Source organism: Ranitomeya imitator, chromosome 3 (genome assembly GCF_032444005.1).
Source record: "Ranitomeya imitator isolate aRanImi1 chromosome 3, aRanImi1.pri, whole genome shotgun sequence".
Classification (NCBI taxonomy): domain Eukaryota; kingdom Metazoa; phylum Chordata; class Amphibia; order Anura; family Dendrobatidae; genus Ranitomeya; species Ranitomeya imitator.
This window is the reverse complement of record NC_091284.1, coordinates 210,622,334-210,766,512: the sequence shown is the minus strand read 5'-3', so window position 1 is coordinate 210,766,512 and position 144,179 is coordinate 210,622,334. Positions and strand designations below refer to the sequence as shown.

At 43.3% G+C, this 144,179-nt stretch overlaps 1 protein-coding gene across 3 annotated transcripts; it reads right to left on the bottom strand.

Annotated features, from left to right (window-relative positions):
* Positions 1 to 33,988: 33,988 nt before the first annotated feature.
* Positions 33,989 to 90,168, bottom strand: HIPK1 (homeodomain interacting protein kinase 1). 3 transcript variants are annotated; one of them, XM_069761772.1, is made up of 16 exons: positions 89,690 to 90,082; positions 74,258 to 75,338; positions 70,772 to 70,895; positions 64,089 to 64,208; positions 63,766 to 63,852; positions 61,787 to 61,971; positions 61,401 to 61,572; positions 61,006 to 61,228; positions 59,989 to 60,113; positions 52,181 to 52,315; positions 45,889 to 46,028; positions 45,463 to 45,639; positions 44,453 to 44,665; positions 44,008 to 44,252; positions 41,219 to 41,349; positions 33,989 to 35,091 (listed from the first exon to the last, which is right to left on the bottom strand). In XM_069761772.1, the coding sequence occupies exons 2-16, from the start codon at positions 75,334 to 75,336 to the stop codon at positions 34,594 to 34,596; spliced, it is 3,654 nt and encodes a 1,217-aa protein (XP_069617873.1). In that variant the 5' UTR covers positions 75,337 to 75,338; positions 89,690 to 90,082; the 3' UTR covers positions 33,989 to 34,593. The 3 variants fall into 3 exon arrangements, with proteins under 3 accessions (XP_069617873.1, XP_069617875.1, XP_069617874.1); XM_069761773.1 differs by lacking the exon at positions 89,690 to 90,082 and adding an exon at positions 90,132 to 90,168 and having other exon boundaries at positions 34,446 to 35,091; XM_069761774.1 differs by lacking the exon at positions 52,181 to 52,315.
* Positions 90,169 to 144,179: the final 54,011 nt, after the last annotated feature.

Below are 144,179 nucleotides of genomic sequence, written 5' to 3'. Positions count from 1 at the left end.
TTTTTTTTTTTTTTTTTTTGCGGTCGCCGGTAAACAGTTAATTACCGGCGATCGCAAAACAGGGGTCGCTAAAACCGACCCCGATCATGCTCTTTAAGGTCTCGGCTACCCTCGGCAGCCGAGACCCCAAAGATTTTCGCGGGGCCGGCCGGCGGGCGCACTGCGCATGCGCCCGCCATTTTGAAGATGGCGGCGCCCATCGGGAACCACGAGGAGCATCGGGGGAGATAGGTAAGTATTGGGGGGCTACCTGGGACCCCTTTTCTCTGTCCTCCGATGTGCGATCACATCGGAGGACAGAGAAATTAAAAAGAAATCGCGTTTTTTTTTTTTTTTTTTGCGATCAACGGTTAATTACCGGCGATCGCAAAAGCGGGGTGGGTAAAAAAACCCCGAATCATGTTCTCTGGGGTCTCGGCTACCCCCAGCAGCCGAGATCCCGGAGAAAATCCGACTCTGGGGGGCGCTATTTACTTTTTCCACAGCGCCGTTAATTAACGGCGCTGTGGTTTAAGTACCCTTAGCGGCCGCCGTTAAAAGGCGTATCGGCGGTCGCTAAGAGGTTAAAGGACTCCACTCACCCACAGTGTGCATCAAGACCTGTGGAAGCGCAGCAGCGCGAAACGGCCGTCGTCTTGTGGAATCACATTTTTCCCCTGACTGTTCGTGCTTTTGACTACATGTCACAATAAAGAAGTGGATTTTAAGCAGATGGTGAGTGCTCGCATTCTCTATAAGGCTAGGTTCACATTGCAATAATGGGTTAACGCTAACAGACTGCGTCGTACAGCGAAAATGTCACAATTAACGCCGTGCAACGGGTCCGTTAGCGCACCCATTGACAGCAATGTGATTTCTGCCTGTAGCGCATCGCTAGCGCATGCCATTTTCGGCACGCGCTAGCGATGTGCCGTTCTTTTGTAACGGACCGTCCGATGTGCGTCCGAGGTCCGTCCCTCGCTAGCGCAGATCGGGGATCTGCGCTAGCGGGGACGCCAAACGCCGACCCTAAACAAACATTGCGCTAGCGCTATGCGCTTAACGGATTGCCCTAACGCAATGTGAACCTAGGCTTAGACTGGCCCATTTCATGTTTGGATTTTTTAATTGAGACACTGCAAACAATTAAAAACATTTTAAAAACCAACACGGTACATATCCCAAATAGGGAATACCCCCCAAGACCCAGGAGCTGACTTCATACCAGAAGATACATACACATATAACATGTAGGTGCACACTACAATATATGTTATCAATAAATGGAAAAAAAATATATATACAGCTGTACAGGGCTCAAAACAATAGGATATGTTCTATAGGCGTATAAAGATTATATCCCTAATCAATAAGAATTAGAACTCCCCAAAAAGATCCCGCACACACAATATGTCAGTAATATACAGGTGGGGCAGTGTCCTAAATGAGATGGATCTAATATTTAAGATGTGTACACATCCCGTATGTCTAATAATGTAAAAGGACAACCTCCAATCACCTGTGGATAGTATAGCATAGAATGCACGGCGACGCCTAAACCACAAAAACGGCAGGTAAAGAACAAATGCACAGATGGAGTGTAGAAGCAGCCTGCCCATGAGCAGTGACTAAATCTGACCGATAAGGGAAAGGCATCAAGATGATACTATATACATAAGACCAAGCGAGAGTACAAGAACGCCAAATAGAACCTGCCCATGAAAAAAACAGCGCTAGTCCGGTATGAAGTCAGTCATGGGGGGCAAAGAGAAGCCCAACGCGTGTCGCCACGGAGTGGCTTCGTCAGGGGCAGAAGTAACAGTGTCCAAATATTGACGCTTATATATACAACTATCTAAATATATTACCATAACAGCTGAGTGGATCCTCCTAGGGTAGCTACAGCCGGCTCCATAATAGACGCTGTGACGCCATGTTAGAGACCTGAAGAGTAACCACAGTACCGGATATGACGCCGGCGGGTGTACCAAGATGGAGGAACACCGGCTAATGCGCGTGCGCTAAGAGCAATAACTTATTGCCGATCACTAAGAAAGGTGTACAAATATGGAGGCGCCGCAACACAGTGCACAAGCGTATTTGGTACATACTGTGATGCGGCGCCTCCATGGAGCCGGCTGTAGCTACCCTAGGAGGATCCACTCAGCTGTTATGGTAATCTATTTAGATAGTTGTATATATAAGCGTCAATATTTGGACACTGTTACTTCTGCCCCTGACGAAGCCACTCCGTGGCGACACGCGTTGGGCTTCTCTTTGCCCCCCATGACTGACTTCATACCGGACTAGCGCTGTTTTTTTCATGGGCAGGTTCTATTTGGCGTTCTTGTACTCTCGCTTGGTCTTATGTATATAGTATCATCTTGATGCCTTTCCCTTATCGGTCAGATTTAGTCACTGCTCATGGGCAGGCTGCTTCTACACTCCATCTGTGCATTTGTTCTTTACCTGCCGTTTTTGTGGTTTAGGCGTCGCCGTGCATTCTATGCTATACTATCCACAGGTGATTGGAGGTTGTCCTTTTACATTTTTAGACATACGGGATGTGTACACATCTTAAATATTAGATCCATCTCATTTAGGACACTGCCCCACCTGTATATTACTGACATATTGTGTGTGCGGGATCTTTTTAGGGAGTTCTAATTCTTATTGATTAGGGATATAATCTTTATACGCCTATAGAACATATCCTATTGTTTTGAGCCCTGTACAGCTGTATATATATATTTTTCCCATTTATTGATAACATATATTGTAGTGTGCACTTACATGTTATATGTGTATGTATCTTCTGGTATGAAGTCACCTTCTGGGTCTTGGGGGGTATTCCCTATTTGGGATATGTACCGTGTTGGTTTTTAAAATGTTTTTAATTGTTTGCAGTGTCTTGCTTGACCTTAATAACATTTATTATATTATATATTTAGGATTTATTATTTCTTGGTGATCCCTGGTGTTGTGTATGTCTCTTTTCTCTCTTTTCATGACTCTGGTTTGACATACTCCAGGTGGATCCCAGTTTTTTGGATTATACGATGGTGCCCTCCACCCCTGTTTGTCTCTGATTTTTTAATTGAGAGCACCCGATATCTGCACAGGCGTTAATGCATTCAGGATGACACAGAGATTGTGCGCAGGTGAAATTAACCAGCTGTTGGTGCAGCTTCCTGTCTTCTCTTCCTATTAACTTATCCTATCCTGGAAGACTTCAACAGCTCCACCTCCCCAACTGCATCCCAGCTTCTAACTGTAGGCAATTCTCGTGGTCTCTCACTCTGAGACACACAAAGACGGTAACACCCCTGATCTGGACTTTGTCCGGCTCAGTTCAATCTCCTACCTAGATGACTCACCTCTTAAGGTACCTTCACACGTAACGATTTTGTTAACGATATCGTTGCTTTTTGTGACGTAGCAACGATATCGTTAACGAAATCGTTGTGCGTGACAGCGACCAACGATCAGGCCCCTGCTGGGAGATCGTTGGTCGTGGGGAATGATCAGGACCTTTTTTTTGGTCGCTGATCACCCACTGTCATTGCTGGATCGGCGTGTGTGACGCCGATCCAGCGATGTGTTCACTGGTAACCAGGGTAAATATCGGGTTACTAAGCGCAGGGCCGCGCTTAGTAACCCGATGTTTACCCTGGTTACCATTGTAAAAGTTAAGTTGTTTGTTTTTTTTAACTTTTACAATGGTAACCAGGGTAAACATCGGGTTACTAAGCACGGCCCTGCGCTTAGTAACCTGATGTTTACCCTGGTTACCCGTGGACTTCGGCATCGTTGGTCGCTGAAGAGCTGTCTGTGTGACAGCTCTCCAGGGACCACACAACGACCTAAACAGAGACGCTGCGGCGATCGGCATCGTTGTCTATATCGCTGCAGCGTCGCTAAATGTGACGGTACCCTTACCCTTTGTCCCCTATGAAATTAGGAGTATAACCACAACTTAGACATTTTTAGGTGCTCCCTAAAAACACAATGGTTTAGAGCGGCCCATCATGTTCCCTAATCAAGTCACATACAGAGTGTATATATATATATATATATATATATATATATATATATATATATATATATAAATATATATATATATATATATCTTATTCTCTACTTATCTATCTGAACATAATTCGCCATCAAACCCAACCATACCCAAAAGGCTCAGGCAGCCTTTATCTAACCCCCATTCCATTTCCTCAAGATGGTTGTACCATCACTGTAAATAAGCACCTGTAATTTGTGTCACCCCCACCTCATTGTAGATTGTAAGGTCTGAACAGCAGGGTCGTCATTATTTTTGCTTTGTTTAATTATCTTAAACTTGGTAACTTTTGACTGTTTTATATGAACTGCTGACTTGTAAAGCTACGAGGAATGTGTTTTTGATATCTAAATAAAGGTTATTATTATTAGTAGATTGAAGATGGTGAAGTTCAAGCTGTTAGTTTTGCCATGTGTAGGAGGAAAGAATCTTTTATGTGAGCGCAATTGCACAAATCAGGGTTTGCTGCTCTGCTGACACAAGGTGGAGTAGGGTGAACAAGACAAGCTACTGGACTGTGAGAGAGGTGCAGGCAGAGATGTAACGGTGGATTGAGAAAGATGGGGTGTGCTTGGTATGTAAGATCAAATACCAAAAAACAAACCTTCACAAAGGAGATCCAGAATAAAATATAGCAAAAAATATAAACTTTATTAAATATAAAAAAATAACAATAAAAACAAGGCAGTAGCCACCAGTGCAGCAGCAAAGGTGGGACTCACACAGGGGCAACCTCAATAACACAGCATATATGGCAATAGTATATAACAAGCAGATAGCAATGTCTAGGTAATTACAACAGTAACCACATAAGTAAATAAATCGATAGCAAGTGGGTACATATAAGACAAAAGACAAAGGTAATACAATAATGTGTACAATACCAAGTATAAAGTGAAAAACTAATAAACTGTGTCCCCTAGCATAGACAAGAGACTATCTAAGATAAATAAATAAGCCATATATATAGACCCTGTACAGATAAGCGGTATAGTTACCACGAGGAGGCACCCGGAGACCCACCACACCCGACGCGCGTTTCGCAAGGAAATGCTTCGTCCAGGGGTGGTTGGGTACTGGCCAGAGGGAGATTATAAGGAGGTCATGACCAATAGGAATAAAGATAAAGTTAAAGAAAAGATAAGCGGCACCTGTGTAAGTAGAAACTCCAAATGGAAAAGCGTCCCAGATAGTAAAACAGCGCCGGTGTACGGAGACCGGAAACCGGAAGTGACGATATCGGCAAAATAAGAAGGAACTGCGCAGCCGTGGACAAGGAGCTACTGTTACTAGGACAACTAGAAAAGATGCGAAAACAATGGACAGCGGCCATATTGAAACACTAGCGCAGGCGCATAATAGCAGGGAGATGGTTGTCAAGGACACATACTACCAACAAAGTGTCTAAACCACGCATGCGCATACATAACATAACGTGACATATTTCAGGTTTGTCCACATTGGCTCAGTGCCAAAGTTATATCCTGGTGGAGGTACATCGACGATGTGCTTATGATTTGGCAGGGTACTCAAGATGAATTGAAATCTTTTTTTACCATTCTTAATGACAATTCTAAGAACATCAAGCTAACATACAAACATAGCACCAGTTCGATTGATTTTTTGGATATCTCTATTTTTGTGGATCAAGATGGTTTTTTGCAAACCGATTTGTATCGTAAGAGTACTTCGGTTAATTCATTACTGCACGCGTCCTCCCAGCACCCCCAACATTTGATTAGGAATATTCCAACAGGGCAATTTTTGCGCGCCAGAAGAATCTGCTCTAACAATTTTCTTTTTGAAAAACAGGCTTTGGATCTCTCCAAGCGGTTTAAGGATAGGGGGTATGGAAGGAGGACCATTTGCCGTTCATACCAGCGTGCCTTCCGGAGCCAGAGAACTGAATTACTACAGCAAAAGAGGATTACAGAACCACAAGATCAGGTACGATGTATATTGGACTTTAACTCTAGGAGTCAGGAAATCAGGGACATCATTTCCAAACATTGGCACATCCTTCATCTGGATGAGGTCATTTCCAAATTTATTGGCAATACCCCAGCGGTCACCTTCAGAAGATCGCAGAATCTTAGAGACCAACTGGTCCACAGCTACCACAGTGGTCCACGACAAAAATATATCTTTGGCTCAAAAGGTCCAAAATGGGGATGCACTCGATGTGGCATGTGTGTTGCGTGTAAAAATATCTGTGAATCTACTGAGTTTTCCAATTCTACCAATGACACGCTCTTTGTCATTACCCACACTATCACTTGTACCACCAAATCAGTAGTTTATCATGCCACATGCCCTTGTGGCTTGATTTATGTGGGAATGACCACACGGGAACTCCGCCGCAGGGTACGGGAACATGTCTTGGACATCGAAAATGCAGCCAACGAGGTTGATCTTTATAAACTCAAACCTATACCTCGACACTTCAAATCCGTACATAACTGTGATTCCACCGGATTGATGGTGAAGGGCATTGATCGCGTTTTTATTGGTCCCCGTGGTGGAAATTGGAAAAGACTTCTTGCCCAGAGAGAGACCAAGTGGATACATAGATTGAATACTATTATACCATCTGGTCTTAATGATCATAATAGTTTTGTTCCATTCTTGCCGGTTTAATAATAATAGATTTATTTATTAGCAGATTTCTTTACTATATGCTGTTTTCTGTCCGCTTTTTTTCTTTTTTTGTACATTGTTGTGTCTTAATTAATAAACATTTGATTTTATGTCTTTGTTTTATTTATATCTTTTATTCTTGATTAAGGGTATATGGTCATGTCCTGTTATCTGCTTTCTATATGGATCTCTTTTCTTGGCACCCGGTCCTGCTGGATGATGTACAATGGATTTGTCGGCATAATCATATGAAGATTCTTGGACATCTAGCAACATAATTGTGTTTGGTTTATGTTCTTATTTATTGTTGTTTATTAGTGTGGTTTTCCACATCTTGTTATGTCTTGTTTTCTTTCTTTCTCGTTGTCACACGGCGTCTCACATCTCTTATTACCTAGTTACCAGTATGTATTGGTTTGGCAGAGATTTCATTATTATCATCATTATTCATTGTGTGTTTATTAATTTATTTATTATTTTGTTTATGTGTTTGTATATAGTTTTACGTATATTTATGAGTATACTTATCGGTATATAAATTTATTCTTATATATTTATTAGTTAGTCACTCTCACATCATTCTACGTGTTGATACTGTATTAATAGGACTTGCGTGACACTTTGTTATCTAGTTACGTCTACTTTTGCCTTGTTTACATTTTTTACATGTTTTTACACTTATTTACATCCCTGGTGTGCCATTCACTTGTATGTTTACTGTTTGTCTTTTGTTTTTTGTTATGTCCTTTGTGCTGGCGCTGGTACGCTGGTATCTATCCATCTTATGTGCGCATGCGCCAGTATACTCCCTTCTGCCTGTTTGCGTCCTTTACAACCATCTCTTTGTTAATAGGCGCCTGTACTTGTATGATAGTATGGCCGGTGTTTTCGCTCGGCCTTTCTTTTTCTAGCTGCTATTATTACGGATAGACCGATGTCTATTGTGTTTTCGAGGGCTGCTTCCTCTCTGTTTGATTGTTATTTATGCGTTTGTATTTACACCTACTGTCTCATATGTTGGTGCGTCTATGTGGCTCTATTATCTATACGCACGCGCGGCTTAGATATAATTTTTTCTGTAGGCGCCCTTGCTAACTATTGCTCTGCTTTTACGCGCCTGCGCTACGGTTACACCATGGAGGCTGTTCATTTTTGACCGTACTTCCTCTAGTTGCCTTGGCGACAGTAGCCCTTCTTTTTCTATATGGCTGCGTAGTATTTTTGCATATGGCCGGTTTTGTTCGGTGTTCCCTTTATACACCGGCGCTTTTTACTTATATTCTCTTATGGTTATTTGCGTGTTGGTATTTATTTATCTTATCGATTTCGACACCTGCGCTGGTGTATTCATGTTGTGTCTTGTTATGTATGCGCATGCGCGGTTTAGACACTTTGTTGGTAGTATGTGTCCTTGACAACCATCTCCCTGCTATTATGCGCCTGCGCTAGTGTTTTAATATGGCCGCTGTCCATTGTTTTCGAAAATTTTCTAGTTGTTCTAGTAACGGTAGCTCCTTGTCCACGGCTGCGCAGTTCCTTCTTATTTTGCCGATATCGTCACTTCCGGTTTCCGGTTTCCATACACCGGCGCTGTTTTACTATCTGGGACGCTTTTCCATTTGGAGTTTCTACTTACACAGGTGCCGCTTATCTTTTCTTTAACTTCTCTTTATTCCTATTGGTCATGACCTCCTTATAATCTCCCTCTGGCCAGTACCCAACCACCCCTGGACGAAGCATTTCCTTGCGAAACGCGCGTCGGGCGTGGTGGGTCTCCGGGTGCCTCCTCGTGGTAACTATACCGCTTATCTATACAGGGTCTATATATATGGCTTATTTATTTATCTTAGATTGTCTCTTGTCTATGCTAGGGGACACAGTTTATTAGTTTTTCACTTTATGCTTGGTATTGTACACATTATTGTATTACCTTTGTCTTTTGTCTTATATGTACCCACTTGCTATCGATTTATTTACTTATGTGGTTACTGTTGTAATTACCTAGACATTGCTATCTGCTTGTTATATACTATTGCCATATATGCTGTGTTATTGAGGTTGCCCCTGTGTGAAGTCCCACCTTTGCTGCTGCACTGGTGGCTACTGCCTTGTTTTTATTGTTATTTTTTATATTTAATAAAGTTTATATTTTTTGCTATATTTTATTCTGGATCTCCTTTGTGAAGGTTTGTTTTTTGGTATTTGTTTGGTTTATGCCTTCATGGTCTTGTTAGGGATATCATTTGGTGTTTCTTGTATCTTGTTTACCTTAAGGTAATTTATATCCCCATCCACTATGGATTTTAGAAGCAGAGATGCTTCTAGGACTATTCACGCTCAAAATGTGTTTTGTGGCAGTGGGTTGCCAGTGCAGGAGCCAGTACAGAAAACAGCACTGAAGAAAACCTTTAGAAATCTGCTTAATCGTCGTACGAGGTTATGGTGGAACAAAACCTCATTGGAGAACTATGTATCCAAAAATCTTATCCCTAGGGGTCTGCGGGTCCAGATCTTCCCCTCATTTCCTGTCAGTGAGGTCTCCATGCGATCTAGATGGGAAACGGCGTGTCATTTGTGCTCTATCACTTTTATGAATATCCTCATTGACATCAATGGGAAATCTATTAATGAAATAAGTACTGAAATCGATGAGATCTATAAAAAACTTCAAACAGAATGTACTCCTGATGAATTTGATGCCTCTAAAAAGGAGATGGATGAGTGCTGTGATACATGGGAGAAGGACATTTCTGGCAGCAAGACTAAGAAATTTGTACGTGACCAACAGGACAAAATGGAAAATAAGGTCTACAAATGGCATCATCAGGACCCTACTAATAAAACAGGCCCCATTTCTGAGTCAGCCAGTGTATCTAGTGCTAATTCCTCTACGTCATCGATTGGCCAGACGGTGGAGCGACATTTACGGTTCAACCAGAGGCGGAAAAATGATCGTTCTCGGAGTTATAATACCAGGAGGCGTGCTAATAATTTGGATTCAGACTACGAGGATGCACCCCAAAATTTTTCTATGAAGGTAATAAACCTCTCTGATATTTCTCTTTCACCTGCTCAAATGTCTCTTTTGGGGAAAGGACTTACTTTTGCTCCATCTTCGGCCCCTGACCGGTTCTCAATCCTTAAAGATTTGCAATTGTTTACAGGAAAGCTGTTTTTTAAGAGATTATTTTCCCATGACACACAGGCTAAGGGTACCGTCACACAGTGCCATTTCGATCGCTACGACGGTACGATTCATGACGTTCCAGCGATATCGTTACGATATCGCTGTGTCTGACACGCAGCAGCGATCAGGGATCCTGCTGAGAATCGTACGTCTTAGCAGATCGTTTGGAACTTTGTTTCGTCGCTGGATCTCCCGCTGTCATCGCTAGATCGGTGTGTGTGACACCGATCTAGCGATGCGTTCGCTTGTAACCAGGGTAAACATCGGGTTACTAAGAGCAGGGCCGCGCTTAGTAACCCGATGTTTACCCTGGTTACCAGCGTAAATGTAAAAAAAAACAAACAGCACATACTTACATTCCGGTGTCCGTCAGGTCCCTAGCCGTCTGCTTCCCGCACTCACTGACTGCCGGCCGTAAAGTGAAAGCAGAGCATAGCGGTGGCGTCACCGCTGTGCTGTGCTTTCACTTTACGGCCGGCAGTCAGTGAGTGCGGGAAGCAGACGGCAAGGGACAGACACCGGAATGTAAGTATGTGCTGTTTGTTTTTTTTTACGCTGGTAACCAGGGTAAACATCGGGTTACTAAGCGCGGTCCTGCGCTTAGTAACCCGATGTTTACCCTGGTTACCCGGGGACCTCGGCATCGTTGGTCGCTGGAGAGCTGTCTGTGTGACAGCTCTCCAGCGACCACACTACGATTTACCTACGATCACGGCCAGGTCGTATCGCTGATCGTGATCGTAGGTAAATCGTATAGTGTGACGGTACCCTAACTTGTCTCCTACAGAAATCGAGGCAGAGACCATCCAGATTTTAGCGGAATTGGCCGAGGAAGCGGACGGCGGCACCACCAAGAAATTTCCTGACCATCTTCTCCTGAAATCTAAGAAGTTCCCTCAAATCAGCACTGTATCGGTCCTTGATCTTTTTATTAAATCAGTCATGAAAGAGGTGAGCTCGGTTCCTGAGACTATTAGAGGTGATAACCTCAATAGAGAAGAAAGACTAGCTCTCAGGGTGCTGAGAAATATTCAGGGGGTGGTCATCAAGCCATCTGATAAAGGTGGCAATGTGGTGGTATGGTCAGTGTCTGCGTATGAGAAGGAGATGACACGACAGCTTAAAAATACGTCCTGCTACCAGAAATTGACTTTCAACCCTTTATCTAAATTTAGAGATGAGCTGCGAGTTCTTTTACAGGAGGCAGTTGACAACGGTGTCTTATCGGCCAAACAGATGGAGGGGCTCTGGATTGAAGAATCAACGGTCGCAAGCATCTACTTACTTCCAAAAATTCATAAGGACCCTCTTACACCTCCAGGTAGGCCCATAGTGTCTGGGACTAATAATATCTCTGATCCTCTTGCTAAATTTGTCGACCACCATTTGAAATCTCTGGTGGAAATCCTACCTTCGTATCTTAAGGACACCATGGATACGTTGAAGAAACTTGATGGGATTCATTTGGAGGCTAATATGATTTTGGTGACATGCGACGTTGAGTCGTTGTACACTTCAATCCGTCATGCTGATGGTTTATCAGCAGTTTCCTATTTTCTTAGCCACAGTGGTCTTCATGATAATTTATGTGTCTTCCTTATCAAGGCTTTGAAGTTTATTTTGACACATAATTTTTTCATATATCGTGATGCTTTTTTTCTCCAGGTACAAGGTACCGCTATGGGGGCATCTTGTGCGCCCTCATATGCGAACCTCTTTTTAGGCCTTTGGGAACATGACATATTTCAGGTTTGTCCACATTGGCTCAGTGCCAAAGTTATATCCTGGTGGAGGTACATCGACGATGTGCTTATGATTTGGCAGGGTACTCAAGATGAATTGAAATCTTTTTTTACCATTCTTAATGACAATTCTAAGAACATCAAGCTAACATACAAACATAGCACCAGTTCGATTGATTTTTTGGATATCTCTATTTTTGTGGATCAAGATGGTTTTTTGCAAACCGATTTGTATCGTAAGAGTACTTCGGTTAATTCATTACTGCACGCGTCCTCCCAGCACCCCCAACATTTGATTAGGAATATTCCAACAGGGCAATTTTTGCGCGCCAGAAGAATCTGCTCTAACAATTTTCTTTTTGAAAAACAGGCTTTGGATCTCTCCAAGCGGTTTAAGGATAGGGGGTATGGAAGGAGGACCATTTGCCGTTCATACCAGCGTGCCTTCCGGAGCCAGAGAACTGAATTACTACAGCAAAAGAGGATTACAGAACCACAAGATCAGGTACGATGTATATTGGACTTTAACTCTAGGAGTCAGGAAATCAGGGACATCATTTCCAAACATTGGCACATCCTTCATCTGGATGAGGTCATTTCCAAATTTATTGGCAATACCCCAGTGGTCACCTTCAGAAGATCGCAGAATCTTAGAGACCAACTGGTCCACAGCTACCACAGTGGTCCACGACAAAAATATATCTTTGGCTCAAAAGGTCCAAAATGGGGATGCACTCGATGTGGCAAGTGTGTTGCGTGTAAAAATATCTGTTAATCTACTGAGTTTTCCAATTCTACCAATGACAAGCTCTTTGTCATTACCCACACTATCACTTGTACCACCAAATCAGTAGTTTATCATGCCACATGCCCTTGTGGCTTGATTTATGTGGGAATGACCACACGGGAACTCCGCCGCCGGGTACGGGAACATGTCTTGGACATCGAAAATGCAGCCAACGAGGTTGATCTTTATAAACTCAAACCTATACCTCTTCAAATCCGTACATAACTGTGATTCCACCGGATTGATGGTGAAGGGCATTGATCGCGTTTTTATTGGTCCCCGTGGTGGAAATTGGAAAAGACTTCTTGCCCAGAGAGAGACCAAGTGGATACATAGATTGAATACTATTATACCATCTGGTCTTAATGATCATAATAGTTTTGTTCCATTCTTGCCGGTTTAATAATAATAGATTTATTTATTAGCAGATTTCTTTACTATATGCTGTTTTCTGTCTGTTGTTGTTTTTAACTGGCTTTTTTTCTTTTTTTGTACATTGTTGTGTCTTAATTAATAAACATTTGATTTTATGTCTTTGTTTTATTTATATCTTTTATTCTTGATTAAGGGTATATGGTCATGTCCTGTTATCTGCTTTCTATATGGATCTCTTTTCTTGGCACCCGGTCCTGCTGGATGATGTACAATGGATTTGTCGGCATAATCATATGAAGATTCTTGGACATCTAGCAACATAATTGTGTTTGGTTTATGTTCTTAATTATTGTTGTTTATTAGTGTGGTTTTCCACATCTTGTTATGTCTTGTTTTCTTTCTTTCTCGTTGTCACACGGCGTCTCACATCTCTTATTACCTAGTTACCAGTATGTATTGGTTTGGCAGAGATTTCATTATTATCATCATTATTCATTGTGTGTTTAATAATTTATTTATTATTTTGTTTATGTGTCTGTATATAGTTTTTCGTATATTTATGAGTATACTTATCGGTATATAAATTTATTCTTATATATTTATTAGTTAGTCACTCTCACATCATTCTACGTGTTGATACTGTATTAATAGGACTTGCGTGACACTTTGTTATCTAGTTACGTCTACTTTTGCCTTGTTTACATTTTTACATGTTTTTACACTTATTTGCATCCCTGGTGTGCCATTCACTTGTATGTTTACTGTTTGTCTTTTGTTTTTTGTTATGTCCTTTGTGCTTGCGCTGGTACGCTGGTATCTATCCATCTTATGTGCGCAGGCGCCGGTATACTCCCTTCTGGCTGTTTGCGTCCTTTACAACCATCTCTTTGTTAATAGGCGCCTGTACTTGTATGATAGTATGGCCGGTGTTTTCGCTCGGCCGTTTCTTTTTCTAGCTGCTATTATTACGGATAGACCGATGTCTATTGTGTTTTCGAGGGCTGCTTCCTCTCTGTTTGATTGTTATTTATGCGTTTGTATTTACACCTACTGTCTCATATGTTGGTGCGTCTATGTGGCTCTATTATCTATACGCACGTGCGGCTTAGATATAATTTTTTCTGTAGGCGCCCTTGCTAACTATTGCTCTGCTTTTACGCGCCTGCGCTAGGGTTACACCATGGAGGCTGTTCATTTTTGACCGTACTTCCTCTAGTTGCCTTGGCGACAGTAGCCCTTCTTTTTCTATATGGCTGCGTAGTATTTTTGCATATGGCCGGTTTTGTTCGGTGTTCCCTTTATACACCGGCGCTTTTTACTTATATTCTCTTATGGTTATTTGCGTGTTGGTATTTATTTATCTTATCGATTTCGACACCTGCGCTGGTGTATTCATGTTGTGTCTTGTTATGTATGCGCATGCGCGGTTTAGACACTTTGTTGGTAGTATGTGTCCTTGACAACCATCTCCCTGCTATTATGTGCCTGCGCTAGTGTTTCAATATGGCCGCTGTCCATTGTTTTCGCATCTTTTCTAGTTGTCCTAGTAACAGTAGCTCCTTGTCCACGGCTGCGCAGTTCCTTCTTATTTTGCCGATATCGTCACTTCCGGTTTCCGGTCTCCGTACACCGGCGCTGTTTTACTATCTGGGACGCTTTTCCATTTGGAGTTTCTACTTACACAGGTGCCGCTTATCTTTTCTTTAACTTCTCTTTATTCCTATTGGTCATGACCTCCTTATTATCTCCCTCTGGCCAGTACCCAACCACCCCTGGACGAAGCATTTCCTTGCGAAACGCGCGTCGGGTGTGGTGGGTCTCCGGGTGCCTCCTCGTGGTAACTATACCGCTTATCTATACAGGGTCTATATATATGGCTTATTTATTTATCTTAGATAGTCTCTTGTCTATGTTAGGGGACACAGTTTATTAGTTTTTCACTTTATACTTGGTATTGTACACATTATTGTATTACCTTTGTCTTTTGTCTTATATGTACCCACTTGCTATCGATTTATTTACTTATGTGGTTACTGTTGTAATTACCTAGACATTGCTATCTGCTTGTTATATACTATTGCCATATATGCTGTGTTATTGAGGTTGCCCCTGTGTGAGTCCCACCTTTGCTGCTGCACTGGTGGCTACTGCCTTGTTTTTATTGTTATTTTTTTTATATTTAATGAAGTTTATATTTTTTGCTATATTTTATTCTGGATCTCCTTTGTGAAGGTTTGTTTTTTGGTATTTGTTTGGTTTATGCCTTCATGGTCTTGTTAGGGATATCATTTGGTGTTTCTGGTATGTAAGATCAGTCAAAAACAGCAGGCATGTCCAATACCGTATCAGCGGACATGCTCTCAGCCACTCCAACTGTAGGGTGTAAACAAGTGGAGGTTCTTCGGTTGGAGACTTGTGTGACAACACTTGTCATGGTGAGGGAGGAGGAAGAATCAGAAGATGCATTTGATAGGCAGGACGGTGTTTGGCGATGCCCGCTAGTGTGCATTTCAGCAGTGATATTGCCAGATTAACGCATGTTTATCACGCATGTGCCAGTTCATGCATGTAGTACTGAAATTATTTCATTTTTTGTTACTCTACTAGGTTTTTTTTTTTTTATAAAGTTGACAGCTAACATGATTTTTTTGATTTTTGCCAGTCTGAAAAAAAGACCCAAAATAGGCAACTGCAGAACCATGAATGCTGCTGTCCGCTGCATAATTGGAGCTCAGGATGCACTAGTTGTCGTGGTTGCATAACTGTGTCTACGTAACCTCATCTTCTTCCTCCTCCTTCGCTGAGCTACTTAGCTGCATGCCTCTGGGTTCACACCAAGTGTGATCTACTACCTCATCGTCATCCTCTCTATTCTCCCACTCCTCGCCCTGAGAGTCACCCTCCTCCTCTTCCTTCCTTCACAGCACAGTACAGTCCGCGGGCTCATCAAGTGTCAAAGTCTCGTCACAAATGGATCACCTCCACCCAACAGGATTAGCATCTGTTGACGAGTTTGGTTTATGCTCAGACCAAACTTCATCAGGCCTTTGATCAAAGTGAGAAAAAATTTGGTCATCGGTGCAGATGATTTTTTCCTCTTGACTCTGTGAATCTTTAGAGTACACTTCCTATGCCCATGGCATACAATGTGTGAAGAGATTTGCAGATTCAGCTATCTGTGGTTCCCAACAGTCAATTGAGCGCTTGGAGAGTTGTGATGTGGGGGAAAAGGGTAATTGGGGTGCCACCACTGAGGACTGTACTGTTAGGCCGGTTTCAAATTAGCATTTCTGTGTGCAGCGTAGGCCTGCGCATAGATTCGCATGCGTCTTGCGTACCTTTATTTCACATTGTGTACGCAGGGACATGCGTTGTATGTGGATGCATCCCCGTGTGTCATTTTGACGTGACTGCCAAACACAACATGTTGCATTTGGCGGGCACGTCAAAATGATGCACGAAGATGCATCTGCATACAACGCATGTCCCTGCGTACACAATGTGAAATATAGGTACGCAAGATGCATGCGGATCTTAAGGAAAGAAGTACGAAGGCCTACGCTGCGCACAGAAATGCTAATGTGAAACCTGCCTTAAGGTGGAGGAAGAAGAGCAGAGGCCACTTGACGCAGCACTTGCCATCTACTGGAGCACATGTTCTTTCTGGCCCTCCTCTACAAAGCATACCGCTGTACAGCTGCCAAAGGAAGGGAGCAGAATTGCCCATCCAGTAAGAAGTTGTAAAAATGCTGCGCAATTGCTCGCATCAGTAAAACAAACCAACTTCTCATCCCTAATATGATACTTGTCTCACAACCCTAAACAGCTATTCAGTACTTTTAATTCTTTCCTGCATCCACCAGCTCCCCTCCCCCTCATCTCAGCTGAATACTTTGCCTCACCACCTGTGAACTTGACACAATAACGTCCCACCTCATGCCAAACTTTACCTCAGTCTTCATCACAAGCCTAACCCACGTCTTCAACCTGTCACTAACAATTGGTGTCCTCCATCCTGATTTAAACATACTTCGATCACACCCATCCTCAAAAAACCCACCCTTGACCCATCCTGTGTGTCTACCTATTGTCCCACATCATTTTTCCCCTATGCCTCCAAACTACTGGAACAACACATCCATTTTGAATGGTCCTCCCACCTCACCTCTTGCTCCCTCTTTGACCACTTACTATCTTGCTTCAGACTGCACCATTGCACTGAAACTGTCCTGACTAAAAAGTCACCAACGACCTACTAACCGCCAAATGAAAGCAACGCAATTTCGTCCTCCTTCTGGCATGTCTTTGATACAGTGGACCATTCCCTCTTTCTACAGACTTTCCTAAATATGGACATAACAGACTTGGCCCTTTGTTGGATCTCCTCGTACCTATCAGACAGGACATTCAGTGTCTCCCACTCACACACATCCTCATCTCACCCATGTGTTGGTATCCACCAAGGTTTTGTTGTAGGACTGGAAACTATGTTTAGAAGGTGCACACGTTCACTCTCTTCCTCTTAAAGGGACCGCACATCAACCTAAGGTATTCCCAGCCTATAGCTGGGCAACACCTTCTATTTAAGGCTTCTCCTCCAATATAGAGGTGCCAGAGCTACATTATTGGTTTCCCTTGCATGCTTTTAAGGGTATGTTTCCACGTGCAGTAAACGCTGCGTGTTTGACGCTGCATAGAGACGCAGCGTCAAACACGCAGCGTCCAGATGTTACAGCATAGTAGAGGGGATTTAATGAAATCCCGTCTCCACTATGCGTGGTAACACGCACGCGGTGGCCCTGCGACTCGGACATGCGGCACGTCTTTTAAGATCGCAGCATGTCCGTATACCTTGCGGCGACGCCGCAAGGTATAACACAGGGCCCTATGGTGGGGTGCGATGATCCCGGATGTGTGCTATGAACACATCCAGCATCATTGCGTCCCAGAAAGGGGACGGAGCTTAGCGCAGAGCGCGTTTGCCGCTCCAACGAAACCGCCGGCCATCCTGATCGTGGACACATACCCTTAGTTGTCAGGTTCCCCTTTCTGCTTTTACCTGTCTGTGCCCATCTGCTCGTACCCGTCTGTACTCTTCTGTCCATCAGCCAGTCCAGCCCACACCTGCCCGTGCTTTTCTGTTCCTCAGTCGGTCCCATCTTCACCCGTGGTTCCAGTCACTACAGTGCCTGCCTTTTTCATCCTCCTTTTTTTGCCTTAGTAGCTTACCCGCTATAGGGCGTAAGCAGCATCTTCTGTAGGTCAGCAATGGAGAAGCACCTGGTGCCACTTCTTTGTCCCTCCGTGGGTCGCAGTTTTCGCCTGCTGCCACTTGTCCAAGTAGGGATTTGGTAGGCCACCTAGTTGCACCCCTTCCAGGCTTTCAGAGGGATAAGAACAGTGATTCCACCACCTTGCCCATTACAGTCTCCATCTGCTGGATTGGCTATAGTTGAAGAGGTGTCGGTCCCCGCTATACTAATTCTACTCTATTGCAATTGATGCCACTTTTTTGTAAATGTGTAGACTCCTGGTTGGTTCTCCTTCATGTGTGATACCTGTAGCATTAGGCCTCCAAGAGTATCCGGCCTCCACTTCCTTGGAGTCAACTACCCGTGTTACTATCCTTAAATTTTTCTGACAATAGTAGTCTACGAAATCTTTATATTTGTGCCACCTGAGTGTGGCCGAGTATGAAAGCAGGTTGAGCTGTTGCATGTGGTACCAGGACTCCCAGTACAGGAGGCCTACACTAATCCCTCACCCACCTCGCCTTACTGTGACATTCAATTGAAAGCAGTAAATGCTGTCCCAGACCCCAATACCTCATGCCTAACTGGTTGCTGCAGTGCAATGCTACAATTAGTACTGTGGGTGAATTGAGGCCACTTTCCTGGTGTTTACCCCTCATTTGATGTGTTTTGGCAGCATTTGGGATCATTATAAGGTGTTGTGCATGCATCTGTTTTTGTCTCCTATTGACATGAATGCCATTCGATTATGCTCTGTGAATATTCAACGAAATAATCGACGAATATTGTGAATTCGGTGATAGTAATCCGAACCGACCATTGAAATATTCGTTTATCTCCATAGGTAGATATACAGTAGTCAGTGACAAATGCAATTAGTACAGTGTGCGCAGCTTATTGTACATGTATTTAATTAAAAGATTATTCTGAAAAAAATGGCATGAGTTCCCGTGCAATTTTCATAACCTTTTCGTAACCAGCAGAGGGAAAGCCAATGGCTGGGGGCAGAGGTTTATAACCTGGGAAGGGAGTAATACCCATGAACTTACCAAGCTATTAATATCAGCTCACAGCTGTACATTTAGTCTTTACTGGCTAATAAAATTGGGGACCCCACAAACAAAAATGACACAGGGTCCCCATATAATTAATAACTAGCAAAGGCTATGCAGACAGCTGAGGGCTGATATTAATTGCCTAGTAAGGGGCCATGGATATTGCCTTCCCCGGCTAAAAACAAACAGCTCTCAGCCACACCAGAAAGGGTGCATTTCTAAGATGCGCCAATTCTGGCACTTAGCCTCACTCTTCCCACTTGCCCTGTAGCGGTAGTAAGTGGGGTGATAGTTGGGTGTGGGGGGGGGGTTGATGTCACCTTTGAATTGTCAGGTGACATCAAGTCCCGAGGTTAGTAATTGAGAAGCATCAATAGGATGCCCCCATTACTAACCTATTGTATAAAAATACAGGCACCCAGAATAAAGTCTTAATTGAAATGACAACAGACTACTTTAATAAATCTTAATTAAACCATACTTACGACCTCACCCATTGCCTTCGGCAAAAAAAGTAAAAAATAAATAAATAATATTCCTCACCTTTAAGCAGAGATGATAATCCATTTGTCCCACGACAGGTCTAGCTCTGCTACATCTAGATGACAGGTTGCAGGATGCGATCATACAGCCTCTTATTGAGCAGAGACACTGAGCAGCGTGTGCTCAGTATATACCTGTGAACTCCTATTGAGGGCACGAGTGTGAGAAAGTTCTCCTGCTTGCAGTGACATCAGACAGGTCCTGAATGTTCTGAAATATTCAGCCTCCATGGTCCCACAAAAGGCCTTTGCCTTTGATCAACTGTGTTTTCACATCCTTCATATGGGGTTCAAACCAACAAACTGACCACTCTTCAGAAGCCCAAGGATAAGTACCTCCCAGACTTACACTACTTAGCAGGCCAACTTCGCTTTCTACAACACTGGTTCGCAGATATTCATTTGCACAATTCTGGACACCCCCTTTGAACACGGTTTGTGTCTTTGAGGGATCAGATCACGCTCCTCCTTGCCAATTCACAGACTTATGGTTCAAACGTAGAAAACCACCTAAAAGATAATTTCAGTTTAAGGACCCAGTAGCTGAGGTTCTCTTATGGTATAAGTGTCCTTCCCAAATTACTACATTCCGAAGATGCCCAGTTCTGATGAAATTTAAGGGTCTAGAATCTCGCATACATATATCCAGGGTTTTTCCTTCGAGCAACGTAGCAGCTCTACAAGTCCTCAGATACTCTTTCAGGTATCTGCAACAAAGGCATACCCTACACAGTTCCCAGCACAGGTGTTTCTCTGCCCAGAGAAATATCCGTGCTGCAACTAGCTTCAGGCTGGCGCATTTCGTACCCCCTTGATGATGGAGATAGTCCACCGCTGCTACGTTGTCGGAGTAGACACGGACATGATGGCCCTGGACGAGAGATGAAGCGGCTATCCGTGCTTCCTCCACTGCCTTTAATTCTCTCAGGTTGGAAGAGCTGGAACTTATGTCCGGGGACCATAGTCCCTGAAAAGGTTTCTTCCACCACGGCACCCCATCATTTCGGCTGGCGTCTGTATGAACTACTTTCAGGGGAAGCTGGTCCTAGCTTACCCCCTGCCGGAAGTTTCGGCCCTTCAACGAGAGGGCCGACTTCACGTGTCTGGGAAGTGGAATTTTCCTTGATAGAGCATTCCGATACCTCCTTGAGTATAGGAGGACGTGAGTTTGGAGGGTTCGTGTATGTACCTGAGCTCAGGATACTGTTTGAATGCACGAAGTTAGGGACCCCAGAACGGACATGGACTCTTAAGGTTGGTGACCTCTGCTGTCTGAATCTGGAGATTCTCTGACAAAGGTTGAGCTGATGATCTTCGGGAAGGAAGGACGTTCTTTTCCCTTAGTCCAAAAGAATCCCCAGGAATTTTTTCCTTGTGGAAGGGTGCAGGTCCGACTTCTGGAGATTCAGGCTCCAGCCTAGGGACTCGAGTATACCTAGTGTTTTTGACACATCTTGGTTCAGCTGAGATATTGATGGAGCAATTATGAGAAGGTCGTCTAGGTAAGGAACGAGGCAAATTCCCTGAAGACGGATGAAGAGGACTGTTTATCATGACCTTTGAGAACACCCTCGGGGCTGAGGATATGCCGAAGGGGAGCACATTGAACTGAAAATGGGTGATCCTGTGGTTGTGGGAAACCTCAAACCTGAGGAACCTCCTGTGATCAGAACATGGTAATAGGCGTCCCTCAGGTCTATCGTAGCCATTACCCAGTTTTGTCCAATAAGTTGGATTGCTGTTCTGATTGACTCCATCTCGAATCTCCGGTATCTGATGAACTGATTCAGAGGTTTTAAATTTATGATCACTCTGCATTTTCGGGAAGGCTTCTTTATGAGGAATAGATGAGAATAATGGCCTCTGCCTAAATCCTGCTGAGGTACTTGAGAAATCACTTGCTCGCAAGAGATCCTGAATTTGTAGAAGGGAGTCCTGGAGGTCTGGAGACTGTTCCAGGGTAATTCTCAGGCATGGGGGGGGGGGGGGGGGCTCTCGAATTCCAACTTCAGTCTGAATTGTATGGTGTGGAGGATCCACTGGTTCATGGATATAGAATTGTATGGTGTGGAGGATCCACTGGTTCATGGATATAGACTGCCATTGGGAGAGAAATTGCAAGAGTCGCCCCCCACCCCCAAGTCACTGTTTATCAGGGGTCTGACGTTGAGGGTCGAGGATATTCCTGCCTCTACCCCCCTTGGGATAGCTCCATCGACCTGATTTACCTTTTCCCCTGAACTCCTTCTGGGAGGACTGGTCACAGGGGGAATGGAAAAAAAAAAAAACACTTCCTAGCAATTTTGTTCAGGGAGCATTTTTTTATTCGGTCGTCCATGACAGCACTACGGAGAGAGGGGATCCGCCCTTCAGGAACAGGAAACCTACAGATATATAAGGGCGGCACCTCTCCCACGCATCAGTTGGTTTCCTGTTCCTGGAGGACAGGATTCCCTACAGATTTTCTTCAGTCACCTATCAAGCACCCAGGCCGGCTGTCCGACCCAGGTAGCGAGGGGGTCTCCTACCTCGGGCAGTGCGGGTCCCTGGAAGCGCCACGGTGGGCCCGGGTAGGGCTCCACGGCAGTGAGCGGTGCAGAGGGGAGCAGCGTCCAGAGGTCTGTCTCTGGGGTCAGCGTGGTAAGTATGTTCCCCCCTCCCCCCGGGCAGGGGGGAGACTAATTACTGACCATTCACACCTGCACATGTTCCGGCGGGGGAAGGCTATTTATAGCCGATTAGATTGCTGCAGAGCTGCTTATGGCATCTGCAGCTATGGATGTGCCAGAAGCTGCCGGTGATCTGCTGGAGCAGGAGCAGGACAGATCCTCGGAGACCCTTGCGAAACCCCAGCAGAAGACCCGCGGACGCAGTAATCAGGCCAGTCGCAGATCAAGGCAAAAGGATCTGGACCGACCCCCCAGTGATCCGGTACCTACCGCTACTGCCTGGGTAAGAGATCTTCGTGAATGTACCCTGATGCAGTCTTTTCCTATGTTTATTTCCGTAGGGGAAAAAAAGCGCTGGTAAATCAAAAAACAAGGAGTGCGCGCTATGCGCTTGCCCTTTGCCAGACGCCTACCCTAAAAGACTTTGTCAGTCGTGTGTGCGGCAGACGGTAGGAAATCGTTGTATAGGATACTGTATAGCGGTAGCACCGGATAAATGACATAGCCTTTTCTCCGCTCCCATAGGTGGCGGAGGAGTCTCCCGATTTTACTTCAAATCTGAGGGAGATTATCAGGAAGGAAGTGAAGGATTCCCTGAAATCCCTATCCCGGGCAGAACCTTCCAAGAGAAGAAGGGAGCCTAGCGCCTCAAATTCAGATTCGTCCGCTGGGCCAAGTAGGGAGATTGATTCAGACGCCTCTGTCTCCTCAGCGTCCTCTTCGGAAGAAGAGTCAAACCGTTTTTGTTTCCCGTTGGACCAAATGGACAAACTAATTAAATCAGTTAGATCCACCATGGGGGTGGCGGACGAAAGGCCAGAACGTTCAACGTAGGACCTAATGTTTGGCGGTCTAGACCCTAAAAAACGTAGGTCTTTTCCGCTCAATGACAGGGTGCAGAACCTCATCAAAAGAGAATGGAAGAAGCCGGAGAAAAAAGGCTCTTTTCCACCGGCCTTTAAACGAAGATACCCCTTTGAGGACCCCATGGTGAACACCTGGGATAAGGCGCCAAAATTAGACGCGGCCGTGTCTAAGGCATCTAAGAGATCATCTATCCCCTTTGATGACATGGCTTCCCTAAAGGATCCTCTAGATAAAAAGGCTGATTCGTTCCTTAAAGGGACATGGGAGATGTCAGCTGGTGCCTTGAGACCTGCTGTGGCTGCGACATGCGCAGCCAGATCAATGATGGTCTGGCTGGATCAGCTAGGGTCTAAATAGGAAGAAGGTGTTTCCAGAGATTCCATGTTGAAATTCTTGCCAACGATCCAAAATGCTGCTGCCTTTCTCGCAGACGCTTCTGCGAATTCGGCAAGAACGGTGGCTAGAGCGGCAGGATTATCGAACGCAGCGCGCAGGGCCCTATGGCTGAAATGTTGGCCAGGTGACCTTCAATCCAGATCTCGTCTGTGCTCTATTCCATGCGAAGGGGAATACCTGTTTGGGCCAGTCCTAGATGAGTTGCTAGAGAAGGCCGGAGATGAGAAGAAGTTTCCTAATCTACCAACCACTTTTTACAGGCGCCCCTTCGCAGGAAAAAGGTTCTTTCGGAAGAGACCAGCCAGAGACCAGAGCAGATGGGACGATAAAAAGAAGAGAGGTACTGGGTTCATATTTGGTGGAGGACGTCAGGAGCCACCCCGTGAAATCAAAAAACCTCCCCAATGACTAGTCGCCCCGGTGGGAGGTAGACTATCTGCCTTCTACCCGGCCTGGTCCAAGATCTCCAGTAGTGATTGGATTTTGGGGTTGATAGCTACGGGTCTGCGGCTAGAATTCTCCTCTATCCCTCAGAACTTCTTCAGAATCACCCCTCTCAGGTCCTCTCCAGCGGAACAGGCGGCCCTGGAAGCGGAAGTTCACGATCTGCTCAATAAAAATGTCCTATCTGAGGTTCCGGAAGGAGAACAGGGTAGTGGATTCTACTCTCCTCTATTCCTAATAAGTAAACCAGACGGCTCCTTCAGAACAATCATTAACCTTAGAGCGCTGAATAATTTTCTGACCGTTCAACCATTTAAAATGGAAACTATTAACACCGCAATAAAGCTGCTGTTCAAAAACTGCTTTATGGTAGTATTGGATTTGAAGGACGCCTATTACCATATCCCTATTTATGCAGGTCACCAACGATACCTAAGGGTGGCGGTACGGTTGGATGGGGTAATAAAACACTTCCAGTATAGGGCCCTTCCCTTTGGGATTTCGGTCGCCCCTCGGGTATTTACCAAAGTAATGGCGGAAGTTATGGCACACCTGCATGAGTCCAACATTCTAATAATCCCCTACCTGGACGATCTCCTTATCGTAGGTAAATCAGCGGATCACTGTCTAGAACAGTTACATAAAGTGATGTCGGCTCTAGAGCGTCTGGGGTGGATGCTAAACGTTAAAAAATCACGGTTACAGCCCATGACGGTGCAGCGATTTTTGGGCCTGACCCTGGATTCCCAGGTTCAGGAATGCCGTTTGCCTCAAGAAAAAAAAAATTGATCGCCTGCACCTTCAAGTGCTGAATGCCTCTAAAAACCCCACCATGTCCCTACGAAAAGCCATGTCTCTGCAAGGCTCTCTCTCGTCCTGTATTCCAGCGGTCCGATGGGCTCAGTATCATACGAGGATACTTCAGGGCGAGGTGCTGTTACATCAAAAAAGGTTGGGGGGATGTCTGGAGAGCCTGCTGACCCTATCCCAAGACACTATTGTATCCCTCGGGTGGTGGTTAGATCAAGAGAATCTGTCCACAGGGGTCCCCTGGGAACATAATATAACTCGTATTGTCACCTCGGACGCTAGCCCTTCTGGGTGGGGGGCTCACATGGGGGATACATTGGTCCAAGGGCTTTGGGATCATGATCAGATGGAAATGTCTTCCAATCTAAAGGAGTTAACGGCTGTGGAGCAGGCGGTTAAAACACTCCTTGTCTGTCTACAGGGCCACCACGTGCGGGTATTCTCGGACAATCGAGTCACCGTGGCATACATAAATCACCAAGGCGGGACTCGTTCCAGATCCCTGAAGTGTGTAGCAGATCGTCTGTTTCATCTAGCAGAGCAACATCTTCTCTCATTGACGGCTCTACACATAAAAGGGGCAGAAAACACTACAGCGGATTTCTTAAGTCGCAACACATTAAGGCAGGGAGAGTGGTCCCTGAAAGGCACCATCTTCGACCTTATCGTGGAAAGGTGGGGACAACCAGAGGTAGACCTGTTTGCCACAAAAGAAAACAGGAAAGTGGCACAATTCTGCTCTCTGAACCCCAGAGAAAATCCCCTGGCAGTAGACGCCCTCCTCATAAACTGGGACTTCAGGCTTGCCTACGCCTTTCCTCCCCTGTCTCTACTTCCTCTGGTGGTGAGGAAAATCAGGAAGGACAAAGCCACAGTAATATTAATTGCCCCCTTCTGGCCCAGAAGGACGTGGTTTCCATGCCTGAGGGCTATGTCGATGTCCGATCCATGGGTCTTGCCAGACATTCCGGATCTCCTATCCCAGGGCCCAGTCTACCATCCTCAAGCGGTTGGCCTTCATCTGACGCTGCTAAAAGATAGGGGGTACTCGCCGGCCCTCATTAACACGCTGCTGAAAAGCAGGAAAGTGATAACCACAAAAATCTATGTCAGAATCTGGAAGAGATTTCTTCAGAACTCGGTGGTAATAGCTGGTCAGTCAATACCAATAGACCAGTCTTGGAATTCTTACAAAGGGGGTTAGATATGGGGTTATCCCCAAATACTCTTAAGGTGCAGGTATCAGCCTCGGGGGCCCTCTTTGGCTGCAACATCGCTGAGAATCACTGGGTCAGCAGATTCATCAGGGCAACAAAACGGTCTAGGCCAATTGTGAAGAATAGAGTCATGCCTTGGGACCTGAACCTAGTCCTCTCAGCCTTGACAGAGTCCCCATTTGAGCCAATTACTTCAGCCTCTATTAAAAATCTATCCCTTAAAGTAGCCTTCCTGGTGGCCATAACATCGGCGCGTAGGATAGGCGACATCCAAGCATTATCCAGGGTTCCCCCTTACATGCAGCTTAGGGATGATAGAGTGATACTATCCCCTGATCCAGCATATCTCCCTAAGGTAGTGTCCAGTTTCCACAGAACACAGGAAATAGTCCTTCCATCTTTCCTCCCCAATCCTACCAACGATAAGGAAAGGAAGTTACACACTTTAGATGTAAGAAGATGTATCCTGCAGTATCTAGCGGTAACTGATCCCTGGAAGTTAGATAATGCCGAATTCGTGTCCTATCAGGGTAGTAGGAAAGGGCATAGAGCATCAAAATCTACCTTAGCTAGGTGGATTAGGGAGGCTCTCTCGCTGGCATACATCTCAAAGGGCAAGCCGGCGCCTGAAGGTCTTAAAGCGCATTCCACTAGAGCTATGGCGGCTTCGTGGGCGGAAAGATTGGAGGTGTCGATCGACCAGACTTGTAAGGCTGCTACTTGGTCTTCTCCAAACACTTTCTATAACCATTATAGATTGAACCTGGGTGCCTCCTCTGACCTCTCTTTTGGTGTAAGGGTGCTGCAAGCTGTAGTCCCTCCCTAGTTAGTTACTCTCTGTAATTCTCTCCGTAGTGCTGTCATGGACGACCGAATAAAGTCTTAGTTACTCACCGGTTAACGGTGTTTTTCGGAGTCCATGACAGCACCTGTACATACCCTCCCGTCTTCTTAAGTTCTGGGTGTACACCTCTTCCTTCATTTATATGTAATTCACGGGTAGTGAATAGTTATTGTATTATTGTTTATTATGTATGCTATTAACCTTGGTGGTCCTCTTGTGCTCTGTAAACCAACTGATGCGTGGGAGAGGTGCCGCCCTCATATCTGTAGGTTTCCTGTTCCTGAAGGGCGGATCCCCTCTCTCCGTAGTGCTGTCATGGACTCCGAAAAACACCGTTAACCGGTGAGTAACTAAGACTTTCCTATCAGATGCCTTTTCAAGGATATCATCCAAGACAGGCCCAAACACAATGTCCCTGAAAGGGGGTGGCGCAAAGTTTGGTTTTGGAGGTGATGTCGCCTCCCCTTAATTTTAGCCAAAGGGCTCTCCTGGCTGAGTTAGAGAGGACTAAGGACCGAGCAGCCACTGAAAACGAATTCTCCTGAGGCATCGGCTAAAAACCCCCGTCACCTTTTGAAGGAGGGGTAGGGAGTCCAGGATTTCTTCTCTGGAGGTCCCCTGGGAGAGGTGTTCCTCTAATTTGCGAAGCCAGAGAACTAGGGCCCTGGCGACACATGTGGACGCAATATTTGTTTTAAGATAATTCGTAGAGGATTCCCAGGACTTTTTTTTAGGTGGCTTTCTATCTTACGATCCATGGGATCTTTTAATTATGAGGAATCCTCAAATGGGAGAGACTTTTGTCACTTTAGAGACCTGGACGTCCACTCTAGGGACTACTTCCCAAATAGAGCTGTCACCTTCTAGGGTGAAGATGTTCCTTAATTCTGAAGGAACGCTAAGGCCCTTTTCTGGGGAAGCCCACTCCTGAAAACATTTTTGAACATTTCATTGATAGGAAACCCCTTTACTTTTGGGCTTCAGACCCCCAAACATGTCATCCTGAACTGAATGCTTTTCCTCCACCCCCATGGTGTTTCTTACTATGGAAACAAGTTCATCCATATCCTCAGAAGAAAAATAGTATTTTTTGCCCCCATCAGGTTTAGGGGTGGATGTGGAGCCCTCATCTTCCCAATTATCGTTTGACTCTGAAGTATGAACTGCGCTCGAGTCTGAATCAGTTTCAACTGGTGCCATTTTCCTTTTTTTTGTTTTTTTTTGGGGGGGAGGGGGGGATAGATGCAACACCAGGGGCTGTGAAAAGGCTGCCATGGAGGTCTGTACCTCCTGTTTAAATCAGTGTTTAGTGTTTTAATGCTGTCCAGGAGGGGGGGGTAGTTCAGCACGTAATATGTCATTGTGCAGGGTTGACATAGGGTCTTATAAGCAGAAGGTAGCTGGGTGCCACAAACCACACTTGCGGCTGGGTTTGTTCTTTGGGGCAGAGACCTTTTCTCCCTAAAAGAGAGGTATACTAAATGACCCGTACTAACACGTCTGATCAGTGAAGGGACCAGCCCAGCTACTCACGGTAGGAGGGTGAACGCTGGGTTCTGCAAATGTAGCAGAGGGTTTGTTGCCATCCATGGTCAAATTGTCAGCAGTCATGGCATCGAGGTCCAGCGTCAATTGTGTGCTCCTCCTCCCCTTGTTCCGTAGGGAGGATCCCATTAAAGACCCTAAAGCGATTCAGGCCCCAAACCAGCTGGAAGGCAGGCTAGGCAGTGTGCGTTCCGGTTCGTGTCCTGGGGCTCCACGCTGGAAGTGCGCCGCTGACGTCACATCCGGCGAGCGTGGATCCCAGAACTCCAGCCACACGCCGGGAACAGGATGTCGGGGAGATCCCTGAGGACCCCAGCAGCACATCACTGCCCTGCTTTCCCTCCGGAGGCACAGGAAAGGGGTCCCGAGTCCATGACAGATGGAGACTGAAGCAGCAGCATGGAGGAGAGGAGAACCGCCCGACCTCAGCTGCCCAGCATGGTGAGAATTTCCAAGTGCCCCGTACGCTGGCCACAGCAGCACCTGAAGGAACCTCTTCATGCCCCACTGGGGGACAGGAAAATCACTGGAGATAGCAGGAAGGGGAGGGTTATTTAACCTCTGTTTCCTGTCCCCAATTAGGGCGGTGAGACAACCTCCAAGGTGATTATCGTGGAAGGTGACTAGAGAAATTTACATTTCTTATAGCAATAGTGGATTTTAAAGGGAAAGTGTCATTCTTGTCATGCTGTCTGAACCACAGGCTAATCCATAGCAGCCAGGCATGTTTTTGCTGAACAGCTGTGATGTTTGAATAAAGATGGACAAGCTAGCAGAGGACTGTATGGAGAGACATGAATTGCTCAGTACAGCCCCTGTTGGTCAATGTGTGCACATAGAGCAGTGACCTTTCAATCAACTGGAGAGAGAAGAAGCTGACCTAGCAAGGTATTGGACTAGCTGGATCCCTTTATAGTCCCAGACAGCTATTCAAAGTAGGTTTCCTTTGGAACGCCAGAGCGTTTCATATTAAGACATCTATAATTGTACAGCCAGGCAAAGAAGGCACAAATTTAACAACTGGTTCCTGTAACGGCGATTTAATGAGTTTTAACATTTCGAATAAAGAGTCAATGCATTAAAGAAAAATTACCCCTCTTTATTGATGCATTTCAATTGCTAAACAATTTGCCGTATGACGTAGAAAATACATAAAATACAAGCTACTTTGTAAAACCAAAGACAAACATTGAATCCAATGATAAACTATGTTTTCACAATGGACCCTTCTCCCATATAGTTAGTAATAAATTTTAAATATCTATTTTTTCTTGTTTTCTTACAACTGATTTTACATAACCCTCAGAACACCGGTAACACAAACAGATCAATAAATCTCAAGGAGCCAAGCTTATCACCCCTTGGAGAAAATGTATATTTATATGAAAGGAGGGAAAAAAATAAAATAAAAAGCACAATCAAAATATGAATTGTTAGGTTCCAACACAGCAACAAGCATATCAAACAATTAAAAGAAAGACACATTGCTATATCAATGATTAAAAGCAAAAAAAAAACAAAAAACACTAATATAGGTTATTACATACTGCTACATGTAGTGATCAATAAACCTAAATCCAAGAGGTGGGTGAAGGGGGAAAAAAGGGTTACTTTTAGTAGTAGGTTATGGAAGATGTATGCAATGCAAGAATGTTTATTATAGGAATGTTTTATTTTTTTATGTTACCGAACAATTGTGATCATTAATCTGTTACTTAAAGTCAGCCTAAGACATTAGCAGAGATACTATAGGAATAGCTTCAGTGTTCACTATAAAATAGCTACTAAAAACACTAAAAATGGAGGGATAGGGGACAAACATAAGACAACTTGATTGCCTAATAATAATGTCCGGTTTTAAAAGGTTAAACAAATTGTAAAAGATTTAAGTAATTCTAATAAAATGTTGGAAACCCAATCTACACCGTGAATAACAAAAAACCCAAAATATATATAAAAAAAAGCATAGCCTATCCTATGGTGCTATACAGTCAATATAGGGTTCCTAACAAAGCCATGAATATGTACAGCATGGTAGCCAAAGGTCAAAGTCCACGCCATTACACTTGGGAAGAATCTCACAGAAATCCTGCTGTGTTTCACCTCTTCCTTATAAAAGGATGCTCCACCTGCACTCACAAATACAAAGGTCGCAAGGATTATCTATTGAGCGCACAGATTAAACTAGGTGGCAGACAACCTTTTTGGCAGTGTATTATTAACTTGCTAACATTTCTTTATCCCTGAATTTTATAGCTGCAGAAGACTGCAGGTGCTGGTAGCCTATGAAAAAAAATATAAGCGCCTTAGGGAGAAGATAATCTGGTAAACACTAACATTTTGGGAGTTCTTAATGTGCAAATGAGAATCCACAGTGTAATAAGCTATATCTATGCACATGTACTTTGTCCTTTAATACTTTTCAGTGAGAAAAAAACATGATGTATTGATAGACCTTATGGGAGACAGTGATACTGCACCATGGGCAAAAGTTTGTGTCAAACCAAGTAACTATAGGACACATGGGTGGTGCCACAGGCAGCTAAATAACCTGTGCAAGTAGAAACGTTGGACTAAAACTCTCGGGTTTGCATTCACATGCTCTTTATGATGACATGAATTACTGGTAGGCTAGCTATGGCCCATTGTACCAGTCACTACAATACACTTACTACACTAAGCTTTCTTTGGTATAGCATCCTACACACAGTAGTCTCACAAAGAAGGTTACTGATTGACGAGCACAAGGTCTGGTTATAGGGAGAATATAAAGTCCAGTGGGGGAATTGCATGAGTGAAATGATTCACTATTAAAACCTACATTAACTGATCGAAGATGTGAAATGCTTATCTACAACACTTAACTGTGTGCCTGTCAGAAGCAACAACTGCTTGACGCCTCGGTATGCTTACTACTAGAGGGGCAAAAACTCAAAATTACAGCTCCCGAATATTAGCCCAGCACTATGGTTCCCTAGCCTTATTAGACACTTGCGTCTAGGTTTAAGGAATTGCTTCTATTCAAATGGGGCTTGCCAGCCCTATAATAAGGCAAGCATACTGTAAACTAATCACTACGTTGGCATTTAAGGCACTACATTAAGTGGACATACATGAAACAAGAATTCACCATACATACCTGTGCAAAAACACTCAGATTTACTGTAATATACTCAACTACGCGAGTACATTTCAAACTTTTTCCTCATATATATACTTTTATATATTCGATATAATCAGTGCTACAGTGATCATTTCTAACTGCTTCACATACATTCCCACAATTTATTTTGGTTTACAAACAAAAGAAAAACTTCAAAACTATGTGTATATATATACATGGATATATTAAAAAGAAAAAAAAAAAAAAAAAAAAAAGACCTACCCACCCACATACATCATCCGTGGGAACTGACAGATACAAGTACAGATAGATTCAAGTATCACTAACAGTTTGGAATACAAAGACACCAAATCGAAAACTTCAGATACACTGGCATGGATAGTACCAGTGCTGGAAAAGCTTTGCTTACTTTGAATTCCAGAAGTTACATCTTTATGTAAAATACAAAAGCACCACAAGATACAAAAACCTCTAAAATAGTCTGAAATACAGTAAGGAACATGAAAATAAAAAGGATTAGTCTTCCGGCTTTTGGTAAAAGGAAGCCAAAAAATTAAATATATATATTTATTAATATATATCTAGGTGACAACATGCATGCTAGAACAAGCAGGAGTGACTACAATACCAAATTTTCATGGCATACACCAGAAGAGGTCACAAGCATGCACGTAGTCCTACAACCATCACTTATCTGAAATGACAACATTAATGAAATAGCCACCACTTCAAACTAAGCCCCGAAACAGAACTACAATACAATGCATACTAGAAAACTGGTGTCAGATGGTCTTGAGATATTAAACTAAAAGACCATTTATAATCTTATTTTTGGGAGTGCGGGGAGCAGAGTGAGACATCTTCAAGTTCTACTGAAGCTCAAAGCAAGCACTACGATCCAGAGACCTGAAACTCCTCGTTTCTTGCTCCATTTTAAAAAGGCTTGTTTTGCTAGATCACGTTCTTGGTTGCTTTTGAAAAAATAAAAAGAGACCAGTGTACTTTATTTAATGGGCTTCAGATTTAGCGATCCAAGCAAGTCCACTTGTGTTCTGGTTCAGCTCTGTCTATTAGCCAAGCAGCACCAGCTGGATGAATGAAGGTGGCTTAGCTATCGAATGAAGCTAGACAGCAAGCCTGCCTCATACCTACCCGCCATAGCTAGTTTATTAACTTATCCAGCCCCCTTCTTACTGCACTGTGTTAGACTGCTAGCTCACCCCTCCAATCATACAAGTCAGACACAGAAAGCCCTCTCTTGTATCAGAACGGATGTGGACTTGCCAGAGACCGCGTCTAAAATAAGGACCACTTGTGCCCAATTCATCAGGTCATTGATACAGAGGGGTGGAAGCTCTGACAAGTGAAAGTAGATGACCAATCAAATAAAGGGGTCTGTAATAAATAAAAAAAAAAAATAATAATCCCTACTTTTGGCCAATTTGAGAAGAACTTCACAGCTCATAGGATGAACTTTTTAAAAAGGGGCTCTCTGGGACCGACCATATATTAAAAACCTAGTCATTGTTATTTCATCGAATTCACAGACATGACTAACAGTGGTCATAAGGTAGTCCACGTACAGGGAAGAAAGAAAACAAAAAACACACTTGAGGATTAAATGGTATCTACACTTTTTTTTGTAAAAATAGGTTTTATTGCTCCAATACATCCAAGCTAAAAGATGTAAGCAACTCCACAAATAGTCTTCTGCCACTGTGGCTACAACTTTAATGCAGACTCTTCCGCCCCATTCATTGACTAAAATCAAGCCTTGCCTAGTTTGATCATGCAGTCATGCCTTGTCCTACTTTCCTGACCACACAGTGTTTGTTTGTAGTCTGTTACTATGGAGATACAGATGTCTGCATGAATGCTGTGTGCACAAAAATTCCATTTTTTTCTCCCATGAAAACTTATGAAATTGCCTTACGAAAAAGTAGAAGTTTACATATCATTTAGCATTGTGCCAACTGCTTCCTGGAAACGTTAGTGTAGGTACAATTTATACTTTTAGGATAAGCCACCCTTTACTTAAATTAAGCAAACCAAAGTGGTGTTGTGATTGGCTGCTTGCTTGCATTCACCCTGACAAAGGTAAATTGCAGCCATGTACAACTACAACTGGTACTTAGCAGCCAGAGATTACATTTGTGGTCATTTACTGGCTAAGCAAATATATTCCTGCATTGGTACCATAGTAAGAAGTTAACCCATGAGAGCACTCTGCACACAGAACATCAAGCCTGTTGCTAACCATATATACGGCTACGTACTTATATATGCTGTCAAGACATTTCACGCTAGATTCCTTGTACACCAGAAAAAACTGAAAAAAAAAAATAAAATTAAATGAATAAATCAAATTTAAAGGACTAATCACATATTGCTACAGCTACAAGTCAAATTGTTTTATGAAGACAAAGAAAAATAAAGAAATTGCATAATATTCACCAGTGTTTTATGTATATCCACTGAAAAAAAAAAATCATCACACAGCATAAAGTTTTAGAAGCAGCTATTACCATAAAAATACTTTGTGGGAAGCAAAGAAATCAGTTAAAAGCACAGTCTAAAATAATCACACTAACAATAAAACCTTATCATTGCATCCTAGGAACTACTGATTAAGAGTAAAATCAAAAGCGTTCGCAATACTTCATTTATCACACAAGAGATTGAGCTTCTATGAGAAAAAAAAAATCTAAGCTTAAACAGGAGCTAAAACATTTGATCTACAATACTAAAAGGATAAAATACAAAAAACAGTGGATAATGTTATTGCAGTCCACAGCCATCCGTCTCCGGCAGAAGAGAGACCTGACTCACTCGCCACGCCGTTTCGACAATCAGGACCGATGCAGGAGGGTGCTACAAAACGTGTGATACACAAAACCACAGAATGAATTAACACTGAACAAGCTTAATGTGACTACAACAATGCAGTCATTAAGGAAGAGCCCCTTTTTCTCCAAGCGTGCTTCTAGCAAATCTTGTTGTATAACAGTCAAGTCTTTAGAAAAAAAAAAAAAAAATTCCAGATTCTGGATTATAGGTAGCTGTACTGGTTGATATTTGTCGGACTTAAAGGATATCCAGTGTAGATCGCAGAACCCCTAGAGGCATTGATGTATGACTGGGTGGCAAACTGGTGAGGATACTGTGCCGGAGCCACATTGGCAGAGGTCAGCAAGCTAGGTCCCACGCTGACTGGGACCTGATGGACCAGAGTACTGGGATGGGTAGCGTATGTGGTGTGCCTTGAGGAGCCCTGAGGTGAGAACAGATGAGCTATTGATGTAGTGGACCCCAGGGATGCTGCAGTGGTGGGAGCATACGTATACATATGAGGCTGGCTTGTTAGGTGGCTGGTGGCTGACGCAGCGGCAGCAAGGTGAGGGTGCACAGACGAATGCATTGGACTGCTGTGCTGGAAAGTGAAAGGTGCCTGAGAAATCGATGGGAGTGGAGCAACATAGGCTTGTTGCCTGCGAGGAGCAGGATTTATGCTTCGTTCTTGAGATCCCATAAAGGCCGATTGCTGGTTCTGAAATATTAAAAAAAGAAGAGTATAATGAGCAGTGAGTTTTGGCTCCGACTTCGGTGTAAAAAAAATAAATGTCAAAAGAAAGTCAGTTTAACCCCTGGAGCTTTTTTTGGTTTTGCATTTTTGTTTTTCGCTCCCCTCCTTTCCAGAGCCATAACTTTTTTACTTTTTCGTCAATATGGCCAAGTGAGGGCTTGTTTTTTTGCAGGACAAGTTGTACTTTTGAACAACATCATTGGTTTCACCATATTGTGCACTAGAAAATGTGAAAAAAAAAAAAATCCAAGTGCGGTTAAATTGCAAAAAAAAAAGAAGTGCAATCCCACACTGGTTTTTGGTTTGGCTTTTTTGCTAGGTTCACTAAATGCTAAAACTGACCAGCGATTATGATTCTTCTGTTCATTACGAGTTCATAGACACCAAACATGTCTAGGTTAATTTTTTGTCTAAGTGGCAAAAAAAAAATAATTTAAACTTTGCTTAACCCCTTTACCCCCAAGGGTGGTTTGCACGTTAATGACCGGGCCAATTTTTACAATTCTGACCACTGTCCCTTTATGAGGTTATAACTCTGGAACGCTTCAATGGATCCTGGTGATTCTGACAATGTTTTCTCGTGACATATTGTACTTCATGACAATGGTAAAAATTATTTGATAGTACCTGCGTTTATTTGTGAAAAAAACGGAAATTTGGCGAAAATTATGAAAATTTCGCAATTTTCCAACTTTGAATTTTTATGCAATTAAATCACAGAGATATGTCACACAAAATACTTAATAAATAACATTTCCCACATGTCTACTTTACATCAGCACAATTTTGGAAACAAAATTTTTTTTTTGTTAGGGAGTTATAAGGGTTAAAAGTTGACCAGCAATTTCTCATTTCTACAACACCATTTTATTTTAGGGACCACATCTCATTTGAAGTCATTTTGAGGGGTCTATATGATAGAAAATACCCAAGTCTGACACCATTCTAAAAACTACACCCCTCAAGGTGCTCAAAACCATATTCAAGAAGTTTATTAACCCTTCTGGTGCTTCACAGGAATTTTTTGAATGTTTAAATAAAAATGAACATTTAACTTTTTTTCACAAAAAATTTAATTCAGCTCCAATTTGTTTTATTTTACCAAGGGTAACAGGAGAAAATGGACCCCAAACATTGTTGTACAATTTGTCCTGAGTATGCCAATACCCCACATGTGGGGGTAAACCACTGTTTGGGCGCATGGCAGAGCTCGGAAGCGAAGGAGTGCCATTTGACTTTCAATGCAAAATTGACTGGAATTGAGATGGGACGCCATGTTTCGTTTGGAGAGCCCCTGATGTGGCTAAACATTGAAACCCCCCACAAGTGACACCATTTTGGAAAGTAGACCCCCTAAGGAACTTATCTAGAGGTGTGGTGAGCACTTTGACCCACCAAGTGCTTCACAGAAGTTTATAATGTAGAACCGTAAAAATAAAAAATCATATTTTTTCACAAAAATTATCTTTTTGCCCCCAATTTTTTATTTTCCCAAGGGTAAGAGAAGAAATTGGACCCTAAAAGTTGTTGTACAATTTGTCCTGAGTACGCTGATACCCCATATGTGGGGGTAAACCACTGTTTGGGTGGATGGGAGAGCTCGGAAGGGAAGGAGCGCCGTTTGACTTTTCAAAGCAAAATTGACAGGAATTGAGATGGGACGCCATGTTGCGTTTGAAGAGCCACTGATGTGCCTAAACATTGAAACCCCCCACAAATGACACCATTTTGGAAAGTAGACCCCCTAAGGAACTTATCTAGAGGTGTGGTGAGCACTTTGACCCACCAAGTGCTTCACAGAAGTTTATAATGCAGAGCCGTAAAAATAAAACAAAATTTTTTTCCCACAAAAATTATTTTTTTAGCCCCCAGTTTTGTATTTTCCTGAGGGTAACAGGAGAAATTGGACCCCAAAATTTGTTGCCCAATTTGTCCTGAGTGCGATGATACACCATATGTGGGGGGAACCACTGTTTGGGCACATGGGAGGGCTCAGAAGGGAAGGAGTGCCATTTGAATGCAGACTTAGATGGAATGGTCTGCAGGTGTCACATTGCGTTTGCAGAGCCCCTAATGTACCTAAACAGTAGAAACCCCCCACAAGTGACACCATTTTGGAAAGTAGACCCCCTTAGGAACTTATCTAGATGTGTGCTGAGCACTTTGACCCACCAAGGGCTTCACAGAAGTTTATAATGGAGAGCCGTAAAAATAAAACAAAAATTTTTTCCCACAAAAATTATTTTTTAGCCCCCAGTTTTGTATTTTCCCGAGGGTAACAGGAGAAATTCGACCCCACAATTTGTTGTCCAATTTGTCCTGAGTGCGCTGATACCCCATATGTGGGGGGGAACCACTGTTTGGGCGCATGGGAGGGCTCGGAAGGGAAGGAGCTCCATTTGGAATGAGGACTTAGATGGAATGGTCTGCAGGTGTCACATTGCATTTGCAGAGCCCCTAATGTACCTAAACAGTAGAAACCTCCCACAAGTGACACCATTTTGGAAACTAGACCCCCTAAGGAACTCATCTAGATGTGTTGTGATAGCTTTGAACCCCCAAGTGTTTCACTACAGTTTGTAACGCAGAGCCGTGAAAATTAAAAAAAAAAAAATCTTTCCCCCCAAAATTATTTTTTAGCCCCCAGTTTTGTATTTTCCTGAGGGTAAGAGGAGAAATTCGACCCCAAAAGTTGTTGTCCAATTTGTCCTGAGTACGCTGATACCCCGTATGTTGGGGGAAACCACCGTTTGAGCGCACGGCAGAGCTCGGAAGGGAAGGAGCGCCATTTGGAATGCAGACTTAGATGGAATGGTCTGCAGACGTCACATTGCGTTTGCAGAACCCCTAATGTACCTAAACAGTAGAAACCCCCCACAAGTGACCCCATATTGGAAACTAGACCCCCCAGGGAACTAATCTAGATGTGTTGTGAGAACTTTGAACCCCCAAGTGTTTCACTACAGTTTATAACGCAGAGCCGTGAAAATAAAAAATCTTTTTTTTTCCCACAAAAAATATGTTTTAGCCCCGAGTTTTGTATTTTCCCAAGGGTAACAGGAGAAATTGGACCCCAAAAGTTGTTGTCCTATTTGTCCTGAGTACGCTGATACCCCATATGTTGGGGTAAACCCCTGTTTGGGCACACAGGAGAGCTCGGAAGGGAAGAAGCACTGTTTTACTTTTTCAACGCAGAATTGGCTGGAATTGAGATCGGACGCCATGTCGCGTTTGGAGAGCCCCTGATGTGCCTAAACAGTGGAAACCCCCCAATTATAACTGAAACCCTAATCCAAACACACCCCTAACCCTAATCCCAACAGTAACCCTAACCACACCTCTAACCCTGACACACCCCTAACCCTAATCCCAACCCTATTCCCAACCGTAAATGTAATCTAAACCCTAACTGTAACTTTAGCCCCAACCCAAACTGTAGCCCTAGCCCTAACCCTAACCCTAGCCCTAGCCCTAACCCTAGCCCTAACCCTAGCCCTAACCCTAGCCCTAACCCTAACCCTAGCCCTAACCCTAACCCTAACCCTAGCCCTAACCCTAGCCCTAACCCTAACCCTAGCCCTAGCCCTAACCCTAGCCCTAACCCTAACCCTAGCCCTAGCCCTAACCCTAGCCCTAACTCTAACCCTAGCCCTAATGGGAAAATGGAAATAAATAAATTTTTTAAATTTTTCCCTAACTAAGGGGGTGATGAAGGGGGGTTTGATTTTCTTTTATATCGGGTTTTTTAGCGGATTTTTATGATTGGCAGCCGTCACACACTGAAAGACGCTTTTTATTGCAAAAAATATTTTTTGCGTTACCACATTTTGAGAGCTATAATTTTTCTATATTTTGGTCCACAGAGTCATGTGAGGTCTTGTTTTTTGCGGGACGAGTTGATGTTTTTATTGGTAACATTTTCGGGCAAGTGACATTTTTTGATCGCTTTTTATTCCGATTTTTGTGAGGCAGAATGACCAAAAACCAGCTATTCATGAATTTCTTTTGGGGGAGGCGTTTATACCGTTCCGCGTTTGGTAAAATTGATGAAGCAGTTTTATTCTTCGGGTCAGTACGATTACAGCGATACCTCATTTATATCATTTTTTTATGTTTTGGCGCTTTTATACGATAAAAACTATTTTATAGAAAAAATAATTATTTTTGCATCACTTTATTCTCAGGACTATAACTTTTTTATTTTTTTGCTGATGATGCTGTATGGCGGCTCGTTTTTTGCGGAACAAGATGACGCTTTCAGCGGTACCATGGTTAGTTATATCTGTCTTTTTGATCGCGTGTTATTCCACTTTTTGTTCGGCGGTATGATAATAAAGCGTTGTTTTTTGCCTCGTTTTTTTTTTTTTTTTTCTTACGGTGTTTACTGAAGGGGTTAACTAGTTGGCCAGTTTTATAGGTCGGGCCGTTACGGACGCGGCGATACTAAATATGTGTACTTTTATTGTTTTTTTTTTTTATTTAGATAAAGAAATGTATTTATGGGAATAATATTTTTTTTTTTTTTTTCATTATTTTGGAATATTTTTTTTTATTTTTTTTACACATTTGAAATTTTTTTTTTTTACTTTTTTACTTTGTCCCAGGGGGGGACATCACAGATCAGTGATCTGACAGTTTACACAGCACTCTGTCAGATCACTGATCTGATAGGAGTGCAGGCTGCTTCACAGTGCCTGCTCTGAGCAGGCTCTGTGAAGCCACCTCCCTCCCTGCAGGACCCGGATCCGCGGCCATCTTGGATCCGGGGCTGGAGGGAGCAGGGAGGGAGGTGAGACCCTCGCAGCAACGCGATCACATCGCGTTGCTCCGGGGGTCTCAGGGAAGCCCGCAGGGAGCCCCCTCCCTGCGCGGTGCTTCCCTGCACCGCCGGCACATCGCGATCATCTTTGATCGCGGTGTGCCGGGGGTTAATGTGCCGGGGGCGGTCCGTGACCGCTCCTGGCACATAGTGCCGGATGTCAGCTGCGATAAACAGCTGACACCCGGCCGCGATCGGCGGAACTCCTCCCGTGAGCGCTGCCGATCGCATATGACGTACTATTGCGTCCTTGGGAAGTAAAGCCCACCCCACATGGACGCAATAGTACGTCTAATGGCAGAAAGGGGTTAAAAAAAAAAAAAAAAAAACAAATGTGCAATTTTCCGAGACCTGTAGCGTCTCCATTTTTTTTTTTTTTTTTCTTGGATCTCTCCTTTGGTGAGGGCTCATTTTTTACGTGTCGAGCTGACTTTTTAATGGTACCATTTCAGTGCAGATACGTTCTTTTGATTATTATTTCATTGCGACAAAAAAAACCACGTAATTCTGGCATTTTAATTATTTTTCTTGCTATGCCATTTAGCGATCAGGTTAATTCTAATTCTACCAAATGTGTAGGTTTGATTTTTTTTTTTTTTTTAATTGTTTTATTTTGAGTTGAATGGAAGTTGAGTGACTTGAACTTTTAGATTTTTTATTTTTATTTATTTTTTACTTTTGCCATGCTTTAATAGCCTCCATGGGAGGCTAAAAGCTGGCATAGCCTGATTGGCTGCGCTGCATAGGGGCAACTCTCAGATCGACCCTATGTAGTAGATTTACTGCGTTGCTATGAGCGCCAACCACAGGCTGGTGGTCACAGCAACCTGGCATCAACAACCATAGAGGTCTGCAGGAGACCTCTGGTTGTCATGCCGACGCACCGCTGACAGGGGTCAGCGGTGTGCGAATTTCTGGCCAGATGCGCTTGTTTAATGCTGCCGTCAGTTTGACAGCGGCATCTAACTAGTTAATAGGCGCGGATGGATCGCGATTCCGCCTGCGCCTATTGTGAGCACATGTCAGCTGTTCAAAACAGCTGACATGTCCTGGCTTTGATGCGGGCTCACCGCCAGAGCCTGCATCAAAGTGGGTGTTCTGCCATCGGAAGTACTATCCCGTCCAATGGCAGAAAGTTGTCAAATATATTAATTGCGTAAACCGTGCGCAAAAAAAAAGAGTGAGATGTCTGCGCAGAACAATTATACCCTTCTGGATAGATGCCAGTAGACAAGGTGAAGATGTGATCTTTAAAAGAAAGCAAATTTCTACCTGACTGAGGTTCAGGGGCTGCACTCCATTTACCATACGGTGGGAACGATAGTTTGCCTGGGAAATGCAACTACTAGATTGTCCACTGGAAGATGCAGAAGTTTTCAACTTTCCAGAACTACCTAGAATACCTGAATGGATGGGGAAAAAAAAATATATATATATTTTCAAACTTCAAGAAATTAAAAAAAAAAAAAAACCAAGCCTGTTAGTGATAAGCATTTTTAAAATTTGTTAGTGCCAAGAAAAAAAAAAAATGTAATAAAAGGTTTGGTTGACATTTTATTGCTATAAGCAGCAATGGTAACATTTACCTCAAAAATCATGTTTTTGTTGGCATAAAAGAAAAAAAAAAAAAAATTATATATATATATATATATATATATATATATATATATATATATATACTTGAAAAAACGAAATTTGAACTGCATTACTGCACTAGAAATATGAAAAATGAGAGCTTTTAGCGCACAAAAATGGCCAATTTTATGTGTACCTCGTAGCCACGTTAAGGCATCTCTCTTATACGAGGTCCTACGTTTGACCTACCTCACTGAGAATAAACGTCTCCATCTGAACGGGTACATGTGAAACCTCTTCTTGGAATCAAATTCAAATTTGAGGTACACATAAAATTGGCCATTTTTGTGCGCTAAAAGCTCTCATTTTTCATATTTCTAGTGCAGTAATGCAGTTCAAATTTCGTTTTTTCAAGTTTGCATGTTTTGGCGCTGCAGTGTGCTGCCCTATTTATTTAACTATATACGAGTTGGCGACTCTGGGTTCAGCACCTGTTCACACTCAGTCTATGTTTGGATGTGCAGGTCAGGTTTTTGAAATGTATAAATGTATGTATATATATATATATATATATATATATATATATATATATATATATATATATATATATATATATATATATATATATATATATATATATATATATATATATATAAATTTTGACAATTCAAATCTACATAGTTTACCTACTTACCAAGTATGTATATTTAATATTTTTATTTGAGCCACCTAACCTTCATAAGGTTGTGTGCACACGTTGCGGTTTTTTCGTGGTTTTTCCCGATAAAACCGCAAAAAAAACCGCATACAATAAGCATCCCATCATTTAGAATGAATTCCACATGTTTTGTGCACATGATGCGTTTTTTTCGCGGAAAAACGCAGCATGTTCATTAATTTTGCGTTTTTTTTGCGGATTTCCCACTACAAAATGCATTGGGAAGTGTCCGGAAAAAACCATGGCAAAAACGCGTCAAAACCACGGCAAAAACGAATGCGGATTTCTTGCAGAAAATGTCCATTTTTTCTCAGGAATTTTCTGCGAGAAATCCTGAACATGTGCACATAGCCTAAAGAGTATTGTAGCGGTGGCTCACAGCAACATGCGATTGTGTCGAAACAGTGGCCGATTGTCGGGTGGCATAGCATTTTAAAGGGAACCTGTCACCCCGTTTTTTGAGATTGAGATATAAATACTGTTAAATAGGGCCTGTGCTGTGCGTTACTATGGTGTATGTAGTGTACCCTGATTCCCCATGTATGCCGAGAAATACATTACCAAAGTCGGCGTTTTCGCCTGTCAATCAGGCTGGTCTGGTCAGGTGGGCGTGTTCACAGCGTTCTTTTCTTCCCCAGGTTTCCGTTGGTGGCGTAGTGGTGTGCGCATGTCCAAGGTCCGGATTCCCTGTGCCCACGTGAAGACACAGCGCGCGATCTGCGCTGTCATTCCTTTCATCGGTGCGGGCGGCCATCTTCCTGGGGCCACGCGTGCGCAGATGTAGTGCTCTGCTGCACGGGGCTTCAGGAAAATGGCCGCGGGATGCCGCGCGTGCGCAGAAGAGATCGCGGCGGCCATTTTCCCAAAGCCGAGATGCAAACTCGGCTTTGGGAAAATGGCCGCCGCGATCTCTTCTGCGCACGCGCGGCATCCCGCGGCCATTTTCCTGAAGCCCCGTGCAGCAGAGCACTACATCTGCGCACGCGCGGCCCCAGGAAGATGGCCGCCCGCACCGATGAAAGGAATGACAGCGCAGATCGCGCGCTGTGTCTTCACGTGGGCACAGGGAATCCGGACCTTGGACATGCGCACACCACTACGCCACCAACGGAAACCTGGGGAAGAAAAGAACGCTGTGAACACGCCCACCTGACCAGACCAGCCTGATTGACAGGCGAAAACGCCGACTTTGGTAATGTATTTCTCGGCATACATGGGGAATCAGGGTACACTACATACACCATAGTAACGCACAGCACAGGCCCTATTTAACAGTATTTATATCTCAATCTCAAAAAACGGGGTGACAGGTTCCCTTTAAATGCTGCGGTCAGAATGACAGTGGTATTTAGAGAAGGTTACCAGCAGCAAGCTGAGTTCTGCTCCGCTCACTGCTGATGTAGGCAAGCATCAACTACTGTGAATGATGCAGACAAAAGCAGAGCTTGCATCAAAAAATGCAGACCATACATTGGACATACAAGTACGTTTAAGATCAGGAAGTGGTTAACATGTAATTTTGCAACACTGAACATACAAAGAGCTTAATACAGTGTTTCAACTCCAGTCCTCAAGAGCCACCAACAGGTCATGATTTCAGGATTTCCTTAGTATTACACAGGTGATGGAATTTATGCTTGAGCGGGTGATGAAATCACCACGTGTCCAATGCTAAGGATATCCTGAAAACTTGACCTGTTGGTGGGTCTTGAGGACTGAAGTTGAGAAACACTGGCTTAAGCCATATGTAAAAATGAAGTAAACACACCTGACAAGTGGTTGTCCAGACTACAGTCATGAGGTTGCGTCTTTAACGGCGGGACAATAATTGTACGCGAGCTAGAACTCTGTGTGTGGTGTCCTCTGCCGCCTGGAACTTCAAAAACCCCATTTACACCATTAAGAGTAGACAGTTGGTCTGTCAAATACGGGCTACTGACAGAAGAGTCCGAATCTGGAGAATCATTGACTGTCACATAGCTGATGACGTTGGACCGCATCTTCATACCCGAGCTACGAGGGGAAAAAAGTCAAACTGTTAGTGTCAAGGCTTCTGCACAAGATATTTCAGGAGAACTAATGAGACAACGGTTTTGGCTTTAAATACTGAAAATCATGAATATGTACAGTGACAAAGCTAACATTGCTGAAGTTCTTCATTTAAGTAGTATTAGTCAATACACTGAATGCTGAATAAACCCTGCCATGATTACCTTACTGGCTTGTACTTGCTATCCTCCTCCTCATCTGTATCGCTGCGGATAGTAATAACACTCACAGGAGGGCTGGGAGTATCGGGGATCACAATGGGTTGTCGCTGCTCTTGGATTGGCAGAAGAGGGTTGTATGAAGTTGAGGCATGAAGAGGGCTGCTTCCTACTATTGAATACACTTGGGATGGAAGGACGTCCAAAGCTGACAGGGTCCTGAAAATGGAAGTAGTCAGGATTAATAATGGTAGTGGAAACCTGGATCAGGGAAATTGAAAGTGACACTGGTATGAGATACTCCACTGTGCCGGCATGAGAAGAGAACCAAGTCCCCAGTGCTAGAGCAAGGAAGAGTAGGCACCTCACTTATAGTGCGGAGTGGGTAGAGGGAGTGATACCAGGAGAAGGGGGAGGTCGGAAAACTAAGCACTTGCCTATAGTAACCATCAGGATGTAGCTTTTAATTTATTAAAAAGGCCTTGGAAAACGTCTGCTCGGTCTCCACATGCTGTGAAGGAATGAGTAGATACCAGTTATAACACGGCTACTATCAAGCCTGGTCCATCTACACCATATGGGCTCGTTTGTATTTTCGTTCCAACTGCTGACCAGTGAAGACACGGAAAACACTTGGACCAATGTGATTCAATAGGGCAGGGCGAAGGATTTTTTTCCCCTTTGACCACTGGCTAACTAAGGTCCTGCAATGCCCTGTACATGAGTAAAGGCAACGGGTGAATGTTTGGTTTTATACAATACAGAATTGCAATGCAACAGGAAACCACAGTCTTGTAAGTTAACTGCTCAAAAAGTAAAAAAAAAAAAAAAGTCTCCCAATTTCTATGGCTGAAGCAGAGCAATCTTTACATCCTCGTGTTACTCCAAGTAGAACACCTTGGATTTTCGTATGACAACCACTATATGAAGTACGTGTGACGATTTTATGTCTGACCTGGTAGAAGTATTGGGGAGAACACCATAGACCGGTTTATTTTTAATAAAGCAGCCCTTACTTGGTATTTTGCGATTGTGGCTTTTTCTTTGCCGACATGTTTCCACTTTGCTGTGGTCGAACAACATGAGCAACCCCAACATTTAGGGGCGGAGCCGCAGCCAAGGTCACGTGGTTGGCGAGTAGTGACGGCTGCTGCATCAGTGCGCTGTACTGGTTCCCATGGGAATGTGCAGTTCTAGTACAGGAGACACAAGCATATCCTCAGATTAAAATCTAATGCCTTAGCTGACAAAGTTTGAGGTCCTATTTCTGCACGTATGCAATGCCTACAAGTTAAAAATTGGTACCTAACCACTGCGGCCTATACATAAAAGGCAGGAGATTACAGAATTTGCAACAATCAACAAATCAAGTCTTAGATGACAGATCATAGGGTAAGGGCAGCTAGACCTTTCCCAACCACCATTTGAGATGGGGAACTTGCCTCCAGTCTGCCAGCTGCTGGTTACTTCCGATAGTTTCAGGAATCACGGTTGGCTGCACGGGGTTGTGAAGGGCGACTCCAGGAAGCTGCTGCCAGGTGGATGGCAGCAAGATTTGCTGGGCTGCACCAGGCCATGCTTGCTGGAAGACAAAATTGGGGACAAGGTAAAAAGACTTTAGTTCACTTCCACATAAAGTATCCACCTTTGTCTTAGGATCATCGTCCTCTTGCAGAAGACAAATTAGAGAAAAGGAACTGTAAAATCAGCTGATGAAATGGACTGTGCTGCAGAGCATGGTGTGTGACCAACCCATAAAAATCACAAGTCTTCTACACCTTCATTGTACCATTAATGTGTCTTCCTGTGTAGCAGAAATAGGCCAGTTATGAACTGGGAGGGGTTGGCATTCTCTAAATAGCAATGACCATGAGCAGAGATTGTAAGAGCAGAAGGGACTTGACCTACATCAAAGCTCTAACCATAGGGCCCTCATGGCCAAAGATAATGTGGCCAGGAAGGCAGCTGTTAAGTCATCAGTTACCTTGCATTAGTGAGCTTGATTTAAGGAGTGCCTGGAAAAACACTTCAAATACTATTTCTGGAGCTCTACAATTAAGCAATTCATGGTGTTGCTATGAACTTACTGACAAGGAAACAATGTCCCCTCATTAAACATGATATCACGATGATGATGACATGAAAATATTTGAGACCTCATAATCAGTATACATTTAAACTGTAAGCTCTGATAATAGGGATGCTGGGAGTTAGTTTTGAGAAAACTCGAGAGCTACAAACTTGGGCCAACTAGGTTAACGTGTTCCATTTATTTTCATAGACAATCACAAGGATTCATTTCCCATCCTATATCTTATACGGATTCTCCAAGTGCATAAATAAAGCCACCCATGCCTGCGGTTACCACACTGGATGGTTGCCCTCTTTCAGAAAACTCACATTGGCTCAGGTCATAGTATTTTATTTAAAAAAAAAAAAACACATACCGTATACACTTGATTATAAGTTTTTTGTGCTGAAAACGCCCCCTCAGCTCATACTCTAGTGAGGGTCCAGAAGATGGAGGGGAACGGCAGCGGTGGAGCTGCGGGTCAGAGGAGGCAGCTCTGGCGGTTATAGCCTGTGCCCGCTGCTGAAGAGAAAATATTCACTGTGCTGGCAGTGAAAATTCATTTCTCTGTAATAGAGAGCACAGCAGCAGCGGCAGCTGCCGGCTTCCAGCAGCAGCCAGGCGATCACCTGTCCCTGCTACTTAAGAAATTAATATTCACCTCTTCACTTCCATAGGCGTTGAGAGAGGCGAATATTCATTCCCTTAAGTAGCGGGCGCAAGTGACTGCCCGGCGGATGACACCGTGCACGCTACTTATTAGCAATAAATACTCACTGCCCTCTACACACAGTCCCGGCGTGAAGAGCAGTGAGCATTCTGGCAGCTGTGCTCTGCGTGTAAACCATGCATGACGTCCCTGCCATACCCTGCTTACAAGCATAAAGCAGCTGCTGGCATCGGAACAAGAAGCTGCAAGGGAGCACAGGAAGGTAGGTAAGGTGTTTTCAATGCTTTTTTGATGGGAGCCATGCAAACCAGGATAGGGATGAGGGCGTCATGCATACCAGGCTTATACTCAAGTCAATAAGCCATCAGTTTTTCATGGCAAAATTAGGCGTCTCTGCTTACACTCTAGTATATACGGTAATTCACTTTGGAACGGGAAATTAAAGCATAGTCTCAGGCTGTATATCAGCAACAGCTCTGCAGGCAATCACTGAGCTCAGCGGCTTTCCTGATAGATGGCATGAGTTCAGATTTAAGTCTAGTGATGTCAATGCTGCAGCCAAACAGGCTTTGTCAGTGTTGTACCAGATTGTATGTAAAATACAACAATTCTTCCCCGTTATTTACCCTTGCTGGTCCAGCACTGTCATTAGCTCAGCCTGTTTGGCTGCAGCGGTGACACCACTGGAGTCAAATCACTCAGCGGTTTTTGCCATCTACACTGCTCACCATCAGTAGAGCTGCTGAGCTCAGATTGGCTACAGCGCTATTGACAGGTGATACCACCTTTTTTTTGAAAGGGGACAACCAATTTTAAGTGCAAAACCTACACAGCTGGGTTTGTCAGAAATATGGTACGGACAGTAGTTGCCATGATGGAACAGAACAATCCCTTTAAACATGTGTATTTGAACTTGTCAAGTTAAGAGTTTGGTAAATTCTTTCAAGAGGCAGAAGGATACAAAAACTTAGGAGTAATCAAATTACTCGTTCTCTACTGTTCTTGTAACACTACCTCACCCAATCCCCTTTGGTCTCTGTATCCTGGCCCTGGTGCTAGTGGTTCAAGACATGACACGGCTGTAACACTAACCCAACTAGAGGTAAGGAGACCAGACCAGAGGAGTACCCAGGAAGGGTTGCCAAACACCATTTGGAACTTTTGGTATAAATCAAGTAGACAAACCCTTTAATAAACCTGTAAGGCCAACATAAAGGGGGTTGTAGTATACGAAAACGTGGAAACTCCAGCTCCAATAAAATGGGCATGAATAAGATCATGTGTGATCGAAACGGGTTGCCTATATTCATGTAACCACCTGCGCCCTGATTACTCTGTAAGGATGTCCGTTTTAATGAAGTTTGACTAATAAAGAATTTTGCCATTTTATTGGAGCTGGAGTTTCCACGTTTTCGTATACTGCAATTGCTTGGCGTCTTGGTCTGGACAAATCTCCGTGCTCAATTATCTATGGTCTGGTTGGTGAGCTGGCTGCGGCTTATAGCCGATTTTTTTCTATTGCATAAAGGGGGTTGTCTAGCAATCATTAGAAAATGTGGCACGAGCTGCTTTTGTGTTAACAATAAGTAGTTGCCCCACCCAGCGCCTACTCTCCATTGCTCCCTGATGACATTTATTGACCGGGTTAAAACCCCATGTGCTTTAGGAGGGCCATCACCACAACTGCTGCATTACACTCCGGCAGGCAGCAGCAGGAAGGTGGTGCCGGGTGACCAAGTGCAAGGTGGTCAACTACTGCCAACTGTATTAGCTTCAAGCAAATGCAGCCTTGGAACCATGAAACTGGACAAGCGTTTTAAATTGAATGCAAAGAATGTATAAGATGTATTTTCTAGGGGAAAAGAGGTGAGAATGGAGAGTTTTATTATAATAAGTTGGTGCTACAGAATATACACATGCTATAAACACGCACACATTGATCCTTTGTTGGCACAAAACCATGTAGTGCAGCACATCGCATATAACATTTACAGGATTTTTAAAGTACTTCTGCAAGTGACATGTCCATGACTTACAATACACTGGTCCTAGCAAAGTATTTTAAGAAGGGGAAAAAAACAAAAAAAAAAAAAAAAAAAAAGGGAGAAAATCAAGTTTAATAAAAAAGTTAAAAATCACACCATGCTTCTTTCCAATAAGCCAACACCTGCACAAGACAAAGCATATAGTTTAATACAGAGCAAGATCATCCCAAATGTGATGCAGAGATCTGGTGTTCCAAGCGACGAACTGCTTTGACAAAGGAAGAACAAAATATGCAAAGCTCTGCAATGGAGTAATGCAAACTTAGGCAAAAGCGGCAAAAAGGGTGACCTAATCCATTGGCAAGCTGGCTGGTAAACTAAAGGTGAGCTAAAGTTAGATTACAAGAGAAAATCTTTGGAATGCATAGTAAGATACCGAACTTACAGGGATGAAACAATTTGGTCCTGCATATTTAATTACTCCAGAATGCACGGACACAGGCCTTACAATCAGGAGAGGACAGATCGTGACTGGAGACGAACCCAACAGTGATCATCTGCAGGGATTTTTCACAAAGGAATTGAGCAGTCTGTAGTGTATGAAGAGGCATGGTACTTTTTGGGGGACTTGAGATAAAAACTGCAAACATTAAATTAATATGGGATTAAAGGCCAGGAACAACTATTCCATGGAATCCCATTTACCATTAAATAATGGCTGTCCTTTATTATTTTAATAAGGGCACGAGTGATTAAGATTTGAAAACCAATGAGCTCCTGTGAGGTTTTCGTAGAAACCCTTCCACAAGCTGCATTTTTTTTTTTAGACCACAAACTATGCTTTACTCACCCCTCATGCCAGTTATTGTCAGCTGCGGTGCCATGATGTCAACAATTGCAGCCAACAAATTCTCAGCCCAAATTGACAGTACAAGCAGCTCAGAGCTGCTGAGCGCAACGATTGGCTGCAGCACTGTCGACATGTCATCTGGGAGCAATAGTTGAGATTGTTCCGGTTCGAGGGAGTGGGTGTTTTATTTATTTATTTTAAACCAGCCTGGACCATGACATACAATTATCTCCTGGACAACACCTTTAAGGCCAGAAAGGCGACCACTAAAGATAACCAGTCATCAGGATTTTATATACTAACGACATGTGTAGAAAAGGTGATTTAAGGCTCATTAAATTCTTCCCCTTCTTGTTGAAATCTGTTCTACAGTATTAGAAAAATCCATCATTGAAATGGTATGCTAATGAGTAACATGTGCGGTGGGTGCTGCACTCGCAGCTCTCTGCTTCTCTCCCTATTACCTGTCAGACAGAAGGCAGGCTGCAGGTGAGGAACAGGAGGAAAAGCAGGAGAGATGCGAGTGCAGCGCTCACCCACTGTCCTTACAATTGGCATACAACATTTCATCTGAATTAAAGCACCTTTATATACATGTCATTAGCTTGGCGTATAATTTCCAGATTACACGTTTTGTCTTTATTTGGCACACATGTTTTCATCATGCACGCACGTAGGGGAGTTAATATTAATAGACCATACAAAAACGAGGGGGATGTTTGGAACAAAAACTAATTGTCCATTCAGGGATGATGGATTATTATTCAAGCAGTACTTGACGAGCAATTTACTTAAAGTTCATGCTTCGTTAAGAAATCATGACTCATTGTAAAGGAATCTGAGCCATACTGACTTAATGAACGTCACCAGTATATGCAGTGTGGAGTAACAGCATGTAATCAGCCTGGTCTTATAGAGGTCAATGTTGTAGGTGGAGTGTCAGAACCATGAAGTTTTTATGGGAAACCAGAGCTGCAATCCCAAATATTTGCTCTCTCTGAACCCAAGTTTAGCTCACCTTTAAAGTTCAGACAAGAATGTCGGCATCTGTGGAAAAGCAATATCATTGAGGGTATAGAAAAAGCCTTTCACTGATTGGGTTAAGGGCTGCAAAAAGTTGGGGTTTTGTTGGTTAAGGTACCGCCGAAGCCATGAATTAGAACTCCGTACAGATGAGAAGCAGTCGATGTTGAAGGTGTTGGCAGCACGCCGTTCTTCAGGCATTTGCAAGGTTAATTTTAAAACAAGCAATAAAAAAAAAAAAAAAAAAAAAAGCGACTAGAACTTCACTTCTGCATGCAGAGAAGCGACTTCCATCACGGTCCACGAGCTGCCATAATTCTGTATGGAGGACCTGACCCAGTATCTGCCACTATAGTTCTATAGAAAAGGTTGGGGGATGGGAGGGCGTCAATATCTTACAGGTTAACATTTCTACTCTCCTCAAGTCAATTGTGCTTGGAATATTATCCAACAATTCTCTGATTAGCAATGTGCAAGCACACCAATTGGCTCCTAGTGCCACAATGTGGTTCTACTGGTCGCCTTGGAGGCAGCTACCACCCTGATTTATAAGGCTTGGGCACTACCTGCCTTTACATAGAAAGGGAAATCCCAATTATGCAAAAGGCCGATTAGTAAAAATGACCAATGGATCTAGAAAAATGGAAATATGCCACAAACTACTATAGCTTTAATTCTTTCCAGCCGCTGCATGAATAGATCAGTGACCAAGGCTGGAGCACACAAGGGATGTCAGCATGGATGTCAGGGTAAAAATTTGTTGATGTCAACTATAAAACAATCAACCATTTTTGTTTTGGATAGGGAAAAAAAAACAAAACAGACTACTGCATTGTAGGAAGCAAAACTGCCCCTCATTGAAACAGCCGCTTTAAGATAGCCAGGCTGAAACATAAGAGGCAAACAGCACCGTGGCAATTAATTGGAAAAAGGAAATAAAGTGGAGTCAAATAAAAAAAAAAAAAAAAAAAAGTGACAAAGGACGAGCCGCTTAGGATGTTACAAGAACACAGCCACAAGATGGAGCTCATGCTTCCATGCTCTTCTTAAATGCTCTACGGTAAGAGGAAAGGAAAACAGAAAGACACATATGAGAAGGAGACTGTTAGTGTACACAATCAAGAGACAAAATTACCAGTACAGCCGCCGTCTGTTCAACTAACGCCGGCCGCCCGGCTGCGCAGTTCAGGGTAAAGGGTACCGCATACTGCGGAGTGATGGTGGCTACGTGTGGATGAAGAGTTGTTACCATTAGTGGGGTACAGCTTCCCTGAAACGTAGATTAGGAGGTGAGTGAAACAGTGTACTTATAGCAGGATATAGGCTTTAACAGTACCATGAGAACGCGCGGACGCTTCTTATATGTCACGCCTGTTAGGGGCTCACTAGGGTAGACCTTTATGCCAGTTTAGTGACAGATGGGCATGTGCCAGCATGAAGCAAACCCATTCCTTTATAAATCAGAAAGTGTCAAATCCATGAGATCCGCAATTAGATAACAGCACTGGGCCATTTACTGCAGTGGCCAGAAATCAAGCGGTTCCTTGCCAGCCAAGGATGTAGTCTTATCCTGGAACTATACCATCACCTTGTGAAAATTCAGAATACCCAAGAGCCTACTTCGTAATTAGGAATGCTCATTACCCAATTATTTGGCCACCGAAAACAGGCTAGCAATCATGCAACAAGCAAGCTGATCATTTGTCAAGTGCAATGATTTATTAAAAAAACAAAAAAAACCACAGGTAATGTGCCGAGGAAGCCATGAGGCTGTGCATGTGGATATGTGTCTAAACACAGCATTAAACCACCACTGATCGGCTTACACAGATTGCGTAAAAATCATTCCAGAAAATAAATTAGCTTTTTTTTTAATTGCTGGATGATTGACAGGCTGTTTAAAACAGGCCAAGAACAGGAATATGGGTATGCCTAGTAATGTGCGTATCAGATTATTGGTCTGTTTAACACAAGGTCCTACGTTCCTGGCGTCTTACAGTGGGGAAAATATGTATTTAATGCACTGAGGATTTTGCAAGTTTTCCCACCTACAAAGAATGGAGACGTCTAATTTTTGTCGTAGGTACAATTCAACTGAGACAACGGAAAAAAAAAAATCATTGTATGATTTTCAAAGAATTAAATTGCATTTTGTTGCATGAAATAAGTATTTGATCACCTACCAACCAGCAAGAATTCTGGCTCTCAGGCCTGTTTGTCTTTAAGTCCTCCTATTCTGCACCCATTACGTGTATTAATTGTACCCATGTGTGGACAGGTGTCGTTTATAAAGGTAAGGAGTACAATTACTACAACCTCTCCAACATGGCCAAGACCAAAGAGCTGTCTAAGGACACCAGGGACAAAATTGTAGACCCACACAAGGCTGGGATAGGCTACAGGACACTAGGTAAGCAGCTTGGTGAGAAGGGAACAACTGTTAGCACAATTATTAGAAAATGGAAGAAACAAGATGACTGTCAATCTTCCTCGGTCTGGGGCTCCATGCAAGATCTCGCCTCCTAAGGATAAACAATCAGGAATCGCCCAGAACTACACGGGAGGACCTGGTCAATGACCTTAGAGCTGGGACCAACATTAGCGTTCGGAACACAATGCGGCCATTGACTAAAATCCTGCATGGCACGCAAGGTCCCCCCCACACCAGCACTTCTCCAGGCCTGTTGGAAGTTTCCCAGGGACTCTGGATGACCATGACCCAAAACATTCAGCCAAGGCAACTAAGGAGTGGCTCCATAAGAAGCATTTCAAGGTCCTGGAGTGCCCTATTGAGTCTCCAGACCTGAACCCAATAGAATGTCTTTGGAGGGTGTGGAAACTCAGTGTTTCCCAGTGACAGCCCTGAAACCTGAAAGACCTGTATGGAGGAGTGGGCCAAAATCCCTGCTGCCGTGGGTGCAAACCTGGTCAAAAACTACAGAAATGTTTAACCTTATTGTAAACAAAGGTTTCTGTACCAAATACTGAGTTCAGGGATGAACAATTAGCTACAGCACTTACTGAATAGCTGCCTCGGGAACCCAGCTACATGGAGCGCGCCGGCTGATCAGCTGTCCGGTGCCGCAGCTGCATGTGTCACGGCTGTGTGATAGTCCAACACACGCTGATCCGCCAGAGCGCTCCAGGCATCCAGGTTCCCGACGCAGCTATTCAGTAAGCGCTATAGCCATTTGAATAAGCTCTTATCCAAAGCTATTCGATCCCTAATGAAGTTCTGTTTTTTATTGTATAAAAAATTATTTTATTGCATAAAATTAAGTAGAAATACAATGATTTTCTGGTTTTATTTTCAGATTCACAGTTGAAGTGTAGCTACAGACAGACCCCTCCATTCTTTGTAGGTGGGGAAACTTGTAAAATCGGCAGTGTACTAAATACTTATTTTCCCCACTGTAGATAGAACATTCTAAGGCTTCATTCACGTCTGTTTTAAAAAGTGCATGGAGTTAAAAAAAAGGGTGCTGGCCGTGTTTTTCAGACTTGTTTTTCTTAATCACCGATACAGAAGAAAGCTAGGTCATTCTCCATGAGTCTTTTGAAAGCTTTCTACTAGTTCACTAAAGGCAATCTTTCACCAGGTTTTTCCAGCATAATGTGGGGCAAAAACCCCAATTCCAGTAACGTGTCACTTATTTTGTGAAGTGCTGAAGTTTTGATAAAAACCGTTCTCTGCTGCAGATCTACCAGTTCTGAATGCTGAGCTCAGTATTGTCTCCCACACCACAAATTGGCAGTTTTCTGCGTACACTGTGCATAGGCAGAAAGCTGGCTCGGATTACCTTTAATAACTGATCCAATAAAAGGTGATCGTGTTGTATGGTGAAGGAACATTCATCAATAAGGACAACAGAACTGGCAAGACGCATCACTAAGAACAGAACCCAAGCTGTCAGACCAAGAAGGGAGATGTCCTAGAAGTGGGCAACACCTTTGAATCTGAATATTTGGTGGTGATAAAATAAAGACGCTTCTACTCTCCTCCCATGCAGGCGCCATTCGGGCACTCACATTCCCTGGGTTCTCATGTGATTTTGACATGCGAGCCCTGCACCTAAACACGGGCGTCACTGTCCCCGCTTTCGGACAAAGCAATCAAGAGAAAGTCTGAGCAGCCGCAGATCTGGCTTTTGGATGGTGTTCAGCGACGCCAGCGCTAATTAGGCGCAGAGCTCATGTCAACCACACGAGAGGTGCGGCAGAGAAGAAAAAAAAAAAAAAAAAGTGCTGTAATGGCGCGGGCACGGTGTAGTAGTGTCTATTTTAACAGTGCCAAACATTCAGATCAGGAAGGGGGTTCTTTTAGCAGTTGACAGCCCCTTGAACCAAGCTTTGCAGATTTTGGCTGTGATTGTAGGATTGGTTTCCTTTCTAATGTATTTTTATAGTTTGCCAACAGTCAATTCTCTGTGACCAGATGGTTTATGGCACGCCGTCATGTGTATAGGCAACAAGTAACAGACAACTATTATCAAACTTGTGGAACTTGCCAAGGTAATATTCCTACAGATATCTGATGTCAACTGAACACATGAATTTATCATCCTGTGCTACAAGAAAGCTTTACATCGCTCTACACAAGAAAACTAAGGATCGAACACTTATACAGGCGATTACATTTAGTTAGTCCAGCACACAAGAGGTAGAGAGAAAAGCAAGTCTACATATAACAGTGAGATTTCAGACATTCTTGTGTACGTAAACATCTACATATGTGCTGCCATAAGCATCAGCTACATAGGCAGGAGCCCACCAGACCGTAATCTGGATTCTGATCAGGCAGTAGCAAAATGCCATTAACATCTAATGGAACAACCCCGGGGAGCAGCAGCTGTTACACTCCAAACCAGTGGAATAATGGAAATGGTCTGTCTGGTTTAAGGCAAAATGGTTGAGGGTTTGTACTTGGCAGTGGATTATGTAGAATCAGCCCGTTTACCTTGGTAACTAAGCAATGCTTACAATTGTTATCCATGACTTAAATTTTCTTTTTAGGGCAAATCATTTGTTGCTGCCATCTGCCTGTTCTGCCGTGCGCCAATCTCACAGCGGTCACTGACTGCTACTGGCGAGATTCTACTTCCTGTGAGGTCATGTCAACAGAACACTTCCTGCTCTTCCATGTTGCTGTTGATGGGGAGACACTGACCGCTGGCGGCCTGCTGCATTAGTCTGAGCTGGCTGGAAATCAACATGAGGTCAGTGATCGTCAACAGAGCAGAGTGGAAGAGAAGGAGCAGCTCTGTCAACATGAAGTCACAGGAAGTGGGCGAATTACAGGCAGGAGCAAGTTATCCTCAAAAAAGAAAAAAGGAAACACTGGAATTGACAAAACCATTTTTTCTACTATTACTGTATTCATATTACATTATCTAATATACGGTACTTCATTCAACACTTCCATTGACTGCAAGGAGAGATTTTAAAGATTATTCTCTTTAGCTTTCAACTACAAAGCTCAACAAGTCCTGCAGTTACACTTTCAGCTGGAGTCTAGATGGTTAAAGTTTATTTACACAGGAAAGTAAGTGATGCTGGGAACTAGAGGATTGTGATTCTTGATATCAGCAGCTTGTCAGGAGCAGAGTAGATCTGCTGTATAGAAGTCAATGAGCTGGAGAGCACTGAAGTGGGAATTTAACTACTGCACCTAAATGAGCATTTGACTTAAAAGTAGTATTTTCAAATTAAAATTGCTTTAAACCATGAGGAAACTCCCATTAGGGTAACTTTAGTGAATATAAATGTGTCCTGGTAATGTGATGGACTGAAAGCACTATGATAATGGGATTGGCCAAACCAGCATCACAATTTACATGGTGGATTGTGATCCTATCAATAGTGTAAAAGCAGCATCAAATCTGCAGTAAAGAAATATTTAAAAGTAAATGTCATTAAGTTTTTGTCTGTACACTTCTGCTGCTCAGATTAGTGGACACAACCTTATTTCAGTAATAGTCACTTACCAGGCTGCTTGATGTACTTTTGATAGAATGATAAAACAGATTTTATCACCAAGAATGAATAACTAGTAAACCTGCAGCCATGTAGTCCTCTATAAGTGTGCCCCCACCACTGATGGGCAGAAAGCTAGTTATACAGAGCTCAACATTGAGAGAACTGGTAGATCTGCAGAAGATGAAAAGGATTTTTATCAGCAAGCAGCCCGTTATGACTCATCACTGGAATCAGGGTCTCCGTCCCCAATTATGCTGCTCTCAGATAGGGTAGCAAAAGAAAACCCTGTGAGATTCCAGTGATTATTAGCATGCAGATATAATCCCTGTTTTATGTGCTGCAGATCCAGCAGTTCAGACTGCTGAGATCTTTATAACCACAATAGATCGGCAGTTTTCTGCCTATGTACAGTGTACATAGCGTTCGGTGGTGTGTGGTGTTATACAGACCTCAGGAAAATGGAGGACTATTGTTCACACTTGCCAACTGGAGGTTCATCAACATGCAGCCCAGTAAAAGTACCGTCACACTTAGCGACGCTGCAGCGATACCGACAACGATCCGGATCGCTGCAGCATCGCTGTTTGGTCGCTGGAGAGCTGTCACACAGACAGCTCTCCAGCGACCAACGATCCCGAGGTCCCCGGTAACCAGGGTAAACATCGGGTAACTAAGCGCAGGGCCGCGCTTAGTAACCCGATGTTTACCCTGGTTACCAGCGTAAAAAAACAAACAGTACATACTTACATTCAGCTGTCTGTCCCTTGCCGTCTGGTTCCTGCACTGACTGCTGGCCGTAAAGTGAAAGTGAAAGCACAGCGGTGAGTCACACAGCGGTGACTCGCCGCTGTGGCTGTGCTCTGCTTTCACTTTACGGCCAGCAGTCAGTGCAGGAACCAGACGGCAAGGGACAGACAGCTGAATGTAAGTATGTACTGTTTGTTTTTTTACGCTGGTAACCAGGGTAAACATCGGGTTACTAAGCGCGGCCCTGCGCTTAGTTACCCGATGTTTACCCTGGTTACCAGTGAAGACATCGCTGAATCGGTGTCACACACGCTGATTCAGCGATGTCTACGGGAAGTCCAGCGACGAAATAAAGTTCTGGACTTTCTTCCCCGACCAGCGATCTCCCAGCAGGGGCCTGATCGCTGCTGCCTGTCACACTGGACGATATCGCTAGCGAGGACGCTGCAACGTCACGGATCGCTAGCGATATCGTCTAGTGTGACAGTACCTTAAGTGACCAGTGCTCGACTTGGGGTCTGCAGGATTTTTCCATCTCTGAGCACTGCATGTTGTAGGGGTAGAGTCACTTTACTAAGCAGTTTATCTAAAAATGATAAATCCTAGAAAGTGAGTCATAAGGCTGGAATGAACGGAAACTATACTGAGAATGTAACAAACGTCCTCCGCCATTACTGTAAGCCATTATTGGCACCCTAGGCGGCTGATTCACAGGCCTGTATGCAGTTTCCAGGAGTCTGCTTTCTGAGGTCATGTTTCCATTAGAAACTCAATGAAACACGACTTATTCCAGGCAGCTTTTCCCTTTCCAACAAAAGCCGCCTGATGTATTTTTAGACAAATTACTTTGCGAGATCAATGGCTGTGCGTAAGCCATGATCAGTTTTCAGATGGGCGCAATTAGCTGGAGGAGAGTGGATGCTGAGCAGTGAAAAGGCTCGTTTCATGCCTGCTGGAAGGACATGGCTGGGAACAGAATTGTAAGAGATAAATGGATTCTCAAAAAAAAAAAAAAAAAATTAAAAATAATTTAAAAAAAATATATATATACATACAAGTCCTTATCTAGTAATGGAATAGTTTCCTGGACACAAGATACATCACTGTCACAGTACGGAGGAAGGCTTCTGCTAACCTGGAGAGAACGACAATGGCAGGAATGGCCCTAAAAAGGGGTCAGTGTTGCACCTGTTACAATGAGGAGGACTGGGAATAAAGCAGTGGGTACCTTCTCTAATCAAAAAAGCAGAATATTCTGCATATAATATATATCAAACTGAAAATGCTTTCTAGCACCCACTGCGGAGTAATAGATGGCCGCAGGTTCCAACATTTGATCTCCTTAATGGAAAACATGTCCGGGGAATTGCCTAATCTAACCTCCATCTATGCATCAGGGCACATTTATAGGGAGGTTTTATTGAACACTCATAACGCTGTCAGCTAAACCCGGCTCCACAAGACTGCGCAGTGGAGAAACCAGACGTTCTGATGCAATTGTGGCCAAGTAAGCACTATATTACTGAAGTCATGGCACACCCAGGCTACCTTTCCAGTGAGAACATCAGAAAAAGAAAAAAAAAGAAAATTATGGCAGAAATTGTGAAGTTGTGACTCACACCCGACTGGTCAAACCAACGATGGGCCCAACTGCAGCCCAAATGCAAAGCACTAGGTACATAACTGAGCCAAGCTACAGTACCGCAGGTAGGAGTTGCTACTAGACCAACTGTGAATTGATGCGCATGTCCCATACCATCGGCCATGGCAGCAGTCAGGCCACTGCACAGGAGTGTGGTCTTACCTGCCAACATCCTTGGCTCTTGTTTTCATCAGTCATCGTTGCAGCGTGACGCCCACATGCCAGCAGGTAAGAGGTGGTGCTCTGATGCAATGGTCACAGACCGCCGTTAAGGCCAACGGAATGGATCACATGAACTCTAGTAGTCACATTGGTCTTTAATACTGATTTTTGGTCGAGATATGCACCGTTTACTGGTAAGATTTAGTACACGTTATGTTAACATAAGGGCTATTCCAGTAATTAAGATGAGATGACAAGTGGCGGCTGAATGTCGGCAGCATGGTTCTGGAGTAACATGCACTGGTACAGCACCAGCTGGTGAGGACATTTAATACCCAATATATTAAGGATAACTTCCCCTCTGACCATTTATCCGGTCTTGATAAACTACAAAGCTCACACCCTCATTGAATTACCTGTGTCAGGACCCCTGACTGAATCTGGAGAGGTTGGGCAGCAGGAGCTTGGGGCACCATGGGGACAGTGCTATCCATCCGAACAGGAAAACCGGAATGTTTGGCGCTTGCTTGAAGCCCAGCAGCTTGAATAAAAACAAAAATAAAAAAAATAGGAGAATTTCAAGCAATACTTTAAAGGTGGGAAACCAATTCCCTTTAATCTGAGAAAAGCATAATGTATAGATAGAACCAGATTCCCAGCATGTATCGCTCACTGGACTGCTTGCTGTAGTTTTGATAATCTCCCACTGATAACTGATATTTGCTCTAGAAGAGTATTAAGCCTTCTGCCATGTAGTCCTCCATATTCATGACAGTTTTCTGTGTATCCTGTGCATAGGCAGAAAGCTACCCATCAGTGGTGTGGGTGGGGTTGTAGAGTTAAGAATTCACAGAACTGGTAGAACTGCAGCAGAGAGAATGGAGGTTGGCAGCAAGCAGCCCAGCGACACGTTGCAGTAGCTTCATCTCCTACATCATTCAGCCCTCAGATGGGGCAACATAAGCCTGGAGACAGATTCACCAAGTTCCAACCTAGGGAGTCCACCCACATCACTAAACTGACAGCCTACTTGAGGAATGGCTCAGGTAGACATCAGTATTGTGGTCTGATCATGGACCACAATGCACAAATTGGCTGCTGGTCTCCTGGCCAAAGCACGACAACATCACAGAAATATGTGAAGCAGTCACACGCCGGTCAGGAGACTCACAGCCAGCCCGTGATCTGACAGATTCATGGACATCACAAGAGCCCCATACAATAAATGATCTGTCTACTATATGGATCCCATTTCCTACTCTACAACTGAAATGTTTAGAAAGATCATGGTCATTAGTGGGCCCATAAGGTTCACCTGAATTGGGTTGAGTGTCGGCATCCTTTGTTCTGCCCCTTTATTCTAGTATTCAGTGGGTGTGTATGTAAGACAATAGGGCTAGATACCATGCTTAAAGAAAAAATAAATCAGATACCTTGAAATGCTGGGGGGCAAACTATGAACGTTTGCTGGAATGGATCGGCTTGGGTGCAGAGCTGGGTTGCTCCAGGTTGAAGAGACACTCCTTGCTGAGCAACACCGGCGACTGGAGCGGCAGATGGCGGGTAAAGCGCTGACTGATAGTTTAACAGTGGCACATCAGAGTTTGCCAGAGAGAAGGAAGCCGAGGCAGATGAGCTGGAAGCCAGTACACTCGCCTAGAAGAAAGACTCCAGGTCATTTCCCATGAACAGTCACTCCAGTAACAGATGGCAGGTTTGCCTTTAGTTGCAGTGGTTCATAGGACACACACACACTTGAAGAAATGGCTAAGAGTAATAGCCAAAACAGGGATTGCTCCTGCGCAGCCGCCATTTTTGGAAGACGTACCTGATTGTGCACGGTGTGCACGGTGCTGAGCGGGTTATTGAAACTCATAGTTAGATTTGTGCTTGTGTTTGGAGCCACGTGAGTGGTGAAAGGACTCTTAATCTGGTTCACTGCGTCATACATATTGTTCCTCCTCTTACATATCTCCATGTTCTGAAAACAGGACTTTACACTGTGGAATGTAAGAAAGCAAATTAAAAATAAGCCGCTCCAATGACCTCTTGTAAGATCATTGGTTTTCAGGGACTGTGTGCCTGGCCACGGATCGCTGCAGAGGCTGAACTGGGAGAAGAGGGCACATATAGATAGAGCTCTGTGACTAATGCATGACTGGCGTATTCCGGGAAGTGCCCTTGGTGTACCCGCCTGGTAACGCTGCTACTTACTGGTTACTGTGCGGGAAATCCAACAGATGATTCATGGTAACAAAAGGGTGATGTAAGGTTTTCGTTGGAGTTATCCGCTTATCTGCATCAATAGTCAACATTTTCTTTAACAAGTCTATATATTCTCTTCTGTCTGCCTTCTCTGCCAACATATCTGTGCCTTCTAGGTCTGTCGACATATTCACCTATTACAAGAAAGGGGAAAATTAATATGTGCAAAAACTGGCATCTTGTGGCTTGGACTCTGACCTACTAAAGCTTTACTCCGGATAAGATACACCATGTTGCATTGTCATCAGATTACGCAGTTCCATGCAAAGATATAGTGGGGACACTAGACTGCATATGAAGGGGCGCAGATCAAAGTATTTGATCCCTAATGCAAGTTTGGTCTATCAGAAAATGCACAAGCCTTTTACTGTTTGTAGGAAACCTAACAAGAAAAACTCAAAACTACCAAGATAAGTGGTTTCTCCAACTTCATCACAAAATGCCACTTCCTACGTACTATAGAATTAGGGTACCGTCACACAGTGGCATTTTGATCGCTACGACGGCACGATTTGTGACGTTCCAGCGATATATCCGTGACGTTCCAGCGATCTCGCTGTGTCTGACACGCTCCTGCGATCAGGGACCCCGCTGAGAATCGTACGTCGTAGCAGATCGTTTGAAACTTTCTTTCGTCGTCTAGTGTCCCGCTGTGGCGGCATGATCGCATGGTGTAACAAAGGTGTACACGATATTGTATACGATGTGCGCATAGTAACCAACGGCTTCTACATCGCACATACGTCATGAAATTATCGCTCCAGCGTCGTACATTGCAAAGTGTGACAGCAGTCTACGACGCTGGAGCGATATTGTTACGATGCTGGAGCGTCACGGATCGTGCCGTCGTAGCGATCAAAGTGCCACTGTGAGACGGCACCCTTACTCTACCCCTTCTTATCAAGCATCTTTGGCTGCTATAACCTGATACAAATGTGATACATAGCCAGACAGCAGCTTTTGGCGCTGTTCCTGTGTAATCTTGGCCCATCTCATGGGTAATAGCCTTTAATTCACTAACATTCTATTGTCATAGTGGTCCAAAAACTTGAGATCATTGCCTTGCACAAAAAAAAATTAAAAATAAGCCAGAGATTTTGAGGTGATTAACCAAAACTGGAACTTTTCTGGTCTAGGTATCAGCGGTATGACTGAGGAGGAATAATGATGCATATCCTGAAACCATTCCCTACAGTGCACAACACTTGCCGAGTGATTGTCTGTGGCCACTTTTCTTCCTTGGATGCAGAATCCATCTTAACAGTCACACACTGCAGGTTTCATGAAACATCAGGGAATTTTAGCAGGCATCATTTCTATGAGAAGCTTCAGAGGTATCAAGCACGAGCATCTTGGAACTTCCAAGTCCATCAAGTATTGAGTGGCTGTTCAATGTGCTTTCATTGGCTGTAAGCCATAATCATCAACATTAACAGAAATAAACACTTGAAATAGATCACTAATGACTATAATGAGTTTCACTTTTTGTATTGAACTGAAATAAATTAACTTTTTGATGATCTTCTGATTTTGTGGCAAGCACCTGTAAATTAAACTGGAGGCCAAAGCCCAGGAGTTATTAACCAAGATTCCTCAAGCTGATGTGACCTGCATACATGCGGAACCAGACTTCAGCCAAAGTTGCCGGTCAGAAAAGTTGAATTATTTTGAAATACCAACAGTTTAATGTCAATGTGCAGAATTTAACAAAACCCCTTGTTATGGCAAATTGGGGACAAATGAAATAAGTGTTCAATAATTCTGATTGGATTGGCCAATACAGATGCAACCACCTGAGTGTTGGGTTAATAAGAATCAAAGAATACAATAGACTGTCCAACGTATTCTTTAGAAGCCCCTTATTCATTATAGCTTGCAAAGCCCTAAATACAGAAGTGACCCACTGAAGTAGTTGTGGCCTCTCTTACCTGGGCCATGTCATCTAAGCAGTTGAAGATATATTTGCGAGCCTCTTTAGATTTTATTCCAGTTTCCATTTCATGCTCCTCTGGTGTCTACAGGGAAAAAGAGAAAATGGCTCACACTACTAATTAAAATCTACTCCGTATGAACAGTAAGCTCAGTGGAAAGTAAATGGTTGCATCAGAGGTCACACAACACTTGTATGACAGGGATTTCTGGTGATGGTGGCAACAGACCAGCCTTGATAATTGCCATAATGTACAAGAAGCCCCGGCAGTCGGGAAGGACAATTCCCCCCATCCAGGTGCAGATGACACTTTACTCTTACCTTTAGCCTCCATAATGGGTAGCCCAGATCTGGGTCTCGATTGAAAAATCTGGAAGTCTTTGTCCCGGCACTGAGCAGATACTCTGCAGGAAGTCCTTGAGTCTGGGAGATGTACCTTATCTGAAACACAAGGATGGCAGCAGTTGAACATGCGGTGATGACAGATTTTCATACGCAAGGTATAGTTTTATTATGAGCGCGTGACCTTGGACAACATTCACACGAACAGCACAAAATGAAAATGCCATTAAGGGTTTTGTACTTTTCAAGTTGATGAGAGGAGCAAAGTATTCGTCACATCCAGATGACCTGTCAGAAACAGGAACCATTTACTGACTACCACAACAAGCACTTTTCTTATCGTCTAGAAATCCACCATAGTGTACCACGATGGCTGGCTATAAATGGACATGACAGAGCGATGGGCATTTTTTTCCTAGACGTACTCAACTGCTGAGTAACCGAAGGCACAACTCCAGCAACGTCAGAAAGCTGCCATTACCTGCGGACTTTAGTCTATGTATTTAGGCTTAGTAGGCTGGTCACCTACCCAGCAGGAAAGTGACTGATCGCTGGGGGCCTCACCAATCACTAGACCCCATGTTCTACATGGCAGGTGAAGATCACCACCTGAGTGCTGCAGTCCCATGTAATGCCTGAACAGCTGCACTACCATTCACCCAAACCCACAAACTGTAGCGTGGCACTTTGTATGTGCGACCATTGTAGATTGTGAGCCTTCACGGGCAGGGTCCTCACTCCTCCTGTACCAGTTATGACTTGTATTGTTTAAGATTATTGTACTTGTTTTTATTATGTATACCCCTCCTCACATGTAAAGCGCCATGGAATAAATGGCGCTATAACAATAAATAATAATACTGCCTCATTCATCGATGGCAATGATCACTGCAGGTCCCTGCAATAAGTCATTTATCGCCAATTTCATCGAGGGGCAACATCTCATTCTTACTTGACACCCAATATTATAAGATCAGTTCAAGTACCCCAGCTTTCAAAATAAAGAAATGCTAGTGCATTTTGTAAGACCACCACAATAGGCAATTGTTAATTTATGAAAAGTGGATCCAAATGTGGAAGTTTTCAGTCAAGCCCTCTTTATCATGGAGAGATTTGAGGTCACATTTTTGGAATCTGTCACTAGGTCTTTACTACCATATCTAAGCAGCATGATTTAGAGAGACCCAGATTCCAGTGATGTATACCCTACTGGGCTACATGCTGTAGTGACAAAATCCGTTCTCTTTTGCAGAGCTATAATACTAAGGTCTGTACAACCATGCCCACACCACTGATTGGCTATGCACAGAATAAACATCTGCCAGAAAGCTGCCAATCAAGGCTGGGCTCGAGAATATACAGAGGGCATTTATATGGAGACTACACTAGTCCTCTAGTGATAAAATAACTTGACAGCAAGCAGCTCAATGTGACATCGCTGGAATCAGGTTCTCCGTCTCTACATTAGGCTGCTCTCAGATTAAAAGGGGCAAAACCCGGTGATGAAATCCAAAGAGACCACAGAAAACAAGTCAATCTTACAGCAATTGCCATAATGGATGCTGGATTCCACTTGTAGCGTTATGGTCAGGTAAGAATCTGCAAGAGCGGTAGTCCTACAACCGTACCAAGATGGCACGGCCATGTCCTCTTGACGTTCCTTTTCTGGATGTACAGGCTTGATGCAGTTGCCCTGAAGTTCCTATACAGATAAGATCTCTTGGACGTGCCATAGTTTTACGGTGACCATGATGGAAGAGAGCACTACACACTGACGCTGTAATTTGCAGTTGATCTTGTGGAGCCCTGGTCTAAATTGAGGCGCACTTTTTGCCAAGTACACTAGGAGATCATACAGGATTAGATTATTATATAGATATTTTAAAAATAAGTGTCTGCATGTGCATAAAATAGAGAAATCTACATTACATTACCCAGAACGTCAGCATGAAAGCCATGCTGGAAAAGTCATCATTAATAAAACCTCAGCACACAAAGATCTAAAACGGAATGATGTGGAATGCAAAACACGTCTGGACCCGGCACATGAGAAAACACAAGCGGCGAGGAGCCGGATACTTCATGTCAGAAAGGGAAGCTACTTTACATTGATTATATCTGACTTTAGGGAAGGAAAACAAGCCATCTTCCCACCCACCGCACACAAGATTCTCAGCAGACCGACAGATCCCCCACCCAACTAGCGCTGTATTCTCTGCAGAAAGGCAGATTTCCTCTGGAAAGTTACTCTGCGTGTGAAAGGCCCGATCCCTGCATAGCATCAGTCACAGTACTGGCAGGCGGACGCTGGGACGTGCCGACCGCAACAAACCCAGTGACCTGCTGCTTCTAACCATCAGCCTATACAAGGAGAGCCAGGCCGACCACTGCCATAAACCCCCATCATGCACTACGCAGCAGGTGAAAGCCATCCACCGCACTGATTGCCCAGGAACGACATACGGAGCACAAGCAGACCAGGGAAGCGAGAGAGTTTGCTTCCGCTCCATTTTTTTTCAACCCTGACTAAAAGCAGATTAAGAGGAGCTTATCTATAGCACAGCCACTATGCAAACAGCCTACTGACGGAGGAGGCACGCACCACAACCTGACCTGCGTGCCGCACCACACCATGGCCTAGTTTTAGAGGGAACCTCCCCTTTAACGCCCCAGACACAGGCTAAACCAGCAAGCCCCCCACCAGACAGGCCAACCAGCGTGCCCCCCACCAGACAGGCCAACCAGCACGCCCCCCACCAGACAGGCCAACCAGCGCATCCCCCACCAGACAGGCCAACCAGCGCATCCCCCACCAGACAGGCCAACCAGCGCGCCCCCCCACCAGACACAGGCCAACCAGCGCGTCCCCCCACCAGACACAGGCCAACCAGCGCGTCCCCCGACCAGACACAGGCTAACCAGCAGCCCCCACCAGACACAGGCTAACCAGCAGCCCCCACCAGACACAGGCCAACCAGCAGCCCCCACCAGACACAGGCCAACCAGCAGCCCCCACCAGACACAGGCCAACCAGCAGCCCCCACCAGACACAGGCCAACCAGCAGCCCCCACCAGACACAGGCCAACCAGCGCGTCCCCCCACCAGACACAGGCTAACCAGCAGCCCCCACCAGACACAGGCCAACCAGCAGCCCCCACCAGACACAGGCCAACCAGCAGCCCCCACCAGACACAGGCCAACCAGCAGCCCCCACCAGACACAGGCCAACCAGCAGCCCCCACCAGACACAGGCCAACCAGCAGCCCCCACCAGACACAGGCCAACCAGCAGCCCCCACCAGACACAGGCTAACCAGCGCCTGAACAGCATATATATAGGGCAACCTGCTTCAGGGGTTCTTTTTGAATGAGTGAAATGGCTTTGAAGAGATTGAGCTAGAAGTCTTCCTTCACAGACCGGCCTAGCACATTACATACAGCCGTGATCCGGTGCTATACTAGTAAATACATGCCGGATATAGTAAGGTAGGGCAGTGGTTTTACATGTGCAAACAGGATACTCTTGTGACATTACAGCAATAAAGTCATAAGATTTTAGATCTTTGCATTTTCTCTAAATTTAGCAAGAACTGCAGAAACCCAAGCCCAAGGGGGTCATGAGGATGGAGTCAGCATCTACATAAAGTATCTAAAATCTCGGTGGTTTTGTGGCCAACGTGTGCGCAGCATCATGTGCACAGAAGATTTCAGTTACGGTGTAACGGACCGGTGCCACCCAACAGCAGTGTGCAGCTGTGAGAAACCCTCACCCAAAGGAGTACCACCCTGAGCCCAAAATAGTGCAGAAACCAGGTTTCTATACACGCAGAACCTGAAGAGGCACTGCACAAGTTGTATGCAAACCATAGGGTCTGCGGCATATATGAGGGGCCGCAGTGCTGTTTAAAGTAAGGTTAGCACAGAAATAAGCAATCTAGTCACTAGACTAACCCTGCTTGTGGTCACCACTAGTGAATATGTATGGAGCCTGGCAGAGATTTACAGCCGAATGTGGGACCAGAGGCCCACAGAATGGATGTTTCCCCATTCCTGGGGCTTTACAGTCATTGTTAGGTTTCAAAGACAAATATTTTATTGCTTATGAATTTCTAACATGAGTACCATTTATGCAAGAAACATGGGTTTTTCTCAGGAGCTTAACCTTAAATGCCTAAACCAGTTGTTAATTAACGATTGCAGATTATTTTCCCCCTCAAAAGAGGTGTCAGCACTGTATAGGCGCTTGTCACCAAACATTTTTTTTTATAGCGATCCGATGAGTCAGTCAAGGCAATGTGGGTGTGTCAATGGATTTACACACCAAGTGCATTACCACACCCCAAATGCACTTCCAGCCTGAGTTACACAGGGTGTCAATTTCTTAGGACTAGCACATCAGATCTCTACAAAAATTTAAAAGGAGTCCCTTTCATTTGGGCAACAAGCAGCTATCCAGCCATATCACCAAATTCGGATGGCTGGATTTGGAGGTTTTTTTTTTTTTCACTTATTGCTTTCTATCGGTTAAAAAATAAAACGTGCAGCAGTCTTCAAACAAAAAAGGGAAAGAAGCATGTGCATGATATTTCTGAAATATCGGGTTTTTGCTGGTACTTTAAACCAGTTTCCCTTCTGCAGAGAAAGATGCTGCATGTGAACATGGCCTTAGGCATCGCCACCTTCAGGGGTTCCTCTTTTCACGGCTATTTGATTAACAGATCAAAACTACCAATACAAGTCTGTGGTGTAGAAAGAAGTCCATGATCAACATCGTAACTGCACAGAAGAAGATTTATAATTCCCCACCTCCTCTAGTTGAAAAGCATTGGTCTGTGGCAGATTTTACAGAGTTTCAAACACTGATTAAACGCTGGGACCATTTGACCCCCTCCATATGTGCAAGGTCATTGCCATCCGGATGGGGCTCAAGGCTGGATTTATTGCAGGTGTGCATGGCACCACTGGTCTGGCACATAATACCTACTGTGGATACAGACAGATCAGTGACACCGTTTCATGTGGATACACAAAACAATGATAAAACCAGTGCCAGCCCTAAGTAGCCAGCAGCTAAGGATACAGAACATCTCCAAAATTAGCAGTGCTCTATGTAATGCAAGGACGTCCCCATACATGTAGCTCCATTACACACCTTCTGCACTTCACCATACAACAGAACAATGACTGGCATCAAGATTTTAGATTATCTGCGGGGCCTGAACACCTGGATGGAAAGTTACTTCTCAGGAAATCTACTGGGGGTGATCTCATCCATATTCATGATCAGGATGATGTAAGACCACTGGCAGAACACCAGCCATGCTGTACAGGGGACACCTACACATGGCTGATCATCAACACTAATCAACGCTCAGGAACAGCGGGGGTTACTAGCCAGCAATGATTATAGAGTCATGAGTCTGCCCTACAAGCTATGACAATATACCAGTCAATGAAATACAGCCATTTTATACCTTTTACAGTACTGAAAGGGTACCAGCTTTCAGAATCCTCTAGCTCCCTGTAAGGCTAGATTCACATTGCGTTAAGTGCAGTTCGCTGACGGCATCCGTTACATAGCGGCACTAACGCTATGTAACGGATGCATTAGCGCACCCATTGACTGCCATTATGTAGCGCATCGCTAAGGCTACGTTCACATTAGCGTTAAGCTAATGTGCGTCGGGTTTGCGCCGGCGACGCATGCGTCATGCGCCCCTTTACTTAACATGGGGGACGCATGCGTTTTTGTTTGTTGCGTTGTGCGACGCATGCGTCTTTTTTGCCGCAAGCGTCAGACCAAGAAAGCGCAACAAGTTGCATTTTTCTTGCGTCCGATTTTTGGCAAAAACCGACGCATGCGTCGCAAAACGCAGCGTTTTTGCGTGCGTTTTGCCGCGTTTTTTCGTGCGTTGTGTCGCCGACACAGCGGCGCACAACGCTAGTGTGAACGTAGCCTTACGCATGTCATAATCGGCATGCATTAGTGATGTGCAGTCATTCTGTGACAAACCCTCAAACGCAGTCTGCAGCGTTTTCGGGTCCGTCACCGCCACTGCTAGCACAGAGAGCATCTGCGCTAGCGCGATCGCATAAACGCGATCTTTTTCGGCACTTGCGTTAACGCAGTCCGTTAGCGTATGCGCTGAACGGACTGCACTTAACGCAATGTGAACCTAGCCTAAAAAGAGATGGCCTTCTCTGCCCACCAGTACCAAGTTTGAGCATTGACAATGTAGATTTTATATGTACAAATGTACTAGGAACATGGAGTTGGGTTAACAAACCACAACAGTCACATTTTTGGAGCAAAGTTTCTCCTTGAGGAGAGCATTAAGTAGGTATGAGGACATCAGGCCATACATGATTCCCTTGGAGTTGCCATGCAGGGTGTTGGGTCTCTTCAGAAAACAAGACTGGAACAGGAGTGTGGTTTGGCTCATCACACATCTGGCAGGCCTCATTAAAGGGTCCATATTGCCTTTTAGGATTGCTACAGCCAATAGGTGGCACTCGAGTTCCTGTCCACTTCAGACGTTGGGTCACTGGTCTGGACTTCTGCATGGTCCCTCATTTCTCACACCACCTGGTTAACTGAAGCGCTTAGTTTCTATATGGCATAGAATTTTAAGCCTTTGAGGAGTGTAAGAATTTAACGTTACCTGATCATATTCTGAAGCACCTGGATAGAGAGGCCACCCAAGGAACAGCTCTGCTATGACACAACCCAGGGACCACATGTCTATTGCTTCGCAAAACGGCAGCCCAAGTATTATCTCCGGAGCTCTGGAGTGTGGGAAAAAAAAAAAGCAAACAATGATATTAAAAAAAAAAAAAAAAGCAAATTTATCTAACACAGGAAGAGACAGCAAATATCTAAATTACCCAACCTAAATTACCCTTTTAGATCCATTGAGATGTGCAACGAGCTGCACGAATAATGGAGAACCCCATTAACACTAGGGACACATTTAGGGGGTGCACAGAGCACTTCTGACATACAGGCTAAACAAAAGAGCAACTACAAAAACATACTGCAGTAAAGGTCCACTGAAAAAGGAGGGGGAAATAAGAAAAAAATCTAACATGACAGTAAAGACATGTCCCCCAACACAGGGCGCTGGCGCCACGCCACCGAACAGCCATTCACACCAACAGTGCTCTCCATTACAGGACCAAAGAGGGGCTGAGTAGGTCTGGAAGGGATGAGAGTGGCCGGCCTATTAGCAGGGAACGAATCTGCACTGATTGCAGAAACCAGAACCCTATAGGGTAAGGAAGAATACACTGCATATGACATGTCCAGACCTAAACAACAATTACACAAACCCAAAAGCTACAAATCACAAGAGGAAGTGTAATCAGCGATCTTTAGATGTAGGCTGAATATGGGGGAAGGCCACCACAACTGAAGGCCATCTCCCAGACATCATGGCAATGCCCTTATACTCTGTCAGTCTGGCTCTTAAGGTTTATTCTGCACTAGAAAGATATGTTGGGATGCCTGAAGACTTGTGATGGGTAAAAAGACCACTGAGACCATTCATGCTCCCAGGTCCCTTGCACTGTCATATGCATACGGCTGCAAGTCAGCAATGTCCACAACTACTAGTACCAGCAAACCTCAGAAACTGATGTTGTAAGCATAATGCCAGCGTTAGTGTGGCGGAAGATACAGGATTCAGAGGTAAAGCAATGGGATAGGAGAAGTGGTAGCTCACTATGGATGTTCTGATGGAGATCCAGCTAGTGGAGAGTTAAAGGCAATGTTCCCTGCCCCAGCAGGAAGAAAATAGTTTATTGCCATCTATAGCTGGAGGACTTGTAATGACAGACCTACTAAAGAGCCTTGATACAACGGATTAGTGATGAGTGAAAGTGCTCGGATAAGGTGTTATCTGAGCACACTCAGGTGCCAACAGTGTCTCTTCGGTGTGATCGAATACTTAGGCTACGTTCACATTTGCGTTCTGCCGGGTTGCGTCGGGCGCAGCCACGGCGACGCATGCATCATGCGCCCCTATATTTAACATGGGGGAGCATGGACATGCGTTGTGCTGCGTTTTGCAACATGCGTTTTTTTTGCCGCACGCGTAGGGCGCAGAAAACGCAGCAAGTTGCATTTTTTTTGCGTCCAAAATTCGGCAAAAAAGGACGCATGCATCGCAAAACGCTGCGTTTTAGCGTGCGTTTTTGTTTGCATTGTGTTGAGTCTCCGACGCAACATCGCACAACGCAAATGTGAACGTAGCCTTAGAGTTGCCGTGGCTGTGTCTCGGGGCTGTTGAAGAGCAGCAAGATGCTAACAGCTGAAGATACTAGCGCTCCAGCATGCTTGGATAACACCTTATCTGAGCACATTCACTCATGACAAATAAGGATCTTGGGCAAACCAGAGACACCCAGGATGCAAGTCTAACCCTTTAATACTCAGAAAAAAACTAAGCTTCTGATCGTCTGGGAAAGGTGTCCCTGATGCCCCTCTACTGGCTAGAGCATCAAAATAAAGCTTAATGCAGGGCATCTAGAGACCAGTTTACTTCCTTCTGGAGGAGAAAACTTGCGTTTTTCAGCTTTTTAATAGGTCAGACACTTGCAGCATAGCAAATGATAAGCGACACTAGAGAATAATACTAAGTCCTCAGTGGTTGATACCTTTTAATGGCTAACTGAAATGGTAACAAATTGCAAGTTCGAGACTACACAGGTCTCTTAATCCGGCAAAGACTAAAAGTAATTCTGAAGAATCACATATTAATGCACAACATAGCACATTTTTTTCTGTGCTATGTTGTGCATAAAATATGTGATTCTTCAGAATTTCTTTTAGTCTTTGCCTGATGAAGAGCATTGTGTAGTCTCGAAAGCTTGCAATTTGTTACCATCTTTTCAGTTAGCCATTAAAAAGGTATCAACCACTGAGGACTCAATTCTAAATATTTTTCTATCCACTGGCTAACACTGTACAAAGATATATATCTTTCCTGTAGAGAACAATACAACATGCAAAGAAAGCTCGATCCAAGAGCGGGTTTGGAGTAAAAAAACATACATGTCCAATGGCTGATATTGTGCACATCACCTACTCTATAGCTAAAAGATGGGCACACCACCTACCAAGCACCAAGGGGTTCCAGAAACTATGCAGTAGCGTCCCTCTACATCCAAAGTCAGATTATCTGGTGAAGTGAGCGGTGAGGCATAAACCCTTTAGGCTTTATATCTGATCTGACATGTACAAAAATTAAAGTGTATATGGTGCAAGATTCACAGGAGGAGGAAGCCATCAGGAGCAGCTGCAGGTTTATCCTTGTAAGATGGTGCTTCAGGCACAGTTCAGGAGTGGAGGCCAGCACAATGACCACACCATGCTGCCCAGTACTCTACAGCCTCACCAAAAGAAGGATCATCAGCACTACTTTGGCATCAGCTACTACATGGACATTCCAAGGAAAAAAAGCACTACCCCGACACCAACACAATTCAAAGAGGTCCACGTATAGAAAAGTGATGGCACGAGTGTCCATAACTTCTTCGCTATACCTGTGCCTCTCAAAGCTTGCATTCTATATTGCACTAGCACTTCATGTGCTCATCTTCTCACGTTTACATTACATAATCCTTTCCAGCCAACTATGAAAAGTTGACAAACTGTAGGAGGAACTTCTCAGATAGTGTTATCCAGAGGCACAACTCTCCTGTTACACAACTGACCTACAGGCAAAAGTGACTTACATAATCAGCTTTGCATTCATAGGTGTGGTGAGAAAATTTACTTTGATTAAACTAGGTCGTGACATTATCACTGTCATTTATGGAACTGACTCTTGTAAAAGCATCAAACCAGTTGTATCAAGATACTCTTCAGCCACCATCAATAAAGTGACACTGCAATATTCTTGTACAAGTCCCACTAGGATCATTACTCAACGGAAATATTGGTATGCTCCTGCAATGTCAAAACTTTCCTGGTCTGGCTTTCCCTATCCTCCCACTAATAATGACGTTCCAATGCCCCCTTTACTTCATGCTGTGGTTTGGCCTGGAATAGTGTAGCACAAGTGTGGACAACTCCTGGATAAGTTTCCAGACTCCAAAAGAGATTGTTTAATATCTAATCGAATGTCAAATAGAAGTCAAAGCCTTACCTGTAGTACCGAGATTGCAAGTAGGTCGAGCACACCGCTTTAGAAACATGACTAGCCGAGCCAAAATCGATGACCTTCACTCTATACGGCTGGCGTGCTGGGTCCACCAGCATGATGTTCTCAGGCTTCAGGTCAGCGTGGATTAGCCCCAAGCTTTTCAGCTTCATTAGGGCAGTGGCGACCTGCTGTAATATGGGCCGGATATACTTCAGCGGAAGAGGACTGAATTTATTTTGCTTCAGAAAGTCATATAGGTTCTGTTCCAACATTTCAAATACAAGGCAAGTGTGATTCTTGTGCTGGAAGCACTCGTATGAGCGTACAAAGTTATACTCGTCAGCATTTTCGCTGCTCAGGCGCGAGAGGATGCTCACCTCTATCTGACCTTGCCTGGCATAGGAAGGATGATTCTTTAGGATCTTGATTGCCACAATTTCCTTTGTGCTCCGCTTCCAGCATTTTGCCACTTGACCAAAAGTCCCTCGGCCCAAGAACTCCAGGACTTCATAGCTGTTGGTCATGGAACACAGGATTTCGTGCTGAACAAGCTGGTAATCCCCCTCGCCATTGGAACTGCTGCTTTTAGTGGTTACAGTGGTGGTTGTGGCAGCGGCACCCACCGCGGTTCTGTTTTGCAGCATCAGAGGTGGCCGTTCATCAATAATCTGCACACTACCGTTGCTGTCCACCTCCTCACTTTTTCTTTTCAGTCCACATTTTTGGTATGGTTCCAGTAAAGAAACGTTGCTTCTGTGATTTAGGATTTGGCTGCTCTGAAAGGAGGTGGTGGGGCCACTGCCAGTACTGTCGGCAGCAGTAACCACTATATGCTCTGCGGCGGCGGCTGGGATAAGGAGGTTGGGCTCGTAGGCAACCGGTAGACTGAAATTCGCTACCTGGTGAGATGAACTTGCGTGCCCTTGGGCGACTGAGAGGTTCTTGCTGTGTGTGTAATACTTGCTGCTATTACCCTGTCCCGTAACATCCCAGCCAGAAGGCTCGACTTTAAGTTTCTTTGCACTACAGAAGGCACTGGACGATACTAAAGGCGGTGAGAACACCTGCAGCTGTGATGCCATACCTGAAAGACAGAAGGAGGACATTTTTAGTTAAACTGTAGACTGTATGCACCATGAAAGTGCAAAACACCCGAAATGCACACAACCTGGAAGTAGACCGATCGAACAGTGATTGAAGGAACAGCGCCGCACATGGCTTCCTACGACTGCCTTCATTGACAATACCTAGCTTTCTGGCTTATCTAAAAATAAAGAGGAAGCGGTCGAAGTGGTCTTACAGGACAGATTCCAGAATACAATTTCTCAGCATGGAAGGCTTTATGTTTATTTTTCCTAAAGGAAGCTCTTGAGGGGGCACAAAAGAGGAATTTACACTGATCTGACCTCCTAGGGAATGACATTTCACTGTGGCCTGAAGGGTAGAGAGCCAGCTCAGACAGTCGGCTTTTTCCATCTGCCTCTTAACAATTTACCGTGAAGGCTCCAGTGTGCCGAGTTTACAAAAAAGCTTTTACATTTCAGGCAAATCCACAAATGATTAGTGTTAATACACAGGAGGGGTGAAGCTAAACAGATGATTTACAGAAATAAGAGCAACTGCGGTCACGGTGCAGCGTACAGCCCTCACGTGAGCAAAATGGCCACCAATAGCCGACAGCCATCTGACTGCATAGCAGCGGGACCAAGCTATAACACCAGGCTCAGCGTAAGGCTGGCGCTGTTCATTCATTTTTCTAGGCCCACTATATGATTCAGAATTTTGCTAAATTTCCATGGGGATACAAAGGAAGAAAAAAAAATATTAAAGGTTAGAAAAACATGGACGCCTTTTGCAAACTGAGGCCTTATACAATTAAGAAGATTGCCACTAGACAACTTACAGACTGGGGTAGTGCCATATTTTGTTTGGAAGTAATCAGCCATTTTTATTTATTTATTTTTTTTTTTTTTAATTGTGGACAGTTAGAAAACATTGTTGATTACTTCCAAAACACACACGTAAAGGAAATTTCTTGAAGCCCCAAATTTAAATACAGGACAGGCAGACTGTCCCAACTACTGATGGTCCAGAATAAGGTCTTGACAATATTACTTCATATTATATTACACTTCGACCCTACAGAAATGTTACCCTCCATGGCCAACCTCACAAAAGCTGTAGTTTTCCAAACCTTTTACTGTAGGGTTAGCGGTGATAATATTGCAAGACAGCCATAGAACGGGGTGGGGGGGGGGGGGGGGGGGGGAAATATAGCTCCTCCAGCATCCTGATAATTGTGGTGTCCACTCAAGAAGAGCAGTCAGGAAAGCGAACCTGTAATTCAGTCCTCAGCGTTAATTACATGGCCGCCTCTCTAAACAGTGAGCAGGATTAGCCAGGAAAATGGGAGTCTAGCCTGGATGTCAGGGCAAACCAGGAAAGAAAAATAGCCCTGCAGTCAACGGGTGCTGAGCACAGAGCGGGGGCGCAGCTAGGAGCAGAACAAGGCGACCCCTTATAGTGTTTAATGTGACCCTTGGAAATTAGTAACCGATGTCCTGTGGGGGGGTTATTTCATTACTGCGCTGAATGCGGAGAGCGCAGCTGTGCGGTGACATTCAAAGGGACCGGTGGTGTCTTCTCCCATCACTCGCCACCCTCCTTTTTCGGATTCACACAAGTGAAGGCCGCATTTCACAGCAAAACAAAGGCAAGATTTCAGAAGCAAAGCAGAACCGACTTGTAGTTTTCATAATGAAGTCAATGTAAAACACCCAGCTTTTAACCCATTAGGCTAGCACTGCTGTCAGCCTTCATGATGAGGCATGTATAGTGCCCAAGGCCAAAGCGGGAATCGATCACAGCCGCTAATGGGGTCATGTGTGAATGGATGACACATTAGAATGGCAGCTACCAGGTCTCCATTATAACAGAAGGCTTCATTATAACCCCCCCAAAACTCATTTATTAAAGTAAATATTACAGTCTGTCCATGTTGGATGACAGATTTTAGCAATCAAATCCAGTGACCATCCATAACCTGCAGTGAGTGGGGTTCTTGCATTCTTACGCACATGCTATGAGGCATCCCCGAAATGTGTTTAACCCCTACCTCTTACGGTCTTCAGATTACATACCAAAAACCTGCTGACAGATTCCCTTCAATTCACATTGGCTTCCATCACCACTGTTAGGTCCAGTAACCTCCTGCAGTGGGATCTCGGCCTCCTGCTTGGTACCAAGCCCCCTCATCGCCCCCAAGTTGTACATGTAAGAAACACTTCTGATGATGCACTAAATTATTTACTAATGTACAGCTTACGTAATCTCGCCCTGGTCTATTTTTACTAACGGATAATCCTTTCTCATCACAGAAGGCCTGTTTTCTCTTTTCCCTCAATCTGCATTTCCATAAGACAGACTAATGCCTAGCGCTTACCTACAACAGGCCTCTTACAGCACGTCCTGTCAGCTGCATCCTCTGCTATCGCAACGGGCTATAAAAATAGGGATAATTACTACTTCTTATAAGCGGCCTGTCATTACTGTGGACAGAAGAAACTGAAGAGCAAGCATATCGTCCCCTGTAAGGGTTCTGAGGAGCAATACTACACAGCCCATGAACAACACGCACCTGAAGAGCCCATATAATGTCCTTAATATGATCTTTGTGAGAAAACGCTCTAAAAAGCAAAGCGCCAAGTAGGTGACACGGCATGTACCGACCTAAGGATGTGGATTTGGGATCCTGCAGAGTGAAAGGTGAATTCATAAGGAAGAAGAAAAATACATAAGCGGTGAAGCGAGCTGCGCCTAGGCTCAACATTAATTTCCCTTCTCAGTGGTAGGAAAGAGCTGTATCAACTTCAAAAGAGCAAGACTGTGCCAGGAGCTTTGATGTCAGGGTAGGACAAGGGTTACTCCATGAGGAGAGAAAACAAAGGGCGGTCAGGAAGGCTTTACACTGGCAAAATTGGGAGAAAGCAACATCTTAGAGTGTATAGTGATCAAAACTTGTTATATCATGAAAGTGTCTCCTCTTGTAATGGAAAGCTGGAGAGGTATAATCATATTGGAATGGCCCCTTCAGTGAGCGGAGACATAACAGTGCAGGAAAGCAGTCGGCAGCATCGCCAGAGAATAGAATGCTTCTGACATCTCTATACAAGATGCATACATTACAGATCTTTGTACTGGGACGTTTTACGTGGAAAAGGCTTTATCCTGCTTGAAAGTTGTATGGCCGCATATTAGAAACTAGCATATTGTAAGTTCAGGTCTAAATAGACTATGGGCATTCTGACAAGGTTTTACGAAGTACACCAGCCTCATCAGGTCTAAGATATTCACGAAGGAACTGTCACTTGCTCACAGAAATGGCATTAAATACGTTGCAAAAATCCCTGCGCTCACCTCATTTTTTCATTATTATCCATTTAGCGCTATGGTGCCCTGTTGCAGAGATCTGCATATACTGCTTTTGGAGCTCATTATGTGAAATCTCTACTTGTAGCGCAAACTAGGCATTTCTGCAGAGTCTTCTCTGATGGTGTATGCCTCCATCTGTCTGTCCCAGCTCAGCAGTGTATCAGCATGCTAGATTAGGAGGGAGGTGTGAAAGCACATGGCCTCAGAAAATTGAATGTCCAGCTGCACTGCAAGCAGAGATTTCACATACTGCACTCCAAAAAAAAAAAAAAAAATGTGACTAACTCTGCAATGGAAAAAAAGAATGGCAGAATCAGGAGCGCTCATTGATTTTTACAAGTTATTTAAGCCATTTAACAAATTAGAAATCCTCCTTAAAATTTATATAGTTTATAAATGTGAAATCTAGTGACAGAGCCACTTTCATGGTGGAAGGGTGAAGTCAACAGTTCTTTCAGTGGCATCTTAGAAATGCCACAAAACAAATTATGGTAATTTAAAGGCAACCTTTCACTTAAGGTACCGTCACATTAAGCGACACTGCAGCGATAGACAACGACGCCGATCGCTGCAGCGTCGCTGTTTAGTCTTTGTGTGGTCGCTGGAGAGCTGTCACGCAGACAGCTCTCCAGCGACCAACGATGCCGAAGTCCCCGGGTAGCCAGGGTAAACATCGGGTTACTAAGCGCAGGGCCGCGCTTAGTAACCCGATGTTTACCCTGGTTACCATTGTAAATGTAAAAAAAAACAAAAAAAAAAAAACTACATACTTATTCCGGTGTCTGTTGCGTCCCCCGGCGTCAGCTTCCCTGCACTGTGTAAGCGCCGGCCATAAAGCAGAGCGGTGACGTCACCGCTGTGCTCTGCTTTACGGCCGGCGCTCACAGTGCAGGGAAGCTGACGCCGGGGGACGCGACAGACACCGGAATGTAAGTATGTAGTGTTTTTTTTTTTTTACATTTACAATGGCAACAGGGTAAATATTGGGTTACTAAGCGCGGCCCTGCGCTTAGTAACCCGATGTTTACCCTGGTTACAAGTGAAGACATCGCTGGATCGGCGTCACACGCCGATTCAGCGATGTCAGCGGGTGATCCAGCAACTAAATAAAGTTCTGGCCTTGTAGCTCCAACCAGCGATGTCACAGCAGGATCCTGATCGCTGCTGCGTGTCAAACACAACGCTATCGCTATCCAGGACGCTGCTACATCACGGATCGCTATCATTATTGTTCTAAAGTTGCTCAGTGTGAAGGTCCCTTTTACTCAAATTCCACATTGAGTAACAATAGGACTCCATGGTTTGCACCCAGTAGATTCAGTAATGATACAACCTCCTTATTGGCTACGTGTCATGGGGGGGGGGGGGGGGGTGAAGAGGTGAAAAAACACCAACTTGGTTGGTATATATTTTTTTTTTAGCAAGAAACCAATGAGAGAACTAAAGTACAAATCATCCAACACCTGAGAAGGATGTGAAAAATGCCAGACTGCAAGATCGCATGAGGAAAGAATACAGAGGCAGTCATTTCTCCGACCACAGCACGACTATTTGGCTAGCAAATGACTGTACAGATAAATAACAGACATCCTGAACAAACACTCATCAGTTTTCATAAGGTCTGCACTCGTTCAGTCACGCACAACAAAAGTGTCCAAGGCTCAGCCGGTCTCCATACACAGAAGAGGGAGCATCTGAGGGCGGTCAAGGGAACCTGTCAGTCCGATTTACCCGACTAAGCTGGGGGCATGCTGCTGTACTGCGCGTTAGTACACCGCTAAAGAAGCAGTCTCCGCTGCAACGCTCGCCGCTGGTCTGTAGACAGCCATGTGGTGCTCCATCACACATAGGGCGAGTATTTAACCTGGGAATATTTCGCTACATTAGAGATATTTATCTAACTGGCATTATATAGGAATCCCATTGAGAAAAGCCATGGAGATATTCAGACCAGCCATGTAATAAAGGAACCTACTGTTCCTCTGCGCATACAAATACTGACCCCCCCCCCCTACAATTTAGATTACTGGAAGCCAACCTATTCAGCCATCTCACCTGACTTGCCTCTTCACAAGTGCTCACTTGGCTGAGAACTTGTTTTCTCTATGAGAAAGACGCTGTCTCGACTCTGGTGGTGGCTTATCTCAGAGAGAACAAAAGGATTGACAGTCCAAAAACCCAGACATCCCACATCCCAAGCCTTAAACCCTAACCTCTGGAGGACAATAGACATTTATTCTGGGCAGAGCCCAGCAAAGTCAGCACGCTCATCCAATGTGTATGGAGGTGGGCCCAAGACTGCCAACATCTGGTTTTATAGCCTACATTGGAGATCTCCTGAAAGTTGTAAGATGCCACGCAATAGGCTTACAGTGGGAGACATTGTCCATAGGCTCCCATCAACTGTCCGCATTTGAAAGGAAACTATAGTAGACCGTTTCCTACATCTTGGCCCACGTCAAGGACTGACACTTCCAAACGTAGACCAGTAATGGTGCAGCACATTGCTTACTGGGAATGGCAGGTTGTTTCCCTGCCATTGAAATAAACATCTGCTTGATTTTTTGGAGTGGTCACTGAGCAATTCAAAGTATAAAGAAAAACACTAATTTTATTTTGGGAAATCCACTTGTCTGTTTGAGGGGCTTGAGATTTTTTTTTTGTTTCTTTACTGAAGACAATTTTAAAGAACACTAGGTGGGAAACAATACAGTAAATGCATGTTACTTATGTATTAGAAGTCACTCCAAAGACACCAGGTGGACATTGCTTAAACCATCCTCGCTTTGGAAAATCCCATTAATCCACAAGATTTGCCAACATCACTTTCACATAAGTTAACACAGAAGAGATTTCGTTTCTTGACTTCTCCCCAACCTACCTACACAAGTGAAGTACAATAAAAAATAAATAAAAACCACCACTTCTAGAACCAGCCCAACAAGGTGAAGCTCAGGGCGACCTCCGCCTTTCTACCATGTCTTTACTGGCTCTAGGATTACATAACATGAGTGCAGGGCAGTAACCCGAGAACAGTGCGCAGGGTTTATGCTAAGGGGCTACTGATCAAAGCCAAAAAAAAAAATAAGTCATTAAAACAGATTTCTGCCTCCATCCCACAAATCACATCTGGATGTTCTCATAATACAAGATGAATGGTTCCGGGAAAGAGCGGTTGAGAAGCAGTGTGTAGACACTGGAGGAACATTATCTGTCACAACAGGTCCAGACTGGGAGGTGGGCTCGGATCAGCGATATCTGCACAGAACAAGTGCCTGACAGCACAGCCCCCAGATTAGGCCACAAACACAGGAGTAATGTGATCAGCCTTAGATTGCATTCTGCTATTTTCAGGCCGGTAGGAAACAAGGGGGAGGTTTATGACAAACAAAAAGGACCAGTGTACAGAAAAAGCTTGCATATGTAATAATAGATTAGTCCTGATGTACCTCCCCCACCCAGATTCCGGAGAAACGCCAAACTAGGAAATACTTGTGCTTCTTGCAAAGCAGACATATCGAAAACATTGTCAAACCAGTGTCGCCCTTGCTGCACAACCCTGTGGACTCTGCCTTATGCAAGAGAACACGCTGTTCTGCTACATGTACCCACAACAACTGGCACAAAGCGATAACACATAGGGCACTAGAGAAAGTAGGAAGAAACAGCAGACACTGGGGAAACAAAAGGCCTAGCAAGGAGAAGGGACTAGAGAAGTAGCAGGAAAGGAAACCACCTAGTAATTGGCACCTCTAGAGAATTGCTGCGCAGAACCCCGGTCCAGTGGCCACATCAATGGCTGCCAAACAGGTGCCCTGCAGTACCCCCCTTTTTTTGGAATCCCCACCACCTTAGTAGTAGACTCATGGTAAAGTCAGAAGAGAGAAGCCAGGGTATAGTGGCAGGCAGGATGCAGTGCACAGGATGCTGAACCAGGGTCTGGTAAATAGATCTGCTCATATTTACTGGATTGGGCGACACATTAATGTGTGTGAGACTCCGCAACATATGACGGAGGGGAAAAGGCTGCTGCCAGACAACTGATGGCGGCTTCCCACCTATTAAAGTCCTAGCACATGACCAAAACGAATGTTAATGCATATTGGGGATTCCAGAGAGAACAGCCGACAGCCATCATGCATGTACGGACAGCTTTTTACTTAGCATGGCCTAAATGAGTTGTGTAAACTTCACACAATCTATGACAAGCCTAGGCCAGGCCACCAATATCATTCAGCACAAGGCTCCTGCTGCAGATCAGCTGATTTAAGAGGGATCCCATACTGCTTACTAGGGACAGCTTGGTACTTTTAGTAGTGGATAGATAATATACACTAAAGGCCCCATACACCTACAGACGACAGCAATCGTGCATGTCCAACTCTGGATTGCTGATTGCATTATTCTCGCGGAAACAAGTTGCCAGCCAATGGCTTTCTCAGATAGTCCCAAACACAGGAGATCTCACACAGCCAAGGGCTCCAGGAGAGTAGAGTAGTGGAGACAGCCATAGGCCAAAGAATCATGTGGTCGGCAGCCATCTAACTAACTTAGATGACTACTGGACATGTGAATGTGGCCTTTGTACGGATCCAGCAGCAATCCATTGATAAAGGTGTGCAGACAGAACTTAGTTTTTAAAAATCTGATTTCAGCTGATCTGTTCTTTTGATATTGAAGTCTATGGAAAACAGATCCGTTAAATAGCCAACTGTTTCATTTAAGATTCCGTTCTTGCTTATTACTGGTTCAGTTTCAAATGGAAGAAAACCGATGGCCAATTAATGGATTCATTTTCCATATACTTGGTTTTTAAAAATATGATTTCATGCTGATTTTTTTCACTGCTGTAAAAAAAAAAAAATTAAAAAAAAAAAAAAAGTGAAGAGTTTGTTCTGCACTTTTTTACCAACAGATTGCTACTGGATCCACTGTCCTGGATGCTTACTGGATGTGTGAACATAGACTGGAGTGTAGTCAGTGACGTCATTACCCAGCACACCAATCCTTAAGGTACTGTCACACTAGACGATATCGCTAGCGATCCGTGACGTTGCAGCGTCCTCGCTAGCGATATCGTCCAGTGTGACAGGCAGCAGCGATCAGGCCCCTGCTGGGAGATCGCTGGTCGGGGAAGAAAGTCCAGAACTTTATTTCGTCGCTGGACTCCCCGCAGACATCGCTGAATCGGCGTGTGTGACACCGATTCAGCGATGTCTTCACTGGTAACCAGGGTAAACATCGGGTAACTAAGCGCAGGGCCGCGCTTAGTAACCCGATGTTTACCCTGGTTACCAGCGTAAAAAAACAAACAGTACATACTTACATTCAGCTGTCTGTCCCTTGCCGTCTGGTTCCTGCACTGACTGCTGGCCGTAAAGTGAAAGCAGAGCACAGCCACAGCGGTGAGTCACCGCTGTGTGACTCACCGCTGTGGCTGTGCTCTGCTTTCACTTTACGGCCAGCAGTCAGTGCAGGAACCAGACGGCAAGGGACAGACAGCTGAATGTAAGGGTACCGTCACACTAACATTTCGATCGCTACGACGGTACGATTCGTGACGTTCCAGCGATATCGTTACGATATCGCTGTGTCTGACACGCAGCAGCGATCAGGGATCCTGCTGAGAATCGTACGTCGTAGCAGATCGTTTAGAACTTTCTTTCATCGCTGGATCTCCCGCTGTCATCGCTAGATCGGTGTGTGTGACACCGATCTAGCGATGCGATCCAGCGATGCGTTAGCTTGTAACCAGGGTAAATATCGGGTAACTAAGCGCAGGACCGCGCTTAGTTACCCGATGTTTACCCTGGTTACAAGCGTTAAACTAAAAAAAAAAACAAACAGCACATACTTACATTCTGGTGTCCGTCAGGTCCCTTGCCGTCTCTGCTTCCAGCACTGTGACTGCCGGCCGTAAAGTGAAAGCAGAGCACAGCGGCTGTGCTTTCACTTTACGGCCGGCAGTCACAGTGCGGGAAGCAGAGACTGCAAGGGACGTGACGGACACCAGATGTAAGTATGTGCTGTTTGTTTTTTTTTAGTTTTACACTTGTAACCAGGGTAAACATCGGGTAACTAAGCGCGGTCCTGCGCTTAGTTACCCGATGTTTACCCTGGTTACCCAGGGACCTCGGCATCGTTGGTCGCTGGAGAGCTGTCTGTGTGACAGCTCCCCAGCGACCACACTACGATTTACCTACGATCACGGCCAGGTCATATCGCTGGTCGTGATCGTAGGTAAATCGTATAGTGTGACGGTACCCTAAGTATGTACTGTTTGTTTTTTTACGCTGGTAACCAGGGTAAACATCGGGTTACTAAGCGCGGCCCTGCGCTTAGTTACCCGATGTTTACCCTGGTTACCAGTGAAGACATCGCTGAATCGGTGTCACACACGCCGATTCAGCGATGTCTACGGGGAGTCCAGTGACGAAATAAAGTTCTGGACTTTCTTCCCCGACCAGCGATCTCCCAGCAGGGGCCTGATCGCTGCTGCCTGTCACACTGGACGATATCGCTAGCGAGGACGCTGCAACGTCACGGATCGCTAGCGATATCGTCTAGTGTGACAGTACCTTTAGTGACGTTTGTCATTTTCGCCTGCATTGTTCCTTTAAAAATTTGGATGCTGGCAGGGTGTCCAAAAGCTGCTATAATGACAGCACAATAGGATCGGGGAGAAGGATTGAAGCCGAAATATAAGAGGAAAGCCAGAAGAGCTAGTGCAAATGTAATCATGGAAATGCAGCCTTCAAAATATGTGCATATCAAGCGGCTTTACAAGAGCCAATTTACACCTCCAATGCCCAAACACTCCACAATGAGGAATACACATGAAACTCACAGAGACCCCTCCACAGCCATAAAAGCCCCCCTACCCAAACACAGCCTCAAGATTATGCACTGTTATAGTAATTAACATGCCACCTATAGCTGGGAACCCCCTTCCACCTTATTTCAGCTTACCCAAGACACTTCATATCAGAGGTCTCTGGAATAAAGATACGAGCAGGTTTGGGCCATTATAAAGGCAATAACTACCATACATCAACTGTAGATTAAACTGTGGACCCATAAAATATATCTAATAAAATTAACAGATTAATAGACCTGGCCTGAATTAGTAGCTTGCTTTTGCCGATTTTTGGAAATCTTGTGACAATACACGGGGTAGGGGTTTTTGGCTACATGTGAACACAGCCTTAGGTAGGCAAAAAAAAAAAAAAAAAAAAACATTAGGAGAAAAGAACACCCCGGCCCAGCCCATGGTAGCCATCAGTCACAAACCTATAAAGACAGAAAGCCAGCAGGGCTACAGTTTCACAATTACTTCTTCCATGAAAAGGTTTCAGTAAAACAATTGGGAGGCGGCGGGGGCTTAGAGCTCTTGGGAGTTGGATGTTCTCAAAGCCACTTAAATCCAGGAGCCAAGAATGTCGTGCTATGATGAAAAGTCGACTTCCTAGAAGCAAGCTGCATTCTTAAACGCCACCCTTTTATACAAGAAGTGACCTGACCCATAGACTCCATGACTAATCTGTAGCTTCAGCTTTTGTGGAGATTATGATTCCACAGTATGTCACTGGCAGTATATTGAATGGCAATGCATTTTTTAGATAGTCACTACAGTAGGTGGACTATAACTGTATATTTGATTGAGACAAGATAATCTACCACAAAAGCAATCTACTGTACAGTATAATAGGCCAAAATGAGTCCAGGAGCTGGGACACGAGATCCAGACATGGAGAAGACACCCATGCACTTCAGGTCACGTCACTGGTAATGAAGTCTTCAAAACAATGTACAGACATTCTGCAATACCCAACCTAGACATTCAGGGAATATATACCAAAGGGCATCTTAAAGAGAAGCCATTCCTCCCCTACCTCTGTTGGACAGCTGCATGAAGTCCTTGGCAGGATGAATCTTCTGAGCCATGTACCTTCTGCTCTGGCTTGCACCATGTACACTGCTTATTTAGATCTTTGGCTCCTTTTCTATTTAACTGTTGGTATGCTAATGAAGTATATCCATAAGAATATGGGAGGAGTATGTAGATGCTGTATGGAGCCGCTGCCTACCAATCACCACCTCACTGGCCACAGTGGTACAGCAGCCATGATTGGATCAATAACCCAAAACAACCTGCCACCATCCCCCATTCGGGTTGCTGGACATACACATTAGATCAGCGATGGCCATCGCTTAGAGCAGATAATGCATGAGAGTGCGGCTTCAAACCATTTTTTGGCTCCTCTTTACCTGTTCCAAAGTTATCTGGAATCAATAAGTTCCTCTAATGACACAAATGCTCATTAAATGGCATCGATGAGCGACCACCTTAATAAAGCTCATGGTAACCATGTTGTGCTCTACGGCCTTAACATGCTGAAGCCAGAAATTCAAGGAGAAAATGGCAAACCACCACTGAGTTCTGAATGTAGTCATTCAGGACGGTGGACAGAATTCACACGAGACCAGAAAACTGCAAACTTATGGCAAGGAGTAGCTAAACGACCTTCTGAATCAAAGGTGGCATGTAAAATGGCGGCTTGGTGATGAAAGACGCACAGCACATGGCACCTACTTTATACCGAAAAAAGTCCCAGTTAGTAGATACCATAAGGGCCACCCCAGATTCCAAGCATCAATACCCATCCTCCTCCGCCACCGCTTTAGGTTGCCAAGGAAATTACTTTTCTTGACAGGGCTTGAATGTCTATTTAAAAGAAAAACAATGGAATTTAAAAATGTGTTTTCCGTGACTACAGTGGAGCAGATAAAATGCCATTCACCCCGTCCTGCTGTCAATCATTCCTGCAGATGACTGATAACGCAGCATTTACAGATTACAAAGATCTTTGAAAACAAGACCTGTTTCCTCCAGCATGGAGGAGCTGTAAAATGAGAAGGGGCGACCTCTGGGCCAACACAAGATTCTCTAAACTACAGGAGATTAACAGGACACAGGATCTGCGGGTGGAAGAACCGGTGTCTTACATTCCCACCTGCATGTTCTGGTCACAAGCTCAAGGTGGACACTGCTCATCCGTGAAGACCAGTGTGCAGCCAGATCCTGAGGGCTACACAGTGCCCAGGTCTCCAGGATTCTGCAGAGGCCATCTAGGCACAGGTCTCCATTCTGGAGTGTGGAAAGTAAGGTTCTCAACATTCAGAACCCTAAGGGCTCGCCTAGAATCTCTTGGCAAGACAGAATCGAGAATCTCAAGAAGTCCCCCCAAAAAAAGATTAGTCAGTGTACAACCAACCTACACCTGTAACCCAGCTTATTACCATGCATGCACCAGAAGTCACACCCTGATCACCACCCAGGGGGCACAATGACCTCTGACTAATGGGTTATTTGCCACCTGATCAGCTTAAGAAGCAGAATAGTCAGAGCTGGAGGCGAAACCAGCACAATATACATTACACACCTAGAAACAAGAGCACAGGAAGCCTCTATCTATGCAATCACCTCCATCCACATGCGAGACATACCACAGGAGCAGAAGTATGAAATGCCAGCAACACTCACCGGCTGGCACCGGAGCTGCTCATTACCAGTGACCTAAGGAGGGCAAGCGAATAGTACCAGACACTGGTAAGGCGTTTCCAGAAACTGGAAGCATCCAGTACAGGACAGTCATCCTGCATGACCCTTCTAGATGTTAGCCAAGTGGCAATAGACCCTCCTACTAAGTGTTCACCCACATCTGGTCCACTAGACTTACTAGCCATGCGCCAAGAACTGATGTAGAAACCATGAAGGATCACGGACCACCATTGAAATGGCATCCTGAATGGCACATCTGCCATGACGCACTGGTGGCAACCAGATTTGACATTCAACCACTAAGATGACAAGTTATAGTTTTAATTCCATGTAAAGGCACTCTAGCACAGTTTTAGGGAAATCTCTTGCAAAAATTGTAAAAACTGCCCGCCACCCATAATAAGGTGCCTGAGATAAGCCGCCATTCATTACACAAGCCGTAATGACATACTGGCACTGAGGATCCTAGAAACCCATCAAGTATCAGCTGATGCCAGGCAGAAGTGAACACTGCCTCATGATCAGTGGTGCCATCTGCTGACAGGGCAGATACAGAATCCGCACACAGGAAGGACGCTGCCCCATGATCAGTGGTGCCATCTGCTGCCAGGGCAGACCCAGAATCCGCACGCAGGAGGGACGCTGCCCCATGATCAGTGGTGCCACCTGCTGCCAGGGCAGACCTAGAATCCGCACACGAGGGATGCTGCCCCATGATCAGTGGTGCCATCTGCTGCCAGGGCAGACCTAGAATCCGCACACGAGGGACGCTGCCCCATGATCAGTGGTGCCATCTGCTGCCAGGGCAGACCCAGAATCCGCACACACGAGGGACGCTGCCCCATGATCAGTGGTGCCATCTGCTGCCAGGGCAGACCCAGAATCCGCACACACGAGGGACGCTGCCCCATGATCAGTGGTGCCATCTGCTGCCAGGGCAGACCCAGAATCCGCACACACGAGGGACGCTGCCCCATGATCAGTGGTGCCATCTGCTGCCAGGGCAGACCCAGAATCCGCACACACGAGGGACGCTGCCCCATGATCAGTCGTGCCATCTGCTGCCAGGGCAGACCCAGAATCCGCACACACGAGGGACGCTGCCCCATGATCAGTGGTGCCACCTGCTGCCAGGGCAGACCCAGAATCCGCACACACGAGGGACGCTGCCCCATGATCAGTGGTGCCACCTGCTGCCAGGGCAGACCCAGAATCCGCACACACGAGGGACGCTGCCCCATGATCAGTGGTGCCATCTGCTGCCAGGGCAGACCCAGAATCCGCACACAGGAGGGACGCTGCCCCATGACCAGTGGTGCCACCTGCTGCCAGGGCAGACCCAGAATCCGCACACAACACTGACATTGACCATCTTTAATAACAGAAGGCACACACTTTGGCACCTGGAGGGCAGGATCCCGGGAGAATCACCGATCACTCACCGCTGGTGTGGTGGGAGTCTCAGCCGCTGGTGAGAGGAGCTGCCGGGGAAGGTCCGGACCCCCGCCGCGGGCTCATCATCAGACCCCGGGCAGGATACCTGGGGTGCAGCCGGCCGGCACACTCCGAGATGGGGACAGGATGAGCCGCGTCCTCCGCTGTGACGGCTCAGGCCTGCGCTCCCTGCCCGACTCTCGTCACTCTTCTCCTGGGTTCCTTTCCTATCACCTCCCCTCTCCCCCGGTCTCCGTTTCTGGGCCAGGAAAGCTGCCGGACTCTCACACAACGCTCTGCAGGCAGTGCGCCGGCCCCGAGTGACGGTTCCCGGGGGATGAGGGTCGGTTGTGGAAGACAAGAAAGAACCGAGACGCCGGGAAGCTCCCACGGTCAACGACACAGCCAGACCTGACAAATGGAAGCCGGAGACAGCGGCGCAGGCGTTACCAATCGATGGAGAGGAGGCAGCTCCCTGTGCGAATGGAACTTTCCCACTGACGTCACGGACCAGCAGACTCGGAGAGACGCTGGTGGCTGCGAGTGTCTGCCGCGCATGCGCGCTGAGGCTGAACTTTCTGGAGAGAGCCGAGGCCCCCAGCACTGGAGGATGTGGGAGTGTGGCTGCTGCTGCTGCACCTCTTTATGGCCAGGCTGCTATTCACAAACCAGTAATGCAGGTTGCTGTAGAACAGTGATACTGCAACTCCCATCATGCTTTGAAAGCCATTGGGAGTCTGTTCCAAAACCACTGCTGCAAAGCTCAGCCTACAGCAGCCACTCAGACAAGTCCCTGCCAGATTCCTGGGGATCCTGTCTGTGACCCCTGGGAATCACGGTCATCTTCCCCTGGCCGTGAGACAAGCGCAGATTTGTGACGAAAAAAGTATGGTAGTTTATTAAAGTACATCAGGTGACAACAGGTGAACATATCAATTACAAGAAAGAAAAAGGCGTTAACAGGGCCGCGCACCCAGACATGAAAGACCGTAGTCAAAAGGGAGCAAAAGGCTATATATGAAATACCAGCTAGACTCAATTCAGAGGAACCAAAAAATACTAGGATAGGATAAGCGGATTCCTGTATAATGTTAAAATATAACTTTTATTTCTAATTTAAAAAAAGTGAAACATAGTGCTAACAAGAACGTATGCACCTTACACAACAAGAAGATGCATATAAAAACGCATAAGCGTATCACCGCCAAGAGATAATATCTAGTCCAATAGTAGGCAGCTAGTATCGCATACAGACCAGAGTAATACCCAAAGCAAACAAGAGTCTATAAATCCGTAACCATAGATGTATCAGAACTAGATCTGGGCAGACATGATTAGGTAGGGTAGCGTACCGATGTATCTATATTAAGCAACAGCAATATAGTCTAAGTCTTGGGGTCTTTTACCCCTAGGTACCCACTTTTACAGTATGTAAATATTCCTACCAATGAACGGGCAGTGTAATCCTACTTTGCAATTAATGCTCATATGCAGGCAATTACAATGTGGCAATGTAAATTCCCTTAGTGTACAGACAATTCATGCCTTGTACTGTTTGTCACATGCATATATAATCAAATGTTCTACTCATCTGTCTTCTGCCGGTCATCATCTGGACCTGATGCAGTTCTGAGTTAGAGTGGACCGTCAGAGCGGCTTACTGATTTCAACCGCGTCATTCCCTCTGGGTCCACCTTGCTGAAAAGTGCCTCCCAACGCGTTTCATATGTATAATAAACATCAGGGGATTGTGTCACCTTCACGCATATTGGATGAGCATATCGCTAAGGCGGTCCGTCTTCCGCCTTTTTTTTTTTATATGTTACTCACTGACGTTCGCAACCTCGTGCTTCCGGACGCCGAGAGCCTCACTTCTGGTGTACTCATTAGTGCACCCTGAATTCATGGATCGCACCTTCGTTCCGGATACTTAGACGTCGGCGCGGCATGCCGTAACGTCATATCCGGTGGGCGGGAATTACCCTTGTGTGCCGCCCATTCAATAGTGCGTCCCAGCGCTTTGCGCTCTATAGTACAGGGAAGGGGACAACTGTCACTCAAACCTATCCTGTACTACTATGGATAGGGGGAGCATATCTTTATCTCCTAAGTCCTTAAAATGGCATATGCAGATGAAACTACCACATTAATATCCCAATACCCCCATGGTCCGAGGGTCAAGAAAGGCTTCAGAAAAAGGCTAAATATCACCCAAAAAGGTTACACGCACATCTCAATAGTGGCCCTACACAGAAAAAAAGAGAAGCAATAATAAGAATTTGAAAAAATGATAAGTATATTTGTATGCGACACAGCGGACCTTCAATAATATAAATTACAGGAAAGGGTGCAGCTATTGGAATCCCTAAAGAGCCCTCTATATTCGTCCCTACCTACCGCGGAGGTAGGCACCCTGTTCCTGCGCAGTGGCGCCCCCACTCAACGGCGGCTGTCCCTATTACTGGGATACCCTATTGCTCCCTGTCTCTACAGGAAGGAAGAAAAGCTAAGGTGGTCGTTGAGACCATGCGGTGTTTGGAGGCGAAAAATCCACTTGCTTTCTCTGTAGAATTTTCTTGTCCCAATCGCCGCCTCTCTGGGACTGATACTCTCTCAATGCCCATAAAGTTAACCATCTTTAAGTCGCCTTGGTGGACCCTATTGATATGATCAGCGACTGGGGTGTCTCTTGTTAATAGTATCACAGTGATGCTCTCCAACTCTTCTCCTGAGCTCCCTACCCCAGCTCCACAGATCACATTCAGGAAAGGCCGCTCAATAAAAGACAGGGTAGTCCAGTCACTTTGCCCTTCCCCAAACACAACCTTCCTGGTTAGGAAATCAGACTAGGGGATGTTATAGGTGTGGAAACTGTAAATACTGCCAGTCCATACAGCAAAGTAGAGTTTTTTCGAGCAATGTAACGGGAAAGACCTTCCATATTAACCACTTTATAAATTGCAAGACTAAGGGGGTGATCTACAAAATGACATGTGACTGTGGGCTCGAATATATTGGAAAAACGAGTAGGGAGCTCAGGAGAGGAGTTGGAGAGCATCACTGTGATACTATTAACAAAAGAGACACCCCAGTCACTAATCACATCAATAGGGTCCACCAAGGCGACTTAAAGATGGTTAACTTTATGGGCATTGAGAGAGTATCAGTCCCAGAGAGGCGGCAATTGGGACAAGAAAATTCTACAGAGAGAAAGTGGATTTTTCGCCTCCACACAACAACACCGCATGGTCTCAACGACCGCCTTAGCTTTTCTTCCTTCCTGTAGAGACAGGGAGCAATAGGGTATCCCAGTAATAGGGACAGCCGCCATTGAGTGGGGGCGCCACTGCGCAGGAATAGGGTGCCTACCTCCGCGGTAGGCAGGGACGAATATAGAGGGCTCTTTAGGGATTCCAATAGCTGCACCCTTTCCTGTAATTTCTATTATTGAAGGTCCGCTGTGTCGCATACATATATACTTATCATTTTTTCAATTTCTTATTATTGCTTCTCTTTTTCTGTGTAGGGCCACTATTGAGATGTGCGTGTAACCTTTTTGGGTGATATTTAGCCTTTTTTCTGAAGCCTTTCTTGACCCTCGGACCATGGGGGTATTGGGATATTAATGTGGTAGTTTCATCTGCATATGCCATTTTAAGGACTTAGGAGATAAAGATATGCTCCCCCTATCCATAGTAGTACAGGATAGGTTTGAGTGACAGTTGTCCCCTTCCCTGTACTATAGAGAGCGCAATGCGCTGGGACGCACTATTGAATGGGCGGCACACAAGGGTAATTCCCGCCCACCGGATATGACGTTACGGCATGCCGACGTCCAAGTATCCGGAACGAAGGTGCGATCCATGAATTCAGGGTGCACTAATATGAGTACACCGAAAGTGAGGCTCTCGGCGTCCGGAAGCACGAGGTAGCGAACGCCGGTGAGTAACATAAAAAAAAAGGCGGAAGACGGACCGCCTTAGCGATATGCTCATCCAATATGCGTGAAGGTGACACAATCCCCTGATGATTATTATACATATGAAACGCGTTGGGAGGCACTTTTCAGTAAGGTGGACCCAGAGGGAATGATGCGGTTGAAATCAGTAAGCCGCTCTGACGGTCCACTCTAACTCAGAACTGCATCAGGTCCAGATGATGACCGGCAGAAGACAGAGGAGTAGAACATTTGATTATATATGCATGTGACAAACAGTACAAGGCATGAATTGTCTGTACACTAAGGGAATTTACATTGCCACATTGTAATTGCCTGCATATGAGCATTAATTGCAAAGTAGGATTACACTGCCCGTTCATTGGTAGGAATATTTACATACTGTAAAAGTGGGTGCCTAGGGGTAAAAGACCCCAAGACTTGTATCTATATTAAGCAACAGCAATATAGTCTATCGGTACGCTACCCTACCTAATCATGTCTGCCCAGATCTAGTTCTGATACATCTAGGGTTACGGATTTATAGACTCTTGTTTGCTTTGGGTATTACTCTGGTCTGTATGCGATACTAGCTGCCTACTATTGGACTAGATATTATCTCTTGGCGGTGATACGCTTATGCGTTTTTATATGCATCTTCTTGTTGTACGTATGCACCTTACACTTGTTGTTAGCACTATATGTTTCACTTTTTTTTAAATTAGAAAGAAATAAAAGTTATATTTTAACATTATACAGGAATCCGCTTATCCTATATATTAAATAGTCTAAATGCCGAGAACTATGTGCTCAAGTGTATAATGGATCCGTCATGTGTATGAAATGTATACAAGAGGACAGATCATACAGGTCTTAGTAAAGTGCTAGTGCAAAACCACTCCAGTAGATCTATACAGTCATAGTACTAAAGAATAGTATATGGTATAGTGCAGAAACATGTTAGCCAAGTATTCAAAAAAGAAAAAAACCCTGACGAAGGCAGAGTGTGGAAACGCGCGTCGGGGTGGACGCCATCCAGGAGACTGAGCCCTGTATATCTGAGTACTCCCATTACCATTTGAGCATCTTTACACCATGATTAAATACCTCCTTTTCCGAATACTTGGCTAATATGTTTTTTTACTATTCTTTAGTACTATGATTGTATATACTAATATTTTGGATCTATAGAGATCTACTGGAGTGGTTTTGCACTAGCACTTTATATATACACCTGTACCATCTCTGTTTAACCTCTTACATATATTTCATACACATGATAGATCCATTATACACTTTATACACTTGAGTGCATAGTTCAGCATTTTTACTTATTTAATACTTAGCCTTTTACTCCCTCTTGACGATGGTCTTTTTCATGTCAGAGTGTGTGGCCTTGTAACATTTTTTTTTTTCATCTTCTTCTTGTGCATTGATTTGTTTTGCAGTTGTCACCTGGTGTAATTTAATAAACGACTTCACATTCTGTACGGGCTTCATGGTCGGCTTCTCTCCCTCTTTTTCCAGTTTGCCTTCTGTAGACCTACTGGCTGCAGAATGAGTTAACTGAGAATCTATCAGTGACACCACAATGAGGGCCTGATGAGGAGTTTGTCGCCATTTTCTTAACTCCTCTCAGATTATTTTCTACTACAGATCATAAAGTGTGCAGGGAAACAAAGCTAGTCATCATTTTTAATGACTCCTAGTTGCAAAAATGGTTTTGTTTTTTTTCCCTCACATTCATTCGAGAATAAAAAAATGGTGTTGTCCGTCTCAGGGATAATTTTTAGACAGAACTTCATGCTCAGTAGGTTACAGGTTTCAATGCGACCCCACTGTCAAACAGATGCAGTGTCACAATGGTACAAGGAGTCACCATGCCTCCCCAGCCTAATGCCAAATCTCAGTTATGTTCTCATTTCAAATGCACATTGCAAGTTTTATTATGGCAAAACTATGAGTGAATGAAGAGAAGACATCGCTACGGCATAGTACAGCTCAGACTAGGGAACGCAGCACCAGCGGCTGTAGAGCCAGGCAGATTATATCCAGCGAGCAGTCCGCGATGTAGAGCTGCATATTGTCAATCAGATGAACCATATGACTTTACAAAATGCCCCCAATCAATACATAAGAGGTTAAAATGCAATTCTCATATCAGAAAACCATATCAGAATTCCATAATCCACAGCCGCCATCTCTGCGTACACTACTCCCACTCCATGGTCGAATTACACATTTCCTCTCACGCGCCCTCAGGCACTTTAAGGGCTCATTCACGCAATCCAATTTTCAGTACGAGTGCAATCCGTGGAAAAAAAACGCGATCAGCACTCGGACCTATGCTCTTCAGTGGGGCAGTGCGGATGAGCAATTTTTTTTCCCCACTGACCGAATCTGCGTGATTGTATATGGATGACAAGTGAAAAAATACATTAAAAAAAAAAAATCTGCCCACTTTTCTGGATAGAAGTCTGATTTTTATTTTTTTTTTAATACGCTTATGTGATTCCATGCTTTGGTGCCAATTACATTGGTTGATTACCATGAACGAGGGTACCTAGTTTCCTGATCAAGCCACAAACCAAAACCGCTGGGCAAGTGATTTTTAAACTTGGCTCAAAGGGAACCCATGAGGCGATACATGCTGCCTACTAACCCATATGGGCTCCACCAGTATTCACTAGAAAAAAAAAATTCTCAGTTTTCACCGTGACCAATGCAGTGGTGGCACCTTTTGCTTGTTTTTGACTCATGCTTAGTGTTTCAGGAAGAGTTATTATTGGCAGATTTAGGTGACTGATAAGCCTGCTGAAGACAGGATCCACCAATCACAGTAGGCGATGTGACTGCTGACCCCGCCCCTTCTCCGTTCACTGACCTTTGCACACGCTCATGAGAGGCTTCAATACAAGATATAGGGTCTGTTCATTGTGTCTAATGTACATGTATTTTTCCTGATAAAAAAGCCCAGTTTTTCCATTTTTAATTGAGATTAGGTTTTAGGAGCTGGCAGCAGCGCTGCCTATCTCACCTATGCTTTGTACATCCGTCATAGACTTGTATTAGTGCCGGATTGCACCTGATGGCCTCACGTTTCATCCGTTTTTTTGCCAGATCAGTCGAAAATTAGTTTTCCAGTGGCCAGAGAGAACGTACATAGGAACATTTTTTCTGTTCAGCCAAAAAACTCCCAGCAACTGATCCAGAGAAAAACTGATGAAACGTGAGGTGAAATGATGAGTCTGGCCACCGATTCCGTCTTTTTACGCATTTTTACATTGAAATCATTCTCTCTGGAACAGGAAATCTAAACTATCCCTGGTGGTAATGATAAAAAAAAACGTATCCAGCAAAAAAACAGATCCGTGGCATGAGTTTGTTTGTTTTTTTACAAGTTTTGTGGATCAGTTTTAAAAAAAATAATTCGCCGGAGTGTGCCCGATGGCAAAAACCAGATGTGTAAAAGTAGCCTAAGGCTGCCGTCACACTAGCACTATTTGGTCAATATTTTACATCAGTGTTTGTAAGCCAAAACCAGGAGTGGGTGATAATACAGAAGTGGTGCATATGTTTCTATTATACTTTCCTCTAATTGTTCCACTCCTGGTTTTGGCTTACAAATACTGAGGTAAAATACTGACCAAATACTGCTAGTGTGATGGCAGCCTAAGTGTTCCATTCACACAGACAAGTATTACAAAAAAAAAGTCAACTGAAGTACACCACATTTCCCATACACTGCAGTGAGATTAGACCACCAGTGGGTTCACACCACCCCAAGCACATCTCGGTCCCAGTTACATAAACTCCTCAAAATTAATGTATAGATAAAAAATATCGTCATAAGTGCTAAGAGTTGCACCATTTATACATTTAGTTGTGCTTTCAGGGGGCAATTAGTGACATTAGTGAAATGAGAGTTGTGAGGTGGTACCTTGTCCATGACTGCAGAGGGATCCATTGTGTCCTAGTAGATGTTGTATCGATGGACCTGTGCATTAATAAAAATAATTAAAAACAAGATTCACAGCCAATGCGGTCAGGTCATTGTCTACATCACACTAAGGCCACATTCACATTTTCAGTATTTGTAGGCCAAAACCAGGAGTGGCGATGTGTTTCTATTCTAATTTTCTTGATTGTTCCACTCCTGATTTTGGGAGGTAAAATACTGAGGTAAAATACTGAGGTAAAATACTGAGGTAAAATACTGAGGTAAAATACTGAGGTAAAATACTGAGGTAAAATACTGATCGTGTTAACGGAGACAAACTTCACACCTTCAGGGTTTTCAGCTCAAAGCTCTCCAACCTCTGGAGCTGGGCTTCCCAGTCACCACCTCACTCCTAGAAAGCAGAACCCAGTCCATAACCCTGAAGCTCAACTGGGATGTGTGGGTGCCTGAACAAAGATTTTAAGGGCTCAGTCAGGAGTCCAATCATTCCCCTCCATATAGTATACGTGTGCTGACTTTACATAGTGTTGGGGGGCAACTGCCTTGCAGAAAATGTTGCTTGAATGTATAAATCTTAAGGATTATAAAGGAAAATACAGCATGTTCCTAGAAAACGTGTATGAAGAGCTCCATCAGGGTGGTTCCACATTGGCGGACATGTGGCAACTGTCTTTCAAAAGCTTTTACCACTTTGAAAGAAAAAACAAGTCAAAAACAATTTAAGTGTGGGGGTTATGTAGACATGGCTTAAATATAGCAGAATTTTACATCAAATAATATTTGGCATAGATTCCTGACTATAATAATCAAAGAAGAAAAAGCTATATGCCCTTTCATTTGTTTTCATTTAAGACACATAGGGACGCCTATAGTGTGTGTGTTCTTTAGAGGGCTTGGTCTGTGTGTCTTTGTTATAAACATTCATGTTGGTATACCTCATATTGTATTGTTTATTAGTACAGTATATTTAGCGTGTTTTTTGCAGATGTTGCATTTCCTGCATAGGCTGTTATATGGGGGTGTTGTGTACTTTGGTACAGTTTTTTAATTGATTTTATATTTGTATGGTGTCTTTGCTTGTAATAAAATGTATTCTATATTTTGCTATATATTTTTTAGTAGGTGTGCACGTTCTTTTTGGCTTTTTCTTCTTTGATTATATTTGCTGTTTCCATGCCTAATGTAGCACCCTGTTACTTCATGATATACTTGCTTATATTCTAGTGGTGCACCCGCCACTATTCTTATTTTTAGATTTCTGACTAGTCTGAGAAGCTTGAAAAGGTACACCACTACCATACAGGCAGTGTCAGGTAGACGACAGCTGGAACAGCTACGAGGTGGGGGTAGGAGCAATGAAAAAAAAAATGATATATATATTTTCCATTTTTCTGGACTGTTTAGCAGGCCTTAAATCTCATGAACACATGCTGGCGCTAAAAAATAAAAATAAACTAGCACAAAGTTAGGTGCAACAGTATTTTAAGCTCGAAAAGTGTAGTTTTGGGGGTTTTATGACTTTGGTTTTCTGCTCACCCACATGACCCCCTCCCCCCCCATACCCCAACACCAGATCCACCTTCTAAGTGATAAAGAAAGCTGTAGCATATGGTCAGTGCAACCATTTAGAAGGTCTGTACAAACAGAAGCCTGAACATATTACACCAGCATTGTTGCTTGTCATATAGAAATTAATGGAGGCAGAAATACATATACATAGTCTCACAATAAAAGTACACCTAAGGAAAGGAGAGGGATTCAGGGCACTCCATTATGTGGGCTAGTGATGAGTGAATGTGCTCATAAAGTGTTATCTGAGCATGCTCAGGTGCTAACAAGTATCTTGGCCATGCTCAAAAAATAGACTCGAGACCCAGCGGCCGCGACACATGCAGTGATCACCTGTTAGGCAATCCCTGCATGTGTTGTTGCGGTCTAACAGCCATGAGACGTGCAGCTGCAGAGTCTGGAACATATTTCAAGCACGCTGAAGTCACTCAGTTAGCATCCAAGTATGCTTAGATAACACCTAATCAGAGCACATGCGCTCATCACTAATTTTGGTGAAACAAGAAATGACAGCAACACCAAAGGCGTAAGGTTGTATGCTCACCTTATGAGGATGTGCTAGGACAATGCACAATGCAGTTCCAAGGCCAAAATATAGAAAAATCAGTTGCAGCTCAGGCACAATCCAGATCAGTTATAAAAACACCAGTCGAACAATAAATATTTAAAAAAATAAATAGTTAAAAAAATTAAAAAGGGGTAATTAGCAGCGCAACTAACATAAGCTAACAGACAGATTGGTAGCCACTAAGCCCAGGCTATGCCTCCTCCTAACACAGAACCAGTAACCCCCTTAGGCCATGGCACAGTATCAAAAGGTATTTATATACAAGATAAAACAGGAAAAGGAAATGACATCGTAGGGTTAGGTCAAAAGTCACAACACCACATGAGAAAAATAAAAAAAACCTGCTGACATTTATGTAACTTCACTGGGTGGATTTGAACCTAGTGTTCCAGCAGTGGAGGGTAACAGCCCTACCAATGCACCACTGGCTTCACTAGTGATTTGTTCAATTAAATAACTAAAGGGGTCTGATTGCTAAAGAAAATGATACCATGCATATACACAGATATATGTGCATGCAAACATAAACATTTCTGTGTAAACACAAAATAATATAGAAAAATAAGATGATCTAAAGTATGTTCAATGGAGCTGTGAGACTAGCACACCTCAATACATAGCCTTAAAATGATAAAACCAATCAATAACCTAAAAAACTGTTTCAACAACTTCATTGATTAGAAGCTATCAACCATTTCTTGTCACTTGACCCCCACATACCTTCCGACCAAGTAGACTTTCTCCTTGAAGAAATTTTCTTTACCCTTAAAAATAATATTTTTGAATGTAACCACTTCCCACCTTTGGGTGTACTGGCACGTCCTTGTCAGGTTGTCATCTGTAATTCTTTCTCGAAGGCCTTGACGGTGATGTCGTGAAGAGCAACCTGTGACTGGGCTTTGTAGGGTGTTGTGATTTTCATTCTATGTTATTGAATGAAGCAATCAGATGACTGTAAGTTCGAGTTACCAAAGGAGAATAAATAAAATATTTTGGAAAATGATACAAATTCCAATCACCCTACTTTTTCCCCACTAAAAATAAAGAAATGGAAATGTCAAAATTGAGATTTTTTTTCAGTCGTCGCAACTCCACTCAAAAAATGGCGCAAGAAGTGTGCAAAATGTATATGTTCAAAATAAATGTATTTTAGCTGAAAAAAAGCGTTCTGACTTAGTGGCACCATAGGTAATGCTGTTGGCCTCTAATGCTGGAAGCCTGGGTTTGAATCCCACCAATGGTTAAGTCATGAGTAAGACTGCCTAGTGCAGTTGAAACATGTGGACCGTGTAATTTTTTTTCTTCTGAATGCACTATATTTTCTTTTGAAAAATTAAAAGGAAAGGAAAATCCAGTCCTGTTGAGCCGGAGTCCAATTCTTTCTATTTTCCTTGATGTGAGGCCAGGGCGAGGCCGGTGTCTGAGCTCCAGGTGGATGAGCATGGAGCAACTGGGTGAGCTGGACTCAAGTTTCTGTAAAGAATTAATGTCTGTGGTGATGATAAAACCTGCTTTCTGAATGGCGTAGAAGATTCTTCATTGCAGACCTAGGTGTATAAAGATCATTGGAAAGATCTTATTAATGTCCCATCATATATTTGCATCTTGGAATAAGATTGCCCCTAAGCTATACCTCCCAACTTTTGAAGAACAGAAAGAGTCACAAATGATGTGTTGTGCTCAGGCTACTTTCACACTAGCGTCGTACGACGCACGTCGCAATGCGTCGTTTTGGTGAAAAACGCATCCTGCGAAGTTGGCTGCAGGATGCGTTTTTTCCCCATAGACTAACATTAGCGACGCATTGCGACATGTCGCAACCGTTGTGCGACGGTTGCGTTGTGTTGTGGCGGACCGTTGGAACAAAAAAAGTTACATGTAACGTTTTTTGTGCGTCGTGTCCGCCATTTCCGAACGCGCATGCGCGGACGGAACTCCGCCCCCTCCTCCCTGCAACTCATAATGGGGCAGCGGATGCGTTGTAATAATGCATCCGCTGCCCCCGTTGTGCTGCGTTGTCACAGGATGCGTCGGTACGTCGCTAGTGTGAAAGTAGCTTTAGGCCGGCATCACACTCAGCGTATAAAAATACGGTCCGTAATTTACGGCCGTAATACACAGAAAAGTCCCCAAAATAGTGGTCCGTATCTCCTCCATAGGCAGGGTGTGTCAGCGTGTTTTGCGCATGGCATACTCCGTATGGCATCCGTACTGCGAGATTTTCTCACCGGCTTGCAAAACCAACATACGGACATACAATGTATCCATGTTCTGAAAAAATCGTAAAAATATAAATACTGTCTATATATATATATATACCGTATATATATATATATATATATATATATATATAATGTCAGTGAGACACATATATATATTGTATATATATATTAATATTTCATACAGCGCTAGATAGCTTAAAAGCCGGTAATTCAATTGCCGGCTTTTCCTATCTCCTTCTCAAACACGACATGATATGAGACCTGGTTTACATACAGTAAACCATCTCATATCCCTTCTTTTTTTGCATATTCCACACTACTAATGTTAGTAGTGTGTATGTGCAAAATTTGGGTGCTCTAGCTATTAATTTAAAGGGTTAAATCGCGGAAAAAATTGGTGTGGGCTCCCGCACAATTTTCTCCGCCAGAATGATAAAGCCAGTGACTGAGGGCAGATATTAATAGCCTGGAGAGGGTCCATGGTTATTGGCCCCCCTGGCAAAAACATCTGCCCCCAGCCACCCCAGAAAAGGCACATCTGGAAGATGCGCCTATTCTGGCACTTGGCCACTCTCTTCCCATTCCCGTGTAGCGGTGGGATATGGGGTAATGAAGGGTTAATGTCATATATATAGGGTTATATATATATATATATATATATATATATATATATATATATATATATATATATATATATATATATATATACACCCCTATTCTATGTGTACACATTTATTTTAGCTATTCTATTCTAACCGGTCAGTGTGATTTTACTGTACACCGCACTGAATTGCCGGCTTTTCCACCGCTGCGTATTTCTCGCAAGTCACACTGCTGGTCCGTGTGTAATCCGTATTTTTCTGGCCCCCATAGACTTTCATTGGCGTATTTTTTGCGCATTATGGTGAAAAATGCAGCATGCTGCGATTTTCTATGGCTGTAGAAGACCGTATAATACGGATCAGTAAAATACGGCTGATAGGAGCTGGGGCATAGAGAAGCATTGTACCGTATGCAATCCGTATTTTCAGCACCTCTCTTACGTCTGTAAAACACATGGATTTTTCCTCTCTGAACCCTGTTCACACAGGTAATATACAGATGATCAGGTTTTTAAATACATCAGATAGGGATTGCATACATTAGTTAGGACTGCTCTGATATGGGTATACCGTGAAGATTGGTAGAGCAGCTTAGTATACATTTTTTGCAAAAAACGTATCAACCAAATACCCTGTTTTTTACATCTTTTACTAGCACTTGCGGATTACTGCAAACATTTTTTCAAACTGAGTGTTTTTGGTTTTACCATTCTCTTTTGTGTCTTCAGGTTTCTTGGTGGTGTGTGAACATGTTCTTACAGACTTGTTCACTGTGCAAGTAGCCCATGTGTTCCTGTTTCCATGATTGTTCTCTTGTGTCTACAAGACTGGGGAGTTCCACCACTCCTCTTGGGCTATCTGCACAAAAGCTGTTCTGCCTTGTATGCACACATGGATTTTTCCTCTCTGAACCCTGTTCACACAGGTAATATACAGATGATCAGGTTTTTAAATACATCAGATAGGGATTGCATACATTAGTTAGGACTGCTCTGATATGGGTATACCGTGAAGATTGGTAGAGCAGCTTAGTATACATTTTTTGCAAAAAACGTATCAACCAAATACCCTGTTATTTACATCTTTTACTAGCACTTGCGGATTACTGCAAACATTTTTTCAAACTGAGTGTTTTTGGTTTTACCATTCTCTTCTGTGTCTTCAGGTTTCTTGGTGGTGTGTGAACATGTTCTTACAGACTTGTTCACTGTGCAAGTAGCCCATGTGTTCCTGTTTCCATGATTGTTCTCTTGTGTCTACAAGACTGGGGAGTTCCACCACTCCTCTTGGGCTAGCTGCACAAAAGCTGTTCTGCCTTGTATGCACACATGGATTTTTCCTCTCTGAACCCTGTTCACACAGGTAATATACAGATGATCAGGTTTTTAAATACATCAGATAGGGATTGCATACATTAGTTAGGACTGCTCTGATATGGGTATACCGTGAAGATTGGTAGAGCAGCTTAGTATACATTTTTTGCAAAAAACGTATCAACCAAATACCCTGTTATTTACATCTTTTACTAGCACTTGCGGATTACTGCAAACATTTTTTCAAACTGAGTGTTTTTGGTTTTACCATTCTCTTTTGTGTCGTCTGTAAAACACAGTAGCGTGACGCCAGCCTTAGCATCAAATTTTGACCACACCCCTCCCCACGCCCATTTGCCATTTCTTTCTACCCTGGCAGGAGGAGTTGTCAGAGGGGCAGTGGCAGTGAAGGAAATTCAGCAGACACCCGACGAGACTAAAGGGTTTAGACCCAAATCCGGGACTGTCCACTGTTTCAGGGACAGTTGGGACTAGAGATGAGCGGATCATTTCACGGGTCTCCGGTGCAGTGGCTCCAGGCAGCTGAATGGGAGGCTGCGAATCTCTTACCTCCCGGCACGGCTTTAGATTATCCAGGGTTGGAGCGACATCATCAGTGTGTCCTGCTTATCTCTGGTTGGGACCTACATGTTTAGTTTTTGTTCATTCACAGTTGTAGCATCTTTATGATGACCTTTATGGCCTTCACTATATGACATCTGGCTTTTTTGTCTCTGTAAGGCCGTGTTCACACATTGCAGAAATACTGTGTCTTTTGCTCTTGCAGATGTCCGCACCAAACTACACAATAACAATCTTCTCTGGTTATTGCAATTTGCTGCATCTTTTTGCCTTTCACCCTTACTTGATGCATTTTTTGTGCAAATGTGAAACTGCGTTTTTAATGTGTTTTTTTTATAGTACAGAAAAGCTTTGATTCTGCACTTAAAAAAGTCATTTTTACGTGTGCTTTTTTTAGACTCCTCATAGAAGCCTCCAGAGAAAAAACCTTGTGAACACAGTCTAAATTTCCTAGCAAAGTGGATGTGATTCCATGAAATTCTGGCCCTTTGTGCATGTAAAGATGCTGCTCAACTCTACAGTGTTGGTGCATTTTTTCTCTGTAGGCTTCTTCTGAAAAAACCCATGGAAAAAAAAAATCGCTGTTACATTTTTAAGAGCTGAATCAAAGCTTTTTTGTACCATTAAAAAAAAGCGTTAAAAACTCTGCTTCGCATCTGCGCCAAAAATTCATCAAATAAGTGGGAAAATGCATAAAAGAAACTTAGAAAACACGCAATAATCAAGAAGATTGTAATTGCACAACAAAAAAACACACTGGCGCTACTAAATAGATAACCCAAGTGCTGCAGGTATTTAGGCAGATCCGTGCACACTCTACCAGAAAAACAAATAAACCAATTAAAATAATAAATACCGCGCTACAAGGGTTAAAGGTTGATTTAAAAAACACAGATTAATTATTACTGCACCTGAGTGCAACAAGCTTGGCAAAATAAAGTGAACAAGCTACACCGGTATTCACACAATCGTCAACTAACACTGGTACAGCCCGCAGTTGGAGTCCTAAGTAATTTAGATGTGCACTATATGCCATATAATAGAAATAAATAAATAAATAGATAGTAGAGCACATACCATGGTGGTGTAACTAGTGGCTGGAACTGAGCGGACCCCCGGATACATGCGGTGCTTCACAGCGGAGGACCAGAGCTTTGTGGATAGAAGTGTTCCTCAGAGCGGTGGCGATCAGCTGGGCACACACCGGATACCAGTAGATCAGTCAGAGGACCGGGTGCCGATGAACAGTACAGAGCCAGGAATCGTCCCGGCCGGAGGCGATCCTGGATGTACTGAAAAAATGGCCGACGCTGCTGCGCAGCGTGTGACGTCACAGGCCTACGGAGTCACACTGGGACAAAAAACCAAACCGACGCGTTTCGGAGTGTTACGCACTCCTTCCTCAGGGTTACCGCCCCCAGATGACTGGCTCCATATTTATGCACACGCGCTGGAAGCCCAAATGCGTGCTGCATATTAACTCTAACCTGCCTGGTCCTCGTCAGCTACGGTACAACGGTATATGCCTGAAACCACTGATCACCTGCATTCAAGATGTAACGATTAGTGCCTACGCTCCCCATTCCTGTTCCCTCTAATAGAAGCACCACATTAATGAACTATTAATATTAGAACCTCTACCACATACTCAGCCTATGTGCCCCTAAAATGGAACGCCTTACATACATAAATTCAAATAATAATAAAACCTAAGATTGCACACATTACATACCAATACAAAATACTTGTTAAACAATATCAATTTTTATTATAACTAGTTAAAACTTATAAAACAAAGCTAAAACCTTAATATAAATGTACAAATAGATAAAATGCACAAATATATAAATAAATACAGAATACCTGGACCCATTCATGGAAGCACGTCTTGGGATGTACATAGGGTCCCATCAATACATACTTCATGCTCCATAATGGGCCGTTACTACAATAGTAATTAAAATGCGTACAATTCTAACTCACAATTTAATCCCCTAGGATACAAACTATCTAGCGTGAAGATCCATTGGGATTCAAGACGAGACATTTTCCCAAGAAAATCCCCACCTCTTTTATCTGAACGTACAATTTGAATGCCACAGAAAGATGTGCCTTTTAGGGATTGCCCATGTTTCTCCCTAAAGTGGCGGGAGAGTAGATGACCCACAAACCCCTTTCTGTATATTTTTAAAATGTTCCCTAATCCGTACTTTTAGTTGGCGTTTGGTACGGCCAATATACAACTTCTTGCATGGGCATTGAATTAAATAAATGACCCCAGCGGTGTGGCAGGATATACAATCTTCGATCGTAAAATGTTGGCTAGCATTTGAGTCCAGGAATGTCAATTGTCTCGTTTTTTTAAAAAACGTGTGCATACAACCATAACACCCTTATGCGTTACACTCCGAAACGCGTCGGTTTGGTTTTTTGTTCCAGTGTGACTCCGTAGGCCTGTGACGTCACACGCTGCGCAGCAGCGTCGGCCATTTTTTCAGTACATCCAGGATCGCCTCCGGCCGGGACGATTCCTGGCTCTGTACTGTTCATCGGCACCCGGTCCTCTGACTGATCTACTGGTATCCGGTGTGTGCCCAGCTGATCGCCACCGCTCTGAGGAACACTTCTATCCACAAAACTCTGGTCCTCCGCTGTGAAGCACCGCATGTATCCGGGGGTCCGCTCAGTTCCAGCCACTAGTTACACCACCATGGTATGTGCTCTACTATTTATTTATTTATTTATTTCTATTATATGGCATATAGTGCACATCTAAATTACTTAGGACTCCAACTGCGGGCTGTACCAGTGTTAGTTGACGATTGTGTGAATACCGGTGTAGCTTGTTCACTTTATTTTGCCAAGCTTGTTGCACTCAGGTGCAGTAATAATTAATCTGTGTTTTTTAAATCAACCTTTAACCCTTGTAGCGCGGTATTTATTATTTTAAAAGATTGTAATTGCATTGTGTGGTGAGGACACCTGTAGAAAAAAACGCAGCATTAATGCTACATGTGAACAAGGACTCAGCGTTACATTTTTATTACATTTGTTATGGGCTTAATAGAGAAAAATAAAAATCACGCCATTTTTTACATCATTTACCAGTTCCTATAAATAACCTCATCACTGTGTTGTCTGGGTCGTCACGATGAGGCTATGTGCACACGATGCGGATTCTGCTGCGGATCCGCAGCGGATCTGCAGCTGCGGATCCGCAGCAGTTTCCCATGAGTTTACAGCACAATGTAAACCTATGGGAAACCGAAAACGCTGTGCCCATGCTGCAGAAAAAACTGCACTTAAACGCAGCGGTTTACATTCCGCAGCATGTCAATTCTTTGTGCGGAATCTGCAGCGGTTTTACACCTGCTCCATAATAGAAAACCACAGGTGTAAAACCGCAGTGGAATCCGCACAAAAACCGCGGTACATCCGCTATAAATCCGCAGGAAAAACGCAGTGTTTTTGCCCTTCGGATTTATTAAATCCGCTGTGGAAAAAAAACGCAGAGGACCATTCTACGTGTGCACATACCCTCATAGGGAAAGCAAATATATTTTTTATTTGCCGATTTGTGATGGTTATTATTTTCTAAAAAAAAAACATTATCTATATTCTTTTCGTTGTCAAGTGCTTTTCTTTATTTTATAGTAATATAATAGGATGAAAAAATCTTTGACTCTATCTCTAGAACATAGATAAATTGCACACAGCAGTGTATTTCTATGTATCAGTATAATCTGCCTGTGGAGTCAGAGCCTGAAATACAGATCAGGCCGGGGTCACACTAGACCGTAATACGGATGAGTGCAATGTGATAAAAAATCGCATAGCACTTGTCCCAATGTTAATCAATGGGGCAGCTCCCATCATCCGATATTTTCTCGGCCGTATTCAGGATCCGAGTGAAATCGCAGCATGCTGCGATTGTCAGCGTTTCTCGGCCGAGAATCGCTAATGAAAGTCTATGGGGGTGAGAAAAAATCGCACAGCACACGGACCATCAGTGTGACTTGCGAGAAATTCTCAGGCATTGGGCAGGTGACAGGAAAGGCTCAGCCATTATTTGCTCATTTTGCAAGTGTGTGAGAAAATCTCACCATACGGACGCCATACGGATGTCACACGGATGTCACACGGATGTCACACGGATCATTTGATGCGAGAAAATCGCATCTTCGCACTGCACACGGATCACTGTTTTGGTAACATTTGTGCGATTCTCGTCCGTCAAAAACGGACCGTTTTTTTATACGTTGTGTGTGTCCCCGGCCTCAAGTATACAAAATTCTCCCTGCTGCATCACCAAAGCTTATGGGTCAGTAGCTTTATCTCCTTCCTGTAATGTTGAAGGTTGTGGGTTTAGATACAGGGGAGACTTTCTTTAATTAAAATATTTATTATTTTAAGTACGGTAGTTTTATAGGAGCAAAAAAATCTGACTTTTTTTCTCCTCAGTATACAGGAACCATAGAAATGCACTGTTTTATACAATGTATCTCTACGAACGCATAATCTACTTCTGTGTTCACTGCCTGCAATAGTGGTCAAGATCACCAAATTATCCTATGCTCATCATTGTGGGCTGTGGCTCATAGCTAGAGCTGCAGCCTAAGAACATGGAGATGCAAGTTTGAGTCCCTAGGAGCCCCAATTACTGGAGAGAGGGGTGAATGTTACAATGTAATTTATTCACTGAGCAGAGAGTTGTGGGCCTGCCCCCAAGGAGAAAGGTGTAGGTGATTATCAGTAACTGTGACATTGTGGGACTGAGCCCTCTAATTGGGAAAAAGTCCCTCTGAATTCTGGATGGTTGGGAGCTAAACTTTCCTTTTTCCCAAACTTAATAACCTCAAATTTGATAACACTGTGTTGGTATTAGAGTCGACCCATTCCCTTAATAACCATGGTTATTAAGTTATCTCAGTATCTGCTGTAGTTCATCTATGTCCTTCTCATACACTGGAGCCCACAATTGTACACAGTATCCTCAGTGTCGCTTCACTAGTGACTTGTATAGAAGCAAAACTACACTCTTCAATATTGAAATTGCAGCACCAAGTAGGAACAGTTGTGGAATTATGGAAATCACAGGATGGATAGACATGCTAATGATATGTAAATGATGAAAAAAATGGAAAAATATTCCAAACATCTGGATTTATTCAATATGCAGTATGACTGCCAAGTGTAAAAATACATGCACTTAGATGATTGGGATGTTATCAATTTTGTTATTGATGTTTTTCTGAGGAATGTCCTACCATGCTGTATGGAAATTATCAAGATCCGCAGCTGATGGCGCCATTTGCAATTACCAACCAAGAAAATCTATGATGGGAGACATGTCCGGAAATGTTGCGGGCCATGGTAGCATTTTAGCCTATGCAGGCTGCTCACGGTAGTACAAGCAACATTGGGGCTGGGGTTGTGTTTAATATTGGCTCCCAGGACACATTGGACAAATGTTCTTACCATTGGTTCCATGACTGATCTATTCTTTACTGCTTTTGCTGGCTAAGAATAAGCATGTAGTATGGTAGTTAAAAATCTGCAGCATGCTCTTATTTTGATGCAAAATGTTTCTGCTACATGGATGGAGTTTTGAAAACTCAATTTACTGAAATGCAGCCCAAAACTTGCAAGGAACTTCCACCATGTTTCACTGCTATCTGCAGACACTCATTATTGTACAGCTCTCCAGTCCTTCGTGAGTCAACTGCCTTCTGTTAGAGAAAAATATTTTGCATGTTGATTCATCAGTCCACAGCACCTGCTGCCATTTTTCTGCACCCCAGATCCTATGTATTTGTGCATACTTGAGTAACTTGGCATTGTTTCCGTGGCATAGGTCTGGCTTTTTGGTCGCAATACTTCCATGAAGGACACTTTGGCCAAGTTCTACACTTTTCCTAACATTAGATGGATGTAGCAATGTCCCACTAGTTGCCAGTTTGAAGCTAATAGCACTGCTGGACCTCTTCTGATTTGGAAGGGAAGTAAGTGCATGATCTGTTTTTTATTTGTTGCATTAAGATTTCTTGGTCAATCACTGCATCTACCATATTCAATGTTATTACCAAATAGGACAAACAAAACACAGGGTAAATGAATATTAACCCCTGTGACCGTAAGGAGATACTTAAACCATACCGGTCCCGTGCAAACAAATCTATATACCAATAATGAATTGTACGAGTCAAACCTCAGAGTACAAATAATACCAAACTTTATTAAGGTTAAAACACAACAAAAGACAACAATGATGGTGATAAATACCAATGATAAGGCACCATAGACCTGAGGCACGCTTGTTATAAGTATCCTTACTGCCACATTATATAGGTCTTCCGTAGATTAACAATTAGTTACGCCAAGTGGCATGATGATCCTATATCCCGTAGTTCATAGTATCACAAATGTGGCAAAAAAATGACATACATAGTGAGTCACGCACTACATTACCTCAGGTGTGATGGTGCCAGAGACCCTACGCGCGTTTCGGCCACATGTGCCTTCTTCCGGGGGAGTCCAATATTCAATGTTGACCATTGTATTGGTGCTTCTTCAAGAGAGCTTGAACAGTGCTTCTTGTAACCCCAATCTGCTTTGAAATCGTTGCTTAGAATAGACTTTGCCAATGCAGTATAACTACCTTGTGTCTTGTTGATGCGCTCAGTCTTGCCATGATGTATGACATGTGACATTAAACTGTCTTTCACTGTCTGTCTTTCACAATCTCACCTTTGTAGCAGTTTGACTTTTCTTAATTCTACACAGGTTAAAGGGACTCTGTCACCTCAATTTGGCGGGATATTAAAATGAGTTGTTACCGGTCAGATGGGCGGCGTATCCTCGTAATTTCTCCACCTTGTCCGTCCCTTTTTTCCGCAATAGTTTAGTGGTTAAAAGTATGCATGCGCCATAGTTGGCGCGTGCGCCTGCAGTCTTCAGTGGTGCATGCCCAGTATGCTTTGCCCTACTGCGGGCAAAGCCGAAAAGCATTACTGCGCATGCGCACTATGTTCCGGAAGTATTTAGCTGTGACAGAGTCCCTTTAAGCCTCCTACGCAGCTGTTCCTGTTACAGTAAATGATCATGTTTCAACCTACCTATCAAAATAATGATCATTATCAACTGTTTGATAAAATTGATTACTCACACAGATACCTATAATTATACAAAATCCCTGACTTTGTACAAGTGTACTAGAAGAATTGATCATATTTTCAATGCAATGGGTGGCCACACCAATTATCCATTTAATTTAGATTTCTCTGTTGTTAATAGAACATGCAATTTGCATTTTGTTAATTAATGTAAATAAACCATTAACATATAGCTTTGAAAGCATTTCTACTTGGCAGCATTTTTTTCACACCTGCCTAAAACTTTAACATTGTATGTAAAATATTGCATAGCTGTTTTCTCTCCACCCCCTGCAGTTTAGTACATTATTCACATTCAAGTTACCTGTGATCCCACATGGAATGCCTAGCTAGCCGCTCAATGAAAGGCTATGTTCTGGTTAAAGGGAATGCATCAGAAATCGGCTTATTGCTTAAATCAGGATTTTAAGTTAAATGTATTTTTTTTTAAGCGATCATGTTTTATTTTATTTTTCCATAAAGCTTCCTCTATTGTAAGCAAAAATCAGAAACCTTGATATTTTCACACTGACCACTAAGCCTTACTTTAGACCCACACTTCATACTTGGTACAGAAGACTTTTCAGCAGTCTCATGATCATCACAGACAAAATTAGAATGACAGGTAACACTTACAAATAGACAACACACGATACACCATCCACCATAGACCATGTTACAGCTCCTCTTTTTCTATTCTAACGTATCTCTGAAGAGCATGGTCATTAAATACTTCAATGCAATTCTGTAGATTCTGGGTCAGAGTTTGATTTTTTTTCAATACAGATAATGATATGCTAACAAAAATACAGTGAGAAAACACAATTGTGCTGCAAAACTCATAATTAGGCCTCATTCAGGGAGCAGTGTTTGGAAACTATTTCGCTTCTGTAATTTTAAGACAAAACCAGGAGAGGAACCTAAAAACCAAAATGGTGCAAATCCTTCTATTCAACCTGAATCCGATCTTAGATGTGCACACATATTAAGGATACAAGTTCCAGCTCGACCATGCATCTTAAACCCTGAACTAACGGCTTCATAGGGATTTATGACACTGTCAATTTCTGTTCTTTGACTTGAGGTCTGGCTAGGACTTGTATCTATAATGTAGGCAAATAAAAAGTAATAAAACTGGCCTGGTCTTATACTTTTTCTCTGTGTGTACTCTGAGTTTAGGTTCCACTCCTTGTTTTGGCTTACAAATACTGATGCAGGATACAGATGTAAATCCTGCCATGTAAATGAGGACTAATGCTATATACCGAAAGCACAACTATTTCTCACAGAACGTATTTGCTGCGGAGGATATGCAAAAGAGGTGCAGAGAAGCAGTACAGCTCAAACTTTGCATGGCAGAGGATGAAACTCACACCTATATCCACAGTATTAACTGACATGCTGGGGATCTCATACCGCATCCCTGTCAGTTTACGCTATGGATATATTTCGCAGCAGGTCCATGAGATTTCTTAAAATCTCATACCCTTTTGTTGGCATTGTAAATTGCAGCAGGTTTAGCCTAAAGGCATAGCTTCCAACCATCCTGAATTCAGTGGGACTGTCCCGATTTGAGGGCTCAGTCCCCACTTCTAATGCTCGCCTCTATCCGATGCCTTCATTGCTCTGTGGCTTCTCTCTGGGATCGGTGCATAAATTACATTAAGCTATTAAACAGGTTGTAGCTGTTATTGATGAGCCATAGCCCACTATAATACCGATAGCAGAATTTTGAAGCCAGTAGCATATTATACATGTACATAGAGATACATTGCATACTGCAGTGTATTGCTATGTATTTGTATTCTACAACTGAAGAAAAAGTCAGATTTTTTGTTCCTATAATAATACTAAAAATAATGAAAATCAATTACAAAAATGCCATTTTCTTTCTTTTGTGAGTCTCCCAGGACTCAGACAACCATCCTCTGTAATTGCAGGCAGAAGCTGAAGCTGTTGAACCACGAGTCTCCATTGTCCTAGGTTGAAAAGTGAAGGAACTGTGAGCTCAGGTTGTCTTCTCAGCCATCCTCCCAATGGATGCACATGGAACAAGGAGATTGAACAGGATTCTACAGGTGAACAACTGGCTATGTCAATGGTACCGTAAGCAACAGTTTGGGTTTCTTCACCATGGAGTGAATTATTTGTATGATGGACTCCTTGCTAGAGATGGGTTGCATCTTACGAAAACAGGAAAACACATATTTGATAAGATGCCTTGCTACACTTATCAGGACAGCTTTAAACTAGAGCAATATGGGATGGTAAATATACGACCAGGAAAAAGAATGCAGCTAATGAATTATTTGGAGAGAACTGCTATTAGAAGGGAAAATAAAGACCAAAAACAACAAATTCTGAATGAAAATGTAGGAGGAAGAGAAACTGACTCAAACTAAAATGTGTGAAATGCACAGAGCATGGTAAACAAACAAGGAGAATTGGAGCTGCTTAACACAGGAAGAGAGAGATATGATAGGCATCACTGAAACTTGGTGGGATGATACACTTGATTGGAATACAAACATTGAAAACTTCAACTTATTCATAAAAAAACAGGCTTAAGAAGAGGTGAGGGGGTGTTGCATTGTACAGTGGGGAAAAAAGTATTTAGTCAGCCACCAATTGAGCAAGTTTTCCGACCTAGAAAGATGTAATTGACATCATAGGTAGACCACAAATATGACAGTCAAAATTGAGGAAACAAATCCAGAAAATCACCTTGTCTGATTTGGCAAAATTTATTTTTCAAATTATGGTGGAAAATAAGTATTTGGTCACCTAAAAACTCTCACAGACCTGTAACTTCTTCTTTAAGAGGTTCCTCTTTTAGTCCGTGTTGCCCAGCGACAGGCCCAAAACATCACCGCTTTAGAAGAGATCTGCAAGGAGGAATGGGCCACCATACCACCAACAGTGTGCGCCAACCTTGTGAAGACTTACATAAAACGTTTCACCTCTGTCATTGCCAACAAAGCATATATAACAAAATATTGAGATGAACTTTTGTTAATAACCAAATACTTATTTTCCACCATAATCAATGGTGGGCACCATGTCACATTTGTAGACACCCTGATGTACCTAAACAGTGGAAACCTCCCAAATCTAACTCCAACCCTAGCCCTAACACAGCCCTAACCCTAATCCCACCCCTAGCCCAACCCTAACCTTAACTCTAGCCTCAACCATAACTCCATCCCAAACCCCAACCCTAGACCAACCCTAACCCTAGCTCGAACCCCAACCCTAACCCAAACCTAACCCTAGCCCAACTCTAACCCTAGCCCCAACCCTAACCCTAGCTCTAGCCCCAACCCTAGCCCAAATACTAACACTAGCCCAACCCTAACCAAAATGGAAAAAAATATATTTTTTATTTTATTATTTTTACCTAACTAAGGGAGTGATAAAGCGGGTTTGATTTACTATTTTTTTTATTTTGATCACTGTGATAGGGTCTATCACAGTGATCAAAATGAACCAATAGAAAAAATTTCCTATTGTTGCCAGCAGATCTCGGCAGGTGCACTACGCATGCGCCAGCCATTTTCTTCCCAGAAAAAGACTCCGGTGGCCGGAGGAGAGGACCGAGGGATGCAGGAGGGTCCAAGGACACCTGAGGTACCGGAGGGCTCAGGGGACTCCATTTCTCTCTTTTCTGATGTGCTAGATCACATCAAAGGAAAATTAGATGGGAAATCTGACTTTTTTTTGCGGTCGCCGTTATTCTGTGAATAACGGTGATCGCAACACTGGAATTGGTAAAAAAACAACCCGAATCATGTTCTCTGGGGTTCCAGCTACTCCTGGTAGCCGAGACCCCCAGAGAATTTTTGACTCTGGGGGGCGATATACGTTTATTTCTCAGCGCCGTTAAAAAGTGGCGCTGAAGAATAAGTACTCTTGACTGCCGCTGTTAAAAGGCGTATCGGCAGTCGTTAAGGGGTTAAAAAGACATTGAAACACTGGAGCAAGTTCAGGGAAGAGCTACCAGGATGGTGAACGGACTGCAAACTATGTCCTAAAATGAACAGTAAAAGGATCTGGGAAAGTTTAGCTTGCAAAAAAGAAGGCTAAGAGGAGACTTAAAGCTGTCGACAAATATCTGAAGGAATGTAACAGTATAGAGGAATCATGCTTATTCTCATTTGCACATGGAAACACAAGAAGCAATGGAATTAAACTGAAAGAGAGATGATACAAGTTTGATATTAGATAAAACTTTTTGACAGTGAGGGTGATCAATAAGTGAAACAGGCTGCCAGGAGGAGTGGTGCGTTATCCTTCAATGGAAGTCTTCAAACAGAGGCTGGTAGATATCTATCTGAGATGGTTTAGTGAATCCTGAATTGAGCAGGGGGTTGGACACGATGAACCTGAAGGTCTCTACTAACTCTAACACTGGGCAGCACGGTGGCTCAGTGGATAGCATTGCAGCGCTGGAGGCCTGGATTCAAATCCCACCAAGGACAACATCTGCAAGGAGTTTGTATTTTCTCCCTGTGTTTGCGTGGGTTTCCTCTGGGTTCTTTGGTTTCCTCCCACATTCCAAAGACATACTGATAGGGATTCTAGATTGTTAGCCCCATGGGGGACAGCGATGATGATGTGTGCAAACTGTAAAGCGCTGCAGAATAAGTTAGCGCTATATAAAAATAATATATTATAAATAAAGATATTATGATTCTACATTCTATGTCATTGGGGGAATTTTGTATACTTGATCTGTATTGCAGCCACTAACCCCACAGGCAGATTCTACTGAGACATAGGCTGCCGTCACACTAGCAGTATTTGGTCAGTATTTTACAACAGTATTTGTAAGCCAAAACCAGGAGTGGGTGATAAATGCAGAAGTGGTGCATATGTTTCTATTATACTTTTCCTCTAATTGTTCTACTCCTGGTTTTGGCTTACAAATACTGAGGTAAAATACTGACCAAATACTGCTAGTGTGACGGCAGCCATAGAGATGCAGTGTATTTCTATGTCCCTGGATTCTAGAGGGATAATAAAAGAAATGTTTTTCTTCTTCCTATAAAATTACTAAAAAATAATGAAAAAGAATTACATAAATTCAATTTTTATTGTGTTTAAAAAAATAAAAATAAACACCAGAAATCAGCAAATAACAGACATATTTGCTGTCCCTGTAATTGTAACAATGTGCACAAAACATTGATCAGTTAAGGCTTCTTTTACACTTGCCATTTTTTTGCAGCCCGTTTTTGCAGCCCCAATAGATTTCTATGGGGCCGCAAAAACGGGCTGCAAAAATTCATCAGAGCGCCGTACGTCGTATGGCTGTGAGGACCATACTTACAGCAGTGAAAAAATATCGAGCCTGCTCGATATTCTTCTCGGCTTACGGACACGGCCCCCATTGAAAATCAATGGGGCCGCAAAAACAACAGAAGCTTGTTTTTGCGGTGCACCATGAAGAACGTATTTGCGGGATGCTGTTTTTTTCCCTACTTTTTCTCTACTATTCGAAAACAAAAAAACGGCGATCCGCAAGATTGTTGCAGCCGTTTTTGCGGCACACCGTGAAAATTACAGCAATACGGCCCGCAAAAAAAGGGCTGCAAAAAAACACGGCAAGTGTAAAAGAAGCCTTATTTATGGGGATTGGTAAATGGGGTAAAAAATGGTATGACTGATATTTTTTCTCTACTAAAACAATAAAAAAATAACAAAAATGTAACCCTGAGGTCGTGTTCACTCAGAGTTTAACCCCTTTCTGCCATTAGACGTACTATTGCGTCCATGTGGGGTGGGCTTTACTTCCCAAGGACGCAATAGTACGTCATATGCGATCGGCAGCGCTCACGGGGGGAGCGCCGCCGATCGCGGCCGGGTGTCAGCTGTTTATCGCAGCTGACATCCGGCACTATGTGCCAGGAGCGGTCACGGACCGCCCCCGGCACATTAACCCCCGGCACACCGCGATCAAAGATGATCGCGATGTGCCGGCGGTACAGGGAAGCACCGCGCAGGGAGGGGGCTCCCTGCGGGCTTCCCTGAGCCCCCCGCAGCAACGCGATGTGATCGCGTTGCTGCGAGGGTCTCACCTCCCTCCCTGCTCCCTCCAGCCCCGGATCCAAGATGGCCGCGGATCCGGGTCCTGCAGGGAGGGAGGTGGCTTCACAGAGCCTGCTCAGAGCAGGCACTGTGAAGGCTGCAGCGCTGCATGTCAGATCACTGATCTGTGATGTCCCCCCCTGGGACAAAGTAAAAAAGTAAAAATAAAAAATTTCAAATGTGTAAAAAAAAAAATAAAAAAAAATATTCCAAAATAATGAAAAAAAAAATAAAAATATTATTCCCATAAATACATTTCTTTATCTAAATAAAAAAAAAAAACAATAAAAGTACACATATTTAGTATCGCCGCGTCCGTAACCGCCCGACCTATAAAACTGGCCCACTAGTTAACCCCTTCAGTAAACACCGTAAGAAAAAAAAAAAAAAAAATGAGGCAAAAAACAACGCTTTATTATCATACCGCCGAACAAAAAGTGGAATAACACGCGATCAAAAAGACAGATATAAATAACCATGGTACCGCTAAAAACGTCATCTTGTCCCGCAAAAAACGAGCTGCGAAATAGCATCATCAGCAAAAAAATAAAAAAGTTATAGTCCTGAGAATAAAGCGATGCAAAAATAATTATTTTTTCTATAAAATAGTTTTTATCGTATAAAAGCGCCAAAACATAAAAAAATGATATAAATGAGGTGTCGCTGTAATCGTACTGACCCGAAGAATAAAACTGCTTCATCAATTTTACCAAACGCGGAACGGTATAAACGCCTCCCCCAAAAGAAATTCATGAATAGCTGGTTTTTGGTCATTCTGCCTCACAAAAATCGGAATAAAAAGCGATCAAAAAATGTCACGTGCCCGAAAATGTTACCAATAAAAACATCAACTCGTCCCGCAGAAAACAAGACCTCACATGACTCTGTGGACCAAAATATAGAAAAATTATAGCTCTCAAAATGTGGTAACGCAAAAAATATTTTTTGCAATAAAAAGCGTCTTTCAGTGTGTGACGGCTGCCAATCATAAAAATCCGCTAAAAAACCCGCTATAAAAGTAAATCAAACCCCCCTTCATCACCCCCTTAGTTAGGGAAAAATTAAAAAAATGTATTTATTTCCATTTTCCCATTAGGGCTAGGGTTAGAGTTAGGGCTAGGGTTAGGGCTAGGGTTAGGGCTAGGGTTAGGGTTAGGGCTAGGGTTAGGGCTAGGGTTAGGGCTAGGGTTAGGGCTAGGGTTAGGGCTAGGGTTAGGGCTAGGGTTAGGATTAGGGTTAGGGCTAGGGTTAGGGCTAGGGCTACAGTTTGGGTTGGGGCTAAAGTTACAGTTAGGGTTTAGATTACATTTACGGTTGGGAATAGGGTTGGGATTAGGGTTAGGGGTGTGTCAGGGTTAGAGGTGTGGTTAGGGTTACTGTTGGGATTAGGGTTAGGGATGTGTTTGGATTAGGGTTTCAGTTATAATTGGGGGGTTTCCACTGTTTAGGCACATCAGGGGCTCTTCAAACGCGACATGGCGTCCGATCTCAATTCCAGCCAATTCTGCGTTGAAAAAGTAAAACAGTGCTTCTTTCCTTCCGAGCTCTCCCGTGTGCCCAAACAGGGGTTTACCCCAACATATGGGGTATCAGCGTACTCAGGACAAATAGGACAACAACTTTTGGGGTCCAATTTCTCCTGCTACCCTTGGGAAAATACAAAACTCGGGGCTAAAACCTATTTTTTGTGGGAAAAAAAAGGATTTTTTATTTTCACGGCTCTGCGTTATAAACTGTAGTGAAACACTTGGGGGTTCAAAGTTCTCACAACACATCTAGATTAGTTCCCTGGGGGGTCTAGTTTCCAATATGGGGTCACTTGTGGGGGGTTTCTACTGTTTAGGTACATTAGGGGTTCTGCAAACGCAATGTGACGTCTGCAGACCATTCCATCTAAGTCTGCATTCCAAATGGCGCTCCTTCCCTTCCGAGCTCTGCCATGCGCTCAAACGTTGGTTTCCCCCAACATACGGGGTATCAGCGTACTCAGGACAAATTGGACAACAACTTTTGGGGTCGAATTTCTCCTCTTACCCTCGGGAAAATACAAATCTGGGGGCTAAAAATAATTTTGGGGGGAAAGATTTTTTTTTTTAATTTTCACGGCTCTGCGTTACAAACTGTAGTGAAACACTTGGGGGTTCAAAGCTATCACAACACATCTAGATGAGTTCCTTAGGGGGTCTAGTTTCCAAAATGGTGTCACTTGTGGGAGGTTTCTACTGTTTAGGTACATTAGGGGCTCTGCAAATGCAATGTGACACCTGCAGACCATTCCATCTAAGTCTGCATTCAAATGGCACTCCTTCCCTTCTGAGCCCTCCCATGTGCCCAAACAGTGGTTCCCCCCACATATGGTGTATCATCGCACTCAGGACAAATTGTACAACAACTTTTGGGGTCCAATTTCTTCTCTTACCCTTGGGAAAATAAAAAATTGGGGGCAAAAAGATAATTTTTGTGAAAAAATATGATTTTTTATTTTTACGGTTCTACATTATAAACTTCTGTGAAGCACTTGGTGGGTCAAAGTGCTCACCACACCTCTAGATAAGTTCCTTAGGGGGTCTACTTTCCAAAATGGTGTCACTTGTGGGGGGTTTCAATGTTTAGGCACATCAGTGGCTCTTCAAACGCAACATGACGTCCCATCTCAATTCCTGTCAATTTTGCATTGAAAAGTCAAACGGCGCTCCTTCCCTTCCGAGCTCTCCCATCCGCCCAAACAGTGGTTTACCCCCACATATGGGGTATCAGCGTACTCAGGACAAATTGTACAACAACTTTTGGGGTCCAATTTCTTCTCTTACCCTTGGGAAAATTAAAAATTGGGGGCGAAAAGATAATTTTTGTGAAAAAATATGATTTTTTATTTTTACGGTTCTACATTATAAACTTCTGTGAAGCACTTGTTGGGTCAATGTGCTCACCACACCTCTAGATAAGTTCCTTAGGGGGTCTACTTTCCAAAATGGTGTCACTTGTGGGGGGTTTTAATGTTTAGCCACATCAGGGGCTCTCCAAACGAAACATGGCGTCCCATCTCAATTCCAGTCAATTTTGCATTGAAAAGTCAAATGGCACTCCTTCGCTTCCGAGCTCTGCCATGCGCCCAAACAGTGGTTTACCCCCACATGTGGGGTATTGGCATACTCAGGACAAATTGTACAACAATGTTTGGGGTCCATTTTCTCCTGTTACCCTTGGTAAAATAAAACAAATTGGAGCTGAATTAAATTTTTTGTGAAAAAAAGTTAAATGTTCATTTTTATTTAAACATTCAAAAAATTCCTGTGAAGCACCAGAAGGGTTAATAAACTTCTTGAATATGGTTTTGAGCACCTTGAGGGGTGTAGTTTTTAGAATGGTGTCAGACTTGGGTATTTTCTATCATATAGACCCCTCAAAATGACTTCAAATGAGATGTGGTCCCTAAAATAAAATGGTGTTGTAGAAATGAGAAATTGCTGGTCAACTTTTAACCCTTATAACTCCCTAACAAAAAAAAATTTTGGTTCCAAAATTGTGCTGATGTAAAGTAGACATGTGGGAAATGTTACTTATTAAGTATTTTGTGTGACATATCTCTGTGATTTAATTGCATAAAAATTCAAAGTTGGAAAATTGCGAAATTTTCATAATTTTCGCCAAATTTCCATTTTTTTCACAAATAAACGCAGGTACTATCAAATAATTTTTACCATTGTCATGAAGTACAATGTGTCACGAGAAAACAATGTCAGAATCACCAGGATCCATTGAAGCGTTCCAGAGTTATAACCTCATAAAGGGACAGTGGTCAGAATTGTAAAAATTGGCCCGGTCATTAACGTGCAAACCACCCTTGGGGGTAAAGGGGTTAAAGGGATTCTGTCACCTGAATTTGGAGGGAACAATTTTCAGCCATAGGGGCGGGGTTTTTGGGTGTTTGATTCACCCTTTCCTTACCCGCTGGCTGCATGCTGGCTGCAATATTGGATTGAAGTTCATTCTCTGTCCTCCATAGTACACGCCTGCGCAAGGCAAGATTGCACCTTGTGCAGGCATGTACTACGGAGGACAGAGAATGAACTTCAATCCAATATTGCAGCCAGCATGCAGCCAGCGGGTAAGGAAAGGGTGAATCAAACACCCGAAAACCCCGCCTCCATGGCTGAAAATTGTTCCCTCCAAATTCAGGTGACAGAGTCCCTTTAAATACTATGTTTTTTCTACTGCTTTTTTCTGTGCATTTTCTGCACCACACAACTCAATAACCATCTCCTTTGACTATTGCATGTTTGCTTCATGTCTTTTATACATGTGCCCCCATATTTAATGCATTTTTGGTGCAGATGTGAATACGTGTTTTAATGCTTTTTTTATAATACAGAAAAGCTTTGATTATGCGCTTAAAGATGCAACAGTGGGTTTTTTGTACATGCATTTTTTTCAGGGTCCACATAGAAACCTATAGAGAAAAAAGCACCAAAGCCGCAAATCTATATTTATTTCAATTGAACTGTTTCAATTCTCTGCACAATGAGTGGATGGGAGCGCCAATGTTTTGGAGGAGTGCTGGTGAGCCTCTGTTCCTTTGTTGCTCAGTTCAAAGGAGACCTCAGAGATTGGACTCCACCTGATCATAATTAGAGTTGAGCAAATTTCTTCGTGTTCCTGCATATTCGGCAAGCTATAGCATTTTTTGGTCTTATGATATTGATGTCCTAGCTTTAGGATAGATCATCAATATCTCATCCAAGGAGGTTTGACACCTGGCATCGCCAATAATCTGATATTGATTACCTTTTTTAGAGATAGGTCCTCAATATCACTTGACAGGAGAACCCCTTTATGATCCCTATAAACATTAGATGAACGCCAGTGGAACTGGATTATTTTAACAAAACCTGATAACTAATTAATGTGGTGTCAATTGTCCCCAGACAACAGATGTTGAGGGAAAAAATATTCGGGCATGTTGGATTTCAACACATCATATCCTATGTGCTCATGAGATTTACCTCTTCATACTTAGATCACTTACATTCTTGGAACATGTATGCATGATAGCCCCATTTTGTCATAATTGAGCACCCATAGCAGATACTAGGGCACCCATGGATTTCATATAAGGGCAGTAAAAAAAAAGTTACGCCAATGGCAAAAATAATCCTGGCACGGAACATTGAACGCCATAACTATTTAGCTCTATATAACTAAGGCAAAAGGAGATATAACAAATACAGAAATCTATCAAACAAATCATGAAAATTTAGGAAATATTTCATTTTCCCACCATTTGTATTTGGATAAATGTCATTAAATTGGAAAACAATGCAATATATGGTAGACTAAGTAAGAGGCTTTTGGACCCTACTTTTACAATACACAAGTGCAACCATATTGAGACTATAAGCAGACAACTAATATTTTTTTAGAGATATCCGTGGTAATAGATACTACACTTGAAGAGATTCCTTTGGGCCGAGGGAGTGAATCTACACAACAGCATACAATATAGCAGTCTCCCGGGAGGGTCCTTCTTGTAGCAGCTGCAGAGCTATCACTTAAGGGCTCATTGATGTGCAATTATTTGATCATGGGGTGTGTTTGCTTTTTTTTAGCTCTGTTTTGCCTGACAAATGTTAAACTAAGAAACTTTTAATGTTGTGAATACAATTGAAAATATATTGAAAAGGCTGATTTCAATGCACATTGTGAGGTTTTGTAAACAAGTGAAACAATAATTAGGAATACAGAGTAACTGGGCAGGCAGCTGATATACATATAGAAACTTCCACTGGACATACAAAAGTGTGTGTTATATGAATCCTGTAGTCTGTGATACATCATATACAGTAAAAGTTTTTGGAAAGTACTGATGCATATTTAGGTGTAATAACTGCTATAACCCATTAATAACATATGATACACTTTTGCACAAGTTATTCAAGTAGTTTTTCTTTTTTTTTTCTTTTTTACTATATTGGCTTCTATTTTTTATAGTTCATGGTTCATACCAAGTAAATTGTTGAATCAATTCTCCAGGTTGTAACAGTTGTGTGGATACCTAATATGTGTAGGTTTTTTGTTATATGTATGTAATAAAATGCGTTTTATATGACAAATATATGGACAGCCATTTCCGGACCAACCTTGTGGTCTCCCTCCAGAACTCAACATTCTCTTATATGTCTATAGAACTGACTTGAAGCCAAGAGACTCACAGCCAATCTATAAGTCGCAGTTTGTATGTGGACCGTGAAACTCAAACTTGTATTGCCGGCCTTAGCCACATCCAATCTGTCTGTGCACTGGTGTTCGTCATCATTTCAGTCTTTTTGTGCTTTTTTATGTAAAAAAAAAATGAATGATAAAATCAATGATAAATGTAATTTAGGGCAAAACTGATTAATATATGTAGGACTGCTTCTTTTGATTGGCTTACACACAGAAAAAGTATCTGATCTCTGCCAAGTCAGCTCCTTGACCCCTTGTACAACACTGCTATGATTTTATATAAACCTATTGCTACATTACAGATAAGACTGCCTTCATCCCCAACTAGCCTGGCCTCAAATCTTGTAAGCACCCCTCCCTGGGTGTGATTGATATCCTGCACAGTGACTACCATCAGTCCCCGCAACTCTCAGTACATGTGTGTGGCATTCTGTTCACTAGCCATGTAGTGAAGCTGATTGTACACTATTCGGCTTCATTGTACAATTAATTGTGCATGACAAGGGAGGCAGTACGTCATGCACATGCGTCAAGATTTGCAGGGGCCCGATGGTGACATGCTTCTGTGTTGGATGTCACTCACGTTGCCAGGGTTCCTCGAGATTCAGTCCCAGGCCCTTCCTCTTCTCTCTATACACTGCCTCTGTTACGCAACTGCCTCGTCTCAGCGGGGGTTCACTTACTTCCCCTACAGCCACTGCCCTTTGCTGTGCCCCATGTTAAGTTTTACAAATTACCCGCCATGACATCATCTGCCTATTTAAAGCCCACTTAGACACACACCTGTATCTTGGTATTATGACTCCTATTCCTGTGTTCTCTCTGGTTGCTGTGCTTCTCTATCAGCTCATGGTCTACTTCTGCATTGTGGCCCTGCATACCTGCTGCCTTTGTAAAACTTAATTTCTCCAAAACTGAAATTATAGTGTTTCCTCCCTCTACTAACCTACTTACCGTATACATAAAATTGCAATTTTTTAAAGTGGTTAAACCATAACTCCCAAGCAGCACACTCGCTGTCAGGGGCTTATATTTGACACAGAATTTTCCTTTATTCAACTGTACTTAGACAGATGCTGGCTGATAACTTGTTCCTGCAACTTTACTTGAAAACTCACATTTATTATAATGATGGCTGGACCATAAACAGAAAGCATATTTTTCTTTTAGATTGTAAACTTGTTAGAAGGACCCTCACTCCTCCTATAACTGTCGAATTATGTGTTAGGCCGGCGTCACACTAGAGAGGAATACGGACGTATGAGAGGCACAAAAACTACGCATTGCACACGGACCAATGATTCTCTATGGGGCAGCTCCTATCTGCCGTATATTTCTCAGCCGTATTTTACGGGCTGAGAAAATCGCAGCATGCTGCGTTTGTCAGGTTATTGCGCAAAAAATTCACCAATGAAAGTCTATGGGGGTGAGAAAAATACGGACTACACACGGCCCATCAGTGTGACTTACGAGAAATACACAGTAGTGTTCTATAGAAAAGCCGGCAATTCAGTGCGGTGAACAGTAAAATCACACTGACTGGTTAGAATAGAATAGATCAAATAAATGTCTACACATATCATAGGTATATATATATATGTATATATACAGTATATATATATATATATCATTGAGACATATATATTTATATATATATATATATATATACAGTGCAGACGAAAGGTTTGGACACACCATCTCATTTAAAGATTTATCTGTATTTTCATGACTATGAAAATTGTAAATTCACACTGAAGGCATCAAAACTATGCATTAACACATGTGGAATTATATACTTAACAAAAAAGTGCGAAACAACTGAAAATATGTCTTATATTCTAGGTTCTTCAAAGTAGCCACCTTTTGCTTTGATGACTGCTTTGCACACTCTTGGCATTCTCTTGATGAGCTTCAAGAGGTAGTCACCGGGAATGGTTTACCCTTCACAGGTGTGCCCTGTCAGGTTTAATAAGTGGGATTTCTTGCCTTATAAATGGGGTTGGGACCATCAGTTGTGTTGAGCAGAAGTCTGGTGGATACACAGCTGATAGTCCTACTGAATAGACTGTTAGAATTTGTATTATGGCAAGAAAAAAGCAGTTAAGTAAAGAAAAACGAGTGGCCATCATTACTTTAAGAAATGAAGGTCAGTCAGTCCGAAAAATTGGGAAAACTTTGAAAGTGTCCCCAAGTGCAGTTGCAAAAACCATCAAGCACTACAAAGAAACTGGCTCACATGAGGACTACCCCAGGAAAGGAAGACCAAGAGTCACCTCTGCTTCTGAGGATAAGTTTATCCGAGTCACCAGCCTCAGAAATCGCAGATTAACAGCAGCTCAGATTAGAGACCAGGTCAATGCCACACAGAGTTCTAGCATCTCTACAACAACTGTTAAGAGGAGACTTTGTGCAGCAGGCCTTCATGGTAAAATAGCTGCTAGGAAACCACTGATAAGGACAGGCAACAAGCAGAAGAGACTTGTTTGGGCTAAAGAACACAAGGAATGGACATTAGACCAGTGGAAATCTGTGCTTTGGTCTGATGAATCCAAATTTGAGATCTTTGGTTCCAACCACCGTGTCTTTGTGCGACGCAGAAAAGGTGAACGGATGGACTCTACATGCATGGATCCCACCGTGAAGCATGGAGGAGGTGTGATGGTGTGGGGGTGCTTTGCTGGTGACACTGTTGGGGATTCATTCAAAATTGAAGGCATGCTGAACCAGCATGGCTACCACAGCATCTTGCAGTGGCATGCTATTCCATCCAGTTTGCGTTTAGTTGGACCATCATTTATTTTTCAACAGGACAATGACCCCAAACACACCTCCAGGCTGTGTAAGGGCTATTTGACGAAGAAGGAGAGTGATGGGGTGCTACGCCAGATGACCTGACCTCCACAGTCACCAGACAAGAAACCCAATCGAGATGGTTTGGGGTGAGCTGGCCCGCAGAGTGAAGGCAAAAGGGCCAACAAGTCCTAAGCATCTCTGGGAACTCCTTCAAGATTGTTGGAAGACCATTTCTGGTGACTACCTCTTGAAGCTCATCAAGAGAATGCCAAGAGTGTGCAAAGCAGTGATCAAAGCAAAAGGTGGCTACTTTGAAGAACCTAGAATATAAGACATATTTTCAGTTGTTTCACACTTTTTTGTTAAGTATATAATTACACATGTGTTAATTCATAGTTTTCCTGCTTTCAGTGTGAATTTACAATTTTCATAGTCATGAAAATACAGAAAAATCGTTAAATGAGAAGGTGTGTCCAAACTTTTGGTCTGTACTGTATATTTATATTTAATACAGCGCTAGATAGCATAAAAGCCGGTAATTCAATTGCCAGCTTTTGCTATCTCCTTATCAAACCCGACAGGATATGAGACATGGGTTACATAAAGTAAACCATTTCATATTCCTTTTTTTTTATATTCCTCACTACTAATATTAGTAGAGTGTGTGTGCAAAATTTGGGGGATCTAGCTGTTAAAATAAAGGGTTAATTCACGGAAAAAACTGGCGTGGGCTCCCGCACAATTTTCTCCTCCAGAGTGGGAAAGCCAATGACTGAGGGCAGATATTAACCTCTTTCTGACCTCGGACGGGATAGTACGTCCGAGGTCAGATACCCCGATTTGATGCAGTGCTCCAGCAGTGAGCCCGCATCAAAGCCGGGACATGTCAGCTGTTTTGTACAGCTGACATGTGCCCGCAATAGCGGCGCTTGAAATCGCAATTCACCCGTCGCTATTAACTAATTAAATGCCGCTGTCAAACGCTGAAAGCGGCATTTACCTGTCGCTTCCGGCCATCCGGCCAGAAATGAGCGCATCGCCGACCCCCGTCACATGATCGGGGGTCAGCGATGCTTCTGCATCGTAACCATAGAGGTCCTTGAGACCTCTATGGTTACTGATCCCGGCTAGCTGTTAGCGCCACCCTGTGGTCGGCGCTCATAACACACCTGCAATTCAGCTACATAGCAGCGATCTGATGATCGCTGCTATGTAGCAGAGGCGATCGAGTTGTGCCAGCTTCTAGCCTCCTATGGAGGCTATTGAAGCATGGCAAAAGTAAAAAAAAAAAATGTGAAAAAAATAAAGAAATATAAAAAAATATAAAAGTTTAAATCACCCCCCTTTCGCCCCATTCAAAATAAATTACTAAAAGATATCAAACCTACACATATTTGGTACCGACACGTTCAGAATCGCCCGATCTATCAATAAACGAAATGCCAGAATTATGTTTTTTTGGTTAACACGGGTGATCAAATGAACGTATCTGCACCAAAATGGTATCATTAAAATCGCCAGCTCGGCACGCAAAAAACAAGCCCTCACCCAACCCCAGACCCCCGGGCTAAAAACATCTGCCCCCATCCACCCCAGAAAAGGCACACCTGTAAGATGCGCCTATTCTGGCACTTAGCCACTCTCTTCCCACTCCCCTGGAGCGGTGGGATATGGGGTAATGAAGGGTTAACAGTCTCTCGATGTACAAAACTGATAGAGACATACCCCAAGCGACTTGCAGCTGTAATTGGAGCAAAAGGTGGCGCAACAAATTATTAAGTTAAAGGGGCCGAATAATATTGCACGCCCCACTTTTCAGTTTTTGAATTTCCACAGAAAATTTTAGATAACCAATACATTTCATTCAACTTCACAATTGTGTTTCACTTGTTGTTGATTCTTCAGCAAAAATTTACATTTGGTATCTTTATGTTTGAAGTATGATATGTGGGAAAGGCTATGTGTACACGTTCAGGTTTCTTCACGTTTTTTTCGCGTTTTTTCACGGTAAAAACGCTATGAAAACTCATTAAAAACGCATACATTATGCATCCTATCATTTAGAATGCATTCTGCATGTTTTGTGCACATAATGCGTTTTTTCCGCGAAAAAAACGCATCGCGGTAAAAAAAAGCAGCATGTTCATTAATTTTGCGGATTTTCTGCGTTTTTCCCGCTATTCTATGCACTTGGGAAAAAAACGCATAAAAAACGCACCAAAAACGCGGTAAAAATGCATGCGGATTTCTGGCAGAAAGGTCCAGTTTTTGTCAGGAAAATTTCTGCAAGAAATCCTGACGTGTGCACATACCAAAAAAGGTTTAAAAGCTCTAGGGGGCCGAATACTTTCGCAAGGCACTGTACCTTGGCATGATTTATTGACTATTCTAGTGTCTACCGATTTTTTTTTTTTTTTTTTCACTTTTCCTGCCCTCTTGGTTCTGACACGGCTACCTGACCACTCCTGCCAGCCTGCACCATTGTACAGCAGCTTATTCCATGGCCCCAGCACAGAGGCCCCTGTTTAAGTCCAGATCCCTGTACAAGGGTTAAAGCGTGAAGGCCAGAGTAACCCTTAGGATCTGGTAACCAGGGCGGCTTGCACTAAGCCTGCTCATGGAAGCCATTTAAGAGCTGTCAGGCGACCACTGACAGAGTGATATTACACGTAGCCTATATAGAGATTTAAAGGCTTTGACCTCTTTGAAAAAAATAAACCATGCTTCACTTACCATCACCGGGTCCAGCAGTGAGTATCCACTGCTGCTTCAACTGTCTGGTTTTGCCTGGGCACTGACGTCTCATTAACATCCCATTAGCTAATCAATTGGCCCAGCGACTATGCCCATGTAGACGGAACGACACGCTCAGAGCCACTGAGTTCAGTGAATGGCTGCCATGGTATAAGCATGATGTCAGCGCCACAGACATTACCATAAAACGGAAAGTACTTGCAAGCAGCATAATACAAAGAATAGCAGGTTTACCCAGAATCCTTTGCAGTAGGCGGAGCTATGCAAATCATCTCTTTCCACCCCTGTCTAATCCACAGCGCTTGGAACCGCCAAGCGTGCAATGCTGCGGATTAGTTTCTAAATTTACACAGCCAACCAATTCCTACCTGTGGACACGTGTTTCGGGCTTTGTATTTCCTTTAAGTAGAGGGCTTTTCGGTCTCTTTCGTCCCGCTACATTTAGCCCAACTTGGGTCTCTCCCTAAGGTGGCTAGCATATATGTACAGACATTACCAGACACCAAGAGCAGCACCAGAGACTTAGCGCTGGTACTGGGGGCGCTCAAGAAATCAAGTTTGATTTTTTTTATCCGAGGATGAAGATTTTCTTTAAGAGTACAATCCTTTTAATTTCTATGTTTGTTTATTACGTATTATTTTTTCAAATTTTACAATCATTTTCTTAAAAAAAGAAATTTAATAATTTACAATAGAAAAAGATATTTACTTATTTACAATAAAAAAAATTGAAAATGTAAAAAAAAGTATCATACCATTAAAACCAAGCACCACACAATAAACAAAAGAAAACCCCGTCCTTTGTGTTACAGAAATGAATAAACGGAGAGCTGGTACGGTGTAATACCCTAATCCCACCCCTAGCCCAACCCTAACCTTAACTCTAGCCTCAACCATAACTCCATCCCAAACCCCAACCCTAGACCAACCCTAACCCTAGCTCGAACCCCAACCCTAACCCAAACCTAACCCTAGCCCAACTCTAACCCTAGCCCCAACCCTAACCCTAGCTCTAGCCCCAACCCTAGCCCAAATACTAACACTAGCCCAACCCTAACCAAAATGGAAAAAAATATATTTTTTATTTTATTATTTTTACCTAACTAAGGGAGTGATAAAGCGGGTTTGATTTACTATTTTTTTTATTTTGATCACTGTGATAGGGTCTATCACAGTGATCAAAATGAACCAATAGAAAAAATTTCCTATTGTTGCCAGCAGATCTCGGCAGGTGCACTACGCATGCGCCAGCCATTTTCTTCCCAGAAAAAGACTCCGGTGGCCGGAGGAGAGGACCGAGGGATGCAGGAGGGTCCAAGGACACCTGAGGTACCGGAGGGCTCAGGGGACTCCATTTCTCTCTTTTCTGATGTGCTAGATCACATCAAAGGAAAATTAGATGGGAAATCTGACTTTTTTTGCGGTCGCCGTTATTCTGTGAATAACGGTGATCGCAACACTGGAATTGGTAAAAAAACAACCCGAAAAACAACCCGAATCATGTTCTCTGGGGTTCCAGCTACTCCTGGTAGCCGAGACCCCCAGAGAATTTTTGACTCTGGGGGGCGATATACGTTTATTTCTCAGCGCCGTTAAAAAGTGGCGCTGAAGAATAAGTACTCTTGACTGCCGCTGTTAAAAGGCGTATCGGCAGTCGTTAAGGGGCTAAAAAGACATTGAAACACTGGAGCAAGTTCAGGGAAGAGCTACCAGGATGGTGAACGGACTGCAAACTATGTCCTAAAATGAACAGTAAAAGGATCTGGGAAAGTTTAGCTTGCAAAAAAGAAGGCTAAGAGGAGACTTAAAGCTGTCGACAAATATCTGAAGGAATGTAACAGTATAGAGGAATCATCCTTATTCTCATTTGCACATGGAAACACAAGAAGCAATGGAATTAAACTGAAAGAGAGATGATACAAGTTTGATATTAGATAAAACTTTTTGACAGTGAGGGTGATCAATAAGTGAAACAGGCTGCCAGGAGGAGTGGTGCGTTATCCTTCAATGGAAGTCTTCAAACAGAGGCTGGTAGATATCTATCTGAGATGGTTTAGTGAATCCTGAATTGAGCAGGGGGTTGGACACGATGAACCTGGAGGTCTCTACTAACTCTAACACTGGGCAGCACGGTGGCTCAGTGGATAGCATTGCAGCGCTGGAGGCCTGGATTCAAATCCCACCAAGGACAACATCTGCAAGGAGTTTGTATTTTCTCCCTGTGTTTGCGTGGGTTTCCTCTGGGTTCTTTGGTTTCCTCCCACATTCCAAAGACATACTGATAGGGATTCTAGATTGTTAGCCCCATGGGGGACAGCGATGATGATGTGTGCAAACTGTAAAGCGCTGCAGAATAAGTTAGCGCTATATAAAAATAATATATTATAAATAAAGATATTATGATTCTACATTCTATGTCATTGGGGGAATTTTGTATACTTGATCTGTATTGCAGCCACTAACCCCACAGGCAGATTCTACTGAGACATAGGCTGCCGTCACACTAGCAGTATTTGGTCAGTATTTTACAACAGTATTTGTAAGCCAAAACCAGGAGTGGGTGATAAATGCAGAAGTGGTGCATATGTTTCTATTATACTTTTCCTCTAATTGTTCTACTCCTGGTTTTGGCTTACAAATACTGAGGTAAAATACTGACCAAATACTGCTAGTGTGACGGCAGCCATAGAGATGCAGTGTATTTCTATGTCCCTGGATTCTAGAGGGATAATAAAAGAAATGTTTTTCTTCTTCCTATAAAATTACTAAAAAATAATGAAAAAGAATTACATAAATTCAATTTTTATTGTGTTTAAAAAAATAAAAATAAACACCAGAAATCAGCAAATAACAGACATATTTGGTGTCCCTGTAATTGTAACAATGTACACAAAACATTGATCAGTTAAGGCTTCTTTTACACTTGCCATTTTTTTGCAGCCCGTTTTTGCAGCCCCAATAGATTTCTATGGGGCTGCAAAAACGGGCTGCAAAAATTCATCAGAGCGCCGTACGTCGTATGGCTGTGAGGACCATACTTACAGCAGTGAAAAAATATCGAGCCTGCTCGATATTCTTCTCGGCTTACGGACACGGCCCCCATTGAAAATCAATGGGGCCGCAAAAACAACAGAAGCTTGTTTTTGCGGTGCACCATGAAGAACGTATTTGCGGGATGCTGTTTTTTTCCCTACTTTTTCTCTACTATTCGAAAACAAAAAAACGGCGATCCGCAAGATTGTTGCAGCCGTTTTTGCAGCACACCGTGAAAATTACAGCAATACGGCCCGCAAAAAAAGGGCTGCAAAAAAACACGGCAAGTGTAAAAGAAGCCTTATTTATGGGGATTGGTAAATGGGGTAAAAAATGGTATGACTGATATTTTTTCTCTACTAAAACAATAAAAAAATAACAAAAATGTAACCCTGAGGTCGTGTTCACTCAGAGTTTAAAGGGATTCTGTCACCTGAATTTGGAGGGAACAATTTTCAGCCATAGGGGCGGGGTTTTTGGGTGTTTGATTCACCCTTTCCTTACCCGCTGGCTGCATGCTGGCTGCAATATTGGATTGAAGTTCATTCTCTGTCCTCCATAGTACACGCCTGCGCAAGGCAAGATTGCACCTTGTGCAGGCATGTACTATGGAGGACAGAGAATGAACTTCAATCCAATATTGCAGCCAGCATGCAGCCAGCGGGTAAGGAAAGGGTGAATCAAACACCCGAAAACCCCGCCTCCATGGCTGAAAATTGTTCCCTCCAAATTCAGGTGACAGAGTCCCTTTAAATACTATGTTTTTTCTACTGCTTTTTTCTGTGCATTTTCTGCACCACACAACTCAATAACCATCTCCTTTGACTATTGCATGTTTGCTTCATGTCTTTTATACATGTGCCTCCATATTTAATGCATTTTTGGTGCAGATGTGAATACGTGTTTTAATGCTTTTTTTATAATACAGAAAAGCTTTGATTATGCGCTTAAAGATGCAACAGTGGGTTTTTTGTACATGCATTTTTTTCAGGGTCCACATAGAAACCTATAGAGAAAAAAGCACCAAAGCCGCAAATCTATATTTATTTAAATTGAACTGTTTCAATTCTCTGCACAATGAGTGGATGGGAGCGCCAATGTTTTGGAGGAGTGCTGGTGAGCCCCTGTTCCTTTGTTGCTCAGTTCAAAGGAGACCTCAGAGATTGGACTCCACCTGATCATAATTAGAGTTGAGCAAATTTCTTCGTGTTCCTGCATATTCGGCAAGCTATAGCATTTTTTGGTCTTATGATATTGATGTCCTAGCTGTAGGATAGATCATCAATATCTCATCCAAGGAGGTTTGACACCTGGCATCCCCAATAATCTGATATTGATTACCTTTTTTAGAGATAGGTCCTCAATATCACTTGACAGGAGAACCCCTTTATGATCCCTATAAACATTAGATGAACGCCAGTGGAACTGGATTATTTTAACAAAACCTGATAACTAATTAATGTGGTGTCAATTGTCCCCAGACAACAGATGTTGAGGGAAAAAATATTCGGGCATGTTGGATTTCAACACATCATATCCTATGTGCTCATGAGATTTACCTCTTCATACTTAGATCACTTACATTCTTGGAACATGTATGCATGATAGCCCCATTTTGTCATAATTGAGCACCGATAGCAGATACTAGGGCACCCATGGATTTCATATAAGGGCAGTAAAAAAAAAATTTACGCCAATGGCAAAAATAATCCTGGCACGGAACATTGAACGCCATAACTATTTAGCTCTATATAACTAAGGCAAAAGGAGATATAACAAATACAGAAATCTATCAAACAAATCATGAAAATTTAGGAAATATTTCATTTTCCCACCATTTGTATTTGGATAAATGTCATTAAATTGGAAAACAATGCAATATATGGTAGACTAAGTAAGAGGCTTTTGGACCCTACTTTTACAATACACAAGTGCAACCATATTGAGACTATAAGCAGACAACTAATATTTTTTTAGAGATATCCGTGGTAATAGATACTACACTTGAAGAGATTCCTTTGGGCCGAGGGAGTGAATCTACACAACAGCATACAATATAGCAGTCTCCCGGGAGGGTCCTTCTTGTAGCAGCTGCAGAGCTATCACTTAAGGGCTCATTGATGTGCAATTATTTGATCATGGGGTGTGTTTGCTTTTTTTTAGCTCTGTTTTGCCTGACAAATGTTAAACTAAGAAACTTTTAATGTTGTGAATACAATTGAAAATATATTGAAAAGGCTGATTTCAATGCACATTGTGAGGTTTTGTAAACAAGTGAAACAATAATTAGGAATACAGAGTAACTGGGCAGGCAGCTGATATACATATAGAAACTTCCACTGGACATACAAAAGTGTGTGTTATATGAATCCTGTAGTCTGTGATACATCATATACAGTAAAAGTTTTTGGAAAGTACTGATGCATATTTAGGTGTAATAACTGCTATAACCCATTAATAACATATGATACACTTTTGCACAAGTTATTCAAGTAGTTTTTCTTTTTTTTTTCTTTTTTACTATATTGGCTTCTATTTTTTATAGTTCATGGTTCATACCAAGTAAATTGTTGAATCAATTCTCCAGGTTGTAACAGTTGTGTGGATACCTAATATGTGTAGGTTTTTTGTTATATGTATGTAATAAAATGCGTTTTATATGACAAATATATGGACAGCTATTTCCGGACCAACCTTGTGGTCTCCCTCCAGAACTCAACATTCTCTTATATGTCTATAGAACTGACTTGAAGCCAAGAGACTCACAGCCAATCTATAAGTCGCAGTTTGTATGTGGACCGTGAAACTCAAACTTGTATTGCCGGCCTTAGCCACATCCAATCTGTCTGTGCACTGGTGTTCATCATCATTTCAGTCTTTTTGTGCTTTTTTATGTAAAAAAAAAATGAATGATAAAATCAATGATAAATGTAATTTAGGGCAAAACTGATTAATATATGTAGGACTGCTTCTTTTGATTGGCTTACACACAGAAAAAGTATCTGATCTCTGCCAAGTCAGCTCCTTGACCCCTTGTACAACACTGCTATGATTTTATATAAACCTATTGCTACATTACAGATAAGACTGCCTTCATCCCCAACTAGCCTGGCCTCAAATCTTGTAAGCACCCCTCCCTGGGTGTGATTGATATCCTGCACAGTGACTACCATCAGTCCCCGCAACTCTCAGTACATGTGTGTGGCATTCTGTTCACTAGCCATGTAGTGAAGCTGATTGTACACTATTCGGCTTCATTGTACAATTAATTGTGCATGACAAGGGAGGCAGTACGTCATGCACATGCGTCAAGATTTGCAGGGGCCCGATGGTGACATGCTTCTGTGTTGGATGTCACTCACGTTGCCAGGGTTCCTCGAGATTCAGTCCCAGGCCCTTCCTCTTCTCTCTATACACTGCCTCTGTTACGCAACTGCCTCGTCTCAGCGGGGGTTCACTTACTTCCCCTACAGCCACTGCCCTTTGCTGTGCCCCATGTTAAGTTTTACAAATTACCCGCCATGACATCATCTGCCTATTTAAAGCCCACTTAGACACACACCTGTATCTTGGTATTATGACTCCTATTCCTGTGTTCTCTCTGGTTGCTGTGCTTCTCTATCAGCTCATGGTCTACTTCTGCATTGTGGCCCTGCATACCTGCTGCCTTTGTAAAACTTAATTTCTCCAAAACTGAAATTATAGTGTTTCCTCCCTCTACTAACCTACTTACCGTATACATAAAATTGCAATTTTTTAAAGTGGTTAAACCATAACTCCCAAGCAGCACACTCGCTGTCAGGGGCTTATATTTGACACAGAATTTTCCTTTATTCAACTGTACTTAGACAGATGCTGGCTGATAACTTGTTCCTGCAACTTTACTTGAAAACTCACATTTATTATAATGATGGCTGGACCATAAACAGAAAGCATATTTTTCTTTTAGATTGTAAACTTGTTAGAAGGACCCTCACTCCTCCTATAACTGTCGAATTATGTGTTAGGCCGGCGTCACACTAGAGAGGAATACGGACGTATGAGAGGCACAAAAACTACGCATTGCACACGGACCAATGATTCTCTATGGGGCAGCTCCTATCTGCCGTATATTTCTCAGCCGTATTTTACGGGCTGAGAAAATCGCAGCATGCTGCGTTTGTCAGGTTATTGCGCAAAAAATTCACCAATGAAAGTCTATGGGGGTGAGAAAAATACGGACTACACACGGCCCATCAGTGTGACTTACGAGAAATACACAGTAGTGTTCTATAGAAAAGCCGGCAATTCAGTGCGGTGAACAGTAAAATCACACTGACTGGTTAGAATAGAATAGATCAAATAAATGTCTACACATATCATAGGTATATATATATATGTATATATACAGTATATATATATATATATCATTGAGACATATATATATATTTATATATATATATATATATATATACAGTGCAGACGAAAGGTTTGGACACACCATCTCATTTAAAGATTTATCTGTATTTTCATGACTATGAAAATTGTAAATTCACACTGAAGGCATCAAAACTATGCATTAACACATGTGGAATTATATACTTAACAAAAAAGTGCGAAACAACTGAAAATATGTCTTATATTCTAGGTTCTTCAAAGTAGCCACCTTTTGCTTTGATGACTGCTTTGCACACTCTTGGCATTCTCTTGGTGAGCTTCAAGAGGTAGTCACCGGGAATGGTTTACCCTTCACAGGTGTGCCCTGTCAGGTTTAATAAGTGGGATTTCTTGCCTTATAAATGGGGTTGGGACCATCAGTTGTGTTGAGCAGAAGTCTGGTGGATACACAGCTGATAGTCCTACTGAATAGACTGTTAGAATTTGTATTATGGCAAGAAAAAAGCAGTTAAGTAAAGAAAAACGAGTGGCCATCATTACTTTAAGAAATGAAGGTCAGTCAGTCCGAAAAATTGGGAAAACTTTGAAAGTGTCCCCAAGTGCAGTTGCAAAAACCATCAAGCACTACAAAGAAACTGGCTCACATGAGGACTACCCCAGGAAAGGAAGACCAAGAGTCACCTCTGCTTCTGAGGATAAGTTTTTCCGAGTCACCAGCCTCAGAAATCGCAGATTAACAGCAGCTCAGATTAGAGACCAGGTCAATGCCACACAGAGTTCTAGCAGTAGACACATCTCTACAACAACTGTTAAGAGGAGACTTTGTGCAGCAGGCCTTCATGGTAAAATAGCTGCTAGGAAACCACTGATAAGGACAGGCAACAAGCAGAAGAGACTTGTTTGGGCTAAAGAACACAAGGAATGGACATTAGACCAGTGGAAATCTGTGCTTTGGTCTGATGAATCCAAATTTGAGATCTTTGGTTCCAACCACCGTGTCTTTGTGCGACGCAGAAAAGGTGAACGGATGGACTCTACATGCATGGATCCCACCGTGAAGCATGGAGGAGGTGTGATGGTGTGGGGGTGCTTTGCTGGTGACACTGTTGGGGATTCATTCAAAATTGAAGGCATGCTGAACCAGCATGGCTACCACAGCATCTTGCAGTGGCATGCTATTCCATCCAGTTTGCGTTTAGTTGGACCATCATTTATTTTTCAACAGGACAATGACCCCAAACACACCTCCAGGCTGTGTAAGGGCTATTTGACGAAGAAGGAGAGTGATGGGGTGCTACGCCAGATGACCTGACCTCCACAGTCACCAGACAAGAAACCCAATCGAGATGGTTTGGGGTGAGCTGGCCCGCAGAGTGAAGGCAAAAGGGCCAACAAGTCCTAAGCATCTCTGGGAACTCCTTCAAGATTGTTGGAAGACCATTTCTGGTGACTACCTCTTGAAGCTCATCAAGAGAATGCCAAGAGTGTGCAAAGCAGTGATCAAAGCAAAAGGTGGCTACTTTGAAGAACCTAGAATATAAGACATATTTTCAGTTGTTTCACACTTTTTTGTTAAGTATATAATTACACATGTGTTAATTCATAGTTTTCCTGCTTTCAGTGTGAATTTACAATTTTCATAGTCATGAAAATACAGAAAAATCGTTAAATGAGAAGGTGTGTCCAAACTTTTGGTCTGTACTGTATATTTATATTTAATACAGCGCTAGATAGCATAAAAGCCGGTAATTCAATTGCCAGCTTTTGCTATCTCCTTATCAAACCCGACAGGATATGAGACATGGGTTACATAAAGTAAACCATTTCATATTCCTTTTTTTTTATATTCCTCACTACTAATATTAGTAGAGTGTGTGTGCAAAATTTGGGGGATCTAGCTGTTAAAATAAAGGGTTAATTCACGGAAAAAACTGGCGTGGGCTCCCGCACAATTTTCTCCTCCAGAGTGGGAAAGCCAATGACTGAGGGCAGATATTAACCTCTTTCTGACCTCGGACGGGATAGTACGTCCGAGGTCAGATACCCCGATTTGATGCAGTGCTCCAGCAGTGAGCCCGCATCAAAGCCGGGACATGTCAGCTGTTTTGTACAGCTGACATGTGCCCGCAATAGCGGCGCTTGAAATCGCAATTCACCCGTCGCTATTAACTAATTAAATGCCGCTGTCAAACGCTGAAAGCGGCATTTACCTGTCGCTTCCGGCCATCCGGCCAGAAATGAGCGCATCGCCGACCCCCGTCACATGATCGGGGGTCAGCGATGCTTCTGCATCGTAACCATAGAGGTCCTTGAGACCTCTATGGTTACTGATCCCGGCTAGCTGTTAGCGCCACCCTGTGGTCGGCGCTCATAACACACCTGCAATTCAGCTACATAGCAGCGATCTGATGATCGCTGCTATGTAGCAGAGGCGATCGAGTTGTGCCAGCTTCTAGCCTCCTATGGAGGCTATTGAAGCATGGCAAAAGTAAAAAAAAAAATGTGAAAAAAATAAAGAAATATAAAAAAATATAAAAGTTTAAATCACCCCCCTTTCGCCCCATTCAAAATAAATTACTAAAAGATATCAAACCTACACATATTTGGTACCGACACGTTCAGAATCGCCCGATCTATCAATAAACGAAATGCCAGAATTATGTTTTTTTGGTTAACACGGGTGATCAAATGAACGTATCTGCACCAAAATGGTATCATTAAAAACGCCAGCTCGGCACGCAAAAAACAAGCCCTCACCCAACCCCAGATCATGAAAAATGGAGACGCTACAGGTATCGGAAAATGGCGCAATTTTATTTTTTTTTAGCAAAGTTTGGAATTTTTTTCACCACTTAGATAAAAAATAACCTAGACATGATAGGTATTTATGAACTCGTAATGACCTGGAGAATCATAATGGCAGGTCAATTTTAGCATTTAGTGAACCTAGCAAAAAAGCCAAACAAAAAACAAGTGTGGGATTGCACTTTTTTGCAATTTCACCGCACTTGGATTTTTATTTTCCATTTTCTAGTACACGACATGCTAAAACCAATTATGTTGTTCAAAAGTACAACTCGTCCCGCAAAAATAAGCCCTCACATGGCCATATTGACGGAAAAATAAAAAAAATTATGGCTCTGGGAAAGAGGGGAGCGAAAAACGAACACGGGAAAAAAAGGAAAATCCCAAGGTCATGAAGGGGTTAATAGCATAGAGAGGTACCATGGTTATTGTTCTCTCCCCCCCCCCCCCGCCCCACCGGGCTAAAAACATCTGCCCCCATCCACCCCAGAAAAGGCACACCTGTAAGATGCGCCTATTCTGGCACTTAGCCACTCTCTTCCCACTCCCCTGGAGCGGTGGGATATGGGGTAATGAAGGGTTAACAGTCTCTCGATGTACAAAACTGATAGAGACATACCCCAAGCGACTTGCAGCTGTAATTGGAGCAAAAGGTGGCGCAACAAATTATTAAGTTAAAGGGGCCGAATAATATTGCACGCCCCACTTTTCAGTTTTTGAATTTCCACAGAAAATTTTAGATAACCAATAAATTTCATTCAACTTCACAATTGTGTTTCACTTGTTGTTGATTCTTCAGCAAAAATTTACATTTGGTATCTTTATGTTTGAAGCATGATATGTGGGAAAGGCTATGTGTACACGTTCAGGTTTCTTCACGTTTTTTTCGCGTTTTTTCACGGTAAAAACGCTATGAAAACTCATTAAAAACGCATACATTATGCATCCTATCATTTAGAATGCATTCTGCATGTTTTGTGCACATAATGCGTTTTTTCCGCGAAAAAAACGCATCGCGGTAAAAAAAAGCAGCATGTTCATTAATTTTGCGGATTTTCTGCGTTTTTCCCGCTATTCTATGCACTTGGGAAAAAAACGCTTAAAAAACGCACCAAAAACGCGGTAAAAATGCATGCGGATTTCTGGCAGAAAGGTCCAGTTTTTGTCAGGAAAATTTCTGCAAGAAATCCTGACGTGTGCACATACCAAAAAAGGTTTAAAAGCTCTAGGGGGCCGAATACTTTCGCAAGGCACTGTACCTTGGCATGATTTATTGACTATTCTAGTGTCTACCGATTTTTTTTTTTTTTTTTTTTTCACTTTTCCTGCCCTCTTGGTTCTGACACGGCTACCTGACCACTCCTGCCAGCCTGCACCATTGTACAGCAGCTTATTCCATGGCCCCAGCACAGAGGCCCCTGTTTAAGTCCAGATCCCTGTACAAGGGTTAAAGCGTGAAGGCCAGAGTAACCCTTAGGATCTGGTAACCAGGGCGGCTTGCACTAAGCCTGCTCATGGAAGCCATTTAAGAGCTGTCAGGCGACCACTGACAGAGTGATATTACACGTAGCCTATATAGAGATTTAAAGGCTTTGACCTCTTTGAAAAAAATAAACCATGCTTCACTTACCATCACCGGGTCCAGCAGTGAGTATCCACTGCTGCTTCAACTGTCTGGTTTTGCCTGGGCACTGACGTCTCATTAACATCCCATTAGCTAATCAATTGGCCCAGCGACTATGCCCATGTAGACGGAACGACACGCTCAGAGCCACTGAGTTCAGTGAATGGCTGCCATGGTATAAGCATGATGTCAGCGCCACAGACATTACCATAAAACGGAAAGTACTTGCAAGCAGCATAATACAAAGAATAGCAGGTTTACCCAGAATCCTTTGCAGTAGGCGGAGCTATGCAAATCATCTCTTTCCACCCCTGTCTAATCCACAGCGCTTGGAACCGCCAAGCGTGCAATGCTGCGGATTAGTTTCTAAATTTACACAGCCAACCAATTCCTACCTGTGGACACGTGTTTCGGGCTTTGTATTTCCTTTAAGTAGAGGGCTTTTCGGTCTCTTTCGTCCCGCTACATTTAGCCCAACTTGGGTCTCTCCCTAAGGTGGCTAGCATATATGTACAGACATTACCAGACACCAAGAGCAGCACCAGAGACTTAGCGCTGGTACTGGGGGCGCTCAAGAAATCAAGTTTGATTTTTTTTATCCGAGGATGAAGATTTTCTTTAAGAGTACAATCCTTTTAACTTCTATGTTTGTTTATTACGTATTATTTTTTCAAATTTTACAATCATTTTCTTAAAAAAAGAAATTTAATAATTTACAATAGAAAAAGATATTTACTTATTTACAATAAAAAAAATTGAAAATGTAAAAAAAAGTATCATACCATTAAAACCAAGCACCACACAATAAACAAAAGAAAACCCCGTCCTTTGTGTTACAGAAATGTATAAACGGAGAGCTGGTACGGTGTAATACCATTAATTTGTGAGTGCTGACCTTCATGATCCCTCATTCAATCTTCCTAGCCATGTTTGCAGAGACCACCCATTGTCTTCACCTCCCAATAATGTGGTTTCCAGAGAGTGAGGGTTTTATTTTCTCCCTGGATGCTGTTCTCCTAACTTTCCCAACCAAAGAATGTGGTAAATTTATCACATACCCCTGTCATAGAAAAGCAAGGGTGTAATGACCTGAGCTGGCAGGATTTGAGACAGAATAGAGGTGAAACTTGAGTCAAAAGAGACACCAATAAATAGCTCACTTGGGAGTTATATAAAAAGGGCATACATTAAATAACTATTGTTAGCTAATCATTTGGTCAATAATTAAAAAAACAGGACTTTTTGGAGACAAATGGTTTAACATTTGTAATGGTCCCTGCAGATAAAGGTCAATTGGAAGCCAAAAAAGTAGTCTGATCAACTATTGAACAATAGAACTTTCAAAATATCATGTATACATATATTGCTTTTGAAGTCACTTTTATGACTGCAAACTTCTGAGTTGTGACAGCATGCGGTGCGCACACTGTCAAGATTCCTCAATATCGCTGGTGTGAGCAACTGTGTAGGCAGAGCTAAAATCAAATCGGGCTGAAGAGAAATAATACATTAATTAGGATGGGTATAATATAAGCCTGGCAAGGTGCAGAGTTTAAAAGGAGAGTACAATGCTCAAGTGTATGGGTCAAGTGTGGCTAAGGCTGAGCAGAGACAATACATGAAGGCATATGGGTTAATAAAGAAAACTTTACAAGAACTGTGTTTTACCAATCTAAACAAAAATATTTAGCTTTAATAACTGCAATAAAGAATACATACACATAACTAAGTGGTGAAGACCTTGGCAAAGTGTAGCATGTGGGTCTCATCTGGCCCTTTGGCTGGTTCTGTCCAGCCAACAGACCGAAACAGCTGAAGGGCTGGAAACAGTGATTTACCAGTCCATCTGGCTTCTCATTTTCAAAGATCACGAGCCTGCTGAATTCAATGGTGGGAACATCACATTGTGTGAATGACGCCATCATACTGACTGTGGAGGCCATCATACTGTTGTAGGGGACTGTGGGGTCATACAGTTAGGGCCAGAAATATTTGGACAATGACACAATTTTCGCGAGTTGGGCTCTGCATGCCACCACATTGGATTTGAAATGAAACCTCTACAACAGAATTCAAGTGCAGATTGTAACGTTTAATTTGAAGGGTTGAACAAAAATATCTGATAGAAAATGTAGGAATTGTACACATTTCTTTACAAACACTCCACATTTTAGGAGGTCAAAAGTAATTGGACAAATAAACATAACCCAAACAAAATATTTTATGCTTTGCCAGGCCTTTACAGCCGCAGCCTTCAGGTCTTGCTTGTTTGTGGGTCTTTCCGTCTTAAGTCTGGATTTGAGCAAGTGAAATGCATGCTCAATTGGGTTTAGATCTGGAGATTGACTTGGCCATTGCAGAATGTTCCACTTTTTGGCACTCATGAACTCCTGGGTAGCTTTGGCTGTATGCTTGAGGTCATTGTCCATCTGTACTATGAAGCGCCGTCCAATCAACTTTGCAGCATTTGGCTGCATCTGGGCTGAAAGTATATCCCGGTACACTTCAGAATTCATCCGGCTACTCTTGTCTGCTCTTATGTCATCAATAAACACAAGTGACCCAGTGCCATTGAAAGCCATGCATGCCCATGCCATCACGTTGCCTCCACCATGTTTTACAGAGGATGTGGTGTGCCTTGGATCATGTGCCGTTCCCTTTCTTCTCCAAACATTTTTCTTCCCATCATTCTAGTACAGGTTGATCTTTGTCTCATCTGTCCATAGAATACTTTTCCAGAACTGAGCTGGCTTCTTGAGGTGTTTTTCTGCAAATTTAACTCTGGCCTGTCTATTTTTGGTATTGATGAATGGTTTGCATCTAGATGTGAACCCTTTGTATTTACTGTCATGGAGTCTTCTCTTTACTGTTGACTTAGAGACAGATACACCTACTTCA

What these genes read in the sequence shown, in the direction of transcription:
- HIPK1 (XM_069761773.1), bottom strand. Translation starts at nt 75,336, where the DNA reads ATGGCATCACAGCTGCAGGTGTTCTCACCGCCTTTAGTATCGTCCAGT. An exon ending in ACCCATTATGGAGGCTAAAG is followed by an intron (nt 63,853 to 64,088) that starts GTAAGAGTAAAG and finishes TTTTCCCTGTAG; the next exon opens with ACACCAGAGGAGCATGAAAT. An exon ending in TCTGGACAACCACTTGTCAG is followed by an intron (nt 41,350 to 44,007) that starts GTGTGTTTACTT and finishes CCATCCATTCAG; the next exon opens with GTATTCTAGGTAGTTCTGGA.